This window comes from Micropterus salmoides, unplaced genomic scaffold, assembly GCF_014851395.1.
Source record: "Micropterus salmoides isolate LMB-PRFRI ecotype aquatic unplaced genomic scaffold, ASM1485139v1 Ms_hic_scaffold_9, whole genome shotgun sequence".
NCBI classification, from domain to species: domain Eukaryota; kingdom Metazoa; phylum Chordata; class Actinopteri; order Centrarchiformes; family Centrarchidae; genus Micropterus; species Micropterus salmoides.
This window is the reverse complement of record NW_024044681.1, coordinates 5,234,306-5,356,201: the sequence shown is the minus strand read 5'-3', so window position 1 is coordinate 5,356,201 and position 121,896 is coordinate 5,234,306. Positions and strand designations below refer to the sequence as shown.

The 121,896-nt window shown below is 45.1% G+C and overlaps 5 protein-coding genes across 7 annotated transcripts in view; 4 read left to right on the top strand and 1 right to left on the bottom strand.

The window, feature by feature from the left end:
* Positions 1-16,950: 16,950 nt before the first annotated feature.
* LOC119895122 (mucin-19-like) lies at positions 16,951-20,657 on the top strand. The gene is made up of 2 exons (XM_038707994.1): positions 16,951-17,540; positions 17,812-20,657. The coding sequence occupies exons 1-2, from the start codon at positions 16,961-16,963 to the stop codon at positions 20,166-20,168; spliced, it is 2,937 nt and encodes a 978-aa protein (XP_038563922.1). The 5' UTR covers positions 16,951-16,960; the 3' UTR covers positions 20,169-20,657.
* A 9,432-nt stretch (positions 20,658-30,089) lies between these two features.
* Positions 30,090-61,725, top strand: LOC119895121 (A disintegrin and metalloproteinase with thrombospondin motifs 2-like). Of its 3 annotated transcripts, none has more exons than XM_038707992.1 (25): positions 30,090-30,230; positions 34,963-35,417; positions 37,903-38,083; positions 43,740-43,846; positions 43,930-44,013; positions 46,003-46,086; positions 46,915-47,068; positions 47,534-47,639; positions 48,755-48,898; positions 49,016-49,148; positions 49,881-49,994; positions 50,549-50,694; positions 50,771-50,860; positions 51,957-52,039; positions 52,578-52,711; positions 54,928-55,051; positions 55,330-55,410; positions 55,524-55,687; positions 55,783-55,942; positions 57,744-57,876; positions 58,856-59,069; positions 59,329-59,458; positions 59,566-59,640; positions 60,095-60,269; positions 60,572-61,725. In XM_038707992.1, the coding sequence occupies exons 1-25, from the start codon at positions 30,143-30,145 to the stop codon at positions 61,359-61,361; spliced, it is 4,149 nt and encodes a 1,382-aa protein (XP_038563920.1). In that variant the 5' UTR covers positions 30,090-30,142; the 3' UTR covers positions 61,362-61,725. The 3 variants fall into 3 exon arrangements, with proteins under 3 accessions (XP_038563920.1, XP_038563919.1, XP_038563921.1); XM_038707991.1 differs by having other exon boundaries at positions 46,915-47,164; XM_038707993.1 differs by lacking the exons at positions 30,090-30,230; positions 37,903-38,083 and having other exon boundaries at positions 35,281-35,417; positions 46,915-47,164.
* A 5,481-nt stretch (positions 61,726-67,206) lies between these two features.
* On the top strand, positions 67,207-72,758 carry ndufa2 (NADH:ubiquinone oxidoreductase subunit A2). The gene is made up of 3 exons (XM_038709403.1): positions 67,207-67,355; positions 70,062-70,168; positions 72,557-72,758. The coding sequence occupies exons 1-3, from the start codon at positions 67,255-67,257 to the stop codon at positions 72,646-72,648; spliced, it is 300 nt and encodes a 99-aa protein (XP_038565331.1). The 5' UTR covers positions 67,207-67,254; the 3' UTR covers positions 72,649-72,758.
* Positions 72,759-74,411: 1,653 nt separating this feature from the next.
* On the top strand, positions 74,412-86,074 carry ik (IK cytokine). Its single transcript, XM_038709001.1, has 20 exons — positions 74,412-74,569; positions 76,593-76,659; positions 76,734-76,826; positions 76,937-76,996; positions 77,206-77,373; positions 78,388-78,502; positions 78,673-78,743; positions 79,149-79,195; positions 79,552-79,715; positions 80,841-80,949; positions 81,126-81,165; positions 81,250-81,433; positions 81,514-81,532; positions 82,898-82,982; positions 83,103-83,183; positions 83,277-83,334; positions 83,573-83,661; positions 83,758-83,866; positions 85,658-85,692; positions 85,794-86,074. Exons 1-20 carry the CDS (start codon positions 74,560-74,562, stop codon positions 85,819-85,821), a joined length of 1,632 nt encoding a protein of 543 aa, XP_038564929.1. The 5' UTR covers positions 74,412-74,559; the 3' UTR covers positions 85,822-86,074.
* Positions 86,075-92,834: 6,760 nt separating this feature from the next.
* dacha (dachshund a) overlaps positions 92,835-121,896 on the bottom strand; it is a 29,212-nt gene continuing 150 nt past the window's right edge. Inside the window, exons 1-12 of the mRNA XM_038709494.1 lie at positions 121,365-121,896; positions 108,693-108,802; positions 100,917-101,042; positions 100,697-100,831; positions 100,452-100,606; positions 99,873-100,005; positions 99,733-99,786; positions 97,748-97,905; positions 97,471-97,618; positions 96,236-96,361; positions 95,456-95,506; positions 92,835-94,768 (exon numbers count right to left, since the gene is read on the bottom strand). The exon at positions 121,365-121,896 is cut by the window's right edge and continues 150 nt beyond it. Coding sequence (XP_038565422.1) covers positions 94,731-94,768; positions 95,456-95,506; positions 96,236-96,361; positions 97,471-97,618; positions 97,748-97,905; positions 99,733-99,786; positions 99,873-100,005; positions 100,452-100,606; positions 100,697-100,831; positions 100,917-101,042; positions 108,693-108,802; positions 121,365-121,867 — 1,737 coding nt within the window. The 5' untranslated portion in view covers positions 121,868-121,896 and the 3' untranslated portion in view covers positions 92,835-94,730. The remainder of the gene's footprint in view (positions 94,769-95,455; positions 95,507-96,235; positions 96,362-97,470; positions 97,619-97,747; positions 97,906-99,732; positions 99,787-99,872; positions 100,006-100,451; positions 100,607-100,696; positions 100,832-100,916; positions 101,043-108,692; positions 108,803-121,364) is intronic.

Below are 121,896 nucleotides of genomic sequence, written 5' to 3'. Positions count from 1 at the left end.
TAGCTTAGCAGCTAGCGATGGCTTCTCCTTGTACCTCTCGCTCTCCTACTTTCTCCTGCTCGGTGTGTCAGATGTTCAGTTACTCCTCTGCCTCCTTTAGCTGTAATGGTACGTGTAATAAGTGTAGTTTATTAGACATTTAGACATGGAGGCGAGGCTCAGTGATTTAGAAGTCCGGCTCCGCACCTTGGTACATCAGTCTTTAGCTACTTTAGCTAGCCAGTCCCTGGTAGTCGGTGCGGAACGGCCTGAGTTAACCTCTGGTAGCCATCCTCCGGCATCTCCTGTGAAGCCAGGAAGGGGGGGCTGGGTCACTGTCTGAAGGAGGAATAGTCGTAAGCATTCAAAGCCCACGGGTCATCACCAACCTGTTCACGTTTCTAACAGATTTTCCCCACTCAGCGACACACCCGCTGAGAAACCAACTCTGATCATTGGCAGCTCCATTTTGAGAAACGTGTTAGCGAAGCCAGCGGCCATAGTTAAGTGCATCCCTGGGGCCAGAGCGGGCGTCATTGAGTCTTATTTGAAACTGCTGGCTAAGGATAAACGTAAATACAGTAAGATTGTTATTTATGTCGGCGGTAATGACTGAGGTCACTAAGATTAATGTTGTGTCGGTGTGTACATATGCTAAAACAATGTCGGACACCGTAGTTTTCTCTGGACCCCTGCCAAATCTGACCAGTGATGACATGTATAGCCGCATGTCGTCATTCCGCCGCTGGTTGTCGAGGTGGTGTCCAGCAAACGATTTGTAGATCATTGACAGACTTTCTAGGGAAGACCCGGTCTGATTCGGAGAGACGGCATCCATCTCTAAATGAACCCATGGATTCCAGGATTTAGAGTTCATCATAGCACAGAGAGAGCACTGGTGAAACTTACTAACGACCTCCTTATTGCATCAGACAAAGGACTTGTCTCTGTACTGGTTTTATTAGATCTTAGTGCTGCATTTGATACCATTGACCATCAGATCCTATTGCAGAGACTGGAACATTTCATTGGCATTAAAGGAACCACTCTAAGCGGGTTTAAGTCCTATTTATCAGATCGATTTCAGTTTGTACATGTTGACGATGAGTCCTCCATGCACGCCAAAGTTAGTCATGGAGTTCCACAAGGATCTGTCCTCGGACCAATCCTCTTCACTTTATATATGCTTCCTTTAGGCAATATTATCAGGAAATATTCCATAAGCTTTCATTGTTATGCAGATGATACTCAGTTATATCTATCAATCAAACCAGATGAAACTCATCAGTTAGCTAAATTTCAAATGTGCCTTCAGGATGTTAAAACCTGGATGACCTGTAATTTTCTAATGTTAAACTCAGATAAAACTGAAGTTATTGTTCTGGGGCCTAAGCACCTCCGTGACACATTATCTAAAGATATAGTTTCCCTTGATGGCATCGCCCTGGCCTCCAGCACCACTGTGAGGAATCTTGGAGTTATCTTTGATCAGGACTTGTCCTTTAAAGGTTCAGTGTGTCAGTTTAAGAGGCATCTAGTGGTGAGGGTTGCAAATTGCTACCAACGGCTCACTGTGCATTCAGGTGCTTCTCGAATGGTCCCATTTCCAGAGTTGTGAAGTAATTCTTCCAACTTCAGTGTGTTCATGTGCTCTTTAAGTTTTAATGTGGAATCAACATGGACACAACTACAAAGATTTGTTGTATTAGCATTATCAGAGCATATAAAAAACACAGCAAACTTGCCGTTTTAACCATATTACAGATTACATATTTGCAAAATATGTATATGCTATACATACCTTTTCTCCATTAGGTTGTACATTATATCAGTTTAATTTCTAAATCCAACAGCAAAAAGGCTGTGAAAACTGTCAACACAGTCCCTTTTAAATAAATACATTTTAAAATCTTTATAAAATATAGGCTGCTCCTGCAAAGTTTTTGTTATGTGTGTCTACTTATATATTTGTATACTGTTAATTGTCTGTATAATTATTTGTGTCCCATGTACACTTTATTCCTTTTTGCAACAAAGGAGGAAAAAACATTCTGATTATTCTGCCACCCCATGAATCCACCGTCAGTAGTAGAAGATAAGGTGGCCGACACGCTCCGTCGGCTCTGAGCTAAATAATACATGTGGTCCTCCATTTGTCCAAATTTCATTTCTCTTCTTACTTCTAACAAACCATACTAATACTCCTACTCCTACTATTACTACAACTACTACTACTACTCCTTCTTCCTGTACATATTAAGTACAAGGTTTGGGCTACTGTAGAAACATGCCATTTGGTTATCCAAATGAAATGTAACTGCCTTTGGGTCGTCTCTTTGGGGGAGTCGTAGCGTAAACCGCTGTGTTGGTCTGCTGTTTTACCCTCCAGGTCACCGTGCATGTCACATGACTGAAAACTATGAATACACCACTGAAAACATAGTTATGGAAATTATATTGCATTTCTGCCAACCGCCTTTTTTCACCTTTGTAACAAACATCAGGAACTTCCTGTCTTGAAATGATGAGGAAAAACTAGTTGATGCTTTTTTGTTCCTTGTCTGGCACGTGTACCGACAGGAACCAGGAAAAGAGATCACATTTCTCCTGTCTTAGATTCCTGCTTTGGCTTCCAGTAAAATCCAGAATAGAATTTAAAATCATTCTTCTTACCTACAAAGCTCTTAATGGTCAGGCACCATCTTATCTTAAAGAGCTCATAGTACCTTACTACCCCACCAGAGCACTGCGCTCCCAGAATGCACCTATGGTTCACAATGGCGTATCCAGAATATTTTTACTGGGGTGACCAAGATGGGACACAGAGCGAGTGTGGGGTAGTCATACCAGCAGAACCTTTCTCAACATGAAGAAATGTGTAAATATCACATTGCTTTGCTTCAACATCTGCACATATGTATAATAACTGTATTCTAAAACTAATGTTAGCACTCAAATTGTTTGTCTTTAATATCAGACTGTTGTTTGATATTTGATTCTATTCCTGTTCTATTTTAACCTGTCACAGTTTCTGGGAACCTCTGGTAATTTTAACATAACGTCCATTTTTAAATCACTAATTATTTAGGAAAAGTCAGTTACACATGGACAAAGTCAGGTAGCCCCCGCTGAATGTTTCAATGCAGCTGTTGCCAAGCCGCCCTAATGCCCACAGAGTCAGTGTTTAAAAGCACAGCTATAGATTTTATGCTGAGCTGAGGAAGAATCCACGATGTCCGGAGATAACATTGTGTCTGTTCTTACATCGATGACAGATGGATCATAAAGGCAGTCGTGTGACAGATCCTGTTTGAGTAACAAACTATTTCACTGTTTCTATGAATGTCGGCAAATGAATGCGATCAGTATGTGCTTTGACATCTGCTGCATGAATGAGGAAAGGAAACCGTGTGACAGACAGCTGCTTCACGCTCCGAAGGAGGGAAGGGGGTCAAAGCAAATAACCTGTCGAGAACATAATTCATTCTGCCCCATGGGGTGGATTCAGTGTAACTTCAAAGCGGTCCATAAAGACAGGTACAATTTCAAGGGTGCACTGGCACCTTTTAGAACAGAGGCCCTTGGAAGTTACTTAAGAGGGCACAAACCACAGTCCACAGTTGATTAACAGAGCCCACTAGTGTCATGGGTAAGACCCCATCGAATATTGATACTCTTTGTTCCCCCTAACGGTACCCTCGACGTGAACCCGAACTCTGGCTGTTGCTTGTGTCTGTCTCACCTCTTCTGGGCTGAAATGTCCACTTGGGCCTAAAAAGGGTGGGACCACAAGGGAGACATTTATTTCAGAGAGAGGGTCCTTGATGAGAAATCCTTTATCGGCCATGACCTCATCGCCTTCCTGAAGTAGAGACAGGATCCCTGGTTCTCTTGTTATCTCCTTGTCAGATATCGAACCTGAATACAGGTCACTGACAAATGTACCAGACCTGAGGGAGAGATGCCAGCTAGGCCCTTAAAGGTGGTGTTCCCTTTGTAGTGGGAGTAGATCTAATCTAATATTGCTCTAGTGAGTGGGGAAAGTGCTTTGGAAACAAGGAGGCATGAGCTCCAGTGATGTGTAGATAGTTTGCCCAGGTTACACAGACCCTGCTTACGGCTGACTGTGACACATCAAAGCTCACTGCAATCCTGTTCATGAAAAGCTTGGCTAACATCCCAAAGAAACAGGAAAATCTGGTCATTGACAGCCAGTTTAGAAATGCTAAACCCCTGCCTTACAACTTCCCCATCAGCTCGCCTTAGTCGCTGTGCCTGGATCCACTCTTCCATCTGCAGTGGGCTGTAGGGCCTTAAACACTGCTTTGAGTGTGTTGTAATCAGGACAGCCTGTGAAAAACCAACCCTTTCTCACTCCCCGACTCATCACATGTGGACACATGGTCAAGACCCATCGGCGTCAGTTTGTAACGCAGTGGGGATCCTTTTAGCGTCATAGTTCGACGCAGTGGGGGAAGCCATGTAGCGTCAGTTTTTGACAGTAAAGGTAGGTATATGATATTTAACAGAAAAGACTGAGTAAGGAGGTGGTTGGGGAGGACAGAGGGCCAGAACCCCGACTTTGAACCAGGAGACTCGTCAACATTAAAGGCGTTTCCCTGTGTAATCCCTGTGACATCTGTGTGTCACAGGGATGAAAGCTAAACGCGCCTCATATAACACTCGCCAAGCGGCTACTCCGACACGCCCTCAGAAACAGCGAGCTGCAGCACACAGCTCTCCTCTCCCTTCCAAACACTAGCTACCCTCCAGGCAGTCAGTGGACAGAAAGTTGTTCCTGTGATGTAGAGACAGAGCTCAGTTAAAACTTTATGGATACAGATTAATAACTCGCCGCTCTGAAACTCTCGCTACAGTCCATGTTGCCAAGCTGGTCGGCAACATGTACAGCTGAACCCAAGCTGCCCTTCTATGCTTCTGATTGGCTAGTCCTTAAATAGGAACTGAGCATGTGCAATTCCCAACAAAGATCACGTAGAGACAAGATGTATCACCCCATAGCTAAAACAAAGCCTTCAACACAGGCTGAAAAGAGGAGGTGATGTTTGAAAATTAAACCATGTAAACTTGTTCTGATACAACCTCTAAATAAGATTTTGAACCTGAAAATGAGCAGAATGCCACCTCTTTAAATTTTTTTATTTAAGTTTTCGCGAGTTACATAAATTGCATAAGTAACGCAAGTGACGTAAATTAACTTACGTTTTAACTGACGTACGATGTTCTTTTAACCTAAACCATGATCTTTTCCTAACCTTAGCCAAATACTTTTTGTTGCCTAAACTTAACCAAATTGCAACATTTCACGACTTTAATAATGGGCTGTTTCAAAATGGCAATGTTTCAAAACGCTAGAGTTTTACTTTGAAAGTCTAACCAGACGTAGCATATTTATTGTTGCTAAGCATTACTAACTTGACCATAGAGCCTAAAGGTCTAAAAATGACGCTAAAAGGGTATGCGGGGCATTGAAAAGCGATGCCAAAGCGCGTCAAACATGATGTTCTTCGCCCTGGAATCTTGGAAAGAGAAACTGCTTGGTTTGAAGATTTGCAATTAACTCTGCTTGATCGTTGTGGGCTTCCTTAAGTTGCTCCTCCAGTGGCAGGGGCAGTTCAGCATAATCATGATTGGAGTGTGCAGGGGCTGTCTCCTCACGGCAAATGCATGGAAAAGAAAATACTGAGGGACATATTTTTAGCATATTTTAAACTAGTGATCAATCTCCAATCTAAGGCCATTCTCTTGCAAAATAAAGCTATTCTCTTAAAAGTGATATTATATGTACCTGGCAATAAACATCATTCTGATTCTGAATCTGATTTCTCTAATGAGAAATGAGCCACTGAATTATGTACAGTCACACAAACTTCATGACTTTCACAAAGTGATTTCCACATATCCTTCACTATTGGAAACTATCAGACCTGAATGCAGTTCTCGAGTATAATGTTTAAATATGCGGTAGGCCTATTAAGTTTTAGATGAGCAGTTGGTGGCGGAGCTGAACTCTCAGCACAGTCGGGGCGGAGCTTCATCACAGGGCCCACCTGCTACAAAGTCATTTATACTAAGCTTGTGCTCACACCAGAAGTGCCTCTCCGCTCCTCTCTGGAGAGAATACGCAGCTATTTTCAAAATAAAATACCCTGTGCAGACCCGCATCGTATATCAAAAATAAACACAGACAAAAAAGAAACAATTTTACTACGTAGCCTACTTAGTCGTAGTAGAAGGTCAAAAAGCAAGCACTTATCACTAAATCAACAAAATCTAATCATCACTCCAGATCGCCCATCCACCCGAGTGGAAAACTCTTGACTAGGTCCAGTTAAGTGTTTTTCCTGTCTGTTCAACGTCATCTAACGTTTTTTGTCCCAGAGGATACCTGCTTATGGAAGGTCAGCCTACCAGCCTGTTTTGAAGATCTGCTCCAGGATCTTTTGTCAATGCATAACAGAATGATCTGGCCACCACATGGATCCAGCGGACATGTAGCCAGAGCCAACCAAGAGCCAGAATATCCTCCACCAGGGAGTTCTGCTCAGACAAAACGAGCATCTGATCCGGACTCTCTTGGACAGGCTAGCTATGAATGATCAGATGTCTCGTTTAACTGAACAAGTGTCCGCACTAACACGCTTAGTTCCACCAGCTCATCCAGCGCTGGAGCTCCCCCACCCCCAGTCGCCTCCGTAGAGGGAGTTTTATGTGCCTGACCCCGAAACTTTTTTGGTGAGTTTAACAGATGTTGAGGATTTTTGTTTCAGTGTTCAATGTTTTTTTCTTAACCTTTTCCTCAAATTAATCTAAGATACCGTACTGCAGCTTTTAAGGAGGAGGGCGTTGACGTGGGCTGAGGTTGCAAATGCTAATCTGCCGCTTTTGTCTTTAACTTTTGAGCAGTTTTTTGCTGCACTTGAAGAAGACTTTGATCACCCTGACCACACGGGTGACGCAGCGAGGCAGCTGTTAGACCTCCAGCAGGGAGCGTGGAGTGTAGCTGATTACTCGATTAAGAGCATATACTGTGGAAAGAGAGGTAATTTCATCATTGTCCAGTTCACCCAAAAGATCAGGCTCCCTAGTAAGTGTGGGGGTACAGGCCAGCCAGAGACCTAATCCCACTTCTCAGCTAACTCAAATGGAGCACTTTGTTGCCCTCTCCAAACTACCTACAGCTAGAGAGACGGCTAGTTAGACTCCTAGTTAGAAATGTTTTCCGCCTACATGGTATCCCGATGGACATAGTGTGCGACAGAGGCCCTCAGTTTGTGTCTCTGCTGTGGAAAGCCTTTTGCCTGGCACTGGGGGTCACTGTCTCTCTCTCTTCTGGTTTCCACCCCCAGACCAATGGACAAGCAAAGAGAGGCAATGAGGACCTGGACTCAGCCCTGGTCACTAACCCGTCCACCTGGAGTGCTCACCTGGCATGGATCAATTATGTCCACCACACCCTGTCCATCATCACCACAGGTATGTCCCTCTTTGAGGCCTCACTAGGTTATCTTCCACCTCTGTTCCCTTCTGAGGAGAGGGACCTAGCCCTACCTTCGGTTCAGCACTATCTGCAATACTGCCGCAAGGTTTAGAGGGCCACCCGGGCCGCACTGCTACATTTCACAAGGAACAATCGTGGCATAGGGGACCACCATCAGATCCCCGCTCCTTCTGTCCCCCACCTTCTGTCTTTGAAAAGCATTCCTCTAAAGACAGACTCTAGAAAACTATCACCCCCGTTTATTAATAATAATAATAATGCATCTTATTTAATGGCGCCTTTCATAACACCCAAGGTCACCTCACAAACAATATAGAGATCACTGCATAAAACAATACACACAACAAACAAGCCGCATATAGATAAAATACATTAAAAACTCAGTACAACATGTTATTAAAAAGCTTGTATAAAAAGATGTGTCTTAAGACGCGTTTTAAAAGTCAACAAGCAGTCGCTATTGCGAACATCAAGGGGAAGAGAGTTCCATAGGCAGGGGGCAGCATAACTAAAACTAGAACTGGAGAAATGTGCTCAGTATAAGGAGTTCTAGAAAGACCAAGAGCTGCAGAATTCTGAACTAACTGAAGCTTATGTAGCAATTTGGAGGGAATACCTGTGAAAAGAGCATTACAGTAGTCTATATGTGAAGTGACCAGTGCATAAATAAGAACTGCAGTATTATTATTTGAAAGAAAGGGGCGGAGATGGTTAATATTACGCAAGTGGAAATATGCGATCCACATGATGTTATTAATTTGAGCTTCAAAGGATAGTGTGCTATTTTTAACCTGTGAAGGATAGATTACAGTATTGTCAATGTACAAAGAAAGACAATTAGATCTAGACAAAACAGATCGAGTGCCAATAAGCAAAGCCTCAGTTTTGTTGCCATTTACCTTCAAGAAGTTAGCAGAAAGCCAATCTTTAATTTCAGCTAAACAACTGGACAAAGATGGTGGTGGGAAAGAACCAGTGGGTTTGGCTGACAAGTAGAGTTGGGTGTCATCCGCATAACAGTGGAAATGAATCCCATATTTCCTCAAAATATAACCAAGAGGGAGCATGTAAATAATGAAAAGAAGCGGGCCCAAGACAGAACCCTGGGGAACACCAGTAGTGACTATAGATGTTCTTGATCGAAAACCTTTTAATTGAATATGCTGACTGCGTCCAGATAGATATGACCTAAACCAAGACAAAGCAGTGCCAGTAATACCAATAGAGGCTAATCTGTCAAGAAGTATCTTATGTGAGACAGTATCAAAAGCAGCGCTAAAGTCTAGAAGGACAATTATTGATAAAAGCCCAGAGTTAGCTGCCAACAGTAGATCATTGGTTATTCTGACAAGAGCAGTCTCAGTGCTATGGTGAGGACGAAAGCCAGATTGAAATTGTTCATACAAATTATTATTAGAAAGATGTTCATGAATTTGAACTGCAATACACTTTTCCACTACCTTAGAGATAAATGGTAAATTTGAAATTGGACGAAAATGATCAAAATTACATGGATCACCCACAGGTTTCTTAAGAATGGGAGTAATAATAGCAGATTTAAGAGATGAAGATACAGAACCAGAAACAAGTGAATCATGAACAAGTTTAGTAATCAATGGGGACAGGGCTGGTAAACAAGCTTTCACTAAAGGAGTAGGTAGAAGGTCTAACTGACAAGTCGAAGATTTAGATTTACCTATCAGAACCACTATCTCTGAAGTAGTTGGTAGTGTAAAGTTAGAGAAAACAGAGTGAGGAGGTGTGTAAGTGAAAGATTGACAGGAGTCATTGTGAAGAGTACCAGTAAGTAGGCCTAATTTCTGATGTACCTTTACAACCTTAGATGCAAAAAAAGTTAAAAAACGATCACATAAGTCAGTCGAATCAGGTGGTTGAAGAATATTGTTTACCACCAAGAAAAGGGACCTGGAGTTCCCAGTGTACCTGGGAGGGAAACAGACAGAGAGACAGGGTTAGAGGTGACGGCGACAAAGCACAGGGAAAATGTGAAAAAATAAGAAACATGAAAGCCTGAACACGGAGGTGGCACCGGGTATGGAGCAACGACGATCAAGCGAGGATGGTGTGGAGAACAGGGGTTGAAATACAGGCAGGCATGAGGTGATTACTGGCAGGTGTGGCAGGCTGACGAGGTGGCTGATGAGATGCAGGTGCAGGTAGTTGGCTGGGCTCAGGAGCAGAGAGAGAGAGAGAGAGTGCACACAGGGGAGAAAACACAGGGAGGCAGGCAGGCAGGGAACAGAGAAAAACAAGGATAAAGCAGAATAACTGATAAAAAGGAGAAAAAAACAGGACACTCACCATCAGCTGGGCTGCCACCACAACAAAGGGGCCCAAGCACTGAGCCTTGGGGTACCCCTGTGGAGAGGCAGTGGGAGGAGGATAATAACGCCCCGAGAGGTAGGATTCGAACCACAGGAGTGCTTTACTCGAGATGCCCATTGCTGAGAGAGCGGATAGCAGGATCCTGTGGTTGACTGTGTCAAAGGCAGCTGATAGGTCAAGCAGGATAAGAACTGAGGATTGGGCTGCAGCTTTAGCTGACCTTAGGGCTTCTGTTACAGACAGAAGAGCCGTTTCAGTAGAGTGGGCAGTCTTAAAACCAGACTGATATGGGTCTAGGAGGTCATTCCCCGAGAGGAATTCTGAGACCTGTTTGAATACTGCCCGTTCAATAGTTTTGGATAAAAAAGGTAGAAAAGGTAAAAAAGGTATATATTTCCGACGTGGTATGTACACAATATCCGTGGGAAGATATGGAGCTGACGGAAGATTAAAAGGACACAAACGGAGGTGAGTAAGTTCCGCCGCCGATTACTGGAGCATAGACCATGCCACAGAATGGTATATAGCAGAAAGGACGACCCAGATGTAGTTCAACCGCACCAGTAGCTCAGTGATCTTCATAGTTGATCCAAGTTCCAGAGGTACCACGAAGAACAGTCAGTAACCGGCAGGCAAACCGGCTACCGCAGAAAGCATCAACATGTACCAAAACCAACGTATAAACCTGCCGAATCAGCGTGGATACACAGGTCGGAGTGGCTCCTTAAAATAGTTTAAAACAGTTCATAGATGCATCCATGCATTCATAAGTGCAGGAAGCTTTAGAAGTACTAAACGTTTTAGAATTCCCTCCCTGAGCAGCTGCAGCTAATAGCGCTAGCGTTCACCCGGAAGTGTGAATGGCAGGCAAGAGAGTTGTTTATTGGTCCCTTTAGGGTTAAGAGAGTGATTAATCGCACTGCCCTGAGACTCAAACTACCCTGTTCCCTAAGGATACACCCCACTTTCCACGTTTCAGCCCGGCATTCACTATTAGGAGGATTTTGGACGGCTCCTAGTGTGTTCCTGGTTTCTCCCTTCCCTTTGTGTCTGTTGGTCAGCTGTTTGTCTCCTGTGTGTGTTTGTGGGCGTGGCTGGGCCCTACCTGGCAGGCACTTATCAGCTGGTGTTCCTGGAGTTCCTACGCACCTGTCGTCAATCCCTCTATCAACCTCCATAGATTTCAACTCCGGCTCGTCGCTCCAGAATTCGCCTGATCGTCCGTTCACCCAAGTGGTAACTACTTGCCAAGGCCAAACTCTTGACTAGGTATCAACGTCATCTAACGTGGATTTTTTGTCCCAGGGGATACCTGCTTATGGAAGCTCAGCCTACCAGCCTGTTTTGTGGTTTGGGATCTCGCTCGCCTGCCTGCTGTCTGCTACCACCTTTCAGTGTAATCTGTTGTTTCTTCTATAAACCCTTTTGTTGCCTCACCCTGTGTCTGATCTAGGATCTTTTGTTGACACATAACACTCTTCTTCAACTTTCGCATGCCAACCAGTGTTTTAAAAAAAAAAGACTCTTTCGCAAAGTGATCTGAACATACTTTGTGTCCACGTGGATCTGTAACGTTAGATATTTAATGTTATTGTTTATAGCTATGTGCTTAAAGTAGTTTAGATCAGCAATGGTTATCATAAACAGGCAAAGGTCACCTCTTGTTTTCACTCTGTTTTAAGACACGGCTAGCCACGGGAGGACGTTAGCTAGCCAGGCTTGTCTAAAGAGCAACAACTTGCTTAACATTACTCACAAATCAGCCCCTTGCTCGTTCTAACATTAAAAAGAACCGGTTCATGGCAGATCCTTCTTCCCTCTCTAAGGAGCCTCCCATTAACATAACAGATTCTATAAATCTGCACACCTTTTCACAGATACCAAACTCTTTCTCTTTCGCTCTCTCTCAGAGAGGAAATCATTTCCCCAGCTGCAGTCGTATCGTCTCATCGTCCGTGTCGTCTTCAGGTGAGTTTCTCTTGTTTAGGTTTTCAGTCTGTAGACGATCTTGTTCCATCTGAGCAGGTAAATCTGTCAGATCAGTGTGGTTTGAACTGTTAGAAACTTGTTCTGTATTTCCTGCTCTGTGACAAATGAACTGTTGTTTTAATGGAAATGTTTTTCTGCTTTATGATTCGGCTCCACTGGTATTTTTGTTTAGTTCACTCATTTCTGGATCTTTTATTTTGTTTCTTACTTTGATTTGTGTTACCAAACACATTTTTGAATTTTGAACACCGGTTACAAAATGACAGCTTTCATGCCTGCAGATTTTGCATCAGTACCACCCTGCTGGGTCGTTACTTCTTTAGTCCTGTGACTGTGAGTGGAGACAACAGCCACACACTATCCAAACTAACACAACACCTTTCAATTGAATGCTAATACACTGTGTGTGATAGAGTGTTAGTTACTATATATAGCTATACTAACCTCCACATATACACTCGCTACATGAACATCAACATACCTGTGGCACAAAGTTCAGTCTAGTTCCAGCTGTGTTCCATGTTATTGTGGTGAGTTCAGGAAGAGAGTCTCCACTGTTCTGGGGTTTAAACCATTTTCTTCATCTTTGTGGGCCTATCCACTATTTCTATTTTTATTTGATCAGTGGCTGATGAGACACCCATGCAGGGCCGTGCAGAGACCTTTGGGAGGGCAGGTGCTCAAAGTATAAAAGGGGCACATGGAACAAGGATTTAAATAGGACTGTTCAAAATATCGATAAAGACATATATTATTATGTATTCCTTGATTATATGTGTATACAGATGCTTCTGTATCGATACATCAACAAATGCTGTGACATAGTTTTGAAAAAGAAACACAGGGAATTCCCAGATCCAGCTTTAAAACACGGTGGGCTGACATAACTTACAGGGAACAGTTGCTGTTGAGGGGTTGCTGGGGATGTTGCAGCTGCTGCTTTGGTTGCTGCTGATACTACTGGAGGTGATCTGTTACTAGAGATATTATAACAAATATAGGAGATATATAAGCTGATGAAACAAATATGTGACCATGACAAGATGTAAAGATTGCTGACAGTATTTGGGACAGACTCACTATGACTGACCTGCTGTAGCTGCAGCCGCTGCCAAGGCTGAAAATAAGAGGGAGACGCTCACAGAGCTGCAGGGAGAGGAAATAAGATTCCAGGTTAACAAAAGTGTGGGAAATAATCTGGGAAGGAAACAGTACTGGGAGAAATGACTAGGTTAGCCAAGGCAGCGGTAAGAGAGAGACAAATCTATAGACAGGTGTGTGTGTGTGTGTGTGTGTGTGTGTGTGTGTGTGTGTAGGCAATATAATGATGATAATGAGTTTATATATTGCATTGTGAATCTGAGATATATATTGGATTTTGATTGACTATATGTCTAATCATAAATCTAAAAATATGTGTGTGTTCTTTCTGTTGGCCCATAATAACCATGACAGAGCAACATTTACCTTTCACATTAACATTTCATACCTTTTTCTGAAATCTAATAGGGCCATTTCTTCTTCACTCTTTACTTTGATGTCAGGAATATTATTTATTTTATATTGACACTGACATTATTACATGTACTTCCAGTTATTTAGTTCATATAATAGGTTTGCTATCTATTCAAATACTGTTCTGATTTAAATGATCGTTTTAAAACGGGCTGATAAGTAGGCTATAATTCAGAGGAATAACTAATAAAACAGTTTTACCAAAGCTGTTATAATTATTTTAAGGCACACTACGTTTTTAATTAAGTTACTGTAATAATCCTAGTTAAAGTGAAAGGTTTTTAGTCAAATTATATAAAAAATACCAGACCTCACGACGCCCGTGAAACTTTTCTCCCTCAAACAGCAGAACGAAGTGAACAGAGCCACTTTTGTTTATCTGTGTGTAGAAGCAACGTTAGCTGTCGGCACAGTGTTAGTCAGCAGCTAAAATTACTTCTACTGGCAACACGCAGCAATATGCAACTACTGTGCTGCTCTCTTTGCGTCTTCCTTGTAAAATACATCCAGCAACCCACAACAAGCACGTTGAGGTAAACCCCTCTTACCGGCGGGATCGCAGGTGTCCTGCAGGCAGAGCTGCTGAATCACTAACGGTGTGTGAACGGGAGGGCTCGAGGTCATCAGGTGGGTCATTATATTTACTGCGAAATTATTTTTACTAATAGTTTTATTCGGCAGGCCTTCACAAAAGGACCTTTTTAAAAATTAATTAATTAATTAAATTTGTCATTGACGAAAGGGCACTTTGGGCATCAAAGGGCAAAAGGGCAGGTGTTCAAGCACCCATAGCACCCCCCCTCTGCACGTGCATGCACCCATGTGATGTCCACCACTCTCACTGCTCCTTCTGTTGTTACTCTCACACACACAAACACCTCTACATGCTTGCTGATTGTTTTATGTATGTCTTTGAAAACTTTCCCTTGGCACTGTTAAATAAAGAGTTCAGTACACTGAACTGACAGACTGTGAGACTCAATCTCCAATGTTTCCTCATTCATATGTAAATCTCATCCATGTAAAATGCTGTTGGAAAAAAAGGTAATAAATGCCAACAAGCCCTGTATGTTACGTAAGTCTTTATTGTTTCCGCCCCAAACATTACAAGAACCAACATACATTCCAGAGAAGAAGTCATATAGCAGCCCGTAGTGATTCATACTGCGGCCTGTAGTGATTCATGTAGCAGCCCGTAGTGATTCAAATAGCAGCCTATAGTGACTCATAGTGATTCATGTAGCAGCCCGTAATGATTCATATAGCAACCTGTATTGATTCATACAGCAGCACATAGTGATTAATGTAGCAGCCTGTAGTGATTCCTGTAGCAGCCCATAGTGATTCATAGTGATTCATGTAGCAGCCCGTAGTGATTCATGTAGCAGCCCGTAATGATTCATGTAGCAGCCCATAATGATTCATGTAGCAGCCCATAGTGATTCATATAGCAGCCTATAGTGACTCATAGTGATTCATGTAGCAGCCTGTATTGATTCATACAGCAGCACGTAGTGATTAATGTAGCAGCCTGTAGTGATTCCTGTAGCAGCCCATAGTGATTCATACTGCGGCCCGTAGGGATTCATGTAGCGGCCGGTAGGGATTCATGTAGCAGCCCGTAGTGATTCATAGTGATTCATGTAGCAGGCCGTAGTGATTCATACTGCGGCCCGTAGTGATTCATACTGCGGCCCGTAGGGATTCATACTGCGGCCCGTAGGGATTCATACTGCGGCCCGTAGGGATTCATGTAGCAGGCCGTAGTGATTTATGTAGCAGCCCGTAGTGATTCATAGTGATTCATACAGCAGCCTGTAGTGATTCATGTAGCAGCCCGTAGTGATTCATGTAGCAGCCCGTAGTGATTCATACAGCAGCCTGTAGTGATTTATACAGCAGCCCGAAGTGATTCATGTAGCAGGCCGTAGTGATTCATACAGCAGCCCGAAGTGATTCATGTAGCAGCCCGTAGTGATTCATACAGCAGCACGTAGTGATTAATGTAGCAGCCCGTAGTGATTCATGTGGCAGCCCGTAGTGATTCATACAGCAGCCCGTAGTGATTAATGTAGCAGCCCGTAGTGATTCATACAGCAGCCCGTAGTGATTCATGTAGCAGCCCATAGTGATTCATAGTGATTCATGTAGCAGCCCGTAGTAATTCATACAGCAGCCCGTAGTGATTCATGTAGCAGCCCGTAGTGATTAATCCAGCAGCCTGTAGTGATTCATACAGCAGCACGTAGTAATTCATACTGCGGCCCGTAGTGATTCATGTAGCAGGCCGTAGTGATTAATGTAGCAGCCTGTAGTGATTAATACAGCAGCCTGTAGTGATTCATGTAGCAGCCCGTAGTGATTCATACTGCGGCCCGTAGTGATTCATGTAGCAGGCCGTAGTGATTAATGTAGCAGCCTGTAGTGATTCATACAGCAGCCTGTAGTGATTCATGTACCAGGCCGTAGTGATTCATAGTGATTCATGTAGCAACCCGTAGTGATTCATACAGCAGCACGTAGTGATTAATGTAGCAGCCCGTAGTGATTCATAGTGATTCATGTAGCAACCCGTAGTGATTCATACAGCAGCACGTAGTGATTAATGTAGCAGCCCGTAGTGATTCATACAGCAGCACGTAGTGATTAATGTAACAGCCCGTAGTGATTCATGTAGCAGCCCGTAGTGATTCATACAGCAGCACGTAGTGATTAATGTAACAGCCCGTAGTGATTAATGTAGCAGCCCGTAGTGATTAATGTAACAGCCCGTAGTGATTAATGTAGCAGCCCGTAGTGATTCATACAGCAGCACGTAGTGATTAATGTAACAGCCCGTAGTGATTAATGTAGCAGCCCGTAGTGATTAATGTAACAGCCCGTAGTGATTAATGTAGCAGCCCGTAGTGATTAATGTAACAGCCCGTAGTGATTAATGTAGCAGCCCGTAGTGATTAATGTAACAGCCCGTAGTGATTAATGTAACAGCCCGTAGTGATTAATGTAGCAGCCCGTAGTGATTAATGTAGCAGCCCGTAGTGATTCATACAGCAGCACGTAGTGATTAATGTAACAGCCCGTAGTGATTAATGTAACAGCCCGTAGTGATTAATGTAGCAGCCCGTAGTGATTCATGTAGCAGCCCGTAGTGATTCATGTAGCAGCCCGTAGTGATTCATACAGCAGCCCGTAGTGATTCATGTAGCAGCCCGTAGTGATTCATAGTGATTCATGTAGCAGCCCGTAGTGATTCATGTAGCAGCCCGTAGTGATTCATAGTGATTAATGTAACAGCCCGTAGTGATTCATGTAGCAGCCCGTAGTGATTCATGTAGCAGCCCGTAGTGATTCATAGTGATTCATGTAGCAGCCCGTAGTGATTAATTCTGCGGCCCGTAGTGATTCATACAGCAGCCTGTAGTGATTCATGTAGCAGCCCGTAGTGATTCATACAGCAGCCCATCACGTAATACTCATCTGACATCTATCATTGCTCTGTGTTTACTAGACAGAAAATCATTCAGTGTTATATTTCCACATATACAGTTAATGCCTTTGCCACTTACTGAATCAAACCCTATTCTCTTGCAGGTTCTCTGATCCTCAGATATGAACCCAAATCCAGATCCAGATCTCACCATCATCCTGCTTGGAAAAGCAGGAGTTGGTAAAAGTGCTTCAGGAAACACCATTCTTGGAAGACCAGTGTTTGAGTCGCAGCTGTCCTATAAATCAGCTACAAAAAAAATTCGTGAAGAAAGAGGAGAAGTGTTTGGGAAACAGATCTCAGTGGTTGACACTCCAGGAATATTAAACACAGAGGAGGAGGTTAAACAGTTCTGCCAGCAGCTCCTGCAGTCCTCCAGACGTTGTTTGTTCCTGGTGGTGATAAGAGTTGGACGGTTCACAGAGGAGGACCAGAAGGCTGTGAAGGCAGCTATGGGAGTCCTCGGGCCTCGGGGGATGAAAGCTACTTACCTGCTGTTCACTGGAGGTGATGCTTTAAAGGACATCAAGACACTGGAGGAGTTTATCTTTGAAGATGATGAAGGTACACTTCCAGATCTTGGTAAAATGTTTGCGGGGGCGTATCACCTCTTCAACAATGAGATTGATGATAAAGACCAAGTCAGAAAGCTGCTTCTGAAGTCAGGCCGCCTCAGGACCCAGAACCAACCTGATCCCCCAGGTACTGTGATCTCATTCTACATATATTTATTTTAGAAGTAAAGCCTGGATCTGGATGACGCTGATTTTATAAATTTTCTACACAAAGTTTAAAGTAGTTGCTGCTCTCAAACACTAAATGACTTCCAGCTGACCTGTTGAACTGTTAAACCCCCGTGTCCACTGGATGTGACTCTGAAGTGTTTCAGACTGAAGCAGTCTGTGTTGAGTGCTGTCAGTTTTCACACAGTAGTTCTGAGGAGATGAACTAACCTGTTCTCCTTTGATTCCAGCTGATGCTTCTAGAGACAGGAGGATCGTGCTGCTCGGTCTACCTGGAGGAGGGAAGACTTCATCAGGAAACACCATCCTGGGATCAGATCTGTTTGAATCAGCTGGTGGTTTTGATCCAGTCAGTACAGAGACCGTCTCTAGGTCAGCCACAGTGGGGGGTCGTCAGGTCACAGTGGTGAACACTCCAGGATTCACTGATATACTTCTGTCTAATAAACAGCTGTACCTGGAGGTCATGAAGTCTATAGTAGAGGCCAGTCCAGGACCACATGCCTTCATCATCGTGGTCAGACTGGGCAGAATCACAGCAGCAGACGTTAAACTGTTTGAGCTACTTCCTAAACTGTTTGACAGAAATGCTCTTCAGTACTCCATGGTGCTTTTCACTCATGAAGACCAGCTAGGCGGTCAGTCTATTGATCAGGAGATCCAGTCCAACATAGATGTAAAAAATCTGGTCTCCATGTGTGGTGGTAGATTCTGTGTGTTTAACAACAAAGCCAGCAGAAGCAGAGAGCAGGTTAGAAAGTTCCTGAACACAGTAGATGAGATGGTCACAGCTAATGGTGGACAGCACTACACCAATGACATGTTCAGGATGGCTGAGACCTTCTTTAAGGAACAGAGGAACCTGTCAGGAGAGACAGCAGGAGAGACAGCAGGAGAGACAGCAGGAGAGACAGCAGGAGAGACAGGTCTGTCAGGTAAGCCAGTTCCATCAGGAGAGACAGGTCCATCAGGCAGCAGAGAAGGCAGAAATGTCTGGGAAAGATTTAAGCTTTATTTGCCACATAATGAAAAGGGTCCGATTTTAAGTGCTGCAGGGGCTGCAGAGGCTGCAGGGGCTGTAGGGGCCGCAGTAGTTGCAGGGGCCGCAGGGCTTGCACAGGCTGCAGGGCCTGCAGTTGCTGCAGGAGCTTCACGGGTTATAGAGGCTGCAGAGGCTGCAGGGGCTGTAGGGGTCGCAGTAGCTGCAGGGGCCGCAGGGCTTGCACAGGCTGCAGGGCCTGCAGTTGCCGCAGGAGCTTCACGGGTTGTAGAGGCTGCAGAGGCTGCAGGGGCTGTAGGGGTCGCAGTAGCTGCAGGGGCTGCAGGGCTTGCACAGGCTGCAGGGCCTGCAGTTGCCGCAGGAGCTTCACGGGTTGCACAGGCTGCAGTGCCTGCAGTTGCTGCAGGAGCTTCACGGGTTGCAGAGGCTGCAGTGCCTGCAGTTGCCGCAGGTGCTTCACGAGTTGCAGAGGCCGCTGGGGCTGCAGGGGCTGTAGGGGCTGCAGTAGCTGCAGGGGCCGCAGGGCTTGCACAGGCTGCAGGGCCTGCAGTTGCCGCAGGAGCTTCACGGGTTGTAGAGGCTGCAGAGGCTGCAGGGGCTGTAGGGGTCGCAGTAGCTGCAGGGGCTGCAGGGCTTGCACAGGCTGCAGGGCCTGCAGTTGCCGCAGGAGCTTCACGGGTTGCACAGGCTGCAGTGCCTGCAGTTGCTGCAGGAGCTTCACGGGTTGCAGAGGCCACAGGGGCTGCAGTGGCAGCACGGGCCAAAGGGCTTGCACAGGCTGCAGGGGCTGCAGTGCCTGCAGTTGCTGCAAGAGCTTCACGGGTTACAGAGGCCATAGAGCCTGCAGTGGCTGCAGTGGCTGCACGGGCCAAAGGGCTTGCACAGGCTGCAGGGGCTGCAGTTTCTGGGGCCACAATTGCCGCAGTTGCCACAGTGGCTGCATGGGTTGGCCGGGCTGTTGGGTCTGGAGAGTTTAAACGGGCTGCACAGGCAGCAGGGACTGCAGGGTCTGGAGAGTCTAAACAGGCTGCACAGGCAGCAGGGGCTGCAGGATCTGGAGGGTCTACACGGGCTGCACAGGCAGCAGGGGCTGCAGTGTTTGCAGTGGTTGTAGGGGCCGCAGTGGCTGTAGTGGCCGCAGGGGCTGCATGGGTTGCAGGGGCTGCAGTTGCCGCAGTTGCTGCAGTGGCTGCAGTGGTGGCATGGGTTGTAGGGTTCGCAGTGGCTGCAGTGGCTGCAGTGACTGCATGGATTGCAGGGGCCACACTTGCCGCAGTGTCTGCAGTGGCCACAGTGGCCGCAGTGGCTGCATTGGTTGTGGGGGCTGTACGGGCTGCAGAAGCAACAGGGGCTGCAGGGGCAGCAGTGGCTGCATCGGCTGCAGGGGCCGCAGTGGTTACTGGGGCTGCAGGGGCTGCCATGGCTGCAGGGGCTGCAGTTGCCACAGTGACCGCAGTGGCCACAGGGGCCGCAGTTGCTGCAGTGGCTTCAGAGGCTGCATGGGCTGCAGGGGCCACAGGGGCAGCAGTGGCTGCAGGGGCTGCAGGGGCCACAGTGGGCACACTGGCTGTGTGTTGGTTGACATAATAAAAGAAATGAAGACCTCCAAGCTTTAGAAGAACCCGGCACCTCAGTCAGACCAGTTCCTTCTTCAGATCCTCCTTCCTTGTTTTCAGATGACAGGCTGTAGTTATGAGTTTTACGGTTTTGCTTTGACCTTTGACCTCTGGTGTGTTTGTGAAATCTGCTGCACTAAAGTCCTAAAGTACGGATTGTCATTTATAACTCACTGTCTCTATAATCATATGATTATTAATGTATTTTGATCATTTACTGAAGTTTGATTATTTACAAGTTATGGCTTTGTGATTTTGAGCTTCTACTGAAAATTAAGTTTTTAATTTACTGATTGTTAAAAAGAGCATTTTGTTGTATCTTTAAAATCACTTTGGGGTCTTTTAGTAAGTTTCACAAATGTACTTTTCTCATTGATGGTGAAGTCGGATGGTAATTATTGAATAAACAAATACGCAGAATTGTTCAAGTTTCTAATAAATAATTTGCTAACATGTGAAACATGATTCCTCAATCTGTTTCTGTCCAGTGTGGTCATCATGTGCCCAAACAGGTCAATTGCACACACTGACTCAGCAGAAGTTGTTTTGATCATTTTATTAGCAAACAAAAGGAGCTCAACTCCCAGAGGATTGTCCAAAGAAAAAAAGATTACAGTCCAAAACCAACTGAGAGTCCAAACAAAGACAATAACCAGGCAGGCAGTGAAACCGACCAAACAATACTCCAAGGGGCTGTGAGCCGATAATCCAAACAGGAACACGGGCGGAGCAAAACCAGCACAGAATAAAACATAGAAGACATGCATTATAGAAACCGGAAACACAGGACCAGAAGATAGAACCAAAACATGAGGACAGGGGATGTGCTGCCCTTGTAATGCGATCTCTTGAGCAAAGCTAGACAGCCAGTTAACATTCAAAAGTCCTCCAATTAACACACAAGGCTTGACTTTTCTTGTATTTTACTGAAGTTGTTTCCTCTTTTGGTTTGTTTTGTAAAACTGAAACATTACTGAATAAGAATATATATCAGTACCCAAAACATGAACATATGCATACAGAGATTACATTTGATGCACATATCTATGTTACTACACAATCCCTATCAAAGTGTAAAACAGGCACTGTAGCCTACTGTATGAGAACACAGGTCACCTACCACAACATCTACAAGTCACAAAACAATTAAAGAACAGGCTAGCTACTGCTGTGCTGCTAGCTAACAGAGCACATGTTTTACCAAAGCATAAAAAACGTTTCTAACATGACATTCCTTACAAAAGTGATTGAAAATGATTTACACATTACTTACAGGCACATAGTCTCCAAGGCAGAAGCAGATCAGAAATACTTTCAGCAACATAAATCCAGCACTGTCTTTCTTGCCTGTCTGTGTTCAACTGAAGAGTGTGCTTCACTGAATTATTAACTCTGACCAGTAGAGGGCAGCACCCAGCATGAACCCCTGTAATTTAACCATTAAGATCAGTATTCAACTATTAACTTTAAAGAACGCACAGGGGATTTGCAGGATGGGGACGACAGAACTAGGCTAAACTCAAATCATAAATAAAAAAGGCTGAACAGAAGAAACACAAGACATGGATCCAAACTGTGACAGTTTCATTCTGTTGGTGGATTTGTCCGACGTGATTCTACAGCATTAATATTTTTGACATTATTTGCATATTAAATATCAATGTGAGAAAGTTTCATGAATGTTTATTTATAGACATGCCACATGGCATATATATTCCCCTCTTCATGGAGGAGGATTCCAGTTTAAAAACTAGCTAAAATAATTATTATTTGGTCATCTATTAGCTGCGGCTGCGGTTTATGGGTAAGATGCTGCCTTCAAAACCGTTCAGGGTCAGTTTGAAGGCATCTTATGAGACAGGAAGAGATCGTTTGGAACAGCACGTGATGCCTCACTGTGTTAGATACCTCCTGAGTCAGCAGTTTAGCCCGTTTCCAACACAGCACCTGTGTGTTTTTCCACACTACCCACGTTGATTGTTGTCGGCTACCACCTCTGCTCAGCGGCTCTGCAGAGGACAGAACAGGTACCTGATGTTCAATTCCATTTATTTTGGGGCCACTGCTGAAAAAGAACCCCTTTGTTGACCTGAAGGGTCACCGGTTAGAGGGTCGAGGGTCGCCGGTTCGAATCCAGCTCGGACCAGAGTTGCGGAGCGTGGACAGGTGCCAGTTCACCTCCTGGGCACTGCCAAAGGTGAAGCCCCCTCACTCTGACATCTCTCTGTGTTGCTGTGGGTCCTGTTTGTGCATGTGTGTGTGTTTCGGACCTGTGTGTAAAAATACTAACATAATAACAGAGTGAAAACATTGAGTTTTACCTGTAGACCCCAACTGATATGTACTACTGACCTGTGCGATCCTTCAAACAACAAAACTACAATAAATAGATCAATAAAAAGTGGACGTCACTTCTCCATAGAGAATAAAATCTACAGATTCAGCAGTGGGGGGAGAGTCTCTGTGTGAGTTTTTATTATGATGAACCCAACGAAGGTTAAAATGAAGGGCAACTGGACTTGGTTGAAGCTACTGGAAGACGTTTCGTCCCTTATCCAAAGGACTTCTTCAGTTCTGACTGACTGGCAGGGAAACTCAGCTATTTAACCTCAGTGGGGTCGTTATCTCGGGTCATCGATACCGCTGGTTCGTTAGTGTTCCTTGTTGCTGTGACGACAGTCGTTACAGTCGTTGAGACTACCTGTGGCCAAGACTGAACGACCATCGTTGGTATCTTCACCTGAGGCCAAGACTGAACGACCATCGTTGGTATCTTCACCTGAGGCCAAGACTGAACGACCATCGTTGGTATCTTCACCTGAGGCCAATAGGTTACGTTTGTTGAGTTTCCTGGGAAGTGATGAAAGGACAGCATTGTAAGTGGGGGATAAGTGGTGGCATAGACCCCCTCCCCTGTTCAATGACGGCTTCTCCACCCTGGTGTAGATGCTTCCTTGACACCTCTTTCAAACCATCCATCTTCTCTGTCTAAAATGTGCACCTGGTGGTCCTCAAACGAGTGTCCTCTGTCCTTCAGATGTAAGTAGACAGCAGAGTCTTGACCTGAGGAGTTGGCCCTTCTGTGTTGAGCCATGCGTTTGTGTAGTGGTTGTTTAGTCTCCCCAATATACAGGTCTGTGCATTCCTCACTGCATTGGACCGCATACACTAGATTGCTTTTCTTGTGTTTGGGTGTGCGGTCTTTGGGGTGGACCAGCATCTGTCTTAGTGTGTTCTTGGGTTTAAAAAACACAGGGATGTTATGTTTGTTAAAAATCCTCCTGAGTTTCTCTGATACTCCAGACACATATGGAATCACAATGTTGTTGCGTTTGACCTTCTTTTCCTCATCCCCCGTAGTTTTGTTCTTCTTGGATTTTGTGGCTGTCTTCACAAAAGCCCATTTAGGGTATCCACAGGCTGTAAGTGCCCCCTTCAGGTGGTTCTGTTCCTTCTCTCTGGCTTGGGCGCTTGTTGGTATGTTTTCTGCTCTGTGGTGCAGTGTTCTCATGACCCCTAGCTTGTGCTCCAGTGGGTGGTGTGAATCGAAGAGTAGGTATTGGTCTGTGTGTGTGGGTTTTCTGTAAACACCAATCTGCAGGCTCCTGTCCTCTTCAATGTGTACAGCGCAGTCCAGGAAGGCCAAACTGTTGTTGTGAACATCTTCTCGTGTGAACCTGATGTTACTGTCCACAGAGTTGATGTGTTCTGTGAAGGCTTGCACTTCCTGGCTTTTGATTTTGACCCAGGTGTCGTCCACATATCTGTACCAGTGGCTCGGTGCTATTCCTCTGAAGGAGTTGAGGGCAAGTCCAGTTGCCCTTCATTTTAACCTTCGTTGGATAACTATGACCTGGATGACTGAGAATCTTCATAGACATCTTATTATGATGAAGTTTAAAAACACATAAAAAGATTATCAGACAATAAACAACTTAGAATGACAGAGAGGAGGGAAAACTCATCCTTCGTTGTGGAAGAGAGGGAAATCTCCTTCTCTCTTGAAGACAGAAAGTATTTCCAGAAATGTTGAAGTATTCCTTCAGGTGTAATGTACACATTCATGCGTACAGCAGACTGTAAGTGGAGCTGTTGTCCAGCAGGCGGTGCTGCTGTCTGCTGGGACAGACTGTCCACCCTGAGACTTCAGCAGGAGATTTAGAGAAACAACAGACCTGCCTGAACGTCACACTTTACAGCAACAACAAGGTGACTTCACAGAGCTGATGACGTGTCGGTGTTGATGTTCCTCACCTTCAGATGGGTGGAGCCCAGTGTCTTCTGGGTAATGGAGTTTTAAAACAATTGTACATTAACAGAAGCATTGATCCCTCAGTAGCTACTGCTAGTACTACTGTTAGTACTACTGCTGCCTCTGTTACTACTAATGCTACTGCTACTGTTAGTAGTGCGGTCAATATTAGCCATACATAGTGAGTCCTGGCAGTCAGGTGATCGGCAGGTAGACTCACCTGGACGGCGATCTGTCTCTGAATATCACTGAACTGATACTAAACCCAACAACAGATACTACAGCTGCTGCAGACAGAGAGAGAATATGTAACCAGGACAGCTGAAACAGCTGAGAGACAAAACACAGCTGTAGTACTACTGGAGGGATATAACTACTGCAGTATTATAGGTACTGGAGGGATATAACTACTGCAGTATTATAGGTACTGGAGGGATATAACTACTGCAGTATTATAGGTACTGGAGGGATATAACTACTGCAGTATTATAGGTACTGGAGGGATATAACTACTGCAGTATTATAGGTACTGTAGGGATATAACTACTGCAGTATTATAGGTACTGTAGGGATATAACTACTGCAGTATTATAGGTACTGGAGGGATATAACTACTGCAGTATTATAGGTACTGGAGGGATATAACTACTGCAGTATTATAGGTACTGGAGGGATATAACTACTGCAGTATTATAGGTACTGGAGGGATATAACTACTGCAGTATTAGTACTACTGTAGGGATATAACTACTGCAGTATTATAGGTACTGTAGGGATATAACTACTGCAGTATTAGTACTACTGTAGGGATATAACTACTGCAGTATTATAGGTACTGTAGGGATATAACTACTACAGTATTATAGGTACTGTAGGGATATAAGTACTGCAGTATTATAGGTACTGTAGGGATATAACTACTGCAGTATTATAGGTACTGTAGGGATATAACTACTACAGTATTATAGGTACTGTAGGGATATAAGTACTGCAGTATTATAGGTACTGTAGGGATATAACTACTGCAGTATTATAGGTACTGTAGGGATATAACTACTGCAGTATTAGTACTACTGTAGGGATATAACTACTGCAGTATTATAGGTACTGTAAGGATATAAGTACTGCAGTATTATAGGTACTGTAGGGATATAACTACTGCAGTATTATAGGTACTGTAGGGATATAACTACTGCAGTATTAGTACTACTGTAGGGATATAACTACTACAGTATTATAGGTACTGTAGGGATATAAGTACTGCAGTATTATAGGTACTGTAGGGATATAAGTACTACAGTATTATAGGTACTGTAGGGATATAAGTACTGCAGTATTATAGGTACTGTAGGGATATAACTACTGCAGTATTATAGGTACTGGAGGGATATAACTACTACAGTATTATAGGTACTGTAGGGATATAAGTACTGCAGTATTATAGGTACTGTAGGGATATAACTACTGCAGTATTATAGGTACTGTAGGGATATAACTACTGCAGTATTATAGGTACTGGAGGGATATAACTACTACAGTATTATAGGTACTGGAGGGATATAACTACTGCAGTATTATAGGTACTGGAGGGATATAACTACTACAGTATTATAGGTACTGTAGGGATATAACTACTGCAGTATTATAGGTACTGTAGGGATATAACTACTGCAGTATTATAGGTACTGGAGGGATATAACTACTGCAGTATTATAGGTACTGGAGGGATATAACTACTGCAGTATTATAGGTACTGTAGGGATATAACTACTACAGTATTATAGGTACTGTAGGGATATAAGTACTGCAGTATTATAGGTACTGTAGGGATATAAGTACTGCAGTATTATAGGTACTGTAGGGATATAACTACTGCAGTATTAGTACTACTGTAGGGATATAACTACTGCAGTATTATAGGTACTGTAGGGATATAACTACTGCAGTATTATAGGTACTGTAGGGATATAACTACTACAGTATTATAGGTACTGTAGGGATATAAGTACTGCAGTATTATAGGTACTGTAGGGATATAACTACTGCAGTATTATAGGTACTGTAGGGATATAAGTACTGCAGTATTATAGGTACTGTAGGGATATAACTACTGCAGTATTATAGGTACTGTAGGGATATAACTACTGCAGTATTATAGGTACTGGAGGGATATAACTACTACAGTATTATAGGTACTGGAGGGATATAACTACTACAGTATTATAGGTACTGTAGGGATATAACTACTGCAGTATTATAGGTACTGGAGGGATATAACTACTACAGTATTATAGGTACTGTAGGGATATAACTACTGCAGTATTATAGGTACTGGAGGGATATAACTACTGCAGTATTATAGGTACTGGAGGGATATAACTACTGCAGTATTATAGGTACTGTAGGGATATAACTACTGCAGTATTATAGGTACTGTAGGGATATAACTACTGCAGTATTAGTACTACTGTAGGGATATAACTACTGCAGTATTATAGGTACTGTAGGGATATAACTACTGCAGTATTATAGGTACTGTAGGGATATAACTACTGCAGTATTATAGGTACTGTAGGGATATAACTACTGCAGTATTATAGGTACTGGAGGGATATAACTACTGCAGTATTATAGGTACTGGAGGGATATAACTACTACAGTATTATAGGTACTGGAGGGATATAACTACTGCAGTATTATAGGTACTGTAGGGATATAACTACTGCAGTATTATAGGTACTGTAGGGATATAACTACTACAGTATTATAGGTACTGTAGGGATATAAGTACTGCAGTATTATAGGTACTGTAGGGATATAACTACTGCAGTATTATAGGTACTGTAGGGATATAACTACTGCAGTATTAGTACTACTGTAGGGATATAACTACTGCAGTATTATAGGTACTGTAGGGATATAAGTACTGCAGTATTATAGGTACTGTAGGGATATAACTACTGCAGTATTAGTACTACTGTAGGGATATAACTACTGCAGTATTATAGGTACTGTAGGGATATAACTACTGCAGTATTAGTACTACTGTAGGGATATAACTACTGCAGTATTAGTACTACTGTAGGGATATAACTACTGCAGTATTATAGGTACTGTAGGGATATAACTACTGCAGTATTATAGGTACTGTAGGGATATAACTACTGCAGTATTATAGGTACTGTAGGGATATAACTACTGCAGTATTATAGGTACTGGAGGGATATAACTACTACAGTATTATAGGTACTGTAGGGATATAAGTACTGCAGTATTATAGGTACTGTAGGGATATAACTACTGCAGTATTATAGGTACTGTAGGGATATAACTACTACAGTATTATACGTACTGTAGGGATATAAGTACTGCAGTATTATAGGTACTGTAGGGATATAACTACTGCAGTATTATAGGTACTGTAGGGATATAACTACTGCAGTATTAGTACTACTGTAGGGATATAACTACTGCAGTATTATAGGTACTGTAGGGATATAACTACTGCAGTATTATAGGTACTGTAGGGATATAAGTACTGCAGTATTATAGGTACTGTAGGGATATAAGTACTGCAGTATTATAGGTACTGTAGGGATATAACTACTGCAGTATTATAGGTACTGTAGGGATATAACTACTACAGTATTATACGTACTGTAGGGATATAAGTACTGCAGTATTATAGGTACTGTAGGGATATAAGTACTGCAGTATTATAGGTACTGTAGGGATATAACTACTACAGTATTATACGTACTGTAGGGATATAAGTACTGCAGTATTATAGGTACTGTAGGGATATAACTACTGCAGTATTATAGGTACTGTAGGGATATAACTACTACAGTATTATAGGTACTGTAGGGATATAAGTACTGCAGTATTATAGGTACTGTAGGGATATAACTACTGCAGTATTATAGGTACTGTAGGGATATAACTACTACAGTATTATAGGTACTGTAGGGATATAAGTACTGCAGTATTATAGGTACTGTAGGGATATAACTACTGCAGTATTATAGGTACTGTAGGGATATAACTACTGCAGTATTAGTACTACTGTAGGGATATAACTACTGCAGTATTATAGGTACTGTAAGGATATAAGTACTGCAGTATTATAGGTACTGTAGGGATATAACTACTGCAGTATTATAGGTACTGTAGGGATATAACTACTGCAGTATTATAGGTACTGTAGGGATATAACTACTGCAGTATTAGTACTACTGTAGGGATATAACTACTGCAGTATTATAGGTACTGTAGGGATATAACTACTGCAGTATTATAGGTACTGTAGGGATATAACTACTGCAGTATTATAGGTACTGTAGGGATATAACTACTGCAGTATTAGTACTACTGTAGGGATATAACTACTGCAGTATTATAGGTACTGTAGGGATATAACTACTGCAGTATTATAGGTACTGTAGGGATATAACTACTGCAGTATTATAGGTACTGTAGGGATATAACTACTGCAGTATTATAGGTACTGGAGGGATATAACTACTACAGTATTATAGGTACTGGAGGGATATAACTACTGCAGTATTATAGGTACTGTAGGGATATAACTACTGCAGTATTATAGGTACTGTAGGGATATAACTACTACAGTATTATACGTACTGTAGGGATATAAGTACTGCAGTATTATAGGTACTGTAGGGATAAAACTACTGCAGTATTATAGGTACTGTAGGGATATAACTACTGCAGTATTAGTACTACTGTAGGGATATAAGTACTGCAGTATTATAGGTACTGTAGGGATATAACTACTGCAGTATTATAGGTACTGTAGGGATATAAGTACTGCAGTATTATAGGTACTGTAGGGATATAAGTACTGCAGTATTATAGGTACTGTAGGGATATAACTACTGCAGTATTATAGGTACTGTAGGGATATAACTACTACAGTATTATACGTACTGTAGGGATATAAGTACTGCAGTATTATAGGTACTGTAGGGATATAAGTACTGCAGTATTATAGGTACTGTAGGGATATAAGTACTGCAGTATTATAGGTACTGTAGGGATATAAGTACTGCAGTATTATAGGTACTGTAGGGATATAACTACTGCAGTATTATACGTACTGTAGGGATATAAGTACTGCAGTATTATAGGTACTGTAGGGATATAACTACTGCAGTATTATAGGTACTGTAGGGATATAAGTACTGCAGTATTATAGGTACTGTAGGGATATAACTACTGCAGTGTTATAGGTACTGTAGGGATATAACTACTACAGTATTATACGTACTGTAGGGATATAAGTACTGCAGTATTATAGGTACTGTAGGGATATAAGTACTGCAGTATTATAGGTACTGTAGGGATATAAGTACTGCAGTATTATAGGTACTGTAGGGATATAACTACTGCAGTATTATAGGTACTGTAGGGATATAACTACTACAGTATTATACGTACTGTAGGGATATAAGTACTGCAGTATTATAGGTACTGTAGGGATATAAGTACTGCAGTATTATAGGTACTGTAGGGATATAAGTACTGCAGCATTCCTGCTGCTGACAGAGAGGCAGAGCAGTGAGGGGGAGGAGAGAGAGACAGAGGGAGGAGATAACGAGGGAGAGGAGGAGGAGAGTGTGTTAGAGTTCAGTCTGCACACAGCAGCTCTCAGTCTCTCTCTCTGTGTCAGGATGGAAACGTTTGGCTATAGATTATTGATTTTTGTGTTTCTGCTGCCGATCAACTGTTTACACTCAGTTTACATCACAGACAGCTCAGGTGAGACATTAACTCTTACTACTACTACTACTACTGCTGGTATTACTACAACAGGTACTACTACTACTACTACTGCTGGTATTACTACAACAAGTACTACTACTACTACTACTGCTGGTATTACTACAACAAGTACTACTACTACTACTACTGCTGGTATTATTACAACAAGTACTACTACTACTACTACTGCTGGTATTACTACAACAAGTACTACTACTACTACTACTGCTGGTATTACTACAACAAGTACTACTACTACTACTACTGCTGGTATTACTACAACAAGTACTACTACTACTACTACTGCTGGTATTACTACAACAAGTACTACTACTACTACTACTGCTGGTATTATTACAACAAGTACTACTACTACTACTGCTGCTGGTATTACTACAACAAGTACTACTACTACTACTGCTGCTGGTATTACTACAACAGGTACTGCTACTGCTGCTACTGCTGGTATTACTACAACAGGTACTGCTACTGCTGCTACTGCTGGTATTACTACAACAAGTACTACTACTGCTGCTGGTATTACTACAACAGGTACTACTACTGCTGCTGGTATTACTACAACAGGTACTGCTACTGCTGCTACTGCTGGTATTACTACAACAGGTACTGCTACTGCTGCTACTGCTGGTATTACTACAACAAGTACTACTACTGCTGCTGGTATTACTACAACAGGTACTACTACTGCTGCTGGTATTACTACAACAGGTACTACTACTGCTGCTACTGCTGGTATTACTACAACTGGTACTACTACTGCTGCTGGTATTACTACAACAGGTACTACTACTGCTGCTGGTATTACTACAACAGGTACTACTACTGCTGCTACTGCTGGTATTACTACAACAAGTACTACTACTACTACTACTGCTGGTATTACTACAACAAGTACTACTACTACTACTACTGCTGGTATTACTACAACAAGTACTACTACTACTACTGCTGCTGGTATTACTACAACAAGTACTACTACTACTACTGCTGGTATTACTACAACAAGTACTACTACTACTACTGCTGCTGGTATTACTACAACAAGTACTACTACTACTACTACTGCTGGTATTACTACAACAAGTACTACTACTACTACTGCTGCTGGTATTACTACAACAGGTACTACTACTACTACTGCTGCTGGTATTACTACAACAAGTACTACTACTACTACTACTGCTGGTATTACTACAACAGGTACTACTACTGCTGCTACTGCTGGTATTACTACAACAGGTACTACTACTGCTGCTACTGCTGGTATTACTACAACTGGTACTACTACTGCTGCTACTGCTGGTATTACTACAACTGGTACTACTACTGCTGCTGGTATTACTACAACAGGTACTACTACTGCTGCTACTGCTGGTATTACTACAACAGGTACTACTACTGCTGCTACTGCTGGTATTACTACAACAGGTACTACTACTGCTGCTACTGCTGGTATTACTACAACTGGTACTACTACTGCTGCTGGTATTACTACAACAGGTACTACTACTGCTGCTACTGCTGGTATTACTACAACAGGTACTACTACTGCTGCTGGTATTACTACAACAGGTACTACTACTACTGCTACCGCTGGTATTACTACAACTGGTACTAGTACTACTACTGCTGCTGGTATTACTACAACAGGTACTACTACTACTACTGCTGCTGGTATTACTACAACAGGTACTACTACTGCTGCTACTGCTGGTATTACTACAACAGGTACTACTACTGCTGCTACTGCTGGTATTACTACAACTGGTACTAGTACTACCAGAACTACATGATTACTACCAGATTAACTAACAGTGGTAGTAGAAGTATAAACTTCAGTATGTGAGTGTTTGTTCAGGCTCCTGGGAAGAGCTGAAAGGACAGCGTGGTAGGTGGAGGATACGTCCTCCCCTGTTGAGCGATGGTCTCTCCACTCCGGTGTAAATGGCTTCTTTCACGTCTCTTTCAAACCGTCCGTCCTCCCTGTTCAGAATCTGAACATGGTGGTCATTAAAAGAGTTTCCGTTGTCCTTCAGATGTAGGTCATTAACACAATTACTGGTACTACTGTTAGTACCACTGTTGCATAACGGCTCCTACTACTCACACTACTGCTAATCCTGCACCTTGTGTTGCACTGCTGAACTACAGATACTGCTAATTAGTACTACTCCAACTTCCAGTACAATTGTTAACATAATATTTGTAACTGTTAATACTACTACTGCTGCTACTGCTGGTATTACTACAACAGGTACTACTACTGCTGCTACTGCTGGTATTACTACAACAGGTACTACTACTGCTGCTACTGCTGGTATTACTACAACTGGTACTACTACTGCTGCTGGTATTACTACAACAGGTACTACTACTGCTGCTACTGCTGGTATTACTACAACAGGTACTACTACTGCTGCTGGTATTACTACAACAGGTACTACTACTACTGCTACCGCTGGTATTACTACAACTGGTACTAGTACTACTACTGCTGCTGGTATTACTACAACAGGTACTACTACTACTACTGCTGCTGGTATTACTACAACAGGTACTACTACTACTGCTACCGCTGATATTACTACAACTGGTACTAGTACTACCAGAACTACATGATTACTACCAGATTAACTAACAGTGGTAGTAGAAGTATAAACTTCAGTATGTGAGTGTTTGTTCAGGCTCCTGGGAAGAGCTGAAAGGACAGCGTGGTAGGTGGAGGATACGTCCTCCCCTGTTGAGCGATGGTCTCTCCACTCCGGTGTAAATGGCTTCTTTCACGTCTCTTTCAAACCGTCCGTCCTCCCTGTTCAGAATCTGAACATGGTGGTCATTAAAAGAGTTTCCGTTGTCCTTCAGATGTAGGTCATTAACACAATTACTGGTACTACTGTTAGTACCACTGTTGCATAACGGCTCCTACTACTCACACTACTGCTAATCCTGCACCTTGTGTTGCACTGCTGAACTACAGATACTGCTAATTAGTACTACTCCAACTTCCAGTACAATTGTTAACATAATATTTGTAACTGTTAATACTACTACTGCTGTTACAGTTAGAGTTAGTACTTCTACTGTCAGTGCTACTACTGCCATGAGTAGTAGTAGCACTGTTACTACTGCTGCATGTGTTCCTGCTAACCATAGTACTGTTAATACTCGTACTACATATTATACTTGTATTACTGTTAGCTGTGTGATTGTTGGCAGAAACAGTCCTCCAGCTCTTCTTCTGTGGTTGTTGACCTCTGACCTCTGCAGTAAAGGGGAAACAGCTGGTCAGCAGACATGATGCTGACCAATCACAGAGCAGCGTTCAGTCTCCCAGTGTTCCCAGCTCTAATGGTTCCTCGTGGAAACTGTTCTGCTCTCTGAGTCAGAACGTTCCTCTTCACATTTTTTCCATAAATCTTTGTGTTTACGCGTCTGTGGCGTTTCGGGAATGTGAAGTACTCAGATCATATTTCATCATCCTCAGACTGGGTGTGTGTGTGACCTTTGACCTCTATGCCCTCAGACAGATGGCGGGCTGCCGCCTCCATGATTTACTTCTTTGTACTGATGTCATGCTGCAGCATGAGCTCTGCCCTGATTGGCTCTCAGCTCCAGATGTTTAGGTTTAACATGTGTATCTATCGGTCAAACTTTCACTCATTTTAGGCAGCGAGTGTTGGCGAGCCGCAGCCTGTCCTCAGAGACACAAGAACGTGTCACAACATGTTTCCAGGAACACGTTTGAAGAGTCAGTCACTTCCTTTCAAGTTGTGTCCGTCGTCTCAGTATTAACATGAATCACCAGCTAATATCTGTGAACATGATGACATCATGCTGACATCACTTAAACAAAGGCTGAATTCAGAACAGCCTACTACACACTGGCAACCGCTCTATACAGTATGTACTATGTAGTACCAGAGACATTTTACAGAAGGGACACGCCACTCAGTCACATCCTCAGTACAACTCTATGGGGAAACGGCAAAGATGGCAGTTATCCCGCCCCTCCCGCTAGAAAGCCAATCGTCTGCTTTTAACAGCCAAAGGGGGAAACATGTTTCAGCCAATTGTGTGGTTCCACTGACGTACGGGTCTGTTAAACTTCTACTGCGCATGCGTCACCACTTCCACGTATGCGCAGTAGAAGTTTAACCGGTCAGGAAAAACGCCTTTTAAATCTTATTTTGGGGCAAAGTCGTCGAACTTTTTCAGAGATTTTTATCAGATTCTGTTGCTGATTCTGTTCATGTAGTTTTCATGTTGGAAAAGCTCAGTTCTGGCTCTCTACCTGTTCATTCAGACAGGAGCCTGGTCTTGTTAGTCCAAAATAGCTGCCCGGAGGCGCTGCCAAGATGGTGGCCGAGTGGCAGGACTTGCCCAGCTCGCCAGCTAACCCCGCTGGCAGTTGTGGAGCCTCTAAACTCACATTTTCAAATTCTGTTGTTGGCCTCTAAAGAAAAGATTGGTTGTTGGTTGATCGGCCTTTCAGCGCTTTGCATTATGGGACACAGCAAGCGATGCAGACTGGAGATTTTTTCCAAAACAGTACGTCATCCAGATATTTTTGGTGTACTGCAGATTTTGCTTGTGTTTGCATAGTAAATACTACATGTAGGTCAAATCAGTACGTCCTGCTGGTACAGCAGCAGGTTTCCTTCACAGCCAGAGTCTGACAGCTGAACTAACGTCTCTCTCTCTCCCTCAGAGTCTCTCCATCAGGTCCTGTCAGAGTTCGGGGTCGTTCGTCCAATCAGGACCAACTCAGAGGGGCGTTTCCTGTCAGCCTCAGTCTCCGCCCATCACCCTCACCGCAGCAGAAGACACGCCCACAATGTTGAGGACACGCTCACTGACTCAAACAAGGACAGACAGACTCTAACGGACTCGTCAGCGTCCAACCAGACAGGGCACAGCTGGAGGGGGCGGGGTTACAAACCTGTTGGGGCGGAGCTTTTCTACAACGTGACAGTGTTTGGTCAGGAGCTCCACCTGCGACTGCGTCCCAACTCCCGCCTCGTCGCCCCAGCCGCCACCATGGAGTGGTGGGAGGAGTCAGGACGCAAACACTCCCAGCCAATAGGAGACACTGGCTGCTTCTACACAGGGGAGGTGTCGGACATGGAGGACACGTCTGTCGCCATCAGCAACTGTGACGGGCTGGTAGGTGTCACCTGACCACGGATGAGTTACTGAAAGGTTTTAGCGTACAAAACAGAACGGAACCAGATTATTCTTTAAAAACTGGATGAAAAAATCAAAGTAGGAGATTGTCTGAAATATTTTTCATTAAATTCTAAATTGAAATCTATTGACAGAAAACTCGCTTGATCATTTTCCACGTTTGATTATGAGCTTTCAGGCATTTAAGGCACCATCGGCCTTCCATACCTGATCAGATAATAACAGCTGTGAACTATCTGTGATCTGCTGAAAACTGATGAGAGCAGCTGAATGATTTTTATTTATTTATATTTCACATTTTTTAAAGAGGTGGTGTTCTGCTCATTTTCAGGTTCCTCATCTTATGCAGAGTTTGTACCAGAGCAGGTTTACATGGTTATATTTTTGTCCTACTGCACATTGCTGCAGCTCCTCTTTCCAGCCTGTGTTGAAGGCTTCGTTTTAGCTATGGAGTGATACATCTTGTCTCTAAATGATCTTTGTTGGGAGTTGCACATGCTCAGTTCATAGTTAAGGAACTAGCCAATCAGAAGCAGAGAAGGGCGGGTCAGCGAGAAGCCGGTAAACGGCTCGGGTTCAGCCGTACGTGTTGCCGACCGGCTCGGCAACACGGACTGGAGCGAGAGTTTCAGAGCGGTGAGTTATTAATCTGTATCCATAAAGTTTTAACTGAGCTCTGTCTCTACATCACAGGAACAACTTTCTGTCCACTGACTGCCTGGAGGGTAGCTAGTGTTTGGAAGGGAGAGGAGAGCTGTGTGCTGCAGCTCGCTGTTTCTGAGGGCGTGTCGGAGTCGCTGCTCGGCGAGCGTTATGAGGCGCGTTTAGCTTTCACCCCTGTGACGTCACAGGGATGAAAGGGACGCGGCTGGACTACAAACGAGCTGTTTTCAGTTCAGAGCAGAGTTTTCTGTGGGAGATGGGAACTCCCTTTGGGCTTTTTCACTTTGCAAACCTGTTACAGCACTAAAAAAGTTTATAACTCAATAAAGGAGAGGGGAAAAGCCAAAAAGCAGAAGGGTGGGGGGGTCAGAACAGAAAGTCCGATCACCCATGGTGCTGAGCTCAGTTCTGGGAAGGAGAAGGCGCTTTGAGCTTGTTGAGTGGAGAGATCATGTTGTTGTTAGAGGGGTGAGTAGTTCTAGGGGGTGAACAAGAGCTGCAATAGGTCAGATTGGTAGCATCATCCCCCCCCCCGCAACATGTTTACACCATCAGAGTTTGATCCATTGGGTCGATCACATTTGGAAAGTCTAGAAGAGCTGAACGGTTATTAGTTTACCCCCATTGAAGTTAGCGGAGGGCTAACAGGAAGTTAGCCAGCTCACCAGCAGAAGTCACCACAGTGTGACAGAAACCCCCGGCAGCTAGTGATTTAATGGTGTACCTGCAGAGCGACACAGACACCAACAAGAATAACTGCTCTCGACAGCGTGGCTACGTGCGTTGACTCGACACAGAACTATAAATCAGCTTTAATACTGAAGATAAAGTTCACTCAAGACCAAGCCATGAAGACGGAGTTCTGACTGACAGATGTTTGTGGGGAACAATAATAATACTTTCATTTTCCTAAAACAGAAACACAGTGTGGAGATTAAGTGTGACCGCAGTCGTCTGACGCAACACATCAGACTTTGTCTCTGGCTCGACCGACAGGCATGAACGGACTTCAGAAGAACTGGAAACTAAAAACTCAACAACTGAAATATGAAACGGGGAGGGTTTGTTTGTTAAGTTCAGTCTTAATCGCCACGGGAAACCTGGCACACCAAAGTCTGATGTTAATAAACGACTCTCAGATTAAAAACAAGGAACATCATCCACACAGAACATCACCATCATCATCCTCTGAGGAAGCTGCTGATGGAGGCAGATGTTGGTGTTGTTTGAGCCTTCTGGCTTTCCGTACACGCTGACCCGAGAGCAGCTGAAACCACAGAGAGTTAACTCTCAGGAAACATGAACACACTGAAAACAGATGAAAAACACTAAACCTGGGGTCAAAAGATCAACATCAAGAATCTGAAGATGTTTTATTTAAATATCAAACCATTTGAATTAAAACCACGTGAGAACAGAATGAGACAGGACGACCTGACGCATCCGTGATGGTGTCTGAGCTTCTCCCGGTGCAGCGTGGGCCGAGGCGGCTGATTGAAGCCAGATGTGAACCAGAGACGAGGCGTTTAAAGAGGACAGAAACACGAGAAGGAAAGAAAGGGAATAATTTTCCTGCTGCAGCCGCCGAGGAAACTTAAAGCAACAACAACCTGATTCTATCTGCAGCTGGACACAATAACAGGAACGCCTCGGTACACAGAGCCATGAAGAAATCAGGTCATCGTCAGCTGACACTCTGAATAACGCTGACTCACATTTATATAATGTTTATTTACTCTTTAATAATGCCGACTCAGCAGATTAAACAGCCGATAACAGCTCTCTCTCTCTGGTTCTGCAGGCCGGGATGATCCGGACGGGTCAGGAAGAGTTTTTCATCGAGCCGTTGGATCGACGGAGGACAGGAGGAGGAGGAGAGGAGGAAGAGGAGGAAGGAGGAAGACAACACATCGTTTATCGCTCCTCAGCCATCATTAAAAAACAACCAGCTGTCAATCAAACTGCTGACGACTTCCTCCGAGGTGAGAAAACACAGACGTGCAGACGTGTTCATGAATCCACCGTGAGCTGCTGAGACACTGCGATGCGTTCAAAGACACAAACCTCATCCCCCGTTGAGAGATGGTCTCTCTACTCTGATGTGAATTGCTTAGTTCACTCTTTCAAAACATCTGTCCTGCCTGTCTACAACATGGACATTGTTGTCCTCAAAGAGAGTCCTTTATCCTTCAGACGTCGGTCTCCTGCAGAGTCTTGACCTGAGGAGTCGGCCCTTCTGTGTTGAGCCATGCGTTTGTGTCGTGGTTGTTTAGTCACTGATATACAGGTCTGTGCATTCCTCACCGCATTGGACCGCATACACTAGATTACTTTTCTAGTCTTTAGGGGGGACCAGTATCTGTCTCAGTGTGTGACAAACACAGGGATGTGGTGTTTGTTGAGATCCTCCTGAGTTTCTCTGATACTCCAGACATGCATGGAATCACTATGTTTCGTTTACTCTTCTTTTCCTCCTCCCCCGTAGTGTTGGTGTTCTGGATCTTGGGGTGGTGAGGGACCCGGCTTTGATTCCCACCAAGACATCCGCCAGTGTGTCCCTGAGCAAGACACTTTACCCCTGGTTGCTCCAGAGGCGTGCGACCTCTGACATTTATAGCAAAATAAATGGCTTTGGATTAAAGCGTCAGCTAAATGAGTAAATGTAATCTTGTGGCTGTTTTCACAAAGGTCCATTTAGGGTACCCACAGGCTGTACGGGCCCCCGTCAGGTGGATCTGTTAGTTATCTCGGGCTTGGTCACACGTTGGTATGTTGTTTACTCTGTGGTGCCAGCCCGTTCCCCCTCCCCGACTCAGGACATATGGACACATGGTCAAGACCGATCAGCGTCCGTTTGCAACGCACTGGGGATCCCTATAGCGGAAGCCCTGTAGCGTCAGTTTTTGGCGGTATAGGCAGGTATATGATATTTAACAGAAAAGAGATCGGGGTTCGTGTGAAACAAAAAGTCAACATTAAATATTTTTATTTAAGTTAGGCAAGTTAAGTAAATTATTATTTAACTGACCGCGGAGCCCTAAACGTCAATAAATGACGCAAAAGGGGCACCCAAGGCGTTAAAAGGCAACGGCAAAGGACCTTGACCAAGCGTCAATATGTGACGAGTCGGGAGTGACAACGTGTTGGCGGTGCAGGGTTCTGATGACTCCCTAGCTTATGCTCCAGTGGGACGTCTGAGTCCAGTCAAGTCCTTACGGTGTCTCCTGCCTCCATGGAGGGGATACGTGTAAACAAAGAGTTCACACCATGGTTTCATCTGGGTCCAGTTTCAGTCCTTGAACCTTGTTCACAAAGTCTATGGGGGTTGGGAGGTGGTGAGGCGTGTTGTTGACCAAGGGGACTAAATAACTGCAATTTACCTACATCTGCAGGACAGGGACACTTTGTCGATGACAACAATGTTCATATTTTGGACAGGGAGGACAGATGGTTCAAAAGAGACGTGACACAGGCCATTTACACCTGATTAGAAAGACCATTGCTAAACCGTGGAGGAGGGCTAACCCGGAAAGTCCACTAAGTCTGGCTGTGTTGCGTCACTGTTGCCCGGCGTCAACCTCCACTGGAAGCGTCTGAGACACGTTTCAGGAGCGGAACACGTTTGTCCTTTTTGTGCTTCTACCCGGCCTACCGGCTACGGCTCTCTCCGACCCACGGTTTTGTTCCGTTGTCCACTCAGCTGCATATCCCACAGGGAGCATTTTGGAATCAGAGAATCACTTTACCTTTTTTTGCTGACATGTTTAAATTTAGTTGATTTGGTAATTAGTGCTTGATCATTGTGCTTCTACTATGATTAAGTATCTACGTCCACAACGAACCAAGAGGTACCCATCACCCGGGTAACGAGCCCACAGGTTTTAAACAGCTGGGACTCCCAGCCGGTCAGTCAGAACTGAAGAAGCCTCCAGTCTGAGGAGTGAAAGCAGTTTGTGGATAAACAGAAACAGACTTGGTGAATTAACGCTGCCGTACATGAAGTAAAGAAAGTATCAGCTGTGCAGAGCGATGAGCAGGCTGCGACCTTCCTCACATTAACACGTGACTCTAACAAAAAGTCTGATGTCGTCTCCACATGGTTTTCCATCGTTTGACCTCTGACTGCAGCTGTGTCACAAGTTAGAATTTAAATGTTGTCCTCAAACACCGTCAGTAGAATCAGATTACACAATCAATAACTCGCAGTCAGGAAATGCTTCTCCAGCTGAACGCAGGGATGTTATGACAGGAATCTTGAGTTATGAGGCGCGTTGATTACGATGCTGACCGAGGCTTCACACCACAAACACAGAGGACAAAACACAATCTGCTTTTTATAGTGTAGCTGCTGCTGGTTCTGCAGGACCGAGTCAGAAAACTGGGAAACGCATCCAGGAAACTTGGCAGAGGCGCACACGCACTCAGCCAGCTGCGACGTGGCAGTCCGAGGCTCAGAGATTTGGAGGTTTTGGAGGTTTGGGGCTCAGAGTTGACAGATAGTTCAGCTCCTGAGTCGTTCGTCCTCTCCGTCACTGAAATGCCTTTGAAGCAGCGGCAGCCAATGAGACGAGAGCTTTCTTTCACCTCGATTAAACTCCGGCAGCCCGGCGTGACCTCACAGTTTCTGTTTCTGATCGCTGATGTCATTTCCATCAACAGATGTTTTTATAAACTCAGCATTTAAAATAAGCAGGATTCAGGTTTCAAACTCAGAACAGGTGTCTCTGACTCTGTCAGCTGGTCTGAGATCCTCCACAGTCCCTTGTTTGTTCAAAAGATGATATTAAACGTCTGTAAGGGAAATAATCCAGAGAGCTGGGGTCAGTAAACACACTCATGTTAATCTGAAACGTGTCATTCTGGTCAGTTATTGATTAAATATCGGTTAAATATTGATTGTCTTAGTTCCTTCGCTCACAACAATCAAAAATCTGGACCCTGTTCAGAAGCATTCTCTATGGGCCCCTCTCCACATCCACAGCTGTTCGTTCTAGCATCTTTGGGGCCCTCCTCACATGAGGGCCCTGTCTATTCAGTCCCCTGTCCCCCCTAGTCCTGTGCGCCTCTGGACCTTCTGGTTGAGCTTAATAACTTTATTAAACTCATAATAAGATTTGATATTTTTATTGATAAACTGTCTGCCAAGAAACTTGCATGTAATTTTATTTCTTTTTATATGAAGACAGTTTTACTGCCTCCATGTTGTGTTTGAACTCTTCAGCCGCTGAAATGCTTCACAAACTCTAAATCCAGAGCCTCGGGTTACTTTATTCTACAGTTTTACAGGTTTTTTTCAAACAATGCCGCCTTTCCTCAAAACTCTAAACACAAATCCAGAACTTCAATAAAACCATTTAATCCTGCTGAAAAGACAAACTTAGCCCTCACACAAAAAAAACACACTGTGAGAGAAAACAAACACCTGTAATAAGTCCTGTTGCTCGTGGTTCTGCAGCTCAGAAACCTTTTCACACGATGAACACAACAAAAGACAAAACAAGTACACATGTACATTTTTATTCCTTAATGTCCTGAACACCACACCAAACAACAACAACTTAAGTATTCTGGCCCAGCATCCCGTCTCTGGTCAGGCCCGGGCCAGGCCGCAGGGGGAACGTCCTCTTGACTGATCCACTGCTGGCTCACATCTACTTAAATGTCTGGGCTTCTTCCATGGAGGAGGAGGAGAACATGGATCTGAGGTTCTCGGTCGTACTCTTTCCTCCGAATTTCATCAGAGACTACTCAACTCTTTGCCCTTCCCCTCCTCTAATCCTCCTCCTCCTCTCCGGTGTGCTCGACCTCTTCTCTCACGTCTTTCTGGATCTGTTGTTCCAGAACTGATCAGTTGTTCTCTGTGGCTCCACCTGGGGAACTGCGGGCTCAATGTCAGTCCTGAATGTCAGTGCGATGAAGGGGTCTGCAGTGACAGATCAATGACTCACGTGTCCAAACAGGGAACAGAGTTCACGGTTTATAGTTTAGGGAAATGATTGTGCTTTTTGAAAAATGGTGTTTGACATTTTAGTTCTGGCCTGGTTCCAGTGTTTAAACTATCGAACAGACTGTAATATATTTGTGAACGGCTGCAGAGCACGGCCCCCTGTTGCTACTGTAGGGGGGATTTGTTCAGTAAGCTGCTTCTGCAGCAGCTGTTAACCTTCAGGTCTGCAGAGTTACTGCTGTTTACACCATGAAGGCATCCTGACACAGAGAGATGAACCGAAGCTTTATTTGTGTTCAGATTTAGTGGACGACAGTACGTTGACCTGCGTGTTTAAAACATCGTGTCATGTGTTCATGATGTGGAGCTCTCTGGTCTGTTTTACAGTAAACAGCTGACGGGTGGTATCTGCAGGGCTGAGGTGGTAAGACACGTGGACCTACAGTCTCTATCTCAAACGCCAATCCTGAATCCACACAGTCTACATGATCTTCAGCATGACTTTTCTCACTTCCTTCAGTGGCCAATGAAAACACAGCTTAGTTCCAGCTTCTGACAGCATGACCTCGCGTCTGTTAGCACTTAAATGTAGAAAGATTCTGACCCAGAGATTCGTTCTGCTTCCTGATTTATTTATAGCAACAACACATCTGTTTCTGTCTGTTCTCAGATCAGTGATGACTCAGCGTGTTTTAAACTCTGCACCAGCAAATGATCTGCTGTTCAGTATTTACAACAAGATGAGGACACACCTCGATACCTGAGAGTCACTTCTGATACCAACACCTTTTACACAATTTTATTTTGTGAAGAAAAGAAGCCCAACATATCAAAGATACTTTGTTCACTCTACAGCCTCTGGGGTCACCTGAGAGTCGTTAGAGTCACCTGAGAGTCGTTAGAGTCACCCGAGAGTCGTTAGAGTCACCCGAGAGTCGTTAGAGTCACCTGAGAGTCGTTAGAGTCACCTGAGAGTCGTTATTGTCACCCGAGAGTCGTTAGAGTCACCCGAGAGTCGTTATTGTCACCCGAGAGTCGTTAGAGTCACCCGAGAGTCGTTAGAGTCACCTGAGAGTCGTTAGAGTCACCTGAGAGTCGTTATTGTCACCCGAGAGTCGTTAGAGTCACCTCAGAGTCGTTATTGTCACCCGAGAGTCGTTAGAGTCACCCGAGAGTCGTTATTGTCACCCGAGAGTCGTTAGAGTCACCCGAGAGTCGTTAGAGTCACCCGAGAGTCGTTAGAGTCACCCGAGAGTCGTTAGAGTCACCTCAGAGTCGTTATTGTCACCCGAGAGTCGTTAGAGTCACCCGAGAGTCGTTATTGTCACCCGAGAGTCGTTAGAGTCACCCGAGAGTCGTTAGAGTCACCTCAGAGTCGTTAGAGTCACCCGAGAGTCGTTAGAGTCACCCGAGAGTCGTTAGAGTCACCTCAGAGTCGTTAGAGTCACCCGAGAGTCGTTAGAGTCACCCGAGAGTCGTTAGAGTCACCTCAGAGTCGTTAGAGTCACCCGAGAGTCGTTAGAGTCACCCGAGAGTCGTTAGTCACTCGAGATCACATTGATGGTAAAGACCCGTGTGATGTCCAGACTCCTGAAAACCTGTAAAACAAAATACAACATTACCTTCACTATAGAACTCTGTGTGAAACCGTCTTTCATGGTTACTGAGACTGGTCTTGTTTTGGTCTCCAGGTCCTCTTTTAGGTTCTCTGAACTTGAACCAGAATGTGTTGGGGTCAAGATCCGACTCAGCTCGACGACGGCGCTACATTGAAGAGGCTGAACTATTTAACATTGAGGTAATGAACTGCTGAAGAGAGAGGGTGCTGAACTGTTGAATGTAGAGTTTACTGACTCTTTAAACTCTCTGTTGCTCCTCCAGGTTTTGTTGGCTGTGGACTACTCAGTTCTTCTTTTCCACGGCCGAGACCATATCCAGAAATATCTTCTGACACTCATGAACATAGTAAGTGAAAACTCAGATTTCTAATTCAGAGGTGAATGTAGAAGATGTTGCCTCAGTACTGAGTAGTGGTGAGTCTGGTTTAACCTCTAGGTGGATCTCAGAGATGGACGAATCATCTCCAAATCCACAAAGCTCGTACAGACTGGATGGTCAAACTTACACGACCTCTCCAGGATCACTGTGAGATGAACGAGCTGGTCGAATGTTCAACCACCAGGACACAGTCTAGTTTCACAGTCTGATCCAGCTCGCTCAAAATCCCCAAACAAATCTATGACTCAGTTTTTGGGACTCAATCTTCAGTCAAGCCTTCTGGTCGACCTTAATAACTTTATTAAACTCACAATGAAACTTAACTTGATATGATTTGATATTTTTACTGATAAACTGTCTGCCAAGAAACTCTCTTTCTTTGTTTATACCAGCTTTACTGTTGTCATGTTGTATTTGAACTCTTCAGCACTCACCTGAACATGAACAGTGTGATACTCAGCAAACCCTCTGGTAAACCTTTTTCAAAAATGGAAAGAATAGCTACTGCTCCCAACCCCCCATGTGACAGTGTAGAGGCTTCTAAACCAAGATGGTACTCCTCCCCTGCTGAGAAAACCTTTTTGAATTCATCCCTCTCCCAAGTCTCTCCTTCTTGTGGTTTTGGTTTTTCTGGCATCTCTACCTGTCTGACTCAGGAGTCTCCTGGTCTATCGAGACTGAAAGGCCTCTTCTTTAGCCCTGTGACTTCCCCGACTGCTTTGCCCTCTTGTGGGATTTGTGTTGCCACCACAAAGAGTGGTCTCTGGGCAGAACTCCCCTGGGATGCTGGAGAGGTTCTTCCAGAGTTGGAATATAAGCCTCAGCCGGATTTACCCAGTTCCCCCATCTTTGGCTTATTTAGGTAGCCTTATCAGCAAGGAAAGCAGGACACACAGGGGCAATGCAGCCTTAAACAGGTCCCTGTTTACAACAGCAAAATCACTGCTCCGAATGCTGACAGGAAACAAAGCTAATATAAAAAGGACTGATGTATTTTACAAAAGACGCCTGGGTAGGCTGCGTGGCATCTTCTGGCCTAACGAAGATCACAACCTTGGAGTAATAGAGAAACCAAAGGCAAGAACATCAGGAGTGAAATAAGAAGAGACAGCAAAAGGAAACCTGAAAGGCCAAAATGACCTGGGACAGAACTGCTGCAACTAACAAGATAAAGATTCCCAGCATACTTCAACATGTTGCCAAAATACAGGAGGGGATGAGGGGCTCATTGTGGCCCTATGTCCCACAGGGGGCCATTAAGTAAGTTATGCTTGGGTTTCTGGGCAACCTAATCCGACTCACCACCAGCTGATGATCAGTTGCCATCTCTATGTCTCTCTTCGCTCTGATCTTCAAAAAGTAAAGTTTCTGATCCGAAACCTCGAGCCCTTTCAGCTCCAATAACAAAGAAGCACTGACACACAAAGAGTCTGATCCTGCTGGGTCCAAGGTCCAGTCTCCTAATCCTCCAACCTGAAGATCAGCTCAGCAGGAATCACAGTGTCCGCAGGGAGTCAGCCCTCGTTTTTGTTGTGGATCAGCCCGGCCTGGTCCCATGGGTCAAAGGTCACCCACCAGACTCTCCCCTTTGTGCTCTCCTGTAAAGTCTGGATCAAAGTCAACAGACTGCTCTTTGTCTGGTCTCTCACCTGGAAGCAGTTTACCGTCATGACCTTAGCAGAATTGGTGCTGCATGCAACACACCAGCAACCCCCTCCTCCACTATAAGGCGCTGAAAAGAAAGGTAGAAATTTGAGATTATGATCTTGGATTTCCCAAAATTTAGAAATGATGGTCTGATAGATAGATGCATGGATTGATTTGCTCAAAATATATTGCAGACCCCCCCCCCCCCCCCCCCCTTTCTCTTTACTCTTGTGAAACTCTTTGTGACCTCGATCTGTGAAAGGTTCTACATTATATAAACTTTACTGACTTACTCTCGGTCTGTTCCAGGTCAATGAGATCTACCAGGATCATTCCCTGGGCGCCAACATCAACATTGTTCTGGTCAAAATCATCATGTTGTCTCCATCAAAGGTACTAAACGCTGTTTCAAAGCTACCGTAGGTTTCTGGATGTTAACATGTTCAGCTGCTGGAATGTCTTCTTCAGGAAGGACACGCTTTCTTAAAGGGGCGGCTGTGGTTCAGGAGGTAGAGCGGGTTGGCCGTTAATCGGAAGGTCGAAGGTTCAATCCCTGGCTCCCCCTGGTTGCGTGTCGAAGTGTCCTTGGGCAAGATACTGAACCCCGAATTGCGGCTATTCTGCCAGTGTATGAGTGAGTGTGAATGTTAGTTTCTGTTTGAGCACTTAGGCTCAGTGTATGAATGTGTGTGACTGGTGAATGCAGATGTAGTGTAAAAGCGCTTTGAGTGATTGAAAAGACTAGAAAGGCGCTATACAAGTACGGAGCATTTACATTTCTTAGTCAGGTTGATGTCCACAGGGCAGACGTTTTAAATGGATGGTGTGTAAACATGTCTCATTTATTGTGGGCGCCTGTGTTCTGTGTTCTCAGGTTTTGTTTTCACAAGAAAACAAGATCACGTTGTTAATCCTGATTTCACATAACTAGCTTTCACTTTCACTTTCACTTTAAAGTCCAGATACAGAGGGTCAGGGAGGTGGTGAAGACATGAAGACAGCCACCGTTTCCACTTTCCACCATTTTTACAGATTCCAGCCCTTTGTTCACTGCTGTGCCCCCCCCCCCCCGACTCATCCCCACCCGGGCTGATAGCTGCTTCCTTTCCAGTGTGTTATTCAAAAGATTAGAGTTTGTTGTGGGAAGTTTTAAGTACTTTAGAGTGTCCACTCTGTGTCCTGAGTACTACGTAGTAAAAACCCAAAGTGTCTCTCCAACAGTCCCTTGAGATGGTCTCTGTGGGGAATGCCCAGAAAAGTTTGGAGAACGTATGTGGATGGTCGTATCTCCAGCAGAGGGAGCAGAGTCACGCCGAGCAGCACGACCACACCATCTACCTGACCAGGCAGGAGTTCGGCCCCTCCGGCATGCAGGGTACTACTGCTAATACTACCATTAATACTACAAGTACTGCAACTATTAACACCATCTATCTGACCAGGCATAAGCTATGCCTCTCCGGCATGCAGGGTACTACTTCTAATACTACAAACACTACCACTAAAACTGGCTACCTGACCATCTACTGCTGACTAGGCAGTTTGGCAGCTTTGACATGCAGAGCACAACTGTTAACACTACTACTAATACTAGAAGTACTACTACTAAAATGATCTATCTGACAAGGCAGGAGTTCTGGCCCTCTGGCATGCAGGGTACTACCACTAATACTACAAATACTGCAACTACTAACACCATCTACCTGGTCGGGAATAAGCTCTGCCTCTCCGGCATGCAGGGTACTGCTGCTATTACTACGAGTACTACTACTACTAAGGCCACCTGCCTTAGCAGGCCCTGACCTCTGACCCCTGACCTGGGAGCTTTTGATCTCTGCAGGTTATGCTCCAGTTACAGGGATGTGTCACCTGCACCGGAGTTGTGTCCTCGTCTTTGAGGACGGTTTTTCCTCGGCCTTCGTAGCTGCACATGAAACAGGACACGTGTGAGACACACACACACACACACACACACACACACACACACACAAATCAACTGGCAGAACTTTTATACTTAGAACAAATCCACATTAATACAAAATGTACATTTTGAAAAACAACAATAAACAAAATCAAAATGACTCCCAGCTGCCGCGGCCATAAATTAATCCCAGGTGTCCAAGTAGGACTGTCTCCCTGTTTCCCTGTCTGTCTGTCTGTCTCCCAGTCTCCCTGTCTGTCTCCCTGTCTGTCTCCCTGTCTGTCTCCCTGTCTGTCTGTTTCCCTGTCTGTCTGTCTGTTTCCCTGTCTGTCTGTCTGTCTGTCTGTCTGTCTGTCTGTCTGTCTGTTTCCCTGTCTATCTGTCTGTTTCCCTGTCTATCTGTCTGTCTGTCTGTCTCCCTGTCTGTCTGTCTGTCTCCCAGTCTCCCTGTCTGTCTCCCTGTCTGTCTCCCTGTCTGTCTCCCTGTCTGTCTGTTTCCCTGTCTGTCTGTCTGTCTGTCTGTCTGTCTGTCTGTCTGTTTCCCTGTCTATCTGTCTGTTTCCCTGTCTATCTGTCTGTCTGTCTGTCTCCCTGTCTGTCTGTCTGTCTGTCTGTCTGTTTCCCTGTCTCCCTGTCTGTCTGTCTGTCTGTCTGTCTGTCTCCCTGTCTGTCTGTCTGTCTCCCTGTCTGTCTGTCTGTCTGTCTGTCTGTCTGTCTGTCTGTCTGTCTGTCTGTCTCCCTGTCTGTCTGTCTGTCTGTCTGTCTGTCTGTCTGTCTCCCTGTCTGTCTGTCTGTTTGTCTGTCTGTTTCCCTGTCTGTCTGTCTGTCTGTCTGTCTCTCTGTCTGTCTCCCTGTCTGACTGTCTGTCTGTCTCCCTGTCTCCCTGTCTGTCTCCCTGTCTGTCTGTCTGTCTGTCTCCCTGTCTCCCTGTCTGTCTGTCTGTCTGTCTCCCTGTCTGTCTGTCTGTCTGTCTGTCTGTCTGTCTGTCTGTTTCCCTGTCTGTCTGTCTGTCTGTCTCCCTGACTCTCTCCCTGTCTGTCTGTCTGTCTGTCTGTCTCCCTGTCTGTCTCCCTGTCTGTCTCCCTGTCTGTCTGTCTGTCTCCCTGTCTGTCTGTCTCCCTGACTGTCTGTCTGTCTCAGGTTAGGGATGGAACATGACGGCGAGGCAAACGACTGTGCTGACGACGTGCCGTTGGGCAGTATCATGTCTCCGCGGGTTCAGGCCACTTTTTATCGATACCACTGGTCCAGGTGCAGCTGGAGGGAGCTGCACAAGTACCTGGAGTCAGTACTAAAAGCAATACTACTAGCATACTTACTGTAATAAGAAGAATGGATGTTTGTGCCCTGATTCCATATCGGGCGACACCTGAACACACCTGTCCGTCTGTCTCTCTTCAGTACCTATGACTGTCTCCGTGACGACCCGTTCCACCACGATTGGCCGGCTCTGCCTCAGTTGCCAGGGTTTCAGTACTCCATGGACCAGCAGTGTCGCTTTGACTTTGGACCAGAATACAGCCTCTGCACCGCGGTGCGTCTTTCTGTCTGTCTGTACCCAGGTCATCTGGTGAGGGGTGACCTTTGACCTCTTGTACTGTCAGGAGGAGCCTCAAACCTTTATAGTGTGTAGTAACGCTGCAGCGTCTACAGCAGAAACTGCTCCTGGACAGTTTGTTAAACATATTTAAGGAAACTTTAGGACTGCGACACGTACAGATAGACTCAGAAACCACAGGGAGCACAAAGAAAACATGTAAGATCCAGTTTCAGGATGAAAAACCTTCCAGCTCTGATACTTTAAAATCAAACAGGAGTTCAGTCTTTGAGTTTTGGGATGTTTTTCAGTGAGACTGACTGCAGATGTGACCTGCTGATGTGTTTTTGGGTTGGAGGCCAACACCACATCTGGTCAGGATCTTAACTAAGAAACATTTCAGCGGTCTGTAATCTGATGACGTCTTTGTTCTGGGAGTTTCCAACATTTCAACCTGAAGATGAAATTCTTTTGCTTTAATCGTTAAGGTTGTTTGACTTTCCTCTCTCAGGTCTGTGATTATCATGTTTGTGTTGAATTGATTCATTTTCACAGTTTCTTTCAGGTCTGACATGATTTAACAAGTCAGAATCTGCGGTTTGTTCCTACCCACGGGTTTCAGTTGCAGCTTTTGTTCCTGCAGACCGAGTGAACATCTCTGTGTTCTTCTGATGTTTATAGTTTATTGTTGTATTTTGATGTGTTCTGTGTACGTGTGTTTGTCTCCAGTACCCGACCCATGATCCTTGTAAACAGCTGTGGTGCAGCAACTACAACAACCCGTTCTACTGTAAGACCAAGAAAGGCCCCCCGCTCGACGGGACAAAGTGTGGACCGGGGAAGGTGAGGACACATAATCCAGACGTCAACTGTTGCAATTCTATCAACAAAGTTGAGGCTTTCCTCTGATGTCAGCAGTTAAAAGGAAAAACGTTCTCTTTGGATTTGTTGACCTGCTAGCGGTTCGGCTCTGGAGATAAATGTTTGTCCACCACGTTGGTTCAGACTGAAACATCTCAGCAGCTGTTGGATGGGTTGTAACCCTCACCACATTTCTAGAGACCCAACCCAGGACTGTAGACTCTTAAGATGATGATACACGGGGCAACTTTTTGAGCAATGTTGCTGGGCAATCTTGCCAGTGGCAAGTCCGACTATGTTTTGAACGGATAGCGGCGGTGCAGGACGGGTGGCGGAGTGGTGGGGTAAGGGGATTACAGTAGTAATCTTTACTCCTTATTACCATTGACAGCAATGTTGCCCTGCAAGATTGCTCTAAATGTTGATCTGTGTATCATCAGCTTTAGACCTTGGACCTCCAAACTTTGTGCTAAGCTAGGCTAACCACCTCCTGAATCCAGCTCTGTGCTGAACCTCCTTCCTGTTTCTGGTTGCAGCACTGTTTCAAGGGCTTCTGCATGAAGTTGACCCCTGATATGCTGAGACAAGATGGCGGCTGGGGTTCATGGAGTCCGTACGGCAGCTGCTCCAGGACCTGCGGGGGCGGGGTCAGGTTCCGGGCCAGGCGCTGCGACAACCCAATGTAAGTGAGCTGTCACTCATCTGTGTCTGTCACAAAACAGATCAGATCAGAGAGGCTAATCTTTTGTTGTTCTCAGTCCAGCCAACGGGGGGCGCACCTGCTTCGGAAATAGTTATGAGTTCGAACTGTGCAGCCGAGAAGAGTGTCCCCCACTGACGGACTTCAGGTCAGTAGATCTGCTGTTCTCTCTGTTTCACTGCGTGCCGTTCTGTCGCATTCTGATTAGGCATGTTGCTTTGTCGTGTGCAGCTTTGTCATGCATTGCTTTGTCGTACGTTGCTTTGTCGTACGTTGCTTTGTTGTGTGCAGCTTTGTCGTAATTTGCTTTGTCATACATTGCTTTATTGTACGTTGCTTTGTTGTGTGCAGCTTTGTCATACGTTGCTTTGTCGTACGTCGCTTTGTCGTATGTCGCTTTGTCGTACATTGCTTTGTCGTACGTTGCTTTGTTGTGTGCAGCTTTGTCATACGTTGCTTTGTCGTACGTCGCTTTGTCGTATGTCGCTTTGTCGTACATTGCTTTGTCGTACGTTGCTTTGTTGTGTGCAGCTTTGTCGTACGTTGCTTTGTCATATGTTGCTTTGTCGTACGTTGCTTTGTTGTGTGCAGCTTTGTCGTACGTTGCTTTGTCATATGTTGCTTTGTCGTACGTTGCTTTGTTGTACGTCACTTTCTCGTACATTGCTTTGTTGTACGTTGCTTTGTCGTACATTGCTCTGTCGTACATTGCTTTGTTGTGTGCAGCTTTGTCGTAATTCGCTTTGTCGTACGTCGCTTTGTCGTATGTCGCTTTGTCGTACGTTGCTTTGTTGTACGTCGCTTTGTTGTACGTTACTTTGTCGTACATTGCTTTGTTGTACGTTGCTTTGTCGTACATTGCTCTGTCATACGTTGCTTTGTTGTACGTCGCTTTGTCGTACGTTGCTTTGTTGTACGTTGCTTTGTTGTACGTCACTTTGTCGTACATTGCTCTGTCATACGTTGCTTTGTCATACGTTGCTTTGTCGTACGTTGCTTTGTTGTACGTCGCTTTGTTGTACGTCACTTTGTCGTACATAATTTTGTCGTACATTGCTTTGTTGTGTGCAGCTTTGTCGTAATTTGCTTTGTCGTATGCCTCTCTGTCGTGCATTGCTTTGTCGCATGTTGCTTTGTCGCATGTTGCTTTGTCATGCGTTGCTTTGTCATGCGTTGCTTTGTCATGCGTTACATATCCCAGCAGTCTGTCTGTTTGTTGGTCATTTGTTGTTTTTCTCCTTCAGGGAGGATCAGTGTAAAGTCTGGAATCCATTTTATGAACATGAAGGAAAGAAACATCACTGGCTGCCGTACCAACACCCTGACCGTAATACACACTCTGCACACACACACACACACACACCGACACACTTTATACACATTTTTCCAAACTCAGAGATTAGATGAAAGTTTCCTCTCTGCTGAGTGAGTGTGTGTGTTCACATGTTAAACTCATCAGTCAGGAATCTGTTATTGGAAGGAAACTTGTGGCCTCTCCTCCCTTTAACTCTTTAAAGTCTGAACATATTTTGGTTTCCGTCTCTTTTAATGTTCCCCCTTAAATGTTCCACCTTAAGCAGCTCTGACTCTTTCATGCTGTGATAATAATAATACACATCATATACACTGAACAAAATTATTATTATCTCGGCAAAGGAGAAGTGCTCACTAACACAGATTTTGACAGATTTTTGAACAATATTTGAGAGAAATAAACCTTTTGTGTTCATAGAGAAAGTTGTAGACCTTTGAGTTCAGCTCAGGATGAATGGGGGCAAAAACAAAAGGGTTGCCTTCATAATTTTGTTCAGTCTAATTAAAACGTCCTTGTGCATCATCACATTATCGTCTTCCTGCGTTTGCAGCTGACGAACGCTGTCGTCTGTACTGTCAGTCGAAGGAAACGGCGGCGGTGGTTTCCATGAAGAGAATGGTGCATGATGGGACGCCGTGTTCCTATAGCGACGGCCACAGCGTCTGCGTCCGAGGAGAGTGTGAGGTCTTTATTTTGTCTTAGTTTCTCACCTTCTTTAGTCTCTGTGGTTATGATGATGTCATTCCATTGGTAGAGAAAGTAAAACTTTATGAAGTTGTTAAAATATTATTGTTATATGTCCTAACGTGATATGTGATATGATTGTTTTAATGTTTTTCATTACAACAGCTTGTTGCTCCTCTCTCTGCCTAAAGGGACTGTGAAAACTATTTATATTTATTTCTTTTATATTTTATCTTCCAATGAAAACGTTTTATGTATCCATAACACAGCATAGACGGGTTCAGAATAGCAAAGTATAGAGCTCACAGAACTGAGATCCAGATCAAATCAATCTGTAATTCTGTCCTCTAGACCTGAGACAGTCCACCCCAAACCACCAGGCAATGTCACACTCACCACCCAGCAGTTTGGACAGTCTGGAGTATAAAGACAGAGAGGAGCAGTAGTGCTATAAATACTACAGTGGCAGAAATACTACCTCTATTTGTAAGCTAGTAGTTTACAGTGGTACAGTGTTTGGGGCAAATTTACGCCTTCATTCATGTATCCCCTGTTCTGTCCTACTAAAGCCTCGCTAAACTAATGCTAAGCTAATGTTAAGCTTAGTTAACTGTCCATCAGTGAAGATGGAGACTCGGGAGGACTTAATCTGTCGCTGCCCTGGGTCGTGGAATGAGTGAAATTTACTTTTACATTTACTCTTTTGGTAGATGCTCTTGTCCAACGCCACGTACATCAGGGATCAACATACAAGCATCAGTAAAGCATCAGTAGATCACAAGATCTACAAGTGACAATACGTACTAGTACGAGCTAATAGCACGTATGACATCAATGGGGTAAATACCTGGAGGAAGAAGTGAGTTAACAAATAAAGTGCATGTTAGAGGCTCGAGGTGTTATCAGAGGAAGTTGGGGAGCCAGTGGAGGTCACTGAGTAACAGAGGGACACGAGTCCTTTTGGGCTGATCAGAAACCAGACGGGCTGCTGAGCTCTGAACCATCTGTAGGGGTTTCACGGCACAAGCTGGAAGAGCTGCTAGGAGGGCAGAGAGGTAACCATGGCCTGGACCAGGAGCTGGGTAGTACTGAGTAAGCAGCAACATGGTCTGAGAAGGACAGCTGGTCATCAATCATGACACCCAGGTTTCTCACCATCCTGGTTGGAGTGTTGGTTGAGGAGCCTGTTTGTAGTTTGATGTTATGGTGGATAGATTGTATAGTCTCAGAAACTGAACTAACTCTGTAAGATTTAGAGCTGAAGTGGGGTTTCACTTCTCTGTGCTGTTGGTGGACAGCTGTTACATCTGTTCACCGACCTTCAGTAACTTAGAAACAGATTCTCCGCCTCTTTATTTTCCCTGACAACTCTGGAACACGGTCCTGTCTGTGAGGATGAAAACCCAGCAGATGTAAAGTTTCACCAGGTGAATGGTGGAGAGAGGTGGACCGGCGTACTTCACCCAGTGTCGCCTCCATGTCCCAAACAGAGACTGGGTAACAGAAGTGGACGTAGTCACCGTGACGTCCCCTACTGGTTTGTGGACGATCCTTTTGAAGCCTCCAGTTTGGCATTTTGGCCACCACCATTGTGTTTTTTTGGAACCGGACGTGACCATATTTGGACGAGACGGTGGAGCTAGCTAGCTTGGTTAGCAAGGTGCATCTGTAATTCACGTTAACTATGATATTAGCTGGGATGCTAATTTCAGCTAGTGACAAACAGGTTTAAAACAAAACGTACTTACTGAAAAATGAGCAGCCGACTCCTGATAAACTTTTTCAGTGGCGCTGGTTAAAAACAGAGCAGCGGTCACCTTGTAGCCCCGCCCTAAAGCCTCCCCTGCTTCCTGGTCTCTGTTCCTCTAAATGGGACCATAATTTACTAAATGAACATCATGCTGTGTTGAAGAAGACTTGAAACTAGAGACTGAGACCATAAACTCATCAGGAAAGTGTTTACTGAGGGAATAAATCAGCTGACAAGTAGAAACATTTTCTCACAGACTTCTATACAATCACACTTCTTTCTGCAGCCGCTGGAGTCGCCCCCTGCTGGCTGGGATGCAGGTTTAAGGTGCTTCCTGGCTAGTATCCCTGGTGACAGCCGGAGGTTGCCGCCTGGTCCCAAAGAGAGCCACTGATCTTAAAACTTAGACTTCCTCCTCTCTTCTTGTATCCTCTCCTCTGTCCTTGTTTCCTCCCTCCTCATGCAGCACGTAGGTTGTGACGGACAGATTGCTTCAGACCAGCAGGAGGATCGATGTGGAGTCTGTGGAGGAGATAACTCCAGCTGTAAGATCATCAAAGGAAACTTCACCCGCAGCACCAAGAAACAAGGTCTGATCAGAGTTCTGAGTCGGACTGAAACATGGTCCAGTCAAATAATGGAGGCTCTTTAAACCTCAGTCAGTACAGAGACTATGATCAGAAAGCAGGTATTCAGTAAAAGTACTTTCCAGAACTTATTTGCGATAATAAATGTACACAGGTGTAAAGCCGGTGCCGATGTAGACAGCACGGTGATGGGAATAGGTTACTAATCTGTTGCTGCTGCTGATCGTGTTTCAGTTGTATTCATTACTGATTGATAAATGATTATTGTTCCCATGACCTAGGTTACCTGAAGATCCTGGAGATCCCCAAAGGAGCCCGGCACCTGCTGATCCAGGAGTTCAAAGGGACTCCTCATGTCCTGGGTAAGAGGAGGGAGGAGGAGTTTTTTTTGTCCTACATGAGGAACTTGTAAGGAATGAGGAACTGTAGCTCGCACATTTTGTGGAAACCTTGTTTTCACTATTTCCTGCTCCAGCCGTGAAGAACCAGGAAACGGGTCACCTCTTCCTCAACGATGAAGATGAGCTCCCAGAATCCCGAGTGGTGATCGAGAAGGGTGTGATGTGGGAGTACAGCAACAGTGAGGAGCAGGATTTCATCCAGACCACGGGGCCTCTGAAATACGAAGTCCTCCTCATGGTCAGTCCGTCAACAGAAGTCCAATGTGCTGAAAATATTTCTGGATAGAGTCTAAATTCAGAGAACCACCACCTGCCTGTGCTTCTGTCCATCAGGTTCGACCCTACAGCGAGTCCAAGGTGACGGTGTCCTATAAGTACATCATCCAGGATCGCCTCCGATCCTCGCTGGAGTCCAACCGGGTGACGGAGGACGCCATCTTCTACGAGTGGGCACTGAAGAAGTGGTCACTCTGTTCCAAACCCTGCGGAGGAGGTATGCAACTCTGCTGCTGTGTAACAGCCCGGCAGCGTCCATCTTGTTTCCAACCTACTTCAGTGTGACGAAAGCATCGACGGCTGCGTTACTGATAAAACCACCTTCACGACATATGAGTGCTACAGTAGCTTGGAAATAGGCGAGACAACTTTATTTGTTGAAGCACATTTCATACTCCAGGGCAGTTCAGTGTGCTTTACAGGTTTTTGTTTAGCGCTTTTCAAAGGTGACTGACGATCATAGTTCCGCAGAGCTGAGGTAACTGAACCGTTAATGATAATTTGCCGCGGTTAAATTAGACAGATATATCTAATAGTCCAATATCATCCAAGAGGCTTCTTCAGTTCTTCAGGGAGACCAGCTTTTTATCCTCTGTGTGGTTGTTAGCAAAGTCATGGATACAGCTGGTTCGTTGGCTTCTGGCTGTTTTGACGACAGTCGTTATGGTCCTTGGAGTCACTTGAGGCCAAAACCACCATCGTTGGCTTCTTCACCTGAGGCCACAAGTGAGTGTTTGTTCAGTCTCCTGCGAAGAGATGAAAGGACGACATTGTAGGTGGAGGATAAGTGGTGTCTCAGACTTCCTGCCCTGTTGAGAGACGGTTTCTCTACTCTGGTGTAAATGGCTTCTTTGACTCCTCTTTTGAACCATCTGTCCTCCCGGTTGAGAATATGTTGTGTCCTTTATCCTTCAGATATAAGTAAACTCCTGAGTCTTGACCTGAGGAGTTGGCCCTTCTGTGTTGAGCCATGCGTTTGCGTCGTGGTAATTCCCCAATATACAGGTCTGTGCATTCCTCACTGCATTGCTTTTCTTGTGTTTTGTTGTGCGGTCTTTGGGGTGGACCAGGATCTGTCTTAGCGTGTTCTTGGGTTTATAAACACAGGGATGTGGTGTTTGTTGAGAACCTCATCTCCTTCCAGGAAACTGAATAAAGGCTCACACTTGGCCTCATGTGTCTCCAACAGCCGGGAACACTAATGAACCAAGCGGTCCATCACCTGGATAACGACCCCACAGAGGTTAAATAGCTGCCTGGTAGTCAGTCTGAACTGAAGAAGCCTCTTGGATGAGAGACAAAACATATTCGGGTATCTTTAACCAAGTCCAGCTGCCCTTGATTTGAACCTGTGTGACTGAGAACCGTCACAGATTCTTACGTTGATTCTTGCTTCTCATACACATTTAAAGCCTGCCAGAAGTCCTCAGTACGAGCATGTAGCTGAATTACGGCCCTTGAGTTTCTCTCATGCCAATAGGTTAACATTACTAAAGGCCTTTGAACTGACTGCAGTCCAATAAGCTGAGAAAGGAGGCAACTTCCTGTCACTTTAACAGCTAGCTATATGGGCTAAAGCTATTATTATCATAAAGAAATGTTACACCTGCCAGTTCAAACTTTCAAAGTGATAAGCAAATAACACACATTGTGCAATCTCTGTGCTTGACTCAAACTGTTAACTTGACGTTGTTTCCCATAACTCAGCACCAAACCCACTGAACAAACAGTATTAGCATGCTAACTGGCCAATTCTTGTATAATTTGTGGTCTGATAAATAAAAAATGCATTAAACTCAGTGCCCCATATCCGTATTTTCCAAGCTACTGTTGTTGTCATTTTTTCGTGGGACTTGCGTGAACGAGGTTTCCGTGGGAATGCAGCCGTTTTTGTCATACAGACGTGGGCGTGGTTTAATCTGAAGTAGGTTTGGAAACTAATAGACGCAGCCTGGCTCTGTTCTGTGGTTACCAAGGTAACAGCTGCATGGCAGTTGACAGCGTTGTCTTGTTGCCAGGGAAACAGTACACGAGGTTTGGCTGTCGGAGGAAGGCTGATGGGAAAATGGTTCACAGGATGTTCTGCACCAACATCAACAAACCGAGAGCTATTAGCCGCAACTGCAACACCCACGCCTGCAGCTCACCACGGTAACGCACTACAGGTCGCTGTGGTAAATGGTAATGGTATATGTTCTGTATTTGTGTAGCACCTTTTAGTCCATTCAAAGCATTTTACATTCACACCGGAGCCACCGGGAGCAATCTGGGGTTCAGTTTCTTGCCCAAAGCGAATTGGCTGCAGGTTCAGCGCCAAAGTTCAACAATTTTGAACTGTGACTGCAGCATGAGCGCGAGGTCGGCGAGCAGTGCGCTGTGCTGCGCTTTGCTCGATGCAGCAACAAACCCCATTGACCAAACCCCAAGCCATTGAAAAGAGCAGTGCAGCCGTCACAGCCTGTCTGAAAGGCCCATTATGCCTTACGCAGTACCCCAGGCTGTGATAGGGGGTAAATCAGCGAATCATTGGCGCACGCCAATCATTATATGTGAACTACTCAGCGCCGCATTAAAGTAGCTCGCCAACGCATCACTCATGCCAGCCAGATATCTAGCATGCTAAATATCTGGAGGAGTACGGCCGACTCGACATCCACATCCAGCCAATGACCGCAGGCAACTACTTTTAACTACAAACCCCTTTTTACTGACCTCCAGCTCTCTGTAGCTCAGATAATCCCTGCTCCCCGCGTGTGCCGATCCTTTCACCTATAGTCCTGTAGTCTTTATAATGACAGCTCCTATGTCATGTGTAGTTTCACCTCATTTCCTGCGTGTTTTCTTGAAAAAAAGTAGTTTTCAACCAGTCGTCTGGTGACAGAGCCGTCAACTTGTGTAGTGTGTGACTTCCTGTCACCGATCAGTCACGTAGTGTGAACGCAACGACTTGACGACGACAAGACGGCAAGTCGTGTAGTCTGAGCAAGCCTTTAGACATGCAGAATCGGGGAGCCGGGGAGCGAACCACCGAGAATATTTCAGTTTAACTGACTAGAAATAACGGGAAATGAAGACAAATGCTTGAGTAGCTCCCAAATTGAATGATATACTTCTGGTTCTCCCGCCTCAGCTGGGTGACCGGGGAGTGGCAGGACTGCAGCGCCTCCTGTGGTCAGACAGGATGGCAGCGTCGCTGGGTGAGCTGCCAGCAGACGTCCAGCAGTGGGCAGCAGCAGCAGCGCTCGGTGAACAGCAAACTCTGCGGCGAGGACCGGCCCCCTGGGAAACAAACCTGCAACCGCTTCCCATGCCCCGCCACCTGGAGAGCCGGGCCCTGGACTCCGGTACGGACCAGTCAACTGTTCCCAAGGTCACAAAGTTATGTTACCACCAGGGGGCCTCCTAAATGGCTGGAGCTCTTCTTCCTGAACTCCTTCTAACTCCTTCCTTTCATCTTTTTCTTGTCTCTGGACTTCCGCATCCTTCTTCCTGGATGACCACATAGTTTGATCAGTTAAGAGGATGTTTGCTGAATATGACCCCAGGCTGCTAACTGATCAGGTTCTGAACATCAGAGTCTGATCGACATGTCTCTGTTCGTAGTGTTCGGTATCATGTGGAAACGGGACTCAGGAGCGTCAGGTTGTGTGTTCGGGTCCTGAGGGTTCAGCCCGAAACTGCAGCATGCCTCGACTGATCACAACCCGCACCTGCAAAGCCCCATCCTGTAGCGGTATGCGTTGACCAATCTCACACCGTATATTAATACTGACAGAGAGAGGGAGGGATGCTGGGAGTTGTAGTCTGTGTGTAGCTGAGTGTGTTTGTCTCCCCCTGCAGGCGACCAGAAGAACTCCATCATTCAGTGGCTGTCCAGGTCCAACTCAAACTTCACAGCGCCAAAGAGCTTCTCCAGTAAAATACAGACTCCTCCTCCTCCTCATCTTCTCCTTTTAGGAGGCGATTGTGAAGGTTTTTGTAGTCTAAGATGACGGTGCAGGTTTAAAGAGGTTTTGCTTTGACAGACGGTGATTTTTACTGATTCTGCTGAGTTGCAGGAGGATAGAAAATGATGACCACGTGATGATGTTGTCTGCAGATGGTTTACATCAGGTCTTGTTGTTTGCCTTGGGCTCATTTTAGTTGTTTTGCAGTGAGTCAGTTAAAGCTGCCTGTCAAAATAAAAGCTACAGACGAGCTCTTCCTCTACAAAGTAAAACCTGCAGTGTGATGACAACACTTATAAACACCAGGTGTAAATGTGATGTTATCATTCAGATCTGGCGTCCAGGATGCAGACAAACAGCTGTCTTTTAAACAGCTCAATAAATAAACGTCACGTTGGACTGACTGACCACCTGTTCTGCAGGGCAGCGTTGCCGTGGTGACCGCTCAGTGTTTTGCCAGATGGAGGTGTTGAGTCGGTACTGCTCCAACGCTGGGTACCGTCAGATGTGCTGCAAGTCCTGCAGCGAGGGAAACTTCAGCAACTCCGACAACTCGAGCAACTCCAGCGGCACGAAGCCGCCGAACGCCAGCAGCAGGTCAGACCAGCCGTCGACTGGGCGGGGGGGTTGGGGGGTCTTAAAGGAACAGTCCAACAGTTAGTGTTTCCCTCTTGTTCGTTCTTACGTTGTTGGAAGGTGAATTGTTTTACCGTTGTTGGAGCTTGGTGGCTAACAGTTTCCCCCTGCTCCCAGACTTTGTGCTAAGCTAGGCTAACCAGCTAACCATATCCTGGACCTGAAAATGATATCCGCCTGAGAACAAGAGGTTTTATGGAAAACCTTTGAGTGGCTTTGTGAGGAATATGGTATCACTGGTGCTTCTTGTTTTTGTCTCCTAGTTTGTGGAGTTTAACCACGGACGCGATGACTTCGCCGTCCACTTCCTCCTGGTCTGACAGCCGCCACAACACCAGTGACATCATCAGCACTCCACCAACCATCTTCACTGTAACTCCGCCCCCCACCCACAGGAGCAGAACTGACTTTGTGTACGTGGAGTACGACAATTACGACGAGTATTCGTCCTACGGTGACCCTTCTATTCCCTCTGACACTCCGGATATCATTCCAACCACTACTACTACTACTACTACTACTACTACTACTACAAGGCGTCCAAGAAAAACTGCTCCACCACATTTATTCAAGAGGAAAACTACCTCTCCCATAATGCTCCCTGCTACGGTTCCCACAGTAACTACTGATGGTCCAACGCCGGCACCGGACAGGACGTCTGCCGTCCCAGAGTTCCCCACCGCCACAGCATCAGCTGATCCTGATGACATCATCACCTCCACATCACCACCAGATGTAATGTCAGGAAGGCGGAGCCTTCTGCCAGAATCTGAACCTACGCCAACGTTGGCGTCATTGTCCTCCTCCTTCTTCCCACTCTCTAAGAGGGAGAACAATTCGGTCGACGAGGTCCCGTACCGGATCGTGGGATTGGACGGTGACGTCACCAGGGGACAGCAGAACCAATTTGTGCCGCGAATGCCGCCGTTCCGCGAGCGAACACAAAACAGACGCATCCAGCAGCTTCTGAACGAGAAACGGCGTGAGGATGTTCTGAGGCGATCCACCCGGAGCGGAGCGGGCAGGACTGTCAGGAAACACGCCAGCTTATAAAACATTGTTCACTCGTGACGCCGCATGTGCAGCTTGCTCACTTCCTGCTAACGCTAATGAACTCTGAACGAGAAACCGAAGCAGACTGCAGAGCCGACCAGCAGGACGGACGACTGATTCTCCACCAGCTGCTCTGGATTTCCACTTTACAGTCATGTTTGCCATAAAGCAACGTCAGCGGTCCTGAATCCACAGTAAAGTCCAGACTTGATCCTGAAACTTATAAGACCAGAAACGTTTGCTTCATTCTTCTTCCGAAAACTTGTCTTCCATTAGAGTTGTTCTGGTTTTCAGCTGTTGTTTTTCACATTAATGACGTTTGTACCGAATAACCCTGTTTCTAAATAAAGCAAAGACTCATCCAGTCTCTAGTACATCATTAGAAAAAAATACAGACACACCAGGTGCTGACGACAGGTATGTCGATCCAACAATACACTAAGATCATCCACCAATAGTCATTAATAATTTGTCTACGCTCAAACACAAGAAATAATAACATCAACGTGTTAATACGACTGTATGTTGTAGATAACTTACGGATGAAGCTGTTTGGTGGACTTTAAGGCACAGGACTGCTTGATGCTTCCTCTAAGAGCCCATGTGGAAAGGAAGTTCCTAAACACTACTTCCTGTCATCCTGACTATTTACCATTAGCTCACTTCCTCTTTTTGCCAGTAGGTGGAGCTAAGAACGTAGAAAATTAGCCTATACACCTGTTCCAAAACAGGCGTTGTTCATTGTAATGTAATGAGCGTATATCACGGCCTGAGGTGAGCTGCTGCTTTTATAAAACGGTTACCAAGCCTGGCAAAAAGAAAGTAGGCTATCACTCACTTCCGCTTCTGGCTCATGGGACCTTATTTTGGAAAAAATATGTACGGTAGTCAACGGCGAGAGACAACTTATCTTTTTATGCCGTTAGAATTGAACACTGAATTACACACATGACGTTGGTCAATTTAAAAGATAATTTTGTCCGTCAAGAAAGTCACATTTTTTTGTAAAACATTAAGTTACATGTCGTTTTTTGTGTGAAACCGAACTACATCTCTCGTCTCGCACAATATACGTCACCAACATGTTAGCGTGGTAAAGCTAGCTAACATTCATTGCTTTCTTGCTACTAGCTAGATAATGTAGCTATGTTCCACGCAGAAATATATCTCGCCTGATGTATTTAATCCAATGACTCCTGGCTCTTTTATTACATCATTCTCTCATGTCAGTGTTTTGATGTTAGCTTCAGTAACGTTAGCTTCAGTTACGTTAGCTTCAGTTACGTTAGCTTCAGTCATTGACAGAGAAAGTTACGACGTCACATATGCAACTTTTGGGTTTGTGGTCTTTGTAATTATGTATTTTCACAGTCTTATATCTCAAGTCATTCGAAGTCATACCCGTTATACACGTTCATTATATCACTGCTATGAACCAATCAGATTGCTTGATTTGAGCTGCCCGTTTAATAATTGGCTGAAGACAAACCAAAGGAAGCTTCTCGCCGTGTTTAGGGTCGCAGACGCCGAAGCTTCGGACTGCAGAGCGTCGGGGATGAGCTGCAGCGCCTGCTTTGCTCTGAATTCAGCCGTGAAGGTGCAGTTCAGTAAAATCCTCTTCCTTCACTCTCATGTGTGTACGTTAAATACGAAGCTACAGCCAGCAGCTGCTTAGCTTAGCTTAGGCTCTGGCTCTGTCCAAAGGTAACGACACATTCTCACTCCCAACTCGTCTCCTAGGTAACTTAAATAAAAACATTCGATGTTGATTTATTGTTTCAGACAGGAAATGAACAAATTCAGATTCTGATCCAACCACATTTTAATTAAGTGAGGACTGAGAGAAACTTCTATCTGCCAGATATGATTTGAACCATTTGATTAATTTATGTTTATTCATTTAGCTGACGCTTTTATCTAAAGCGACTTATATCCACCACATCGGTGGATGTGTCACAGTGGGGGATTGAACCCAGGTCTCTCACACCAAAGGCAGGCGTTTTAACCATTGCGCCATCACCACCCCATTAATTAATTAATGCTGCCACCCTGCTCGAGTCAGGATAAGAGAATGCAGTGGTTAACCATATCAAAGGCTGCAGTCACATCGAAAAGCACTGAAACTGCAGAGTTTCCAGAGTCAACAGCTAACAGAAGATCATTGAAAACAGTTTCAGAACTGTGACGGGGCTTCAATCCAGACTGGAGTTTTTCATAAATACGAAAATCATGAAAAATGATTGAAGTTGATTAAAACCACTCTCTCCAAGACTTTTGAGGAAAAGGGGAGCTTAGAGATAGGTCTCAATTAGAAAGAACTGAAGGATCCAGAATCTTCTTTTTCACCGGTATCCTGGGTGAAAGTCCGGGTTCTGGTTCCACCTCCTTCCTCGCACTGAAAAATATCCTGAGCCTACAGGGTTTCCCAGTGACACCGACAGGTCCAGACCATGTGTCCATATGTGACGACTTGGGAGTGAGAACGGGTTGTAAAATCCACCCACCTGCAGCCCTGCGTCTCCCTGGCTGGCAGGTTTCGTTTGGTTTCTGTATCAGTGTTCTAAACTAACCCTAAAAGCTCATTCCCCTGAATGTGTATAATTCATTTTACAGTTACTCGTTTAGCTGACGCTTTTATCCAAAGCGACTTACAGCTGCTGTACATTTCAGGGACACAATGGTGTCTCACAGTGGATCTGACCCAAGAGAATTCCTTTAGAAACAGGGAGAGTTTCACTGTGTTCAGTTAAAGCCGGACGTCTCTGCTGCTCCTCAGGCTCTTTGTTTTGCCATCTCCCTTTTCTGTGTCGAACATCTCCTGTTTGAAGCGGTTTCTAGATCAGCGCTTTACTTTTATTTATTCGTTCTTCATCAGCTTGTCACGCAGAGCAGCTGCTCGCCTGTTCACATCTAACTGACTCCAGATCAGATGAGTCACAACAGCTTCTCCAGTTTGAGTGGGATCAGTGGAAACAGCTGAGCGCTTTAAATGCCACATGTTTTCACTTGTTTCGATTCCTCCATCACATCCACATGAGACCAGAATCACAAACTCTAACCTGCAGCTCCGTTTCTCTTCAACACAAATATTTCAGCTGCCTGATTTTCCAGCTTCAGTTAGGGAACAAAACCCTGAAGGAAAGAGTGCCCACGGCTTCAGGATTTAAACCCGGCAGCGACCTCTAGTGGCCGCAGGATGTCAGCTCTGTGGGCGGTAACGTTTCCACAAACAGGGAGTTTGTTTTGGTAGAACATGTAAATATTAAAATGTGACGATGACAAGATAAAATTTATTATGATCAACTTCAGCTTTCGTTCATCAGCCACATTTATACTCAAACACATGAACATTACACATCCTGAGCAGCGTGAGGGGTCAGGGGCTCCTTCGACTGTGGTCCGTGCTGGACTCAAACCAGTGAGCTGGTCCCCAAGTCAAGTCCCAACAGACTGTCTGAGACGCTGCAGAACTCAAAGGAAAACAAAATAATTTATTTATCATGGGTGGTGGTGGTGCAATGGATATGACTCATGCCTTTGGTGTGAGAGACCCAGGTTCAATACCCCCTGTGACCCAACCACCATTGTGTCCGTGAGCGAGACACTTAACCCCTCATTGCTCCAGAGGCGTGCGACCTCTGACACGGATAGCAATTGTAAGTTGCTTTGGAACAACTTTCACTGTTATGCAGATGATACTCAGTTATTTCTATCGATCAAACCAGATGAAACTCATCAGTTAGCTAAACTTCAAATGTGCCTTCAGGATGTTAAAACCTGGATGACCTGTAATTTTCTCATGTTAAACTCAGATAAAACTGAAGTTATTGTTCTGGGGCCTAAGCACCTCCGTGACGCATTATCTAAAGATATAGTTTCCCTTGATGGCATCGCCCTGGTCTCCAGCACCACTGTGAGGAATCTTGGAGTTATCTTTGCTCAGGACATGTCGTTTAAGTCTCACATTAAGCAAATTTCAAGGACCGCCTTTTTTCACCTACGTAATATTGTGAAAATCAGGAACATCCTGTCTAAAAATGATGCAGAAAAACTAGTCCATGCATTTGTTACTTCTAGGCTGGATTACTGCAATTCCTTATTATCAGGCTGCTCGAAAAAGTCCGTTAAGACTCTTCAGCTGATCCAGAATGCTGCAGCACGTGTTCTGACAGGAACCAGGAAAAGAGATCACATTTCTCCTGTTTTAGCTTCTTTGCATTGGCTTCCAGTAAAATCCAGAATAGAATTTAAAATCATTCTTCTTACCTACAAAGCTCTTAATGGTCAGGCACCATCTTATCTTAAAGAGCTCATAGTACCTTACTACCCCACCAGAGCACTGCGCTCCCAGAATGCAGGGTTACTTGTGGTTCCTAGAGTCTCCAAAAGTAGACTAGGAGCCAGAGCGTTCAGCTATCAAGCTCCTCTCCTGTGGAACCAGGTTCCAGTTTGGGTTCAGGAGGCAGACACCATCTCCACATTTAAGAGTAGGCTTAAGACTTTCCTCTTTGATAAAGCTTATAGTTAGGGCTGGCTCAGGTGAGTCCTGAACCATCCCTTAGTTATGCTGCTATAGGCCTAGACTGCCGGGGGATTTCCCATGATGCACTGAGCTCCTCTCTCCTCTACTTTCTCTCCCTCTGTATGCAACCTCATCCCATTATTGCATGTTACTAACACAACTTCTCCCCTTTCTGGTAGTCTTGTGCTTTCTCGTCTCTCTCCTCTCTCCTCCTATCACTTCCTGCAGGTGTTTCTGGCTCTGGAGCTGTGGAGTCTGGATCTGTGGTTGCGGGTCACCTGCTGCCCCCGTGTTCCTGCTCGACACCCTCTGCTGCAACGACTATTGTTACTAGACCTATTATTATTATTGTTATTATAATAATTAACATTATGATTATTATCATTAACACTACTATAAATATCTGTACCATTTTTCATTCAGTCTATAGCAACATCACCTTTACTGTCTGTACCTCTGTGTGGATATTGTGTAGGCTGCCTCCCTCCCCTCTCTCTCTCTCTGTCTCTCTCTCACTCTCTCTCTCTCTTTCTCTGTCTCTCTCTCTCTCTCTCTCTCTCTCTCTCTCTCTCACCCCAACCGGTCGAGGCAGATGGCCGCCCACCCTGAGTCATGGTTCTGCTCGAGGTTTCTGCCTCTTAAAGGAAGTTTTTCCTTGCCTCTGTCTCCTAGTGCTGCTCTTGGTGGGAACTGTTGGTCTTCTGTAAATATCATCACAGAGTACGGTCTAGACCTGCTCTTTATGAAAAGCGCTGTGAGATAACTGTTGTTGTGATTTGGCGCTATATAAATAAAATTGAGAAAATTGAGATAAAAGCGTCAGCTAAATTAACAAATGTAAATTATCCAAATGTTAGCAGATTGATTTTCTATTGATGGTTGTAGAAAATGTGAAAATAATATTAGTGTAGGCGACATCCTGTCTGGAAGTAAAACTATACCAACATTTTAAAGTATAATTACAGGACGAACAAAGTACCGAAAGTAGAAGTACTCCTTATGCAGAACGGTTTAAATTAGATATTTACGTTAGATTTATATCCATATATGTTTAGTTGTATTATTATTATTGGTGTATTAAGAAGTCACACATCACTTTTTAATCCACATCTCATCAGTCCAGCTGTTACTTTAATGTAGTGAAGTCAATGTAGAATATTCCCTTTGTACTGGAGTACAAAATGTACTCAGTTACTCTGAATGAAGTATTTATACCACAGACTGTAGAAAACAAGGATTCTACGGCAGCCTGCGCAGGAGACTCGACACCTGTGAGGACAGATTCCGGGCTGAAACACATCCTCTCTCTGCCTGGCAGGATAAACCCCGGGCCGCAGGAACCCTTTCCCCCGTCCTTCACAGGAAGCTAAGATGGCGGCCGCGGTGAGAACCATCGGCTCCTCTTTGGGCAAAAACCTCCGAGAGATCCGCGTCCACCTCTGCCAGACCTCCGGGGCCAGCAAGGGGGCCAGGTGAGCTCCGTACTTTATACACCGAGGTATCAAGAACCTGATCGGTTCTGCTGCCTGTTAGCTTAGCATCAGTGACCTAAACACAGCTAGCAGCTAGCTGATGCTAACGCCTGAGTGACCTGAGAGCAGCTAACAGCTAGCAGCTAGCTGATGCTAACGCCTGAGTGACCTGAGAGCAGCTAGCAGCTCATTAATAACTTCATTAAATTAACATTAATAATAAAACATTTTCATGAAGTAGCCGTATTATAGATTTATATTTTATATCCTGATAAAAGCTGAAATTATTATTAGAGGGATAGAAAAAGAAACTATTTAATACTTTTTAATGTTTTAATACATAATGAAATAATGAAGTTTGCTGTAAACAACAGATTCCGCTTGTTTATTTCATTAAACCTCAGACATCGCAGGCCGAGCGAGAACAAACTGTTACCAGGAGAACACGTCTCATCTTTAACCATCAGGATGAAAGTCAGATCTTCATCTCCTTCAGGTTTAAAGGCGGATTTCTGCTCAGAGCGAAGTCTTGATGCAGAACCGAGGAACAGAACAGAACATTTAGAACGGATCAAATCTGTGAAGTTAATCTGTTTCTTTGAGAAAATAAATATATCAGTAGAAAAGTTAAATGAGTTAAATCAAACGTTTGAGGAAATTATATCGTGACAGTGATCATTGTTTTATTGCCCAGCCCCACGCGCCCCGGGTGGAGTCTCTCGGGGTGCGTTTTCATTATGCTGACGTGTCTCCTCGCTTCCTTCACTCGCTTCCTTTCCTCACGTCTTAGCTGGAGTGAGGACGAGGGCCCGGGGAGAGTCTGAGGTTCCACAGCGTGGAGCTGCAGCGCCGTTTCACCGGCGGTCAAGTCTTTACTGCAGAGCGGCGACCTTTAATCTACCCAGATTAATCCGTTAGTTTGCTCTGTAATCAGTCGGGAAATGTTCATCAGTGTTTGACCGAGGCTCAAGAAGACGCCGTCAAACGCCCCAAATCTATTCAGTCTAACAGGAAGGAAACCACCAGGGTTTAGACTACTGCTTCTCAACGGGGCGTTCCGAGGACCACGGGCGGCGCTGGAAGCGGTATTTTGGAAAGGGGGCGCTGAGCTGCTTTTGGGGGGCGAGTTTACACCAAAGACCACAACACTGTGGTCTGCAGCATTAAACCTGCCAGTTTAGTCCACTGCGACTGGACGAGACGTGTACTTTTCCTCTGTCGGCTGCTTGAGGTGCAGCTCCGCCTTCACGGGGATCAGAGGATCATCTGTAAAGTTTACTGTGTAAACTCTCTTTATTTATTTATTTATTTATTTCAAGCAAAATAGTGTGACAACAAAAAAGATACACAATAATAATAACTTATACACTTATGCTTGAAATAGAGTGGGAAGTGGTGGAAAAGTGTTTATTTCTCTGAGGAACACAGCGTGAACGTCTTGTTATCTCAGTGGTTCCACATTTACAAGAGAGGTATTCTGCTGTCGGACTCACCCTGAAAGAAACTACGCTGCGACACCAGCGAGTTGCTCTGTTGGGGATTGTAAGCGGCGCTTTATCAGAGGTGCTGAATTATTCGTTTCTGTCTGATCACAGGTGTCGGTTAGTTTCGTTTCCCCCGGCGTGAGCGCCTCCTCGTCTCCTTCAGGTTTGTCTGTTAGACGTCGTGGGGAAACTTCCAGCAGTAACATAACGCAGTACAGGGCATGTAGTAAAATATTCTGAATTCTCTTTAAATAGGCTAAAGACGTTAGTCTCCCATTGCGATGTCAGAGAACTCAGATATGTGGGAGAGATTCTGAATGTGCAGAAAGGTTTGAACATGAGCAGATAAGTTACAGTGTTTCCCGTACGTTCATTTATTTGTGGCGTCCTGCCACAATATCAACGCTGACCGCCACACATTGATCTTCCATTTTTTTTACTAGGCCTATTTAAAATCGTATCTGAGCTGCAGGCAGCTCGTATTCACGCAGCACATCCTCTCGCTCGTCTCTCTCGTCCGTCCCTCGATCTCTCGCTCTCTCTCCCTCGTTAACACAAATCTGTCCAACACAACGCCGTCGATGTCGGAGACCCAGCTATTAAAAGTTATTAGCGAGCATGTGAGGAGCCTTGCTAATAAGGAGAGCTAAGTTAATGTTAGAATACAGTCATTCTGCGGGAGACACTGAGTTATGAAAAGTTATTAACAGATGAGCTAATAAAGTCCAGTCAATAACTGAACTAAAACAGATTCATTTATTACTGAGATGAAAAGGGGCCACAAACACATTTAAATAGGTGGTGAGACTTAATCATGTGTGTTGACTCAGCAGGGATGATATTAAATAAGTTGATCTACAGGAGAATTTTTAGACATTTCCTCCATAAATTGGTGCAGAAATTGGAGGAGAAATTTTCACCAGAATGCAGGAAATTAAGTGTTTAATGGTCAAAATCTTCTGGGGGGGGACCCCATACTTATTAAGTGCCCCGTCCAAGAAACCAGTATCTGGCTTCAGACACAGTTTCTGGGAGGAACATTAGTTAAATATAATTACTTTTCACAAGGCTTTTTGTTACAATAGTAACACAAAAAATCAACAATATTGAGGGCAAATAGCAAACATCTGTTTTGATGGGAGGCGGTAAGGGACCTGGATAATGGGTAGGGGGGCGCTGGCCCAAAAAAGGTTCTGGTTCTGACTGTGTCTGTGTTCTGCAGGGACTTCGTGGAGCAGCACTACGTGAGTCTGAAGAAGTCCAACCCAGACTTCCCGATCCTGATCAGAGAATGTTCTGGAGTCCAGGCCCGGATCTGGGCCCGATATGGTGAGTCAGAACCACCACCCATAGGGGTGTCGTTAAGACCACACAGAACCACCACCTACAGGGGCGTCGTTAAGACCACACAGAACCACCACCTATAGGGGCGTCGTTAAGACCACACAGAACCACCACCCACAGGGGCGTCGTTAGGACCACACAGAACCACCACCCGCAGGGGCGTCGTTAGGGCCACACAGAACCACCACCCGCAGGGGCGTCGTTAGGGCCACACAGAACCACCACCCGCAGGGGCGTCGTTAGGGCCACACAGAACCACCACCTACAGGGGCGTCGATAGGGCCACACAGAACCACCACCCACAGGGGCGTCGATAGGGCCACACAGAACCACCACCCACAGGGGCGTCGATAGGGCCACACAGAACCACCACCCACAGGGGCGTCGTTAGGGCCACACAGAACCACCACCCACAGGGGCGTCGATAGGGCCACACAGAACCACCACCCACAGGGGCGTCGTTAGGGCCACACAGAACCACCACCCACAGGGGCGTCGTTAGGGCCACACAGAACCACCACCTACAGGGGCGTCGTTAGGGCCACACAGAACCACCACCCACAGGGGCGTCGTTAAGACCACACAGAACCACCACCCACAGGGGCGTCGTTAGGGCCACACAGAACCACCACCCACAGAACCACCACCTACAGGGGCGTCGATAGGGCCACACAGAACCACCACCCACAGGGGCGTCGTTAGGACCACACAGAACCACCACCCACAGGGGCGTCGATAGGGCCACACAGAACCACCACCCACAGGGGCGTCGATAGGGCCACACAGAACCACCACCCACAGGGGCGTCGTTAGGGCCACACAGAACCACCACCCACAGGGGCGTCGATAGGGCCACACAGAACCACCACCCACAGGGGCGTCGTTAGGACCACACAGAACCACCACCCACAGGGGCGTCGTTAGGGCCACACAGAACCACCACCCACAGGGGCGTCGATAGGGCCACACAGAACCACCACCCACAGGGGCGTCGTTAGGGCCACACAGAACCACCACCTACAGGGGCGTCGATAGGGCCACACAGAACCACCACCCACAGGGGCGTCGATAGGGCCACACAGAACCACCACCCACAGGGGCGTCGATAGGGCCACACAGAACCACCACCCACAGGGGCGTCGTTAGGGCCACACAGAACCACCACCCACAGGGGCGTCGATAGGGCCACACAGAACCACCACCCACAGGGGCGTCGTTAGGGCCACACAGAACCACCACCCACAGGGGCGTCGTTAGGGCCACACAGAACCACCACCCACAGGGGCGTCGTTAGGGCCACACAGAACCACCACCTACAGGGGCGTCGTTAGGGCCACACAGAACCACCACCCACAGGGGCGTCGTTAAGACCACACAGAACCACCACCCACAGGGGCGTCGTTAGGGCCACACAGAACCACCACCCACAGAACCACCACCTACAGGGGCGTCGATAGGGCCACACAGAACCACCACCCACAGGGGCGTCGTTAGGACCACACAGAACCACCACCCACAGGGCGTCGATAGGGCCACACAGAACCACCACCCACAGGGGCGTCGATAGGGCCACACAGAACCACCACCCACAGGGGCGTCGTTAGGGCCACACAGAACCACCACCTACAGGGGCGTCGATAGGGCCACACAGAACCACCACCTACAGGGGCGTCGATAGGGCCACACAGAACCACCACCTACAGGGGCGTCGATAGGGCCACACAGAACCACCACCCACAGGGGCGTCGATAGGGCCACACAGAACCACCACCTACAGGGGCGTCGATAGGGCCACACAGAACCACCACCTACAGGGGCGTCGATAGGGCCACACAGAACCACACAGAACCACCACCTACACAGAACCAGGTTTGCGCAGGGTCAGGGTTCCTCTGCACCTCCTTCCAGCTGCTTCCCCTTAAAATCGCAGCGTCTCGGGTGGAAACCATCGGCATGTTTCCGCCTGCAGGTTCTGTGTCAGCAGAACATTTGAGCTTTTATGGATCAGTATGTTTTATCGCATGTCAGAGACATCAGGTTTCTGACCTGACCGCGTTTTACTGAGTCCAGACTGAAGGAGCCAACTAAAGTTCAGTTTCTGGATTTCTGTTGAAGATTGTCAGTAAAGGTCTCAGTTAAGCTCCTGGTGATAATATTGGTGATAATGGCGCATAGATTAGATGCCTGCCTTTGGTGTGGGAGACCCGGCTTCAATCCCCCACTGTGACCCATCCACCATTGTGTCCCTGACACTTAACCCCTCGTTGCTGCAGAGGCTGCGACCTCTGACATGTACAGCAGCTGTAAGTCGCTTTGGATAAAAGCGTCAGCTAAATGAATAAATGTAAATATTAATGTGTGTCCTGTGTTCAGGTTTCGGGAAGGAGAACAGTGTCTTGGTGGACAACATGTCAGCTGATCAGGTGGCCAAAGCTCTTCAGACTCTGGTTCAGTCCAAACCCTGACCCCCCCCGTTTCTACTGGAAGTGGTTCGGCCCGGAAAACTCGCCTGCTTCACTCAGTTCATGTGTAAATGTGTTGATATGAATAAACTTCAGTGTTATTAATGTCTGAACTCTGTTTCTCCTCTTTACTGCGTTTGTCTGCACCGTTAACGAGGTTTAAAGAAGTTTAACGGGTAATTTAAGGGGGTTTACTGGGTTTAAACGGGTTTCATGGGTAATTTAAGGTGGTTTGCTGGGTTATTTAAGGTGGTTTACTGGGTTTAAACAGGTCTTACGGGTTATTGAGGTGGTTTGTTTGGTAAATTAAGGTGGTTTGCTGGGTTAATTAAGGTGGCTTACTGGGTTTAAACAGGTCTTACGGGTTATTGAGGTGGTTTGTTTGGTAAATTAAGGTGGTTTGCTGGGTTATTTAAGGTGGTTTACTGGGTTTAAACAGGTCTTACGGGTTATTGAGGTGGTTTGTTTGGTAAATTAAGGTGGTTTGCTGGGTTATTTAAGGTGGTTTACTGGGTTTAAACAGGTCTTACGGGTTATTGAGGTGGTTTGTTTGGTAAATTAAGGTGGTTTGCTGGGTTAATTAAGGTGGCTTACTGGGTTTAAATGGGTTAATTAAGGTGGTTTGCTGGGTTTAAACGGATTAATTAAGGTGGTTTGCTGGGTTTAAACGGGTTTCACAGGTTAATTAAGGTGGTTTGCTGGGTTTAAACGGGTTTCACAGGTTAATTAAGGTGGTTTGCTGGGTTTAAACGGGTTTCACAGGTTAATTAAGGTGGTTTGCTGGGTTTAAATGGGTTAATTAAGGTGGTTTGCTGGGTTTAAATGGGTTAATTAAGGTGGTTTGCTGGGTTTAAATGGGTTTCACAGGTTAATTAAGGTGGTTTGCTGGGTTTAAATGGGTTTCACGGGTTAATTAAGGTGGTTTGCTGGGTTTAAATGGGTTTCACAGGTTAATTAAGGTGGTTTGCTGGGTTTAAATGGGTTAATTAAGGTGGTTTGCTGGGTTTAAACGGGTTAATTAAGGTGGTTTGCTGGGTTTAAATGGGTTTCACAGGTTAATTAAGGTGGTTTGCTGGGTTTAAACGGGGTTCACTGGACATTGAGGGAGTTTCACAGGATTTCAGTGATTCTGTAAAAGCAGCAAATGAAAAACAAAACAAAGTAAAAGTGATGAGGGACGAAACGTCTTCCAGTATCTTCAACCGAGTCCAGTTGCCCTTGATTTTAACCTTCGTTGGATAACTATGACCTGGATGACTGAGAATCTTCATAGATAAAAGTGAGAAGGACTCTTTGTCTTTATGTCTACAGACTGACTCCGTCTGATCCTTTCTCTGAACCTTATATTTAAACTAAAGAAGCTGTTTTATACCTGCTGGTATTTTACATAAGTTCGTCTGTCTGGATTGTAAATATTAATTTAACTGTGTGTTGAATAAATCATGAACACCAGCTGGACCTGGAGAACCTTCAGCAGGACCCTGCTGGCCTGAAGGGGGCAGCGCTGCTCAGGAAAATAACAGTGAACACACACGTCACGTGTTTTTATAACGTTCCTGTTAAACATGAGAGGAAGAAGAATTAAAGGTTTCTGTTGAAACTGATTCTTCAGTCAGATGGACCTTTCATTTCATTTCATTTCATTTCATTTCTAAACAAAGATCTCATCATGTGCTGACGTGGGTCAGTGGGCCCTCAGCGCGGCCTGCAGGAGGCGCTGTGAGCCCTCAGTCAGTTCCTCCAGGCTACAACTGAACAGGAAGTGACGTAACATCACAACAGAGTGAACATCCGCTGATGAGATACCAGACCGACGTTAGCAGCGAAGATAAATAAACAGTGCGGGGTTCAGGTTTTCTCTTCTGACGGAACAGACTCGTTCAGGCTGAAGGAGGAAACCGCAGCTCCGCCGAGATGCCTGAGAGTAAGTCACCGGAAGTCTGTTAGCGAGACGTTTATTAGCATGCTAACAGGCTAGCAGCCTGCGTTAGCACCGTGCTAGCTGTTAGCTACAAAGACACAGAGAAGGCGTCCAGATAAAACTTAAACTAAACCTGATTATTAATAAAGAAGCGGTGCAGCTTCCTGTTATCAGACCGTATAAACGCCGAGTCACTCTGCTCAGCTAGCTTAGCTCGACTCCGACCTCCGCACCAGACTCCGTCCACTTTAAAGACTCAGAGCTGAAGGGACGAGCTGAGTCTCTCCACATAAAGCTACTGCTTTACCCCGCTCACAGCTGTTTGTAATTACATCAGCTGATCGAGAAAGTAGCGGGCAGATGAATTAATACATAATAAATACTGTTCACCAGGCGACCCTTCAGTTTATACTCTGTGTTTCCCTGCAGACCAACCAGAGCAGGGCCGGTGCTCAGAAACACGCAGGACGCCAAAACCTCTTCCCCGAGGAGCACGGGGGAAATATTCAGTTAACGTCATGTTAAACTGTGTGTGCTCCTCCTGCTGGGTGAACCCACGACACACTTTATGTTACCGAGATCAACAGAAACTCAACAGCACAGTAAAGGGCAGCGTGTTGCTGTCAGGAGGAGCGTCCTGGCTCGCTTTCACACCTGCCTCATTCAGTTCGGTTGAATCTCGCGAGAGTTCGTTTCCCCCCTCGGGTCGCGTGGGCAGGTGTGAATGCAGCAGTGCGCACCGAGACCTGCTTGAAGAGGTGGTGTCGGTGCGCTTTCAAACGCACTCTGGTGCGGGTCTCTTGTGCCGTGAAAGCAGAGATGTGACCTGAACATTATTTCCGAAGCTAAAGCTCATAAATCCATCTCATAATTGATCTGTACAAAGTGTTTCTGAAAATCATTTGGTAACTATACTTGTCGGCGCAGGTATTTTACTTGATTAATAGGTTAAAATCTCTTTAAAAAACTAGCACTCTGTCAGTTCATTAAGTCCATACAACATGTGTGACAGTGATCCCTCAGCACACTGTAGGCTGATCAGCCCTCAATTATTCCTCTTGTTATTATTCATATTAGGCTGTGTGGCCGATCTGCGTCTGACTTTAGGCTACCGTTCATGCTTATTATAAATGATCACTTCCTGAGCTCTTTGGATTCAGATCTGAAGCGTTAAAGTGCCGCAAAACTTCTGTCAGTCACCGGAGTTTCCCCACGTGGGTCCTCATGATGCGGGATGACATCACTCCAAAGCTGCCAATCACCAGGTTACCTGTAGGTCTGAGTAAGGTCATGGTTACTTGTCGTGGTTCGTTTGTAAAACTGCAGTGTGAACATGAACCAGACCAGAACTGAAATGCAGCAGTGTATCATTTTTTTCACTTGGTCCGGACCAAATGAACGAGCTACAGGTGTGAAAGCGTCCTGAATCTGTCCACTGCAGAGGCTCCACCCACACCCTGCAGGAGGAAGAAGAGAAATTAGCATAATATTCATTTAATAATATAATCTTACTATATTCATCATAATGTCATATTATTTCATAGTGTAATAGTTAGGGTTAGATTATGGGACGGCCCCCCGCCACCCTGTGAGCCCCTATGGAGGCTCTATGTAGCCCGAAAATGAGATCCAAACCCTGAGACATGAGGGATGTAACCGTGCTGCTCAGATTAGAAACTCTCAGCGAATCAGAAACAACGATTGGTCCATCAGTGACGCTGCGTTGGTGTTTGGCTGATTAATCAGAGACGATCCGACTCAAACTCTCTGAGACTTCATGTTGGAGCAGCTACCAGGACTACGCTGTTTCTGCCGCCGCTCTACGTCGTTACACCGCGGTTGTGCTGCGCGATCATGCGCAGAAGACGCTGCTGCCGACAGGAAGTAGCCCTGTAGTAGTATTTTATTGGTCCAAAACTGGCTTCACTGCTCTCCATTCAAACCAGCGGGGGGGCTTCGTCCGGTAAGACACCGCCCGAGGCGGTGGCGCCCCCTGCTGTCACTAACCTGTGTTTTCTGTGTGCAGCTGAGAGTTACTCCAACCCTCTGGCCCCTGAAGGCCTCGAGCTGGACGACCACAGAGCGGCTGCTCAGTGAGTATCACACCTGTGTGTGTGTGTGTGTGTGTGTGTGTGTGTGTCTTTTAACAATGTGTGTTTCTCTTCAGGTCCAAACTGACCAATGATGACTTCAGGAAGCTGCTGATGACGCCGCGGGCGACGCCCTCCTCTGCCCCACCGTCCAAGTCCAGGCACCATGAGTGAGTAACACTTCACACCTGCAATCAGGATGAACTCTGAGCCATGATGGTGACGATGATGATGAAGATAATGGTGATGAGGGAAGTGACTAGAATGTTTTATTTCCCAGAATGCCAAGGGACTACAACGAGGATGAGGATCCTGCAGCGCGGAGGAGGAAGAAGAAGAGGTGAGAGTGTTGATCAGATAAATCTTCTCTTATAATCTCACCGCTAAGTGGCTTTTTAGTGCTTGGCCTAAGCTAAGCTAGCTGTTTCCCCATTTCCAGTATTTCTACTGAGCTAAGATATCTGTATGATGGGTGGTGGTTCAGAATCCTGAGCTCCAGTTGATCTGATCGTATTATTGGTTATTAATTATTGATTTATTTTGTTGCAGCTACTATGCTAAGCTACGTCAGCAGGAGATCGAGCGTGAGAGAGAACTGGCCGAGAAATACAGAGACCGAGCGAGAGAGAGACGAGATGGAGTCAACAAGGATTACGAAGAGACGGAGCTGATTAGCACCACGGCTAACTACAGAGCTGTAGGACCCACCGCTGAGGCGTGAGTACTGCTAATGCTAACATTGCTAACAGTACAGCTAACTACAGAGCTGTAGGACCCACCGCTGAGGCGTGAGTACTGCTAATGCTAACAATGCTATCAGTACAGCTAACTACAGAGCTGTAGGACCCACCGCTGAGGCGTGAGTACTGCTAATGCTAACATTGCTAGCAGTACAGCTAACTACAGAGCTGTAGGACCCACCGCTGAGGCGTGAGTACTGCTAATGCTAACAATGCTAACAGTACAGCTAACTACAGAGCTGTAGGACCCACCGCTGAGGCGTGAGTACTGCTAATGCTAACAATGCTATCAGTACAGCTAACTACAGAGCTGTAGGACCCACCGCTGAGGCGTGAGTACTGCCAATGCTAACAGTACAGCTAACTACAGAGCTGTAGGACCCACCGCTGAGGCGTGAGTACTGCCAATGCTAACAGTACAGTTAACTACAGAGCTGTAGGACCCACCACTGAGGCGTGAGTACTGCTAATGCTAACAATGCTATCAGTACAGCTAACTACAGAGCTGTAGGACCCACCGCTGAGGCGTGAGTACTGCTAATGCTAACAATGCTAACAATGCTATCAGTACAGCTAACTACAGAGCTGTAGGACCCACCGCTGAGGTGTGAGTACTGCCAATGCTAACAATGCTAACAGTACAGCTAACTACAGAGCTGTAGGACCCACCACTGAGGCGTGAGTACTGCTAATGCTAACAATGCTAACAGTACAGCTAACTACAGAGCTGTAGGACCCACCGCTGAGGCGTGAGTACTGCTAATGCTAACAATGCTAACAGTACAGCTAACTACAGAGCTGTAGGACCCACCACTGAGGCGTGAGTACTGCTAATGCTAACATTGCTAACAGTACAGCTAACTACAGAGCTGTAGGACCCACCGCTGAGGCGTGAGTACTGCTGATGCTAACAGTTACTTTGATGTCATGAGAGATGTCTGCAGGTGTTTTCCTCTGATGTTGTGTGTTTTTGTATTTGTCTGTTTTTCAGAGATAAGTCTGCGGCAGAGAAACGTCGTCAGCTGATCCAGGAGTCTAAGTTCTTGGGAGGTGACATGGAGCACACTCACTTGGTGAAAGGTCTGGACTTCGCTCTGCTGCAGAAGGTGAGAGATACGATCAGGAGCAACACCTGTTATTAGCTGTGATGCTAACAATGTAGCGCCTGTTCTTAGCCGTGATGCTAACCATGCAGCGCCTGTTCTTAGCCGTGATGCTAACCATGCAGCGCCTGTTCTTAGCCGTGATGCTAACCATCGGTGCGTGTGTGTCACAGGTGAGAGCTGAAATCACCAGTAAAGAGAAAGAAGAAGAAGACATGATGGAGAAAGTCCAGAAAGAGGCAAAGTATGATCTTAGTTAAAGCGTCATTATTTTTTTGTGGAAATGAAACGACAGGTCTGTTGTTGGTTTACACGAAATGACATTAACATAATAACTGATGTTGTTTCTGCATCAATAATCTGACAAAATTAGGGACGCACCGAAATTAACATTCTTGGCCGAATATAATAAAAACTGTCAACGTAACATTTAGAACTCCGAAAGTGCTTTTTTTGCTGTTTTCAGCCGAACATTCGGTGAATCCCGAAAATGATTAATGTATTTCATGTTTCTTACATATATCATTACCTTTGACATCTGCACATGATATGAGATCCTTTACAGAGAAAGACGCTCCACAGCAGAAAACGCTGAACTCTCCACATGTCTGACCTTTGACCTCTCTGACCTTTGACCCCTCTGTCTCAGGAAAGACGTGGAGCCGGAGGAGAAGATTGAGTTTAAGACTCGTCTCGGTGAGTCGGATTATCTGCTGATGATGATTCTTCAAAAAAAAAGTTTTAGATTAAAGTCTTTTATTATTTCAGAGGAAACGTTCTAATGCGCCACCAGATGTCTAGAAAAAAGTGCTGAGTTGTAATTTGTAAAATTTAGACCTTTTCTCAAAATATTTCTGCCTGGGAGATTGTCAGAGTAAAGTGGGTTGGTGAGACCCGGGTTCGATTCCCCACTGTGACACGTCCACCAATGTGTCCCTGAGACTGAAACCCCAGTTGCTCCAGAGGCAGCGACCTCTGACTAATATAGCAGCTGTAAGTCGCTTCAGCTAAATGAGTAAATGCCGTGTAAAGCTGTCCCCCTCCCCCCGCAGGTAGAAACATCTACCGAGTGGTGTTCAGGACAGGTGTGATAGAGAGGAACGAGCTCTTCCTGCCCGGCAGGATGGCGTACGTGGTCGACCTGGACGACGAGTTCACCGACACAGACATCCCAACGACTCTGATCCGCAGCAAAGCCGACTGTCCCAGCATGGAGGTACTGACACGCACCTGCACCGTCACACCTGCACCGTCAGTCGCACCGTCAGTCGCACCTGCACCGCCACACCTGCACCTTCAGTCTCCACCTGCACCGTCAGTCGCACCGTCAGTCGCACCTGCACCGCCACACCTGCACCTTCAGTCTCCACCTGCACCGTCAGTCGCACCGGCAGCGTCAGTCACACAGTCACTCGCACCTTCAGTCCCACCTGCACCGTCAGTCGCACCTTCAGTCTCCACCTGCACCGTCAGTCGCACCGGCAGCGTCAGTCGCACAGTCACTCGCACCTTCAGTCGCACTTGCACCGTCAGTCGCACAGTCACTCGCACCTTCAGTCGCACTTGCACCGTCAGTCGCACCTTCAGTCGCACCGGCAGCGTCAGTCGCACAGTCACTCGCACCTTCAGTCGCACTTGCACCGTCAGTCGCACCTTCAGTCGCACCGGCAGCGTCAGTCGCACAGTCACTCGCACCTTCAGTCGCACTTGCACCGTCAGTCGCACCTTCAGTCGCACCGGCAGCGTCAGTCGCACAGTCACTCGCACCTTCAGTCGCACTTGCACCGTCAGTCGCACCTTCAGTCGCACCGGCAGCGTCAGTCGCACAGTCACTCGCACCTTCAGTCGCACTTGCACCGTCACTCGCACCTTCAGTCGCACCTTCAGTCGCACCTGCACCGTCAGTCGCACCGGCAGCGTCAGTCGCACCGGCAGCGTCAGTCGCACCGTCACTCCCACCTGCCCCGTCAGTCGCACCGTCACCTGCACCGTCAGTCTCCACCTGCACCGTCAGTCTCCACCTGCACCGTCAGTCTGCACCTGCACCGTCAGTCGCACCTGCACCGTCAGTCGCACCTTCAGTCTCCACCTGCACCGGCAGTCGCACCTTCCACCTGCACCGGCAGTCGCACCTTCAGTCTCCACCTGCACCGGCAGTCGCACCTTCCACCTGCACCGGCAGTCGCACCTGCCTTTTCAGAGCTGGCGGTTCCCGTCGTTGGTGTTCAGGGAGCAGCTCTAGTTTGGTGTCCTGGTTCTGATCTCGGGCTCCTCGTGAACACGGCGTCCTGAAGATGATGTCATTACTTATATACAAACCTATATAAACTCTGTCTCTCAGGCTCAGACCACTCTGACCACCAACGACATCGTGATCTCCAAGCTGACCCAGATCTTGTCCTACCTCAGACAGGGAACCCGACACAAGAAGATCAAGAAGAAGGACAAAGGTGAGTGATCCTTTATCTCAGGTGAACTCCAGTCAGAACATGAATCCAGTTCCTGTAACTCACCTGTGTTCATGTTTGAATGCCCCCCACGCCTGAAGGTAGCACATCACTCAGACTAGGTGCTGGTGGTGGACCAGGTTCTGCAGACAGGTGACACAGGTGTGTTTGTGTTGCAGGTAAACTGGATGAGAAGAGGGCTCCTGAGGCTGATCTGAGGTCAGTTCACAACAACAACACACAGCTGTAGCTCATTGTCAGAGACAGAAGGACGCGTCTCCATCACCTCTGTTTGTGTTTCAGTATCTTTGAGGACATCGGGGACTACATCGTGTCCTCCACCTCGTCCTCTAAACCTCCCAAAGACAAGGAGAGACACCGGGACAGAGACAAGGAGAGGGACCGGGAGAGAGACCGGGAGAGGGAGGACGACAGCAAGAGCAGGAGACACGCCTACTTTGAGAAACCACGAGGAGACGAGCAGCAGGTCAGACCGACGGGTCCTTTGTTGTCGTCGTCGTTGTTGTTGTTGTTGTTGTCTGAAACGGTGTGTCTGTGTCTCTGCAGGTGCTGGAGGTGGACACAGGTAAATCATTTCCTTTATTTCTTGTTGCAGCACATCAGGACTACAAGTTGAATCAAACTTTATTGACACTAACTGTTGTTAAACATTAAAGATTGAGATTTACACCTCTTGTTCTTCCTGCGGTCCAACACGCCAGGAGTGAGCGGAGCCGCCGTGACGCCCCCGTTGGTTTGGGACTGCTGTTCTGAAGCCTGGAGTTTAGCCGTCGTCATCTTGGTTTTTGGGAACTAGACGTGACCATATTTGGGCGAGTGGGCGGAGCTAGCTAGCTTGGTTAGCAAGGGGCATCTGTAGTTAGCTGTGATATTAGTTTGGATGCTAATTTTGGCTAACGACAAACAGGCTTAAAACAAAATGAGCGGCTGACTCCTTTTTCAGCGGCGCTGGTTAAATGTACACAGAGCAGCGGATACGAGTCGCCTCTATCTTGACTGACAGGTCGCCATGGTAGCGACCTGTCAGTCACCTTGTAGCCCCGCCCTAAAGCTTCCCCTGCTTCCTGGTCTCTGTTCCTCTAAATGGGACCATAATTTACTAAATGAACATCATGCTGTGTTGAAGAAGACTTGAAACTAGCGACTGAGACCATAAACTCATCAGGAAAGTGTTTACTGACGGAATAAATCAGCTGAGAAGTAGAAACATTTTATTAGAGACTTCTATAAAATCACACTTCTTTCTGCAGCCGCTGGAGTCGCCCCCTGCTGGTGTCTGGAGAGGACGCAGGTTTAAGTCGCCCCCTGCTGGTAGCTAGAGAGGACGCAGGTTTAAGGCGCCCCCTGCTGGCTGCTAGAGAGGACGCAGGTTTAAGGCGCCCCCTGCTGGCTGCTAGAGAGGACGCAGGTTTAAGGCGCCCCCTGCTGGCTGCTAGAGAGGACGCAGGTTTAAGGCGCCCCCTGCTGGCTGCTAGAGAGGACGCAGGTTTAAGTCGCCCCCTGCTGGCTGCTAGAGAGGACGCAGGTTTAAGTCGCCCCCTGCTGGCTGCTAGAGAGGACGCAGGTTTAAGGCGCCCCCTGCTGGCTGCTAGAGAGGACGCAGGTTTAAGGCGCCCCCTGCTGGCTGCTGGAGAGGACGCAGGTTTAAGGCAGCCGGAGGTTCCTGCTAGACCCAAACACACAAACTGATAGATAGTAAATAAGCTTGTACTTTAACAACACGGGCTCTAGATATATAAAGGCTTCACAGGCGAGTCATGTGACGTCACTTAAAGTGGACACACGTTTGATCGGTCAGCTCACACGTCTCAGTCCTGACTCGTGCTCTTTACTGTGTTTCTGGACCTACTAATATATAAAATCCATGTAAAGTACCGTCTCCTCTGTCACCTGATGGACCCACTAACGAGACCTGTTCCCCGTGTGCCAGGTCCTGGATCAGTCCGGGAGCAGATCAAGATGATCACTGAGAAGTTTGCAGGAGCAGCAGGCAGCCAATGGCAGGGCCAGGAGCCATATCCTTTAACTGTCAGCTGATTGGTTCAGAGCCCAGCGTCACAGGTGTGGTGTCTGTGCACAGGTGAGCAGTACTGTGTGTAGTACTACTGCAGTTTTGTTCCTTAACCAGGCTGAACTGGTTCTCAGAGGGGCAGCAAGGAACAGCTGGGAGACTTCTTTGGAGGGTCGAACTCCTACGCAGAGTGTTACCCTGCGACGTAAGATATATATACACACACACACACACACACACACACACACTCACATGTAAACACTCGTGCACGTGTGTGTGTGTGTGTGTGTGTGTGTAGGATGGACGACCTGGCTGTGGACAGTGATGAGGAAGTGGACTACAGTAAGATGGACCAGGTAACTGCAGCTCCCAGCATGCATCACTGCTCCCTGTGATGACTGATCAGGTCTTTAACAGACAGGCTAACCCAGCAGCTTTGAACCAATCACAGACGGGCAGCCCTGTAAACCCCGCCTCTAAAGCTTGTGTTCTCAGGAAACTTTTATGAATGAGAACGACAAAATAAGTGTAAACTAAGAATAAAGGTGTTTGTTGTTGAGACGGAACAGGAAGTGACCAGCTGTTGTGTTTCAGGGGAACAAGAAGGGCCCGCTGGGTCGCTGGGACTTCGACACTCAGGAGGAGTACTCGGACTACATGAACAACAAGGAGGCTCTGCCAAAGTACGTTCCCCAGTCCCTCAGCTCTGACTGTCACGCTCACACAGGAAGTTAACACACAAAATAAGAGTGTGTTGATGATGAAGGTTGTCCCCGCAGGGCCGCCTTCCAGTACGGCATCAAGATGTCTGAAGGCAGGAAGACGCGCCGCTTCAAAGAGACCAATGAGAAGGCAGAACTGGACCGGCAGTGGAAGAAGATCAGCGCGGTGAGTTTGAAGTCTCTGGACCAGAACCAGGCGAACGGCTGTTGGGCTGGTTAGAACCAGGAGAACGGCTGTTGGGCTGGTTAGAACCAGGACAACGGCTGTTGGGCTGGTTAGAACCAGAAGTACTGTTAGAACCAGGACAACAACTGTTAGGCTGTTTAGAACCAGGACAACGGCTGTTGGGCTGGTTAGAACCAGGACAACGGCTGTTGGGCTGGTTAGAACCAGGACAACGGCTGTTGGGCTGGTTAGAACCAGTTAGAACCAGGACAACGGCTGTTGGGCTGGTTAGAACCAGGACAACGGCTGTTGGGCTGGTTAGAACCAGAAGTACTGTTAGAACCAGGACAACAACTGTTAGGCTGTTTAGAACCAGGAGACCAGCGGTTAGAACCAGGAGACCAGCTGTTAGGCTGTTAGAACCAGGAGACCAGCTGTTAGGCTGTTAGAACCAGGAGACCAGCTGTTAGGCTGTTAGAACCAGGAGACCAGCTGTTAGGCTGTTAGAACCAGGAGACCAGCTGTTTAGAACCGGAAGTACTGTTAGAACCAGGACAATGGCTGTGGAGACCTGCGGTTAGAACCAGGAGACCAGCTGTTAGGCTGTTAGAACCAGGAGACCAGCTGTTAGGCTGTTAGAACCAGGAGACCAGCTGTTTAGAACCGGAAGTACTGTTAGAACCAGGACAATGGCTGTTAGGCTGTTTAGAACCAGGACAACAGCTTTTTAGAACCAGGAGATCGGCTGTTAGAACCGGAAATACTGTTAGAGCCAGGAGACCGGCTGTGAGAGCTAGGAGAAAACTGCTGTTAGAGCCAGGAGAACCAGGAGACCTGCGGTTAGAGCCAGGAGAACCAGGAGACCTGCGGTTAGAGCCAGGAGACCAGCTGTTAGGCTGTTAGGCTGTTTAGAACCAGGACAACGGCTGTTTAGAACCGGAAGTACTGTTAGAACCAGGACAATGGCTGTTAGGCTGTTTAGAACCAGGACAACGGCTTTTTAGAACCAGGAGATCGGCTGTTAGAACCGGAAATACTGTTAGAGCCAGGAGACCGGCTGTGAGAGCTAGGAGAAAACTGCTGTTAGAGCCAGGAGAACCAGGAGACCAGCTGTTAGGCTGTTATAACCAGGACAACGGCTGTTAGGCTGTTTAGAACCAGGACAACGGCTGTTTAGAACCGGAAATACTGTTAGAACCAGGACAATGGCTGTTAGGCTTTTTAGAACCAGGAGATCGGCTGTGAGAGCCAGGAGAACCAGGAGACCTGCGGTTAGAGCCAGGAGAACCAGGAGACCTGCGGTTAGAGCCAGGAGAACCAGGAGACCTGCGGTTAGAGCCAGGAGAACCAGGAGACCTGCGGTTAGAGCCAGGAGAACCAGGAGACCTGCGGTTAGAGCCAGGAGACCAGCTGTTAGGCTGTTATAACCAGGACAACGGCTGTTAGGCTGTTTAGAACCAGGACAACGGCTGTTTAGAACCGGAAATACTGTTAGAACCAGGACAATGGCTGTTAGGCTTTTTAGAACCAGGAGATCGGCTGTGAGAGCCAGGAGAACCAGGAGACCTGCGGTTAGAGCCAGGAGAACCAGGAGACCTGCGGTTAGAGCCAGGAGAACCAGGAGACCTGCTGTTAGAACCAGGAGACCAGCTGTTAGGCTGTTAGAACCAGGAGACCAGCTGTTGGGCTGTTAGAACCGGGAGAACGGCTGTTACAACCGGAAGTACTGTTAGTACCGGGAGAACGGCTGTTAGAACCGGGAGAACTAACTAATGGAACTGTCTGTTTCAGATCATCGAGAAGAGGAAGAAGATGGAGGCTGATGGGTGAGTGTGACATCATCATCTGCCAATCAGAAGAGAGCTGGCGGGGCTTTTTTCTGATGGTGAACAGGAAACAGTTGTTAAACGGTGTTCTTGTGTTTCAGGGTCGACGTGAAGAGGCCCAAATACTGAAGGCTTCCTTCCTCCTGTGGTTCCTCCGCTCCTCCCCCTGCTTCTGCCCGCAGGATCGATACTGATCTGATCAGCATGATGTTCACGTGTTGATCTGTGAAGTGATTATTAGCTGTTGTCTTATTGAAACTGTGTAAACAGACGACGATCAGTGCGTCACTGAAGCTAGTTCAGGAAGCTGCTGATGTCTGATGGGATGGATTAGTTTGTGCTTTTCTTTATTAATAGTCAATAAACATGTCAGTAAAACTCACTGACGTCTTTCTGTCTTCATGCTGTTGGTCGACTTCTCTGGTTCAGATATAGGTTATTATTATTATTATTATTGAAAAAACAGCTTCGTTAACTGAAATCAAAAGAAGAACGAAGCTTTACAAAAACGGAGAACTAACTAAACCGTGTTGTCAGTTTGCAAAACGAAGTAAACTAAAATGAGAGTAAATGTCTTATCTTTGTCACTTTATTCCATAGAGCCCACATGAGCCTAGATTTGTTTGGTGAATTGTGTCACGACATTAACCTGCTGAGCTTTAGTCCAGTTTCTCACACCTTGTTCCCACTGACATATGAAGCCTGCGGGGCAGCCGGTCGGGTCGGACCCGCAGCTGTCGGTGAGCTCCAGGTGTTTTATGCTCGAGTCCTCCACATGCAGAGCTGCAGAGGCTGTCCTGCAACACGGGAAGGAGTCAGATTTTAGGAACTGGTGTTCTTGCTTTATTCGTCAGGGGTCAGAGCGGCGTCTGGCGGCGGGCCATCAAAGGGGTAAGTTAGAGACCCAGGTCAGGCTCGGCTGCATAGCTGGTGGGTATGAATGTGTTTTCTAATATAATTGTACAAAATAAATGCAACAACTGTAAAGAGGTAACTTGATCTGCAGGTAGTGAATCGCTGCCGCTGTGGTTTTATTTCCTTGCTTTGTTCTTCTGGTCTGGCTTAGTGCTGGTCCTGGTGTGTGATGAACTCTCCTCTGGTGTATTGACAGAGCTCCCCTCCTGGGTAACATGTCTGCTGGCCTCACATAGTTTAAATCAGAGTTCCTGTTTTTTGAATAATAAAGGTTTAGATTTTAATATAACTGCTTTCCAGTCATACTTGTCTTCAGGGCATTGGGGACCTCTAGTCTGGCTCCTAGGGGGGCCAACACGATCTTCCAATTTCTTAAGCTTCATTTATACTCCTGCGTAGGGTCTACGTGCGTAGCTACAGCACGTAGCCAGGCATTTATACTTGTGCGTCCATGTGTCCGTCATTCTGCAATTACACCCCCAAACGCCAGTCTGCAGTAGCGCTACATCGTCCGCTGTGTTGACTTTTGCCGGCTGAGCAGGCTAACTTCGTGTTAGCGCTCCGGTAACGTGAATGGGGGTAAAATTGTAAACGTGCAGCTGGTGTAGCCTTTTGAAATGTTATCGACCGAGTGGATCACATTCTGATAGAGAAATGAGTCATTTCGCTCGGGTTGTGACGGTCAAATATATCGATCCACCGTGTTACAGCCGCCGTTTTGGCCGCTAGTAAAAGCTAGTCGACGTGTAGTTAAATTTTTGAGGAGGTGCACGTCAGGCTACGGCGTAGGGTAGGGGGCTACGCAGAGGCTACGCCGTCGATTTGACACAGAAGTATAAATTTCACTTTAGCTGTGCCACTTTTATTCCAAGCCCCTCACCTGGCACCATGCAGCGAAAAAGAGTAAAACTAACACTGACACAAAAAAACCTAAGCTAAAACTAACAATGTTGGTTCCACTAGTTTAAAATCAGGTTCCACTGGTTTAAAATCAGGTTCCACTGGTTTGAAAGCAGGTTCCACTGGTTTAAAATAAATTTCCACTGGTTTGAAAGCAGGTACCACTGGTTTGAAAGCAGGTTCCACTGGTTTTAAAGAACGTTCCACTGGTTTGAAAGCAGGTTCCACTGGTTTTAAAGAACGTTCCACTGGTTTGAAAGCAGGTTCCACTGGTTTAAAAGCAGGTTCCACTGGTTTAAAAGCAGGTTCCACTGGTTTAAAATAAAGTTCCACTGGTTTGAAAGCAGGTTCCACTGGTTTAAAAGCAGGTTCAACTGGTTTAAAAGCAGGTTCCACTAGTTTAAAAGGAGGTTCCACTGGTTTAAAAGCAGGTTCCACTGGTTTGAAAGCAGGTTCCACTAGTTTAAAAGCAGGTTCCACTGGTTTGAAAGCAGGTTCCACTGGGCTCTTGAGTGGTGGTTAGTGGGTGTGGCAGGTATTGATGGTTTAATAGATGACAGGAAGGCCGGTGACCGTCTTGTTCATGTTTAGCATTGTAACTCTGACCTTGAGAACATGTTCCACAGCGTGTTCTCATCAGAACAAACAGCAGGTCCACATCAGCTGATCTCAGTCCGATCAGCTCGTTAATTAAGAGGCGTGAGGTCTAATTACAGCGGAGCTAATTAGTGCAGGAAGAGCGTGTGTGTTTGTACTAATTAGTCGTTGAGCTCGTTAAGACATCAAACTGTTTGTGTTGTTGTTGTTGACGGACAACAGGACTTATAGAGCCTCCAGTTTAACGTCAACAACGCTAACGAGTGTTTGTTAATTACCGTGTGTGTTGACGGACAGCTGGACTGATGAATATGTATCTGGATGTTTCTGAAGATGCTAACGAGCAGCCTAATGAGGCCTCAGAGCTCCGCCCACCATCCGCTCCAACAGGAAGTAGAACATCAAAGACAAAGTTTGTTTTGTTTTAATGTTTTTTATTTTGACCCGATTTGTTGTTTTCAGCTCCAGCAGTCTCTTCTGACCCGTTTAGCTCAGAAACTCTCTCAAACTTTATTGTTCGTTGTAACAAACAGCTCCAGTACAAAGCCAGGATCCCTCAGGCTGAACCGGTCACATGACCGAGTCTTTATAAAGTACTGCATGTTTATATGTTGTACTTTACATATAAAGTACAGCATGTTTATATGTTGTACAGCATGTTTATATGTTGTACAGCATGTTTATATGTTGTACTTTACATATAAAGTACTGCATGTTTATATGTTGTACTTTATATATAAAGTACTGCATGTTTATATGTTGTACAGCATGTTTATATGTTGTACTTTACATATAAAGTACAGCATGTTTAAACTTTACATATAAAGTACTGCATGTTTATATGTTGTACTTTATATATAAAGTACAGTATGTTTATATGTTGTACTTTACATATAAAGTACTGCATGTTTATATGTTGTACTTTATATATAAAGTACTGCATGTTTATATGTTGTACAGCATGTTTATATGTTGTACTTTACATATAAAGTACTGCATGTTTATATGTTGTACTTTACATATAAAGTACAGCATGTTTAAACTTTACATATAAATTACAGCATGTTTTACTTTACATATAAAGTACAGCATGTTTAATCATTACATATAAAGTACAGCATGTTTATATGTTGTACTTTACATGTAAAGTACAGCATGTTTATATGTTGTACTTTATGTGTAAAGTACAGCATGTTTAAACTTTACATATAAAGTACAGCATGTTTAATCATTACATATAAAGTACAGCATGTTTATATGTTGTACTTTACATGTAAAGTACAGCATGTTTATATGTTTTACTTTACATATAAAGTACAGCATGTTTATATGTTGTACTTTACATGTAAAGTACAGCATGTTTATATTTTGTACTTTACATGTAAAGTACAGCATGTTTATATTTTGTACTTTACATATAAAGTACAGCATGTTTATATGTTTTACTTTACATATAAAGTACTGCATGTTTATATGTTGTACAGCATGTTTATATGTTGTACAGCATGTTTATATGTTGTACTTTATATATAAAGTACAGCATGTTTATATGTTGTACTTTACATATAAAGTACAGCATGTTTAAACTTTACATATAAAGTACTGCATGTTTATATGTTGTACTTTATATAAAGTAATGCATGTTTATATGTTGTACAGCATGTTTATATGTTGTACTTTACATATAAAGTACAGCATGTTTAAACTTTACATATAAAGTACTGCATGTTTATATGTTGTACAGCATGTTTATATGTTGTACTTTATATATAAAGTAGTGCATGTTTATATGTTGTACAGCATGTTTATATGTTGTACTTTACATATAAAGTACAGCATGTTTAAACTTTACATATAAATTACAGCATGTTTTACTTTACATATAAAGTACAGCATGTTTAAATTTTACATATAAAGTACAGCATGTTTATATGTTGTACTTTATATGTAAAGTACAGCATGTTTATATGTTGTACTTTACATATAAAGTACAGCATGTTTATATGTTGTACTTTACATATAAAGTACAGCATGTTTATATGTTGTACTTTATATGTAAAGTACAGCATGTTTATATGTTGTACTTTACATGTAAAGTACAGCATGTTTAAATTTTACATATAAAGTACAGCATGTTTATATGTTGTACTTTACATATAAAGTACAGCATGTTTATATGTTGTACTTTACATATAAAGTACAGCATGTTTATATGTTGTACTTTACATATAAAGTACTGCATGTTTAAACTTTACATATAAAGTACAGCATGTTTATATGTTGTACTTTACATATAAAGTACAGCATGTTTAAACTTTACATATAAAGTACAGCATGTTTATATGTTTTACTTTACATATAAAGTACTATAAAGTACAGCATGTTTATATGTTGTACTTTATATAGAAGTACTGCATGTTTATATGTTGTACTTTATATATAAAGTACAGCATGTTTATATGTTGTACTTTACATATAAAGTACAGCATGTTTAAATTTTACATATAAAGTACAGCATGTTTATATGTTGTACTTTATATGTAAAGTACAGCATGTTTATATGTTGTACTTTACATGTAAAGTACAGCATGTTTATATGTTGTACTTTACATATAAAGTACAGCATGTTTATATGTTGTACTTTATATGTAAAGTACAGCATGTTTATATGTTGTACTTTACATATAAAGTACAGCATGTTTAAATTTTACATATAAAGTACAGCATGTTTATATGTTGTACTTTACATGTAAAGTACAGCATGTTTATATGTTGTACTTTACATATAAAGTACAGCATGTTTATATGTTGTACTTTACATATAAAGTACAGCATGTTTATATGTTGTACTTTACATATAAAGTACAGCATGTTTAAACTTTACATATAAAGTACAGCATGTTTATATGTTGTACTTTACATATAAAGTACAGCATGTTTAAACTTTACATATAAAGTACAGCATGTTTATATGTTTTACTTTACATATAAAGTACTATAAAGTACAGCATGTTTATATGTTGTACTTTATATAGAAGTACTGCATGTTTATATGTTGTACTTTATATATAAAGTACAGCATGTTTATATGTTGTACTTTACATGTAAAGTACAGCATGTTTATATGTTGTACTTTACATGTAAAGTACAGCATGTTTATATGTTGTACTTTACATATAAAATACAGCATGTTTATATGTTGTACTTTATATAGAAGTACAGCATGTTTATATGTATATGTATTTAATTTCAGACCTTCTTCCTGTAACAGGCTGAACACTGACGCTGCCTCTGATTGGTTGTCGTCTTGCTCCAATGATTTCATTCATCACAGTGACAGACAGAGTCGACCAATCAGATCGCAGCGTGCGCGCACACACACTGAGCGATGTGTGTGTCACAGAGGCGATGAAGCCAAAAGGTGACCTGACGCTCTCATTTGCTGAACCGGGTCGCCGTGGGAACAAGGTGTGTGAGTGTGTGTGTGTGTGTTACAGTGTGTGTGTGTGTCTGTGTGTTACAGTGTGTCTGTGTGTGTGTGTGTTACAGTGTGTGTGTGTGTGTGTGTTACAGTGTGTGTTACAGTGTGTCTGTGTGTGTGTGTGTGTTACAGTGTGTGTTACAGTGTGTGTGTGTGTGTGTGTGTGTGTGTGTGTGTGTGTGTGTGTTACTGTGTGTGTGTGTGTGTGTGTGTTACAGTGTGTGTGTGTGTGTGTGTGTTACAGTGTGTGTGTGTGTGTGTTACAGTGTGTCTGTGTGTGTGTGTGTTACAGTGTGTCTGTGTGTGTGTGTTACAGTGTGTCTGTGTGTGTTACAGTGTGTCTGTGTGTGTTACAGTGAGTCTGTGTGTGTGTGTTACAGTGTGTGTGTGTGTGTGTGTGTATTACAGTGTGTGTGTGTGTGTGTGTTACAGTGTGTGTGTGTGTGTTACTGTGTGTGTGTGTGTTACTGTGTGTGTGTGTGTTACTGTGTGTGTGTGTGTTACTGTGTGTGTGTGTGTGTTACAGTGTGTCTGTGTGTGTGTGTGTGTTACAGTGTGTCTGTGTGTGTGTGTGTGTTACTGTGTGTGTGTGTGTGTGTGTGTTACTGTGTGTGTGTGTGTGTGTGTTACTGTGTGTGTGTGTGTGTGTGTTACTGTGTGTGTGTGTGTGTGTGTGTGTGTGTTACAGTGTGTGTGTGTGTGTGTGTGTGTGTGTGTGTGTGTGTGTGTGTGTGTGTGTGTGTGTGTTACTGTGTGTCTGTGTGTGTGTGTGTGTGTGTGTGTGTGTGTGTGTGTGTGTGTGTGTGTGTGTGTCTGTGTGTCTGTGTGTGTGTGTGTGTGTGTGTGTGTGTGTGTGTGTGTGTGTGTAACTGGGCTAGAACTCAACAGGTTAATGTCGTGACACAATTTACACGTCCATCCATCACTAACATACACACACTGTGGACCAATCAGAGAGCAGCGCTGAGAACAAAGAGCTCACCGGGTCATCTGCTGGTTCTGTTGTTACGGCCAGTTAAACCAGTCGGACCAGAACAGCTGCAGGTTATTCTGAGATATATGTATCTATAGATATAGTATATTCTAGTAGCCTAATAAATATAAATTCACCATTTTACCAGTATAGATACCAGTTAGACCAGTACGATCTCTATGTAGACTCAATACAGTGTATACATGCTGTACCATATATAAATACTACACACTGCAGTATTACTACGTGTCAGTAGGAAACAAATGTAAAACAAAGTCAGATTATTTATTTTTATTAAAACCAGATTATAGAAAAATACAACTGGACTGGTGACCTCATCATGACCTCATTGTGACCTCATCATGACCTCATTGTGACCTCATCATGACCTTTTCAAAGATTAAAACTTCAGGTTCTGTGTAGAATCCGGTTCCTGCTCGGTTCAGTATTTACAACAAGAAGAAAACAGACAACCAATCAGCTGGAAGACTAACGGCTGCCTCGTTAAGGGTCAGAGCTTGTTAAGAGTCAGAGCTCGTTAAGGGCCAGAACTTGTTAAGAGTCAGAGCCTGTTACGGGTCAGAGCTCGTTAAGGATCAGAACTCATTAAGGATCAGAACTTGTTAAGAGTCAGAGCCCGTTACGGGTCAGAGCTTGTTAAGGGTCAGAACTTGTTACGGGTCAGAGCTCGTTAAGGGTCAGAGCCCGTTACGGGTCAGAGCTCGTTAAAGGTCAGAGCTCGTTAAGGGTCAGAACTTGTTAAGAGTCAGAGCCCGTTACGGGTCAGAGCTCGTTAAGGATCAGAGCTCGTTAAGGATCAGAGCTCGTTAAGGATCAGAACTCGTTAAGGATCAGAACTTGTTAAGAGTCAGAGCCCGTTACGGGTCAGAGCTTGTTAAGGGTCAGAACTTGTTACGGGTCAGAGCTCGTTACGGGTCAGAACTCGTTAAGGGTCAGAGCTCGTTAAAGGTCAGAGCTTGTTAAGGGTCAGAACTTGTTAAGAGTCAGAGCCCGTTACGGGTCAGAGCTCGTTAAGGGTCAGAGCTCATTAAGGATCAGAACTTGTTACGGGTCAGAGCTCGTTACGGGTCAGAGCTTGTTAAGGGTCAGAACTTGTTAAGGATCAGAACTCGTTACGGGTCAGAACTCGTTAAGGGTCAGAACTTGTTAAGGATCAGAACTTGTTACGGGTCAGAGCTCGTTAAGGGTCAGAACTTGTTAAGGGTCAGAACTTGTTACGGGTCAGAGCTCGTTAAGGGTCAGAACTCGTTAAGGATCAGAACTTGTTACGGGTCAGAGCTCGTTAAGGATCAGAACTTGTTACGGGTCAGAGCTCGTTAAGGGTCAGAACTTGTTAAGGGTCAGAGCTCGTTAAGGATCAGAACTTGTTAAGGGTCAGAACTTGTTACGGGTCAGAGCTTGTTAAGGATCAGAACTCGTTACGGGTCAGAGCTCGTTAAGGATCAGAACTTGTTAAGGATCAGAACTTGTTACGGGTCAGAGCTCGTTAAGGGTCAGAGCTCGTTAAGGATCAGAACTTGTCACGGGTCAGAGCTCGTTAAGGATCAGAACTTGTTACGGGTCAGAGCTCGTTAAGGATCAGAACTTGTTAAGGATCAGAACTTGTTACGGGTCAGAGCTCGTTAAGGATCAGAACTCGTTAAGGATCAGAACTCGTTAACGGTCAGAGCTCCTTCTGGTGAAAATCCCAGTAAATGCACTGTGACAGTATTTCCACTACTACATGTTAAGTACTACAGCAGTAGTATCAGTACTGCGACTAACTACCAAAGACTAAAGTTCTACAGAAGTTTACAAACATTAAATACACGTTTATAAAAAGAGGTGTGACTCCGCCCTCTACAGGTGGGAACTACGACACCTGTATTCAGCAGAGTCCAGGTCAGTCTTGTCCCCCTGGTTCAGATCCAGCTGGGGGCCCTGAAGATAAACAGTCCTGCAGGTATTCCACCTGATGACATCATAAGTGGTCATGTGACATTTAAACTCCTCCCCCTTCAAGGTGACATGATGCTGTTCTCTTTAATAACAATAATAATCTTTATAAACAGGAAGCAGAAACAGAAGTGGCTGATGGGAGTTTGAGTTCCTCTGGTGTTGTTTAGTGGTCCAGTCTGAGTCTGAGTCTGAGCCTTCATCCGGTCTGAGGTCTCAGAAGAGGAGAGGAGGTTTGATGAAGACTCGGTTCTCTGCAGAAACACACAGAACGTTTCGTTAAACTCAAACTGATTCACGCTGAAACAGAAAAACTACAAAACGCAGAAGGTTTAAACCTTTAGACCAGGGGCCCCGTGTCACTGCAGAACCCTTTCATACAGCAGCAGTGCTCCAGGCGTACTGAAGAACCCGGCGAGCAAGATCAGAACTTACATCATTTATTATTGATGCTCCAAAGACAGAACGACAGAACACAAGGTCACTTCCTGTCAGCTGCATCCGGTCGCTCAGTTTGTTTCTGAAGCAAACAGGAAGAAGAAGAAGACCTCGCTGCTCTGATGTACGAGTCTTGTTATCACGTCGGCGTGGAGGAAACGCACACACAGTGTTTACAGGTGTGTGTGTTGGTTCTGCTGTGCAGTTTGTGATTGTTTTTCCTGATTCAATTTCACAGTCGACACGCAGACTCAGCTCGCGTTTCCTTTCTAGATGAATCTGATTCGTTTATTTGGTGATTTATTGGTCCGTTCAGACGATGAAACGCCGTCAAACAGGAGAGAGCCAAAGTGAAACTACAGGAAGATGTTTTAGCTGGAAATTAAATAAACTGTCAGAGATAACTTTCATGGACTTTTTATTAAAACTGGTGAAATAATCTCAGATTATCAATCGGTCGGAGCCGATTGGCTGATTCAGATTAATCAGAGTGATGTCATCACCTCGAGCCGCTGAGTTCTCCTGCTGGTTCTCCAGCTCGTTCTCAGGAAGACCTGCATCAGAAAACAGGAAGACGGGTCAGCGATTATAGATTCAGATATTGATCAGCTGATCAACATTAAAACACATCGGCCCCAAATCTGTGTTCCTTCTTTGGTTCCTGAGGTTCTAAACTGAATCAGGAAAAATCGGGTTGTTTATCTGTTTTAAAACCTTAAAACCTTTGAGTCAGATCCAATATCATTTAACGAGCATCAACATAAACCCTGGTCGCTGTGATGGCACAATGTTTCCTCTTGTTCTCAGTTATTGAACGTATTGTTTGCAGTACTTTCAGAGTTGGACCGTCACTGTTTCATGTGTAATGTAGTGATCAGTGTCGGCCTCTGCAGTAACCGCTTGATCAACATGTTCTGATATTTTCTCAGATCTCTCAGCTGCCTGGATGCTGACGGACTTGATCACCACATGACTGGAAACAGAAGAATCCTGAGTGTTTGAAGGCTCACAGGCAGAGCAGCGAGCAAAGATTCAAACCCAGCTTCACAGACTGTGCCAGTAATACTTTCTACTTTATAATCAAGAAACTTTTACTTTGGATACTGCGAGTACATTTAGTTGATAATACTTCTGTACTTTATAATGTAGCTTGTACATGTTGTAATGATACTTTTAGTTAAATCTACAAGCAGGAGGAGGAGTCCAGGAATGAACACAGAAGAAGAACAGTAGTGTAATTAAAGCATGAGAAGATGAGGAGGAGGAGGATGAGCGTGTGTCACCTGTGAGGGAATCCGAGTGTTTGAGTGCTCTCTCCACCTGCTCTCTCCTCCTCGACTCAAAGTCCAGCGCCTCCTGCAGCTTCCTCTTCGCCTTCTTCTCCTTCTTCAGCCGCCGCTGGATCGACACTGAGCACACACACAGGGACCCCTCTCATACCTGGTCTTTAACACGTCTCATACCTGGTCTGTAACCTGTCTCACACCTGTTCTGCTCTGGTCTGTAACACGTCTCACACCTGGTTTGTAACCTGTCTCACACCTGGTCTGTAACCTGTCTCACACCTGGTCTGCTCTGGTCTGTGAACCGTCTCACACCTGATCTCTGACCCGTCTCTCCTCTGGTCTGTAACCTGTCTCACACCTGGTCTGCTCTTTTCTGTGACCCGTCTCACCTCTGGTCTGTAACACGTCTCACACCTGGTTTGTAACCTGTCTCACACCTGGTCTGTAACCCATCTCACGTCTGGTCTGTAACCCATCTCACCTCTGGTCTGTAACCCGTCTCACACCTGGTATGTGACCCGTCTCACACCTGGTCTCTGACCCGTCTCACCTCTGGTCTGTAACCTGTCTCACACCTGGTCTGCTCTGGTCTGTGACTCCTCTCTCTCACACCTGGTCTGTAACCTTTCTCACGTCTGGTCTGTGACCCGTCTCACGTCTGGTCTGTGAACCGTCTCACACCTGATCTCTGACCCGTCTCTCCTCTGGTCTGTAACCTGTCTCACACCTGGTCTGCTCTTTTCTGTGACCCGTCTCACCTCTGGTCTGTAACACGTCTCACACCTGGTTTGTAACCTGTCTCACACCTGGTCTGTAACCCGTCTCACGTCTGGTCTGTAACCCATCTCACCTCTGGTCTGTAACCTGTCTCACACCTGGTATGTGACCCGTCTCACACCTGGTCTCTGACCCGTCTCACCTCTGGTCTGTAACCTGTCTCACACCTGGTCTGCTCTGGTCTGTGACTCCTCTCTCTCACACCTGGTCTGTAACCTGTCTCACGTCTGGTCTGTAACCCGTCTCACGTCTGGTCTGTAACCTGTCTCACACCTGGTATGTGACCCGTCTCACACCTGGTATGTGACCCGTCTCACGTCTGGTCTGTAACCCGTCTCACACCTGGTCTGTGACCCGTCTCACGTCTGGTCTGTAACCCATCTCACACCTGGTCTGTGACCCGTCTCACGTCTGGTCTGTAACCCATCTCACACCTGGTCTGTGACCCGTCTTACCTCTGCTCTGCAGTTCGGAGCTCAGCTGTCTCTGTAGTGTCTGCCTGGCGTCTCTCTCTCTCTCCAGCTCCAGTTTTAACTCTTTCCTCTCCATCTGGTTCTGTTTGTCATGAGAACGAGCGCTCTGCACCGCCACCTTCAGGAGACCCTGAGAACAGTCAAACAAACTGAAGTGATGATTCGCCATCCTGGTGGAACACATGAATGGACCGGAGGTCCACGGGGACACCCGGGAGTCCGTTACTGTCTCTGCATTATTTCAGGACAGCTCTGTCACCTGTATGTTGGTCAGCAGGGTCTCCATGGACGACAGACCCTCAGCCAACAGGAACGGGCCGAAGGCGGGATTTGCGTGGTTGATTGACAGTGGCTGAGAGGTGAGCGGCAGCTTCTCATAGGTTGGTTTGAGGAGGGGGAGGGGCAACAGGCTGTCATCTGCAGGTAGAAACAAAGACAGGGAGGTTTGTTTGTTTCAGCCAATAAACAAACAACCTGCAGAATATTTGAAGAGATTTAATAAAAGCTTCCTGTCTCTGTTATTCATCAGCTGTGTGTGTGTGTGTGTGCTTCTGTATTTCTGTCTTTGTGAGGACCAGTGTTTTAGACATCTATACAAAGGGGAATACATGATGTCCTCACAAGTACACATATATGTGTACAAGTACACGTACACAGTATTTGTGTGTTGTTATTATTCTGTTGTTTCTCTCCTGTCACATCCAACTGTTCTCTTTGTGCCATCTGGTGTTCTGTAACATTTTGGCATCCAGGCCGTGTGTTTTTGCATGTCAACATCAGATCCTGGTTTTGAGAATCCTGGATATTCTGTCCAGAGTATTGTAAACCAGGAAACCCTAACCCTGTAAAGATCTGATCCAGGTTTCTGATGATTAACTTCTTCCAGCTACTCCTGCAGGATCTGAACTCGTGTCGGCCGGGTTCAGGAGTTCCTCGGTCTTCCTTCCACCAGTTTTTGCTTCAGTCCTTTTGGCCTCATGATAACGGTCTCGGGGAGAACCCTGGGAGGACCAAGCCATCCAGCCTGACCAGCCTTCCACCAGCAGGTTCTCAGGTTGCTGCCCGGACAGGTACCAGCGATCTTCTGAACTCCGAGCAGCCGCCTCATGGAGTCCAGGTCCTCAACGTCTCCGGGATGTGAAATCCCTCTCCAGATCACCCCAATGCACGTTTGGGTTTACCGAATTTCAATTTTTCTTTAGAGTTGGTCAGTCATTCCGCTCTCAACATGTCAAAATTATATAAATCTAACCCCCTACGTCTTTCAACCGGGGTCCCGCAGGGCTCCATACTTGGTCCAACCCTTTTTATCATATACATTAATGATTTACCTTCTGTTTGAGGAAATCGTGATATTTTAATGTGATACAGTTATTTTTACTCATGGTAAGACTGCTGAGGAGGTTGCATTCAAGCTAACAGATGCATTAGGGAAGTCACATCCTGGCTTAATCACTGTTGTTTGCAACTGAATGTTCCTAAAAGTTGTCTCAGAATACAAGTACTTAGACTCAAACCTTCAAGTACTTAGACTCAAACCTTCAAAACCCACATAAAGAAGGTCTGTAATAAAGTAAAGTTCAGTTGGGCTAATTTCAGGTACATCAGAAACCTCCTATCTACTGCGGCAGCAGGTTCTCTCCCACATCACCTGCTGTCTGATAAGTTGGTCCAACGCACGCTCGACAGCCTTAAAACCACTGAAGTCATCATACAAACAAGCACTTTTGGGCCATTTCGTTCTAAACAAGTATAAACTCCTTAGTTTATATGATCTCGCACAGTTTAGCTCCTCCTCCTTAAATCAAAAGCAGAGTTACTAGAGGTGCAGCTAGGAGGGACCGCACAATCCCACTCAAAACAACTGCATTCAGCCGTCTTTTCATTCACAGCGTCACATCAGTGGAACTGATGCCGCCATCGATTAGAGCGTCTGCATCCTGTTACTCATGTAAGAGTAACGTTAGGAAATGGCTTATAGAAACACTGACGCTGGTCCCATCCACCAACAATAACTGTAGCATCTATCTTTAGATTTCATCTGCTCATCTTCGATCATTTGTGATTTTTTAACACCTTTGTCAGTTGTATAATGTGCCCAATAACATCTGGAAAGGGGACTGCCGGTGAAAACTAGCCTGTGGCGAACTCGGGTACGCTTCAATTTGCTTTGAATGTTGATCAGGGTACATTGTCCCTTTTCAAATAAACAAATAAATAAAATGAAAAAAAAAATCTGCTCACCTTTTTCTTTCAGCACCTTCTTCGTGTTGTGTTCTCGCTCTGCAAACTCGCCGTCTGCGGAGATTCATCACAACACGAGTTAGTTTCTGAGCAGCTCGGTCTGATTCGACCATCACTAACGTGTGTTTGTGTGTGCGCACCCGGCTCTGGTGTGCGTGCTGGAGGAGGAGGTGATGATGACGAGGATGAAGATGCTCTGGAAGGTGATTGGCTGGTTGGTTCTTGGGGGCGGAGCTCATCATCACTGGGGGAGGGGCTTCTCAGAGGAGACTCCTGAACACATCAGGTTAACATTAGCACTGTTAGCAGCAGCAAAGGAGCACTTTTATATTAACAGTTAATATTAGCACTGTTAGCAATAGCATTTTTAATGTTATTAGTTTAATTATCAGGGCTGTTAGCATTAGCATAGTTAGCAGTACCACTTTAAGAAACAGCTTTGTTAGCATTATGACATGTAAGATTTGCTCTGTTAGCATTAGCATAATTAGCAGTACCACTTTAAGAAACAGCTTTGTTAGCATTATGAGATTTACTCTGTTAGCATTAGTACCGTTACCCTTAGCAGTGTTAGCCACAACACCATTATATTAATGCTGTTAGTATTAGCACTGTTAGCAGCAGCTCGTCTAGCATTAGCTCTGTTAGCATTCTCAATTTTAGCATTAGCACTTTTAACAGTAGTACTATCAACATTAACACTAGCGGTATTAGCTCGCCTTGCTTTCCTCTCTCTGAACATGTGACATGGCGGCCATGTTTGCCAAACCGCTCAGGTGACTCATCTGGTTCATCGCCATGGCAACACTGGCTGGGGGCAAGCCCACAGGGAGGAGGGGGTGTGGCATGACCATAAAAGGAAGTTCTGACAGACCTGAGGACGCAAAAGGACAAGCTGAAGTACTGAGGCGCTACGATGCTAAGCTAACAACAGTTATCCAATCAGAGGAGAGCTGTGACTCACGGTTGGCCAATAGGGTGCTGTGCTGCTGCAGAGTGTTGAGGTGGAGAGACGCCGAACCAGGAGGAGGAGCCACAACGGAGGAGGGTGGAGGAGACAGGAGGCGCCGCTCCTTCTCCCAGGATGCTTCACTGCCTCCTGCAGGAGAGGAGACAAGGAGAGAGGAGGTAAGGAGACAAGGGGGCAAGGAGAGGAGGTGATGCGTGATGATGTCATGGTGTACCCGTGTCGTTGTCAGACTCGGCACCGTTGTTGTGATGTTGCTGCTGATCACAGTTGCCATGGAAACCCATCATCATCCTCATCTTCTGCAGCTTCAGCGCCTCGGCCATCGCCGCCGCCGTCAGACCTGCAGAGAGCAGCAACACACCTGGATCAGGTGAGCCGGGTCACCTGACCACAGACCTGATGTAGTGTGATCTCAGAGACCAATCGTGATCTGTGCGAGAATGAGCTCTGAAGCTGCTCGCTGTGAGCTGCAGCGACGCAGCTGTAGAACAATTAGTGAGTTTAGTTTCGTCCGTACGTTCGATGTTTCCTGTTTAAACTCTCTGTCTACGTTTGGGTACCTGCCGTGTGTATTTTCACCATGTCGCTTCAACAAATCCCTGAGAATTCACCATCAACCTCAACTTCCCTGCAGATCTCATCTCCGTTTCCTTCTAAACGCTGTCACCTGTCAGTAAACTCACGTCCTTGTTCAGGAGACGCAGCATACGTGTCACACCAACGTCTCACATTTACTTCCAGCAACAACGGCAAAGGACCGTGAGACCAGGATCCAGATCTTCTTGTTCTGCAGAACGTACAGGATCGTGGTCAAACAGGAAGGAAATAGTCTCCTGACAAACGCTTTGAGAGAGAACGTCAGACCGGCTGCTGCATCCGCTCAGCTGCAAGACAGAACCAGCTGCTTTAAACATGCAGGGTCAGGGTCAGGGTCAGGGTCACCCAGGCCCACCAAGTCCTGGAGGGGCTGGTTAATGAGTTAACTACAATTCTAAATGTAAAAATATCAGTTTCACTTATTCCCACAATTTCATCAAAAAAAACCGCCTAAAACATCAAAACTCACTATTTTCTAGAAAAGCTGCTGCAAAATCAGAAAGAGGCACGAGACCCCGGAGAGACTTACAGAAACGTAGTAAGTTAGAAGGAGAAACAGGGTCTCTGAGTTCTGGTTCTGTACGTTCTGTAAGATTTCCTGTTATTCTGTGCAGTACTGTATAGTGTGAAATAAAGACATCTGATACTTTTATTCTTCACTAAATGTCGTGACTCTCAGCTCCAAAGACTAAAGTGGGTCCTGACGAGTACGGGTCCTGGTCTTTAGAGACCAGCACCAGACGGATTCGGCCTTCATGTTTTCACCTCGGTGAGGAGGAGCTGGTTACCCTGGTGACCGATCAATAATTAATGACCCCGGCAGGCTGACGTCTCCAGTGACTGTCTCTCTCCCTGCAGCCGATCGCCCCAATTAATTTAATCCAATTAGTATTAACGAGGGAGTCCTGCTAACGAGCGTGCGGCGCCCCCCCCTCCGGCTCCTTCAACAGATTCTCCCTGCTTTTATTCTTCCAGCTTCTGAAACCGGAACACTTCCTGTCACCTGGCTTCATCTTAGCTTAGCTTAGCATAAAGACGGCTGCACGCCGACTCTGTTTCTTCTTCACTCATCTTTAATTTAAACCTGAGCGCAGAGTCGATCCAGGAAACACCGGAGTGACTTTAACAGGAAACAAACGTCACTTTGATTCATTCGTCCTGTTTCAGAGTTTCCTGTTTGATCAGAGAAGAAAACAGAAACATTCATCAACAGGAACAGCAGACGACCACGCCGCACGCCACTCACCGCGTGCGACCAAAGAATTTCTGCACAAACGGTCAGGAACTGTTATATATTTATTCTTCAGCAGCGCAGTAGCCATCACAGAGCAAAACATGCTTATTGGTGCTTAGGAGCCATTTTTTTGTCAGAATAAGCCATGATTGACAAAGAAACTTGAAAGCCTTCCCTTCACAGTCTATCTGAGTAGTCCGGTGGTTTAGGTCTTGCTCTTGCTCCGGATCCAGATGTTAACGAAAAGGGGGCCAAACTTAACACATATTTGTGTCTCACGTTGCACCGACAGCGGTAGCAATCGCAAAAAACAGCTGGCAGCTCTCACACGCGTTTTCTTAAGGAAATGCCCGTTCTAGTTTTCAAACTGTTGTTCCAGTGACAGCTGGCTTCACCTCCGGGCTGCAGGCAGATGTTCTCAGAAGCTTTTATATACGCAGAGTTGGCATTTGGGAGCTATCGTTCCGCCGCAGCCTAAGGTTACCCACAATGCCTCTCGCTGCGCTGCTCCACAGAGACGTTCAAATGTTCGTAGCAGCAGAAACCGTTTGACTTGTTTTGTTCTTTGTGACTCCGTCCAGAAAACCAGACCTTCACTTTATCCTCCAAGCTTTGCATTTTAATTAACTCAGCGTGTGTGTGTGTGTGTCTGTGTGTGTGTCTGTGTGTGTCTGTGTGTGTGTTACAGTGTGTGTGTGTGTGTGTGTGTGTGTCTGTGTGTGTGTGTGTGTGTTACAGTGTGTCTGTGTGTGTGTGTGTTACAGTGTGTCTGTGTGTGTGTGTGTGTGTGTGTGTGTCTGTGTGTGTGTGTGTGTGTGTTACAGTGTGTCTGTGTGTGTGTGTGTCTGTGTGTGTGTGTGTGTCTGTGTGTGTGTGTGTGTGTGTGTGTGTGTGTGTGTGTGTGTGTGTGTGTGTTACAGTGTGTGTGTGTGTGTGTGTGTGTTACAGTGTGTGTGTGTTACAGTGTGTGTGTGTGTGTGTGTGTGTTACAGTGTGTGTGTGTCTGTGTGTGTGTGTTACAGTGTGTCTGTGTGTGTGTTACAGTGTGTCTGTGTGTGTGTCTGTGTGTGTGTTACAGTGTGTCTGTGTGTGTGTTACAGTGTGTCTGTGTGTGTGTGTACAGTGTGTCTGTGTGTGTTACAGTGTGTCTGTGTGTGTTACAGTGTGTCTGTGTGTGTTACAGTGTGTCTGTGTGTGTTACAGTGTGTCTGTGTGTGTGTGTTACAGTGTGTCTGTGTGTGTGTGTGTCTGTGTGTGTGTGTGTGTGTGTGTGTGTGTGTGTCTGTGTGTGTGTGTTACAGTGTGTGTGTGTGTCTGTGTGTGTGTTACAGTGTGTGTGTGTGTGTCTGTGTGTGTGTGTTACAGTGTGTCTGTGTGTGTGTGTGTGTTACAGTGTGTCTGTGTGTGGGTGTGTGTTACAGTGTGTGTGTGTTACAGTGTGTGTGTGTTACAGTGTGTGTGTGTCTGTGTGTGTGTGTTACAGTGTGTGTGTGTTACAGTGTGTGTGTGTGTCTGTGTGTGTGTTACAGTGTGTCTGTGTGTGTGTTACAGTGTGTCTGTGTGTGTTTGTGTCTGTGTGTGTGTGTTACAGTGTGTCTGTGTGTGTGTCTGTGTGTGTGTTACAGTGTGTGTGTGTCTGTGTGTGTGTGTTACAGTGTGTCTGTGTGTGTGTGTTACAGTGTGTGTGTGTGTGTCTGTGTGTGTGTGTTACAGTGTGTCTGTGTGTGTGTTACAGTGTGTCTGTGTGTGTGTGTGTTACAGTGTGTGTGTTACAGTGTGTGTGTGTGTCTGTGTGTGTGTGTTACAGTGTGTCTGTGTGTGTGTTACAGTGTGTCTGTGTGTCTGTGTGTGTGTGTTACAGTGTGTGTGTGTTACAGTGTGTGTGTGTTACAGTGTGTGTGTGTGTGTGTGTGTTACAGTGTGTGTGTGTTACAGTGTGTGTGTGTTACAGTGTGTGTGTGTCTGTGTGTGTGTGTTACAGTGTGTGTGTGTTACAGTGTGTGTGTGTTACAGTGTGTGTGTGTGTCTGTGTGTGTGTTACAGTGTGTCTGTGTGTGTGTGTTACAGTGTGTCTGTGTGTGTGTGTGTGTTACAGTGTGTGTGTGTTACAGTGTGTGTGTGTTACAGTGTGTGTGTGTGTCTGTGTGTGTGTGTTACAGTGTGTGTGTGTTACAGTGTGTGTGTGTGTCTGTGTGTGTGTGTTACAGTGTGTCTGTGTGTGTTTGTGTCTGTGTGTGTGTGTTACAGTGTGTCTGTGTGTGTGTGTGTTACAGTGTGTGTGTGTCTGTGTGTGTGTGTGTGTGTGTGTGTGTGTGTGTGTGTGTGTTACAGTGTGTGTCTGTGTGTGTGTGTGTGTGTGTGTGTTACAGTGTGTGTGTGTGTGTGTGTACAGTGTGTGTGTGTGTGTGTACAGTGTGTGTGTGTGTGTGTGTGTGTTTACAGCGTGTGTGTGTGTGTGTGTGTGTTACAGTGTGTGCGTGTGTGTGTCTGTGTGTGTGTTACAGTGTGTGTGTGTGTGTGTGTGTGTTACAGTGTGTGTGTGTGTGTGTGTTACAGTGTGTGTGTGTGTTACAGTGTGTGTGTGTTTACAGCGTGTATGTGTGTGTGTGTGTGTGTTACAGTGTGTGTGTGTGTGTGTGTGTTTGTTACAGTGTGTGCGTGTGTGTGTGTGTGTGTTACAGTGTGTGCGTGTGTTACAGTGTGTGTGTGTGTGCAGAGTTAATAATTTTCTTTTTCCTTTGATCTCTGTCTTTGACCTCAGTCAAGAAATGTGGCAGTTTGACTTTTTTAATAAAAAAAGTGTGTGTGTGTTACTGTGTGTGTGTGTGTGTGTGTGTGTGTGGGTGGTGTTTTCATTAAGCTGTCAGCGAGGTGACGGAGGTGAAAAGTTCAGTATGTGGTTCCTCCTCTCTGAGACCACCGGAGCGTCTCTGCTGAGCAGAAACATGAAAAGACTTCTGACTCGTCTCCATCAGCGGCGTCCTGAAGCCTCCGTCAGAGGACGCCGCTGAGTAATAATGGAGGACACGTGCTAGCAGCTAATAGCAGTAAATAGTAATAACTACTGTGTCAGCACGAGGGTGTGGTGAAGCTCCTGAAACGGGCTGACAGTCCGTCCTGGAGTCCGGGCTGGGAGTGAAGCTGGACCACAAGCTGCCAAAATATAACGTGGGGTCGATGCCACATGTCCTCGCCACCATCAGGTTAGTGTTGGGTGGTCTGTCAGTCTGGCGGCAGACGGTGGCGGAGTTATGCCACCTAACTACGCTGAACAAAATTATAAAGGCAACACTTTTGTTTTTGCCCCCATTCATCATGAGCTGAACTCAAAGATCTAACACTCAAATATTGTTCACAAATCTGTCAAAATCTGTGTTAGTGAGCACTTCTCCTTTGCTGAGATAATCAAGATGCTGATCTGACAGCATGGAGACTGCACAGGTGTCCCTTAGGCTGGCCACAATAAAAGGCCTTAGGCTGGCCACAATAAAAGGCCTTTGGCTGGCCACAATAAAAGGCCTTAGGCTGGCCACAATAAAAGGCCTTTGGCTGGCCACAATAAAAGGCCACTCCAAAATGTGCAGTTCCATCACACAGCACAACGCCACAGATGTCTCAAGTTTTGGGGGAGCGTGCAGTTGGCGTGCCGACTGCAGGAATGTACACCGGAGCTGTTGCCCGTGAACTGAATGTCCATTTCTCTACCATAAGCCGTCTTCAAAGGCGTTTCAGAGAATTTGGCAGTACATCCAACCGGCCTCACAACCGCAGACCACGTGTAACCACACCAGCCCAGGACCTCCACATCCAGCCTCTTCACCTCCATGATCGTCTGAGACCAGCCGCCCGGACAGCTGCTGCAACAATTGGTTTGCATGACCAAAGTTTTTCTGCACAAACTGTCAGGAACCGTCTCAGGGAAGCTCATCTGCACGCTCGTCATCCTCATCGCAGTCTTGACCCGACTGCCACAGCCTCTGTGCACCAGGAAGGCTCGGACTCATCTCTGCAGTCCAGAGGATCCTGGAGTCTCTGGGAAGGTGATGACTAGTTGTTCTGGGCACATTAATGGGGCGGCTGTGGTTCAGGAGGTAGATCGGGTCTTTAGATAAAAGCTTTAAATAAACCATATCCCTTTGGTCAAGTAGGCAATGATAGAAAGCTGAAGGGGGAAAGCCTGCTTGATCTGTTCTGGTTGTGGTGCCAACTTGGTGAGGTTATACATCTGGAACCAGATGGACTTGGTAAACCTGAATGTGCACTGAGAGTGAACTGGGTCCGGCTGAGGCCCCAGTCCTGAGGTCTTCGACTCCCACCTCCAGCGAAACATTTGCTTCATCCTGGGGAACGTTGGACTCTGAGCGTCGGTACCTGTGAGGATGTTGAAATGGACCGTGTTGACCTTCTCAGACGGTCCCTGACTCCCCCCTACAGTAACAGGAGCGTCGGACAAACGTCCAGTTCTTGGAAGCGTCTAAATCAGCTCTCCAACAGAACCGGCTCTGACACGGAGCTGTTGGAGGAAACTGTCCTGATCCCGGTCTGCGAACACAACGGTGCAGCTGCAGCTGTTGCCATCTTCTACGTGTTGGATCACCCGTACCTCCAGTACTGTAGAAAAACAAGTACTGTGATGTTTCCAGAATTTTGGCATCGACTTGGCCCAAGGATCGGTTCCTGTGAGATCCCTCCTCCCATTAGGCCCGGACCGTGTGAACTCTGGCCCACAACTATTGATGAAGCAAACTGGGACAAACAGACTCTCTGCTTCCTGTAACACATCATACACCGTTTAATAAATCCTTGTGTTTTTTGGATGGTCGTATGACTCTACTCGGTGCGAGAGCGTCTCCGGTAGAGAACCATCAGCTGCCGGTTTCTCTGCTGAGAACAAGACAATCACACTGTTCTGATCTGGATTCTGATGAGCTGTCTAAGGTTCTGTTCTGGCCTCAGGATTGAAGTTAGGTAACGGTCCAATCAGAGCCAGGGCTCTGAACATGATGTCACTTGGACTCATGAACATCAACAACAAAAGCAAAATAACAACAATTAACTCTCACACACTCCCGCGATCCTCTTAAGCTGCTCGCCTGTCGGCTTTTTGAAGATGAAATTACATTTTTGACGCGTGTCGCCCAGAGCAACACACACACGCACACACACACACGCAGAAACACACAGACAGAAACATACACACATGCAGTAACACACACGCTCACACACAAACACACACGCAGAAACACACACAGTAACACACAAGCAGTAACACACACGCAGTAACACACATGCAGTAACACACAAGCAGTAACACACACACACGCAGTAACACACACGCAGAAACACACACGCAGAAACACACAGACAGAAACACACAAGCAGTAACACACACACACGCAGTAACACACACGCAGAAACACACACGCAGAAACACACAGACAGAAACACACACAGTAACACACAAGCAGTAACACACAAGCAGTAACACACACGCAGTAACACACACGCAGTAACACACACGCAGTAACACACACACACGCAGTAACACACACGCAGAAACACACACGCAGAAACACACAGACAGAAACACACACAGTAACACACAAGCAGTAACACACAAGCAGTAACACACACGCAGTAACACACACGCAGTAACACACACACACACGCAGTAACACACACGCAGTAACACACACACAGAAACAGACACAGTGCTTCAGGTCAGGCTCCAATCTGTCAGTCATTTTGACATCTGCTAATTAAGCGTGCTAATTATAGCTCTAATCACAGCAGCCACGCTGAGATGCTCTCAGACAGGAACCTGCAGCTAAAGTCCAGAACTGCTTCAGTAAGTAAGTAAGCAGGCTGCCTGTCAGGCGGGGTTCAGGGTGAAACCCACCAGCATCATTCAGTACACTTCATTTACTCATTTTATCCAAAGTGACTTACAGCTGCTATTTATGTCAGAGGTCGCACCAAAGGCATGTGTCTCATCCACTGCGCCATCACCACCCCTGTACACTTAGTACACGTAGATCGGCGCTCTTTGGCGTGTAACAGATGTGAAGGCAGATCGATATGTGTCAGCTACAGCAGAGAGACTACTGGCCTAGCAGCAGAACTAATGAAGCTCCTGCAGGGGGCGCTTGTGTGACTCACCTGTTTGTGACAGCAGGGCGGGGCTTATCAGACCGTGTGAGAGGAGTCTGGAGCCGTCGGTCACCGTGGCCACGCCCAGGGTTCGCTTCGGAGGACGACCTGGTCGAGAGCTGAGAGAAAAAACATGCTTTAAATAAACCCGACCACCTTAAAGGATTCCACCTTAAGTCGACCGCCATCAATAATTGATCAGATCTGTCCTTCCCTCCCCCGCCACGCTCTGTATTAATATTCCAGGTTAATGTTTCAACTTCATGAATTAATCTGTTTGATCTCTCTCTCTCTGCTGAAGGCCTTTCGGTGTCGGCCGTCCCCGGGGAAGACTTTCACAGTCGCACCGAGAGGACGAGTTACACCTTTAAATCTGCTCAGACAGGAAACATGAAACATCACACGTTTTTAAATATTTAATCCCTATTTCTAAATGTTTCCATGGTGATGGAAATCTGTGAACTGACAGAGGTGAGAAAGTGTGTCAGTCGACAGGAAGTCAAACTTTCTCTGCTGTCTTTTTAAAGGTGATGATGTCACACACAGCTGACGAGTAATCAGATTACTTAAAAGTTATTCAAACCTCTGTGTGTGACTGACCGCACAGCCGGTTGCCGTGGTTACCACAACCTGCCGCCTCAGCTTTATGAACACACACAGTCTTGGGGGTATCCACAGGTCAGTGTTTGATTGACAGGTCTGAGACAACCCGCCCACACACAGTAAATTAAATTCCTCAGTAATGTATGTGTGTGCTGGGGGGGGGGGGGGTCCACACTTAATTAAATTGGGACAAAATGTCCTTTATGTAGCGCACACACACACACACACTCAGGTGAACAGAGTTTTCAGAAACTCTGAACCCAGTTTAAACCAGTGGAACCAGTTGAATGTGGAGGAGGGATGTTCAGGTACCACTGGAGGTCCTGGTTGATGATGGTATCCAGAAGGACGACTGTGGAGTCACAGGGTGATGGGGGAGGCTGGGCTCTTCCTGAAAGCCGCTACCATCTCCACTCAAGGCGAGGATCTGTCTCTCCTCCTTTAATTTGGATGGGGTGATGGCGCATAGATAAGATGCTTGCTTTTGGTGTGGGAGACCTGGGTTCGATTCCCACTGTAAGCCATCCACCATTGTGTCCTTGAGCAAGTTATGTATAGCAATTGTAAGTCATTTTGGATAAAAGCGTCAGATAAATGAAATTCATTTATTCTTTTGCGCTGTGTGTCGCGTACATAAACGTTCAAGACAATAGAACGTGAGGCGACCACGACACTTTCACGGGATGGCGCCCGCCTGTGGCTCCGTCTGCCAGACCGCTTATCGATTAACTTGGCGCTTAAATCACTGTAGAGTTAGGAGCAGAAAACGTTCCAGCTGTTTGTGCTCCGCATATTTGTGTATTAGTGTTTCCCTGTTTGTGCTCCGCATGTTTGTGGTCCACCTGTTGGTGTTCCGTCTGTTTGTGTTCCAGCTGTTGATGTTCCACCTGTTTGTGTTCCAGCTGTTGATGTTCCACCTGTTTGTGTTCCGTCTGTTTGTGTTCCAGCTGTTGATGTTCCACCTGTTTGTGTTCCACCTGTTTGTGTTCCGTCTGTTTGTGTTCCACCTGTTTGTGTTCCACCTGTTTGTGTTCCGCCTGTTTGTGTTCCAGCTGTTGATGTTCCACCTGTTTGTGCTCCGCATGTTTGTGGTCCACCTGTTGGTGTTCCGTCTGTTTGTGTTCCAGCTGTTGATGTTCCACCTGTTTGTGTTCCAGCTGTTGATGTTCCACCTGTTTGTGTTCCGTCTGTTTGTGTTCCACCTGTTTGTGTTCCAGCTGTTGATGTTCCACCTGTTTGTGTTCCAGCTGTTGATGTTCCACCTGTTTGTGTTCCGCCTGTTTGTGGTCCAGCTGTTGATGTTACGCCTGTTTGTGTTATGGGTGTTTGTGCTCTGCCTGTTTGTGTTCCGCCTGTTTGTGTTCCAGCTGTTGATGTTCCGCCCGTTTGTGGTCCAGCTGTTGATGTTCCGCCTGTTTGTGCTCTGCCTGTTTGTGGTCCAGCTGTTGATGTTCCGCCCGTTTGTGGTCCAGCTGTTGATGTTCCGCCTGTTTGTGCTCTGCCTGTTTGTGGTCCAGCTGTTTGTGGTCCGCCTGTTTGTGGTCCGCCTGTTGATGTTAAGCCTGTTTGTGTTACGGGTGTTTGTGCTCTGCCTGTTTGTGTTCCGCCTGTTTGTGCTCTGCCTGTTTGTGGTCTGCCTGTTTGTGGTCCGCCTGTTGATGTTCCGCCTGTTTGTGTTACGGGTGTTTGTGCTCTGCCTGTTTGTGGTCCAGCTGTTGATGTTCCGCCTGTTTGTGTTCCAGCTGTTGATGTTCCGCCTGTTTGTGGTCCAGCTGTTGATGTTACGCCTGTTTGTGTTATGGGTGTTTGTGCTCTGCCTGTTTGTGTTCCGCCTGTTTGTGTTCCAGCTGTTGATGTTACGCCCGTTTGTGGTCCAGCTGTTGATGTTCCGCCTGTTTGTGCTCTGCCTGTTTGTGGTCCGCCTGTTTGTGGTCCGCCTGTTGATGTTAAGCCTGTTTGTGTTACGGGTGTTTGTGCTCTGCCTGTTTGTGTTCCGCCTGTTTGTGCTCTGCCTGTTTGTGGTCCAGCTGTTGATGTTCCGCCTGTTTGTGTTCCAGCTGTTGATGTTCCGCTGTTTGTGTTCCAGCTGTTGATGTTCCGCCTGTTTGTGGTCCAGCTGTTGATGTTCCGCCTGTTTGTGTTCCGCCTGTTTGTGCTCTGCCTGTTTGTGGTCCAGCTGTTGATGTTCCGCCTGTTTGTGTTCCAGCTGTTGATGTTCCGCCTGTTTGTGTTCCAGCTGTTGATGTTCCGCCTGTTTGTGGTCCAGCTGTTGATGTTCCGCCTGTTTGTGCTCTGCCTGTTTGTGGTCCAGCTGTTTGTGGTCCGCCTGTTTGTGGTCCGCCTGTTGATGTTACGGCTGTTTGTGTTCCGCCTGTTTGTGCTCTGCCTGTTTGTGGTCCAGCTGTTGATGTTCCGCCTGTTTGTGTTCCAGCTGTTGATGTTCCGCCTGTTTGTGTTCCAGCTGTTGATGTTCCGCCTGTTTGTGGTCCAGCTGTTGATGTTACGCCTGTTTGTGTTACGGGTGTTTGTGCTCTGCCTGTTTGTGTTCCGCCTGTTTGTGTTCCAGCTGTTGATGTTCCGCCTGTTTGTGGTCCAGCTGTTGATGTTCCGCCTGTTTGTGCTCTGCCTGTTTGTGGTCCAGCTGTTTGTGTTCCGCCTGTTTGTGTTCCAGCTGTTGATGTTCCACCTGTTTGTGCTTTGCCCGTTTGTGGTCCAGCTGTTGATGTTCCGTCTGTTTGTGGTCCAGCTGTTGATGTTCCGCCTGTTTGTGGTCCAGCTGTTTGTGGTCCGCCTGTTTGTGGTCCGCCTGTTGATGTTACGCCTGTTTGTGTTACGGGTGTTTGTGCTCTGCCTGTTTGTGTTCCGCCTGTTTGTGCTCTGCCTGTTTGTGGTCCAGCTGTTGATGTTCCACCTGTTTGTGCTCTGCCTGTTTGTGAAAAAAGTAAATAGCAGCAGTATGAAAGGGGGCTGTCGATGCTCTATTATTATCATTATTCTACACAGACATCACGTTAGTGTAATGTTACTGTACTCTCTCATCAATAAACCAAAACAAATTCTGCTACAGATCGGCTGCAGCCTTGTTCTCCTGACTCAAGATTACATTTAAAAAATGTCTATAATTCCTCCTATTGTTTACTCATTTCCAAAATTAGAGCCCTGCAGGGACCCAAAACTCCGGCCCTGACCCGTGGTGTTCAAGCCCAGCCCGGCCCCAGCCCTATAACATCTGCTATTTTTCAGCCTGAGACCGACATCATTTCCCGCCGTCTCTGACGCGCGGCCTTTTCGATGTACGATCACGCTCCAGCTGCTCTCTGCTCCGCATGATCAGCTGTAAGGCACAAGTAGCCTATGTTCCTATTGCTTAGGCATTTTACAATATAATCTATAAAACCAGTGCTTCATTTGTAAATTCTTAGGTGGTGGAGCATGTGAAATGTGCCATCTGCCGAAAATATTGAATTAATAATTTACGATCAAATAATTAATCATTTAAACGCATGGCGTACCTTCACATTGTTTTAACGGGTGATCAGAAACCATTATTAGCTACCTAATCTAAGAGTAAATAAGATTAGACCATTAGACTAACCCTGTTAGGCTGGATGTAGAAAGGCAGTGCTGTGACGAGCGGCGCTCCAGCTGGCTCCGGCACAAATTAAGCACTGAATACAACAATATTCCACACAGAAAGCCTGTGTGTTCTCTGCACATATAAGGGCACAAGAAAAGGAGAGAAGTTAAATGGACCCGAGTCCCCATCTATCAAAAGAGAAACTGACCTGAGCCGGCCCAAATCGACCCAGCCGGACCCGACGGGCTTGCAGGCCTCTATTCCAAAACTGAACCTGGCTAAGCCTGGTCGATGTATGTATGCAGTACATACATGCTGCACACTTTATGCAGTATGTAGTACATACTGCGGTTGCCAGTAGTATGTAAGTAGGCGGTTCTGAATACAGTCTGTGTCTTAGCTGTTTGTCGTCTCCTGTCTTTGGATTTTGAGTTTCCTCTGGTTCTCTTGAATCAGTATTTCCTGGACTTCCTCCTTCCGACTTCCTGTAAGTTCTTTTCGTATTGTTCTTTAGAAATCACTGATCTGGTCCTGATCAGTGTGTCTGGGCCCAGATCTGCGGTTTCTGAGTCGCCACTTTGACGACTAACAGGACGAAGGCGCTGCAGGTCTGCATCAGAGTCTGAAACGCCTCCCGATGTGTGTGTGGTTGACCTTGTCTGAGGCAGGTCACACACACACCGATAAATTTTGAAGACAATATGGCTGCCTTCAACAACATGGGATTTACTGCAGAGGCGTACAGCTGAGTGTTACAGTGTGTGTGGCTTGTCTGCATTGTGAGGACTGACTTCTTCGAAGGTTTCAGTGTGGCATTAGACTCGGGTCAGACGAGCTTGCTGGATGTTACTTTATGCTTTCTATGTTGTTGCTGACGAGCTGATGCCACACCGGCAGGACAGTAATCATCTGAACCCCCCTCTGACTGAGGGGTAACGTAGCTGCTAGACTACGTCTAAAAGGCGTGTGGGACTGTGAGCCGCACTTTATCAGTGGATCTGTGGTGAGACTTCTGCCTGAACACAAGTGTTTCGGGTTCCTCCTCTCTCATCCTAACTTTCAGTCCCAAGCTGAGTCGGTCAGACGCTCTAACTTAATGCTCTGCTGAGTAAAGGCCAGGTAGACTTTTTAAAAATATCATGACTTCTCATTAAATGATGACGTTATTATTCAGAGAACACAGATCTGTGGGAGAGATTCTGAACGTGCAGAAAAGCTGCTGAAACTCAGGAGCTGTTAAAGTCCAGGAGTTTCTGAATGAATTAAAATGAATTCATTTCTTACTGAGGTGAAAAGGAGCCACAGTCACATTTAAAGAGGTTACTTCCCCAGACAGAGACACAAAGAGGAGGGAAGGCTAAATCCTGACTCCTGCAGATTTTAAATCAGTAGATCTGCAGGAGAAACAGATCTGAGAGCAGCTCTGACTGAGAGTCCGGTGGAGGGTTAGAGTTTGTTTCTCTTTAGCAGAAATAAAAACAGAAAAATTCTGTTTAATGCTGAAAATGTTCAGATAATTCAGCTTTAAAGATTTCAAATCTCTTCACGCTCAAGCCTACGCTCTGTTTCTGTATTTCATTTTATGTCATCACATTATTTTTTATAATATTAGATTTCATGTTACGTTATTTTATCATGTTGTTCTCAAAGTTCAGTCACTGCTGCTGATTCTTCCCCCTGATCAATAAATAACACACCACACACACACTTACCGTCATCAGCTTAATGAGAATCAGGAGATTAAAGCTGATTAACACAAACAGCCTGTTCACATTAAAGCTGACACACACACACACACACACACACACACACACAGCCTCTTCGTTAATTCCATAATTAGTTGAAGCTCATTTACATAATTTGATCATAAGAGAAAATACATTTTGATCCACATACAGCAGTAATCTACCTAAAGGTGATTAAACACTCGTTAATCTGGCCCAGGCTGCGTTCACTCTGCAGCTCTGAATGCTCGATTCCAGAGCTGTGGCCTGGACTACGAAGGGAGTTCAGCCTACTCAGAGTTAACTCGGGGTTATCAGGCAAACTCATGCTCGACAAACTCTGACCGCTTCACTGGAGTTAAACTACGACGGTGGAGAAGATGTTGGTCAGCTGAGTCCATGTTAACTTCATTGGAGTTGGAGCGTGTTGGCATAAAAGTGGCGTGTTCGGCCGTGCAGGCAGAGTTATTCTCCGTATTTCTCCAGTAGGACGCACGGTGGTAGTGTGTCAGGATACGAGGAGTTTAAAGACACGTTGACGGCTAAATCTAACAGTGTGGCGGCCGACAGAGCCAGGGAGGCCCGTTGGCGTCGCATAGAGTAAATCTCTAAATATCTTCCCAGTGTTCTTATTGTAGGCTGATTCTCTATGATGTGTTTTATGGGCTCTTCATTTATCTGTAACATGATTAAGATGGAAAGGTCCAACCGCACATAAGGTCCACTGTAACAGGAAAAAAGGAGCCAGTTTTAAAGATTACTGTGGTAGATTTAGAAGAAACTAATAATCACAAATCTTAAAGTTAAAACCTTGAATATTCTCTGACACTGTATTCAAACATTTGTGAGAGAAACTTCACTTTGCAAGGCTGCAACATCACACACACGTCTGCAGTGCGTTGTGTGCAGTGGAAAGTTAGACTTCACAAACAGATTCAGCAGCGAGTTCAGCCCACAGTCACCATCAGGCACCTCAGAGACTTCGCCTTGGATCGGGCGCATTCACAAGAAAACACCAGAGGGATTTAGATTTTGTGACTTTAATTTCAGGGAATTTTTCTTCTTGTAAATTTGACCCTTTCATCTGGGATTTCTTTTCTGGGTTATTAACCCTTATTTTTGGACACGATCGATCTAAATATGTGAAAACACTCAGGAGAATTCAGTTCCAGCCTCCAGACGGGCTTCATCTCAGAAACTGTACCGTTAATTAAGATTGCTCTCTGAAATCACCGAGATCATCTGTGTGTTAGTGTGTGTGTTTATCTGTGTGTTAGTGTGTGTGTGTTTATCTGTGTGTTAGTGTGTGTGTTTATCTGTGTGTTAGTGTGTGTGTGTTTATCTGTGTGTTAGTGTGTGTGTTAGTGTGTGTGTGTGTTTATCTGTGTGTTAGTGTGTGTGTTAGTGTGTGTGTGTTTATCTGTGTGTTAGTGTGTGTTTATCTGTGTGTTAGTGTGTGTGTGTTTATCTGTGTGTTAGTGTGTGTGTGTTTTATCTGTGTGTTAGTGTGTGTGTTAGTGTGTGTGTTTATCTGTGTGTTAGTGTGTGTGTTAGTGTGTGTGTTAGTGTGTGTGTGTTTATCTGTGTGTTTATCTGTGTGTTAGTGTGTGTGTTTATCTGTGTGTTAATGTGTGTGTGTTTATCTGTGTATTTATCTGTGTGTTAGTGTGTGTGTTTTTATCTGTGTGTTAGTGTGTGTTTATCTGTGTGTTAGTGTGTGTGTTTATCTGTGTTTTTATCTGTGTGTTAGTGTGTGTGTTTATCTGTGTGTTAGTGTGTGTGTTTATCTGTGTTTTTATCTGTGTGTTAGTGTGTGTTTATCTGTGTGTTAGTGTGTGTGTTTATCTGTGTGTTAGTGTGTGTGTTTATCTGTGTGTTAGTGTGTGTTTATCTGTGTGTTAGTGTGTGTTTATCTGTGTGTTAGTGTGTGTGTTTATCTGTGTTTTATCTGTGTGTGAGTGTGTTTTTATCTGTGTGTGAGTGTGTTTTTATCTGTGTGTAAGTGTGTGTTTATCTGTGTGTTAGTGTGTGTGTTTATCTGTGTTTTTATCTGTGTGTTAGTGTGTGTGTTTATCTGTGTGTTAGTGTGTGTGTTTATCTGTGTGTTTATCTGTGTGTTAGTGTGTGTGTTTTTATCTGTGTGTTAGTGTGTGTTTATCTGTGTGTTAGTGTGTGTGTTTATCTGTGTGTTAGTGTGTGTGTTTTTATCTGTGTGTTAGTGTGTGTTTATCTGTGTGTTAGTGTGTGTGTTTATCTGTGTGTGTTAGTGTGTGTGTTTATCTGTGTTTTTATCTGTGTGTGAGTGTGTGTTTATCTGTCTGTTAGTGTGTGTGTTAGTGTGTGTGTTTATCTGTGTGTTAGTGTGTGTGTTTATCTGTGTGTTAATGTGTGTGTTTATCTGTGTGTTAGTGTGTGTGTTTATCTGTGTGTTAGTGTGTGTGTGTTTATCTGTGTGTTTATCTGTGTGTTAGTGTGTGTGTTTATCTGTGTGTTAGTGTGTGTGTGTTTATCTGTGTGTTAGTGTGTGTGTGTTTATCTGTGTGTTAGTGTGTGTGTTTTTATCTGTGTGTTAGTGTGTGTTTATCTGTGTGTTAGTGTGTGTGTTTATCTGTGTGTGTTAGTGTGTGTGTTTATCTGTGTTTTTATCTGTGTGTGAGTGTGTGTTAATCTGTGTGTTAGTGTGTGTGTTTATCTGTGTGTTAGTGTGTGTGTTTATCTGTGTGTTTGTGTGTGTTTATCTGTGTGTTAGTGTGTGTGTTTATCTGTGTGTTTATCTGTGTGTTTATGTGTGTGTTTATCTGTGTGTTAGTGTGTGTGTGTTTATCTGTGTGTTAGTGTGTGTGTTTATCTGTGTGTTAGTGTGTGTGTTTATCTGTGCGTTAGTGTGTGTGTGTTTGTGTGTGTGTTAGTGGGTGTGTTTATCTGTGTGTTAGTGTGTGTTTTTATCTGTGTGTTAGTGTGTGTGTTAGTGGGTGTGTTAGTGTGTGTGTTAGTGGGTGTGTTAGTGGGTGTGTTTATCTGTGTGTTTTTGTTTATCTGTGTGTTAGTGTGTGTGTGTTTATCTGTGTGTTAGTGTGTGTGTTTATCTGTGTTAATGTGTGTGTGTTTATCTGTGTGTTTATCTGTGTGTTAGTGTGTGTTTATCTGTGTGTTAGTGTGTGTTTATCTGTGTGTTAGTGTGTGTGTTTATCTGTGTGTTTTTGTTTATCTGTGTGTTAGTGTGTGTGTGTTTATCTGTGTGTTAGTGTGTGTGTGTTTATCTGTGTTAATGTGTGTGTGTTTATCTGTGTGTTTATCTGTGTGTTAGTGTGTGTATTTATCTGTGTGTGTTAGTGTGTGTGTTTATCTGTGTTTTTATCTGTGTGTGAGTGTGTGTTATCTGTGTGTTAGTGTGTGTGTTTATCTGTGTGTTAGTGTGTGTTTATCTGTGTGTTAGTGTGTGTGTTTATCTGTGTGTTAGTGTGTGTGTTTATCTGTGTGTTAGTGTGTGTTTATCTGTGTGTTAGTGTGTGTGTTTATCTGTGTGTTAGTGTGTGTGTTTATCTGTGTGTTAGTGTGTGTGTTATCTGTGTGTTAGTGTGTGTGTTTATCTGTGTGTTAGTGTGTGTGTTTATCTGTGTGTTAGTGTGTGTTTATCTGTGTGTTAGTGTGTGTGGACCATATGGACAAACATGTTGCCAGCAGTAAAGCCTAAAGCTAACACACACACACTCTCCTCATTTAAGCCACAGAGAGAGTTTATTTACTCATAGACTCAGTGTTTATTTACTCATAGACTCAGTGTTTATTTACTCATAGACTCAGTGTTTATTTACTCATAGACTCAGTGTTTATTTACTTATAGACTCAGTGTTTATTTACTTACAGTCTCAGTGTTTATTTACTTATAAACTCAGTGTTTATTTACTCATAGACTCAGTGTTTATTACAGTCTCAGTGTTTATTTACTTATAGACTCAGTGTTTATTTACTTATAGACTCAGTGTTTATTTACTTATAAACTCAGTGTTTATTTACTCATAGACTCAGTGTTTATTTACTCATAAACTCAGTGTTTATTTACTCATAGACTCAGTGTTTATTTACTTACAGTCTCAGTGTTTATTTACTTATAGACTCAGTGTTTATTTACTCATAGACTCAGTGTTTATTTACTTATAAACTCAGTGTTTATTTACTCATAGACTCAGTGTTTATTTACTCATAGACTCAGTGTTTATTTACTCATAGACTCAGTGTTTATTTACTTACAGTCTCAGTGTTTATTTACTCATAGACTCAGTGTTTATTTACTCATAAACTCAGTGTTTATTTACTTATAGACTCAGTGTTTATTTACTTATAGACTCAGTGTTTATTTACTTATAAACTCAGTGTTTATTTACTCATAGACTCAGTGTTTATTTACTTATAAACTCAGTGTTTATTTACTCATAGACTCAGTGTTTATTTACTCATAGACTCAGTGTTTATTTACTTATAAACTCAGTGTTTATTTACTTATAAACTCAGTGTTTATTTACTCATAGACTCAGTGTTTATTTACTTATAAACTTAGTGTTTATTTACTCATAGACTCAGTGTTTATTTACTTATAAACTCAGTGTTTATTTACTCATAGACTCAGTGTTTATTTACTTATAAACTCAGTGTTTATTTACTCATAGACTCAGTGTTTATTTACTTATAGACTCAGTGTTTATTTACTTACAGTCTCAGTGTTTATTTACTTATAGACTCAGTGTTTATTTACTCATAGACTCAGTGTTTATTTACTTATAGACTCAGTGTTTATTTACTTACAGTCTCAGTGTTTATTTACTTATAGACTCAGTATTTATTTACTCATAGACACAGTGTTTATTTACTTATAAACTCGGTATTTATTTACTTATAAACTCGGTATTTATTTACTCATAGACTCAGTGTTTATTTACTTATAGACTCAGTGTTTATTTACTTACAGTCTCAGTGTTTATTTACTTATAGACTCAGTGTTTATTTACTCATAGACTCAGTGTTTATTTACTTACAGTCTCAGTGTTTATTTACTTATAAACTCAGTGTTTATTTACTCATAGACTCAGTGTTTATTTACTTATAAACTCAGTGTTTATTTACTCATAGACTCAGTGTTATTTACTTATAGACTCAGTGTTTATTTACTTATAAACTCAGTGTTTATTTACTCATAGACTCAGTGTTTATTTACTTACAGTCTCAGTGTTTATTTACTTATAAACTCAGTGTTTATTTACTCATAGACTCAGTGTTTATTTACTCATAGTCTCAGTGTTTATTTACTCATAGACTCAGTGTTTATTTACTTATAGACTCAGTGTTTATTTACTTACAGTCTCAGTGTTTATTTACTTATAAACTCTGTATTTATTTACTCATAGACTCAGTGTTTATTTACTTATAAACTCGGTATTTATTTACTTATAAACTCGGTATTTATTTACTCATAGACTCAGTGTTTATTTACTTTTAGACTCAGTGTTTATTTACTTACAGTCTCAGTGTTTATTTACTTATAGACTCAGTGTTTATTCACTCATAGACTCAGTGTTTATTTACACATAGACTCAGTATTAGCAGATTTAAATATTTTAGATCAGTTTAATAAAAACTGAACTGATCCTAAAACAGCCAAACTGCTCATTGGAAAGTTAAATTAAAGGAAACTCAGTTGTTAAATATATGTTATGTGCTGTGCAGGTGAACAATCCCACGGAGTCAGATTTCCTGTCAGACACATGACTAAATTGTCAGATGATATTCAGTGGAAATAACTGAGACTAAATGAGCCTTTAAACTCAATGAGGATGTCCGTGAGTGATCAGATGCTGTTATTAAAAAACAAAATGAGCAGTTAGATGGAGGTCAGTCTGACAAATGGTCCACTTTATTTTAATACCAACTATCTATTAGAGCTGATGAGGCGGTTGTTTGTATGGAACGTTTGCTGATTCCAGATTCTTCTGTCGGACTTTCTTTTTTTACCACAGAATCAGTTTTTAGACAAAGAGAAAATAATCACTGTTGCGGATAACTGTTATGGAGCCTGACAACAACATGAAGTAAATGTCCACATTTAATAATCACATACAGCATCATATACTTTATTATATTAGTATGTATCTGTATTTACTGTACTTATTATCCACACCTGTATACATAGTGTATAAATATAAACATATACATATATGCCTATATGGCTGCAGGAGTCTAGACAGTCTAGTGATTATACTGTATTATAATATGGTGTAAATAAAGCTTTTTATGTCATCTGTCTAACTCATTTTACTTTGTGTTCTCTCAGTTTGTCTCTGTGCTGCTGTAACAGGTGAATTTACCCTCAGAGATCAATAAAGTCTGGTTTTATCTGATGGAGGAAAAAGGATCAGGATCATCTTGTACTGATCATCACATCAGTTTTCTACTTATTGACTCATCATAGCAGAAATTATCCACTGCGGTAATTTCTTCTGTGTTTTATTAAGGATCAATAAAATGCACACATAGATACACACAAGTATTTATATTTACATATAAACACGTGTGGTGTGTGTGTGTGTGAAGGCCAATAATTCATCAGATTTGAGTATTTAGAAAAGTGCCATATACATTCATTTCTTCTTATTATTATTATTCATGTTGGGAAATTAAAGGAGCGAAATGATTTCAGATCTGATTTTGTTTTTGAGCTGTGTTAAATGTTTAAATGTCTCAGCAGGTGAAACTTCCGGCCGTGTGAAACTTTTCCCCGCTCACCTGGCGTTGGTGCAGTCCCGGTACAGCGTCTCGAAGTCGGCCCTGGTGATGAGCTTGCAGCGGTTGACTCCGGGCTGGATGGCTCCGAGCCCCCGCAGGACGCGCACCTGCTCCACGGTGCAGACCACCGGGCTGATGTCCAGCCGCTTCAGCTTGGTGTACACGGTGTGCAGTCCGCCCACCAGGTGCTTCAGGAACAGCTCGAACACCTGCGGAAGGCAGATCAGCTCCACGCCGTTCACCGTGAACGACGCCACCTTCACGCCGTGAACTTCCACCATCATACACTCGGTGTGCGGAGCCGCAGCCCCGCAGCCGCCGCCGCTCGTCCCGTTCACGCTCACCGGGACTCTGCCGCTCAGGAAGGCTCCGGCCGGGCGAGCGGCGGGGAGGCGCGGGGAGCTGGCCGGGTTGGGAGCGCTGTAGAGCGGGTCGGAGTGGAAGAGAGGGTCGGTGGGAGGGGTGGAGGTCCGGGACAGAGGGGTGTTGGAAGATCCCGCCATGTTCGAGCAGAAAAGAGAGAAAAAGAAGA

Excerpts from the sequence above, each read along its gene's own strand:
- LOC119895122 (XM_038707994.1), top strand. The coding sequence starts at position 16,961 with ATGAACCCAAATCCAGATCCAGATCTCACCATCATCCTGCTTGGAAAA. Across the intron at positions 17,541-17,811 it reads GAACCAACCTGATCCCCCAG|CTGATGCTTCTAGAGACAGG; the intron begins GTACTGTGATCT and ends CTTTGATTCCAG.
- LOC119895121 (XM_038707991.1), top strand. The coding sequence starts at position 30,143 with ATGGAAACGTTTGGCTATAGATTATTGATTTTTGTGTTTCTGCTGCCG. Across the intron at positions 50,861-51,956 it reads CCCCCACTGACGGACTTCAG|GGAGGATCAGTGTAAAGTCT; the intron begins GTCAGTAGATCT and ends TTTCTCCTTCAG. Across the intron at positions 55,052-55,329 it reads CCGCAGCACCAAGAAACAAG|GTTACCTGAAGATCCTGGAG; the intron begins GTCTGATCAGAG and ends CCCATGACCTAG.
- ndufa2 (XM_038709403.1), top strand. The coding sequence starts at position 67,255 with ATGGCGGCCGCGGTGAGAACCATCGGCTCCTCTTTGGGCAAAAACCTC. Across the intron at positions 67,356-70,061 it reads GGGGCCAGCAAGGGGGCCAG|GGACTTCGTGGAGCAGCACT; the intron begins GTGAGCTCCGTA and ends TGTGTTCTGCAG. Across the intron at positions 70,169-72,556 it reads CCGGATCTGGGCCCGATATG|GTTTCGGGAAGGAGAACAGT; the intron begins GTGAGTCAGAAC and ends TCCTGTGTTCAG.
- ik (XM_038709001.1), top strand. Across the intron at positions 76,660-76,733 it reads GACCACAGAGCGGCTGCTCA|GTCCAAACTGACCAATGATG; the intron begins GTGAGTATCACA and ends GTTTCTCTTCAG. Across the intron at positions 83,335-83,572 it reads ACTACAGTAAGATGGACCAG|GGGAACAAGAAGGGCCCGCT; the intron begins GTAACTGCAGCT and ends GTTGTGTTTCAG.